This window comes from Dromaius novaehollandiae, chromosome 11, assembly GCF_036370855.1.
Source record: "Dromaius novaehollandiae isolate bDroNov1 chromosome 11, bDroNov1.hap1, whole genome shotgun sequence".
Classification (NCBI taxonomy): domain Eukaryota; kingdom Metazoa; phylum Chordata; class Aves; order Casuariiformes; family Dromaiidae; genus Dromaius; species Dromaius novaehollandiae.
In genome coordinates this window covers 25,525,360-25,647,255 of record NC_088108.1, presented here as the reverse complement: position 1 = coordinate 25,647,255, position 121,896 = coordinate 25,525,360, and the positions used below count along the sequence as shown (strand labels likewise).

Here is a 121,896-nt window from a genome sequence, read left to right as displayed (position 1 = left end):
TATGTGCTATGATCTCTGTAGGACACTAGCAGCTGGGGCAATCCTGCATCCAGTCAGCTCAAATCAAGAGCTGGTAGAGGGCTTCTTTGCTAGAGTCAGTCATCTTTAACTATCAGAGATTTCATATGCTTTGAAAGTAACTGGCTTTAAAACAAGCATCTTTTTAATCAAGCTTGTAAGTTGTGAACACTACCTGCAACTCTCCTTCCTATCCTGCACACAGGGATTTATAAAATAATCCTAGCACAGGTTCGATGTGGGGAGTGAAACGATAGCACAAAGGAAACAAATCAGTGTGGAGGGAAAAAGCAAGGTAAGAAAGCTCTGTGGTTTGAGTAAACCTGTCCTACTTGTACCAGTGAGTATTTAAAAGGAAATCCACTGACGCAGCTTGTGGGCTGAGAGCAGGGTTTTGCTCTTCCTGCCTGGGGTGTGGGTGGCCACTGGTCTGGGAACAGCTATGGGGGCAGAGGCCATGTCTTCCTTCCTAGGCCTGAAAAACAGCTGCTCAGGATTGTGGTTCATTTTGACTCCCTTAGGGCCCCAGTTGCCTACAGCTGGAAGAGGCTCTGTTTGTTGTGGTAAAGTGTGGGTGGGGGGAATCTGTCAATCAAATTTGCTCATGGAAAGCACCTGCACCTGGAAGAGGTTGCATTCATTTTTGTATGACACTGCCAGCTGCCCTAGGTCACCCCTGAGAGCCTCTAGCAGGAAAGAGGAGTTCTAGGTTATCAATTGCACCCAAATTCACACAGCAGATCCCCCAGCCCAACTTCTGCCAAGCTGAGCATGAGAAAAGAGGCAGTGAGGAAAGCAGTACAAGGCAAAATGTTTACAAAGAGCAGTTACTAAAAAAAAAAAAACCACTTGTTTATTTTTTTAATACATAAAACCATGTTAAAGTTGTTCTTCAGCATTTTGCCATTGAATTCTTGGGCTCTTAATACAGACCAAAATACAAACAAAAGCTTTCAAAAGCACCTTGCTCTTGAAAAACAGTATTTTTCCCTTTGCCTTTAGTTGGATCCTCCTGCGCACCATGTTGTTAACGATGTTTTATTAAATGCACATATAAATACAAGCTTAGTGAACTGATGACTGATACAGGTACACTCTGGAAACAAATAAAGGACAAACCATAGCTGTGCTTTTACCTCTTCCACTATCCTTAGGTACAGTCATGTGTATACTGCTGGGGCTGTTAAGGCCAACAGAAATCACTAATTTATCAATAACACAGGTCAAACTAAGCAAGTGTTCTGTAGAAAATCCATCCTCTGTCTGTATTTCTACTGCAAGACATAACCTTCACACTTACTAAAACTGCACAGGGAGAATAGAGTATAGAAATAACATACTCTGGAAGCAGTAAATGCATTTGGGAAAAAAAAAAGGCCAATATTCCCTGGATCTTTCCCTCCTGACTGAGGACTCTGTTCTTTTTTTACTTGATTTGAAATTAAGTATCTATATCCAATTCTACATTACCCAGTGCTTTCTAAAAGTTATTCTTACTTGGCACAGTACAGTACTACAAAAGCACCTGACTCACCAGCCTTCAAAGCCACAAACGCTTCTGTTTGAAATACAGGCAAGAGAAGCGACATGAAGACCAGGCTCCGGTGTACCAGTGACTACAGTTATCATTCCTACTGAGGTCTAAAAGACATTAGAGACCACAGAAAATCAGTTGCTTTTTAGTCTCTCCACAGGGCAATGACCTTTCTCTGACGCTATAACCACCTGCGTATCAACAGAATATTTACATACTATCATACAGTTTACAAAGCCCATTTAGCAAATACCCTATCAGACTCAATATGAATCACAGCTCCGAAGAAAGGAAGGGGACTAGACGGTCTCGTCACAAAGTATCATAGTCGTCATCATCTTCATGCTTCCTTTTCAAGGGATTTGATTCACTGGATGTATTCTGTGATGATACCATATTTGTAGTAATAAGAATGTTCTTGGGCCCAATTAATGAAGGATTAATTAGAACATTCTGAACTGTCGGAGTTGTTGGTGTGGCTGTAAAGAAAAAAAAAAAGTCATTAAATGGACTGAGGGAAAAACAGCAGCTAATCCTCCCACACTTCAAAACTAACAAAAAAAGAAAGTACTCCCTCCAAGCCTGTGAAACATGCAACAGCCTCCCCTCAGCAAGCACTGCTGTGCGCCAAAATTCTTTTCTTCTGTAACACTTCAAAGGCATTACCAGCCCCATGGAAACCTCATCTCGCGCTCGAGTTTTATTACTGTTGTTAGTACATCAGCTGCTAAAGCTTTTTTTGGCGTCACTTTTTACAAGAATTATCGATGTTTATAAATCTTTGCACCAGTTTCATGTCATAGATAATAACCATTTTACAATTTTAGGTACCAATATTCCTTTTACAGCTATATTAAGACAAAAGCAGCCTCAAATTGTTGCTTACATTAACACTTAAAACCTATGATGAGACAAAGTATGTTAATAACAGACTGAGAAGCAAAGCACATACATATGTGGCCTTTAACTGTGACAGGGCATTTGAGATCATTAGTGTACTTAATAGTTTTGTTGGTTGCTGAGTCTTACATTTTTAAAGAAACAGAAAATTAAATCTAAAATCAAATTTTACTGGATGATATAAGACTGACTTCTGCGTAGAGCAACTGAACTGCTGAAAATCCTGGAATGATACTGGGAGTGCAGAAGAACAGAAGACAGGAGAGAGCCAGCAGGGCAAGGGAACAGGTGGGGGAGGGAAAAGAGAGAGAGAGAGAGAGCGAGGAAGAGAGAGACAGAGACAGAGACAGAGACAGAGACAGAGAGAGAGAGAGAGAGAGAGAGAGAGAGAGAGAGAGAGAGAGATATGGAGATGATTGATAGTTAAATTGTAAGGGAAAGCTGTCTGAAACACTAGATATTTTGGTCACCACCACTGTGCTAGAAAAATGAATTAAAACTAGAAGCTACCGGAATGACCAAAGACAGGAGTGCCTGTCTTGTGTGAGGAAATGCAATTAGCCGCTAGTGCAAAGACTAGCAATATTTAAAAGCTGAGGAAGTGAAACAATTTTCACACATTATTAACTAATTTCTGTTCTGCTAAAAGAACAACAAAAAAGTGGCACTGATCTGAGAAGTCGGTGTTTCACAGCTTCCATTTTACCTGATTTGACTGTTGCCTGAGAAGACGGGATCTGTACGGTGAACCTCTGACCAGTCAGCGACACTGGGGTGCCAACTTTTGCTGAAACAGAGACTGTTTGTGCTGAAGGTGTACCTAGAATTCAGAACAACCCAGGCAAAAGATTGTAAGAAAACAAATAACTTGCACTCGTAAGTTTGCTTTCAACACAGAATCTATTATTTTCAAAGAAATAAGAAAAAACATAGGAACACATTGATACTGGATGGATACTGGTCAGATTTTCAGATGCAACTGCACATTTATTCATGACCAATGAGATCCTAGGCTAGCAACACACACTTGCACACTCGTAAATGTAAATGCTCACACCAAATTTTGTGAACCTTCCAGAAAAATGGATTTTGTTTAGTGCTATTAATGGTTCAGTATATCATTTATATTGTAGAAAAAAAAATCAAACTTATTTCTGCTTCTTGAATGGCCTCTTCGCATATAGAAGTTAAAAGAGATACAGGAATAAAAATACAGAAGGCCAGTAACATAAAAACACACCCAAGTTAAAATAAGGTTTGAAATTAACATCTCAACTAAAAAAAAAAAAAAAAGGTGTTAACAATGACATGACATTCAGATGGCTCCCAACGTTTCTTAAATGGTTGAAGAAGGTTTCAAAATACTCATCAAAATTTTTCCTTCACAAAATCAACATGGGAAAGCACAACTGAGCTGTTTCTTACCTAAAGTAGGTGTGCTAGGTCTGCTGCTTACAGCACCAACACTCAAGCGAGGGACTGTTATTCTTCCTGCAGAGGAAGAGACCTGTCAAGAGAGAGTATTTAATTCAGCATCACGTTAGAAATTAACAATTCTTAACATGAAAAAAAGAAGTGCTTCCTCCTAGAAAACCACAGACAGCCTATTTCACAGCAATAACTGGTTATGTCAATGCATTCCACCACAGAAGGTCTCAAAGTCTTTGTGGTGTAAACAACTCTACAAGGCGCTTTGTGGAAGCAAAAACCCCATGAGGAAGCAAAACCCCATGAGGAACACACAGACCTTCATCAAGAACAGCTAAAATAAAAACTGGACCTTCCATCTGACAATAAGGAGCACCAGCAATATATAATCAGGCACTCTTGAGCACCAAGAGGTCTGCACTCTGCAAATCAAGCCAAACTTCTTCATTTTTTAAAGATGACGCTGACCCCTCTAAACATCTCAAAAACTGGAGCACAGCAGGTATGAACTGCTTTGCCTACGCAGCTTTCACAGAGCAGTTTGGCAGATCACAGACTTGACGTTAAGCCAAAGATCAGCAGATACTGATCTGCCAGACAGCATTCAGGACAATCATTAATTTTTACAGGAAAGAATAATTACAACTTTTTACATCAGTATTTATTCTTCTACTCTATATCTAGCACTAAGACATATCCCATACCAATATCTGGAATAGAACCTTAGGCTCATCTGTTGAAATTCTTCTTTAAAATGGGGGAAATAAAGACAAAATACCACAGACGGAGAGATTCAGTATTTTTCAGCAAGCAAAGTGAATCTTTTCCCTTTAAAACACACAAAAACATCTAAGGTATAAGAAGTAGAAAATACTCCTTAAAAATCTAAATCTTAGTTTTGCCTTTTACAAGCTGTTATAAAACTTGAAGAATTTTGCTGTAAGGCTAAAAAGAATCATAGATCCATTTTCTTATACACTTCACATCTGAAATTATTATCAGTAAGACTATTTGGAAATTCTGAGAGACAAAGACGACTGACATAGTTTCAAATCATGTTTTGGTCGGCACAGGTCAGCGTTTGCACACATGAATCCTTCAGAGATGTGAAAAACTTGCCTGAACGTTCCTGACAAACAGCGTGAAGATTTGGTGCCTTGTCAAATCCAAACACAACGCTACCCAGAACCCTTACCTTCTTCTGTAAGGACTTAAGTCTGTAGTTTGGAGCTGTTAAACAGTATCTGTCAGGTGGAAGTCTGGGTCCGGAATAAGGCTTTATCAATGGCAAAGGCGTTTGATTTTTCTGTCTTGCGATATCTAACAAGAACTGAAGAGATACGGTTACACTCCCATCTGCAGTTTTGTTATCATGCTCTGAAATTATAACCACAGTTTTACTTACGTCTCTTGGAGGTGGAGATGTAAAGGACTGGTCCGTCCGACACTGGATCGCTAACCTCACGTCATCTGCGTCAACACTAGATTTCTTAGCGTGGCTTGAATAAATCTTTGCATCTTCTAGTATAGTGGTCACATACCCTGCGGAAAACAGAATGTGTCATTAAGAACAGTCTGAAAGTAAAAATAAAAGACCTTTTTTTTCCCTCGATACCGCCTATTTATGACTGAAAAAGCAAAAACTTGCACGACACTGCTTTCTTCAAAATTATGTTTAAAGACGGAGAGGGAAAGCACCACCCGGGAGGCGCTTTTAAGGGCAGCGGCCCCTTCCCCACAGTGTCTGGCCGGGCCCGGCTGTGCCAGGCTCCAGCGGGCCCCTCCTGTGACACCGCCAGGGCCCCCGGACCCCCGAACCCCCGAACCCCTCCCCAGCCCCGCCGGCCCCCCCGGTCCTGTCACCCCCCCGCCGCCGCCGCCGCTCACTGTAGGCGAACTCCAGCATCTGGTTGATGACGCGCGGCTCGTACTCCGTGATGCCCATGTCCTTCAGGATCTGCGCCATGACCTGCGGGGCGGCAGACAGCGCTCGGCACCGCCCGGCCCGGCCCGGCCCCCTCCCCGCGCCCCCCCCGACCCCGGTACCTGCGCGTCTTTGGGCGCGCTCTTGGGAGACGCCATCTTCGCCGGCTCCATCGCTTCCGCTCTGCCGCCGCGGCGCCTTCCGGTCCCGTGACCGGGGGGGCGGGGCGGGCGGCGCGGGGGGCGGTGCCATGGCGACGGGGCCCGGCCGCGGGCGAGGCCTGGGCGGGGCGGGGAGCCCGCTTCCCCCCGAGCCCGGTCCTTGGTCAGAAACCAAGTGTTTGTCTTTTTTCTTTTTTTTTTTTTTAATACATTTCTGCGATGCAGAAAATCATTTCTTTTAAATAAAATTACTTTTTTAAACACAGTTTTCTGCGTGAGCTTTGTGACCATCACCGGCCCCGTGCTGTCTGGCGTCTACCCGGAGGCTGCCCGGCGCTGCAGGACGGTGGCAGGCTGGGCCTGCGGCCGAGCGGCCTCACACCACCCTTTTGCTGATCGTAGCTTTTTGGATTGTGGGTTTTCCCGATGTCACTGAAAAGCGAGAGCCCTTTAACCCTGTTTTCATGGCGCTGACAGATAAAGCTGCCACGTTGTTTTGTCCCTGCTGCCTCCATCTCGCCCACCCGCGCCGTGTCTGCCGCCATCTTCGGCAGCTGCTGCAGGTGGGAGGAAGGCCGGGCAGGCACCGCGGGACAGCCGCGGGCAGGATCCCCATCGGACCGGCTGACGTAGCGGGGGAAGGAAGCCAACCTCCCCGTCGGGTCGGGACGGGGGGATAAACAGCGCTCGGCCTGGCTGACGGACGCCCACGAGGCGCAGCAGAAGCGGGATCCGCTCCCTCCGTCCCTCCTCGTCCCCCGAGGGTGGTGCGGAGCCCCTGGGAAGCTGCCCAGCCGCCTTGGCTGGCTCGGCTGCAGCGCTGGAGGCCAAGTCATTTGACTTTCATGAGTCATAGCATGTTACACAAAAACATCCTGCTAGGAGGGAACGGAGGATGAATTCCAGACGCCGGCCTTAAACAACAAACAAAACCCACTTTTCTTCCTCCTCTGAGGAAGAGGGGGAGGGGAGTTCACCGCGGACTGGATACAGGCAGCGGGTTAGGCTGAGACTAAGCATAACCCGGTCATCCGCTGCCGCTGCTATTTATTCCCAATCTGCTAGAAAATAAAGGGACGGTGCTGCACGTTGGCGGGCTCCAGGTCTACCAGAGAGAGCAGCCAGCGGCCCTTGGGGCCCAAAGGGTCTCCCTTCGTTGCCGTGACGGCATCCCTGGGCCAACCCTGCTACAAAAAGTGACTTTTCAGGCCCAGCTACACAATCGAGAGCTATAGCTACCTGCAACGTTTCGGCTGGAATTGCACAGCAGGAAACCGGGTCGCTTCCTTGCCGGGCTGGATGCTTGGCTCCGGGGTCTGCCGCCACCTCGGAGGCAGCCGTGTCCCCGCCGGCAGGGATCTGCTCGAGTCACGGAGGCCGCCACGGTGGTTTCGCCGTGCAGAGTCAGCCTTTGGGGATTTTGCTCTTGGGAAAGCTTTTACAGGGGTGTTTGAGGTGCAGCAAAGCACAGCCTTTGCAAACAGAACGCTTTTCTTTTTTTTTGAGGTATTTAGTTGCCTAAATCTGTGAGCGGCTTTGGGGAAGCACAGGCGGTGCCCGCATCTCTTGGAAACGGCAGCAGAAATCTCCCTAGCGTTAAAACCAAAGCTGCATCGGCATAATGCAGTGCCTGTATTCAGCACTGACCTTTCGAGCCCAAATCCCACACTGCTTGGTTATACAGTGCTGGCTTCTGAACAGCTTTTAAGAAAAGGAAGACTGCAAACGGTACAGCTCTGAGGAGAACAGAATATAAGAAGTTTATTTTTGTACTGGGTACCCTGCTCACTCCCTGCCAATGACCGAGATCTCAGGGAATATAGGAATTTCCTCAGACCGCGGCAGGACACATCTTGCTGCCAAATCGAGCGCAGTACCTAGCATGTCTGGTACAGAGCGTCGTTGCTCCCTCCCGGCGATGTGCACTTAATCTCCAGTTTCCCCGAGCCTTCCCTCGCGTTTTCACTCGCTTTGGCCCGCTTTTCCCCTTGCCTCCCCCACACTGGCACTTACCAGCTCATAATCTCTGCTCTTTTCTGAAGTGGAAAGTAAATCAAGACTAAGTGTCAGACTGTCTCATTTTTAAGACTGATGTTGAAATAAAAACTTTCCCATCCTATCTTAATAATCTCATTAAAACACTGTCAGTAGACATTTCTCACTCCGTGGCATATGCTGAGGAGGAGCTCCAGCGGGAAAGGCCTTAGGTAAACACAACACAATGGAATATTACATAACTGGCCCAAATGGGCTAATTAAATTTCCCGTATCAAAGAACTGTTTCAGTCTACCTGGTAACTGATGGCAGTTTTTGCAGGGTAAGGAGAAAAGCAGAGTGAAGCATGCATGTTTAACACAGCCTCATTAGCGATGTGTAGATGGCGGGGAGGAAGATGGATTACTGCATAATGGGCAGGCACAGGAAACGACGACAAAAAATCAAAGTGCCCCAGCCCGTTTCCTCAGAAATTGTGCGGGGAACTCCAGCTGCCCCGGGAACCTCCTGGCACAAAGAGCACCTTAGTCACCGAAGGCAGAAAAGTCATTCTGCATGTTGCAGTGGAAGTGTCCTGCGTCCGCCCAGTGCCAGGACCTACCTGCAAACATCCCTGCTCATTCACAGAGCCGCACGGAAACGCTCATCTCAGCCTGAACATTTCTACTCCCTGTCGTTTGCAAGCGCTGAAAGAATCTGGAAAACTGCTGAAGAGATCCGGAGGGTTTTTCCTGTCTTGCTCGTGTCAGGGTGGACGGCCTCTCCTTGCTGTTACTCTGCAACAGATCTCTAGCGATGGCACCAGATCCATCTTGAAAGCCACGCACTTAGCGGGATTCACAGGACTTGAGAGGAAATGTAAAAAGTGGTACTTTTCCAATCACTGTGAAGCTAATGGTAAAAACGGGAGTGGTAAATATTGCTTTATAATGGTAAATAATGTTTTTAAAAGGTTATGTCTAGAAAATGCTAGATGTATGAATCTAGTATTCTTCCACATTCTCATAAAATGGACTAATCATCATTTACATATTTAGCTTCATTTGCAAAATGTTTATGAACACCACTTTTTTTTTTAAACTGATCACTTAAGAACCGTTGTGTAGCAGCTTCACTGGCACTTGGGCACTCAGGACAAAACAGGCCTCTTTCTTGTCATGAATCCGGTTTCCATCGAAAGGAGACACGAAGCCAGCCCTTCCCTCTGTTTTGAAGCCAGAAATGGGCTCCATCTCCAATTACAGCCATTCCAGAATGGACACAGGCTACTATGAAGATCAGTCTTTTTCTTTGTTTGACATTCATATTTTGGTGCCTGTGACTATAATTTCCATCCTCTTGTTTTTCTTTGGGGTTTCTGGGAATTTGATAACAATATTAATTTTGAAACGCTCGCAGGAAATGAGAACGACCGTTAACATGTACCTGTCCAGCATGGCGCTGTCGGACACCCTGATTTTCCTTGGCCTGCCATCGGACCTCTACCGGATCTGGAAGTACAGGCCGTACATTTTTGGGGATTTTCTCTGCAAGTTCTTAATCTACCTGAGCGAAACATGCACGTACTGCACCATCCTGCACATCACCACGGTGAGCGTGGAGCGGTACTTCGCCATCTGCTTCCCCCTGAGAGCCAAGGTGACGATCACGAAGTGCCGGGTGAAATGGGTCATCCTGGCACTGTGGGGCTGCTCCCTGCTGAGCGCCGGCCCCGTCCTCTTCCTCTTCGGGGTGGAAGAGCGCAACGGCAGCCAGCCCCAGGCGAGCCAGGAGTGCAAGCACATGGAGCGCGCCGCCCGCACGGGGCTGCTGGAGACCATGGTCTGGGTCTCCACCATTTATTTCTTCCTGCCGATGCTCTGCTTGACCCTGCTCTACGGGCTCATCTGCAGAAAGCTGTGGCGAAGCCGGCAGCGGCTGTGGGGGCGCCAGGCTGCGAGCAGAAAAAGGTACCACGCGCAGACGGTCAAAATGCTGGGTAAGAGCGTCTTAGAAACCCAGTTGGAAAAGCCGCCTTCCCTAATCGCTCCCGCGGGGCAAGCCATCGTGATGCGGGGGGAGAGGAGATTCTCAACAGCTTTATGACTTAGGACTTAGGTTCCTAGCTTTTCCTGGTGAGAAGGGGAGTCCCCGTCCGAACAGTGTTCAGGCTCAGCATCCTGTTGCACTGAAGGGAAGCAAATCAGCGTGGCTTCTGCTTGTTTCGAGACCACACTCCTCTTTTCTACCCCCATCTCTGACCCTGTGGGATTAAAGTAAAGAAATGGGAAAATGTTGTGACTTAAAACCAGACCAAGCACTTCCCCTCCTGTAGCACGGAAAGGTTTTAAAGCCACTTTCCCTGCAAAATATATAGAGTTTAGTGACTCAGGTTTGGTCAGGATGGTAACTACGCGTGTGTTTGGGTTTAGTTGAATGTGATCTTTCTTCTGCCCCAGCTGATACCTGTGGCTTGGGGCAGATTCACTGAACCCGGAGGGTTTTGGCTCTCCTCCCCTCTGTTACGGCACATCCGAGAGTCACCCCCAGCAGCTGTTGTGGAACAAGGTGGTTTACGTTGGGTGTCCCACCGCGAGCATCCTGGCCTGGGTGTGCACTCACCGCGAGGAGAGAGGTGCCTCTGTCCAGCCTTTCACCCTTCCAAAGCGGTGCCGGTGTCACAGCAAGGGCCAAAGGACCCGTCTGTCAGGCCTCAAGCAGTCCGCAGACTCTTTTGGTACCCTTCTGCAATGGAAATGTTCCAAAGATTAGCCCAGGGCCAGGACACGAAATAGGTCCCTTTTCAGTTCCCTATGCAAACTCTCCCCCATGCAGCCAGCCTCCCCCTCCCAAGCCCCCCCACACCAGAAACGGGTTTTTGGCAGGGACCCAGCAGCACCCACACCTATAGATACCTGCAGGAAAACAGACCACAGCAGAACAGTGCAGTTTCACTACTCATTGGCTGCTTCCCTCCAGTTTCTTTTTTTGCTTATGAGGTGCTCTGTTTTCCCTCCTCTTCCTCAGTGTCTCGTGGCACCTCCCAGACCCCAGCTTCCTCAACTGCTTTGCTTTGCGGTTTGCTCCCCTTCTCCATCTCCCCCCTCTCCTGTTCCTCCCCCTAACCCCTAGACCCACAGCAGGATTTCAGTGATGACCCATGTTTTTAGGAAAAGAGAGGGCAGTAGCCTCTAATTTTTCACAGGCCTGGGGCTGCTTTGCCCCAGCCCGATTTGATTCCTTATCTCCACTGGGCAACATGGGTGCAGAGAGCTCTATTCTAATTGCAATCACTCCTGTGTGCAACCTTAAACCCACGTTGCTCGAGGTCACCAGTAACCGCAGCACAACGGGAGCTGCTCAGAGCAGGAGGTCTCATCTTTGCTGGGCTAAATGTTACAGGCTGATGTCTCGGTCATTAAATAGTTTGAAGAAGCAGAAGAAACTACGCTCAAAATGACTAAGCTGTGTTCTCTTCCCCCTTTAGCTGTCGTAGTCTTGGCCTTTGTACTGTGTTGGCTCCCGTTCCACATCGGCAGAATCCTCTTCGCCCAGACTGAAATCATCCTGTATGACCTCACGCAGTATTTCAACCTCATCTCCATGCTTCTCTTCTACCTTGGGGCTTCTATAAACCCAATACTTTACAATATCATGTCACAGAAATACAGACGAGCAATGAGCAAAATCCTGCATCACAAGCAAACTTGGCTCTGCAGGCGCCTGACCAGGAGTGAGAAGGTTTCTTCTGAAAGTACAGAACTTTGTTCTTTCACGTAAACTGTCCAGCATTGACTTCATTCTAGCAGCCTAAGCATTTTGCCAGCCAATATGCTGTGACATGGATTAAAATCCTGGTAGTTTGTGAACATGCTGCCTAGAACATGCTTTAAGGCTGTCCTTTGAATGTGAGGACTTACTTTTCACTAGATGTTTCCTGAGATACATTTATGACATTTTAGGAGGTTTAGAGTCGATTAAAATTATTTCTACAAATAGGGGCAGACACTGGCAGAGACTGGGCTTTCTCTTAAGTGAACTTACCAGCCACGTTTGCAGGCTTAACTGTCCAAAAAGCTCCTGTTTAAGGGATTTGTCGCTCAGTTTTTTGGACCAGAGACTTTGTTAAACACAGACTTCATGAAACATAATTCATTATTTTCTTCTCACAGAAGCTAAGAAAGATGAAGTTAACGCCAGTCCAGCTGCTTGCTTTCAGCAAATAAATACAAGGAATATAATCTGTAAGATACTTGAAAGGAAAGCAAAAGGAAACTATTTACCTGTTGAGACTGTGAAAGCATTGCCTCCTTTGCAAAGACTGATTTATTACTCACCCTTCACGTCTCTTGAGCTACTTCCCTCATTTTCAGCCTTTTATCCTGTTCTTTATTCAAACTATACCAAGCTTTCAGGAAAGTTGTGTCCCATCTCTGCTAAGCACTATGCAAATGTCTAGCAAGAAACAGCCCTTGCCTTGAGAGCTCATCCAAACAGACAAGGGACAAACTACAGATACTGGAGATTGCTGGGGAGGGAAGCAAGAGCAGAAAGTATTTGCCTGTCTTATCTGTTAGGCAGACAGGCAAACACTGAGCCCAGATCACCAATGCATGGTCTGCCCCAGCCCTACTGACCTCAAAGGAAAGGGATCAAGGAATCGTGCTGTTTGGTCCCCCAGACCAACACATCTGCCAGGAACCAGGAGGACAATACTGTGTTAAAGCAAGTCTACCTCTGCAGAGCCTGATGAGAAATTACTTTTGCAAGAAATTACAAGAAATTCTGTGGAGGTCTGACTCTGTGACTAGAGTGCACGTCCCACACACCACCAGTGGTGCTCATCATGAGTGATCATGCAGAGAAGCAGGCTGAGAAATGACAGCGTGGATGGTAAGCCCACTCCCCGCCACTCCTCAGATCAACTGTTCCTATGCCATTTTTGATTATGCTTGTCTAACCTGTTTTTTAAAACTTGCAGTGATGGAGACTATAGTACTTTCCTGGTATCTCTTCCAGTGGTTTCCTATCCTTACTTGTACAAAGTTTTAACATCCATCCCTGCTGAAAGTGAAAGCCTGTTTCCTTTCAGGCAGAATGAAAGGGAATTATTCCCCCTTTCTTTCTTGGAGACAGCCTTTTGCCTGTTGGAAGGCATTCCTCCCTTAGGAAGACACACACATGGACTTTCTTCTGCAAGTCGCACGGGTTCTCTCAGGACTGCTGTCCATGCAGTCCCCCGGGATCTCTCCCGTTAGTCTGCCCCTTCCTGAAAATGCAGTACCCCAAACTGGAGCACCACACTGCAGTGACAAACACCTGACAGACCCACAGCCAAGCAGAATAACTACCCTCTGGGTCACACAAGGCATATTGTTTATGCACCCCAGTACATAACATATGTAATTTCCTATCCCTCCTCCTCCTTTCCTTCTGAAGAAAAATAAAAACCTAGTAGCGCAGACTCAGGTGGAAAGCGTTGACTCTTATCTGGGAAAAGCATTTACAGAAGTTATCGAAAGCTAAACAGAACTTTAGAAGAAGTGCTGAATTTCAGTATGCGCCTTTGCAACCACCTGCCATTCAACAGGGGTTTCAGTCACGGCGTCCCCATACCAGGTTCCTTGGAAGGATGACCTGCAAAGGTCTGAACTCATCACTTTGACAGAACATACTGCCACAGGCTCGCAGAAGTAAAGCGGCACCATTGACTTCACTGATGTGGCTGAGAGCCACACAAAGCTGTTTCTGCACCCCCTTGCTGTGTTCTGAGGGCAGGATAAAAACCATTCTTTAAGAAACAAAAGTCCATACACCCTTCATGGCATGGGACAAAATGAAACCAAAGCAGGGGTAAACCACTGCTTTAGATTTCATTTTCAGGACAAAAATGGTTGGAAGGAAAGAGCCAGTTTGCATTTTCCTCCTCTGCCTTGCAAGTACATCCGCCGGAGTTAACCGACAGACACACAGCATCCTCTCCACTTCCAGTATAAATCAAGTTTCCTCAAGAAGAGTCCGGGGCATTAACAGTGTACCCCTGGCAGTGACTCCAGGTGTCCTGCTCTTTCCGTTGTACTGAGTCTGAAAAACAACAGCAGAAGTGTCCCCAGAGGTGCAGCAGGCGGAGGGCACGGTCAGTAAGGATATGCCTCCTTTGATAATACTGAAGTTGCCAAAACTGTACGGGACATCCATCTGAAACACCTTATTCATCCAGAGATAAAAATGTATGGACCCTAACAGATTTTGTCCTGGAATTCTCCCAAAGAATTTTTCCTGCAGAAGGATTTAAGGCAGCCCTTAATGCTCTTTAGTAACCATTCTATATGCATTTCTTCAACTTCAGTTATACAACTACACGAATGATAAAACTGCTCCTGAATAAAAATCCACAAAAATACACAGCAACCCTATAATCAAATTTGAATACATTTGTATTATTTATTGGCTGTATTAAATATATTATCTATTTGATAGTTACAATTTAGTAATACAATGCATGGCAGCTTTAACATAAGTTTGAGATACCTCAAAATTACAATACAAGAAAAATGGAAAGATACCTAATACATTAATGCCACTAGGGTATATCATTCTGGAATGGATAATAGTTGATGTAAAAAAAAAAAAAAAATCTATATTATGGTAGGCTTTCCAGTATATTTTCTGGAAACATGAACATTTTGTGGCAATTACAGGAGAACTTTATTTTACATTTTAGGAGTCCTGATTTGTTAGTATTTACTCTGCAATCCTAATTTATCTTTTAAAATTATCAGAAATATTATTGCCAAATAAATCTCTACAAACTTCATTCTAAGAGTTAAAGAAATAACCCTTTGGCAATAGAGATTTGCTGAAGGCAGTCTTATTTGCTAAAAGCAGACTATGAAGAGAAATAAAGACAGATTGTAAACTCTTCTGCAAACTAAAGACACTAATATCTGTATAAAACTCTTTCCGACACTGGAGGGAGAGATTTCTATGATATAATAAATGATTAACTTAAAGTTCTGCTACAAGTAGAACAATACATTCAAACATACATTTTCCAGGACTTTTAATCAAAATAAATAGAGTACAAAATGAAGAGTACACTTTGAAAAGATTAATTTCAGATTGCACCATAAATCTACTTTTAAGAGTATTAAGCGATACTATGTCATAATTTAGGTTTTCCACATCTGAAATACAACACAATGCCTCAAACTATACCGTAACATTATTCATCAACTGCCATAGGAGAAAGACCCTTAAAGTGATTAATTATTTGAAATACTTAGCCTGTAGCACTATCACATCCAACATTCCACGTACAAGTGCATTGTTCTGATGTATATAAAGTGTAGCTGTAGTCTTTGCAAAATACGCTAAATCTAACTTTCTATGGCATATGCCAATGCTATTAGGAAGACCCATTCTGAAACATGTTCTAAATTTGCGAGTTCCAGCTTTCAAAATATTTGATATAAAGAAGACAGCTGTCAGACTCATCTTTAGATATTTGCAAATAGATTTAACAAGAACAGTCATATGTAGTGCACAGTGTCCACAAAAATAACCCCTAGACAAATATGACAAGTTTCAGAAAAAGTTCATAGCAGACTGAACATTCTCATCTAGAAAACAATGGAATGTGAAACTGCTACCACTGGGATAGCAATTTGTTTAAAACATTGTATAAATGTTATCTAAAAAGAGTTCTTTCATGTACAATTTGATAATTCAGATTAAGTTAGAAGGGCATCCAAAAGCAGTTTCAACTTTTTATTTTTAGGTTAATAATAGTACAAAAACATTTGCTCAGTTTGAGCCAAATAGTGTAACATTTATCATAAATGCACTCTTTCTCCTTAAAGACAATACCTGTGCTTTTCTGAAAACACTGCAAAGATTTAATCAGAAGCACAGGAAATTACTTTTCTCTCAGGCACTGAGAGTGAAATGTGGATTGGGCCAACAGCTGCTCACCAACAGCAGAAAGCATTTCATTCAGAAATGTACAATACAAAAGGGGCCTTTTTTGCAATGTTACATACGAATGCAATTGCTGTATGTACATTACGTCCTGCTAACATTTTGTCTAGCATTTTAATTAAAATCCTAAAAATGCTGGCACCCTCTACTTTAACACTTGAAATGATTATTACTGAATCCCAAATATTAAAATAACTGTAAAGTAGTAATATCACTAAGTCAAAGTCAATATTCTGCTTTCCTTCTACAGTATATTAAATGTGGTATGCTCTAGTAATGTTCTGCAATACAGTACTGCTCTAAGCTTAAGCATTTGTGCTGCTGTATTTCATGTATACCAAACTACAACAATACCTGATTAAACATTGCTGATTGACTACCACTGCTCTAGTTGTACTTTAAAAGGACTTGCTCTAATAATGCCTTCTCTCTTGAACTGGCCAAAGGGCCCCCACTTTGCATTCAGAGAGAGGAAGAGTGTGCACACACACCAGTGTGCATGATAAGGCAGTTTTTTGCTGTTTTATTAACAGCTAACCCTGATTACAGAGGACCCAGGATTACCCTTTCTACAAGAAATCTGTGTTCAGTATTTGGAAAGGATCTGCCAACCCAGCCTCACTGTTAGCCAGCAGCAAAAGTGGAAATGCACATATCTACACATTTCCAGCTAAGATTTTAATTCGAACTAACCATAAATACCCGAAATAGCTCCTGTACAAAAAGCTGAGTACGGAATAGGCTCTAGTCTACTTGATCACAAAGTACTGAATAACAACAGCAAATAAAATAGCAACCACTGCAAATCCGCAAAGAAGAACAATAGCAATGAAGCGTTCTTCACGCAATGTCTTCTTAGTCTCTGCCAATTCTGTTGTCAGATCAGCACATTGTGGAACCAGCTCTTGTTTCTGAGATGAGAATACTGTACTGGGACTGTAAGGTCCATACAGTTCCTGCGATCCAGTAGAGTCTTGGGACTGACGGCCAGCGCAGACTCTGATCCGATATTCACAGTTTGTCTGCAAGCTTGTGAGACGGAACGTCGTCTCTGGCCCCTTGTATACCTAATAAGAACGAGAGGAAGGAGAACCACTTTAAATGTGATTCATCTTACAAACAGCAAGTGATACTTTCCGTGTAGCATTCTGCTGTATGACACAGGCAATGCTGGACACAGCCAGAAGTCATTCTCTTCCAGCCAACCTGACGGATCTTGAATTAAAATCTCAGCTTTTATTTCTGAAGAGTGAATAATCAAAAGCATCCCATTATGCTCTACTGAACAGTGACAGATCCTAGACCTGGATTTTGGAGCTCAGAAAAAATAAAGTTCTACAGTGCTGACAAATGTGGGGCAAGTGCTGCCTGTGACTAACGAAGACAATGATGCCACAGACTGAGACACTCAAGAATCAACGAGTCAAGGGAAATGCTGGGAGAACAGGCTAAAACAGTGTCAACCCACTTCTGCATAAGCAGCTCTCCCAGTGACTCTCAAGCCTGCCTTTGCAGCCATTTGCTTTTACAGTGCAAGCAAAAGCTCACTATAGAACTGAAACATTACAGACCTTCACTTTACAGATCAGTTCCTATTAAGTGGTTTTGCTTGAGAGGAAGAGTACAAGGAAGTAGAAATTCAGACTGTCTGCTTCATCAGCAGGCCAAGAAAACAACCGGGAGGATAATGTTAGGATAAAAGAAAAAAAAAAAAGAGGAAAGGAGAAAAAAAGCAGGACAAATTCAGGAAGAACATAACTATGGGGTCAGATCAAAGGTTCATCTAGTCTAGTGACTGGCAGCAGCCACTGGCAGGCGGAGACATTCCACAGGGAAGTCAGGCTTCTTCCTCAAGCTTTGTGTAGCATGTTGATACCAGTTTAAAGGAACTGAACCCATCTGCTAAGGTGGTCAGAACTCTAGGCAAGCAAGACATGCAGGTATACTTGACACTCAACGCATCAGATTCAAGGGTTGATGACCTTCTGGAATTAAAAAATGAGCTTTCAGTACTTGTTAATGCCAAACATGGTGAAGGGATTACTGTCCACCATTATTTGTGAATTATTGTCCTGAATGGGTGAGTAGCAGTAGCTCTGTGCTGTAAAACGATTAATCATTCCTTTTGGGATTTCCAACGAAGTTCCACCGAGGACCGTATCAAACTGCACAGCCTTTCAGCATAGATGAAGGGATGATGCCAATCTTCTAAAATCAAACTCGAGAACCTGCTACAGAACCATGCACCAATCTGTTTGCTAAAAGCTGGATGTTTCTTTTCAGGTCAGCACTATGGACTACAAACTAAACTGTGAACTGGTAACTCAAAACTGTTTAGGTCAAGAGCACGCATGTTCACATGAACTTGGAAGAGCTATACTCCTCATTCCAGAGCAGGTGATGTTTGGAAGTCAAAACTCATTTTCTATATGACTGGCAAACCTCAAAGGCTGAAGGAGGTCGTGCTACTATGCTGGTGGCAGAAGCAACAGATGCTGTGCTGAGTAGCCACATTACAGAGAATCTCTGGGGAAAAGACCCTCCATAAGGCGAGAGCATGCCAATGAAGTGAAAGTGTTCTTCCAAAATAAAATGCAATAAATTGAGCAGGATTAAACCTCAAAACAAGGATAGCTAAGATGAGAGACAAAGACAGCCTCCCATCTGGTACTACAATGAGGACCTAGAATCTCAAGAGATTGACAGAAAATGAGAAAACACACACCCATTTGGACACAGCGTGTATATGCTCATGCACATACTGCTAAGAAAAAGTCTTTGAACATCAGCAGAGCTTATGCACACCCACACCATACAATCAAGCACCTCAAAGATAAATGACAGTCTTGTGGGGGGGGGGGGGGGGGAAATCCTTAGATGACAAAATTCCACATTAAAAAAGTACTTGCAGTTGGGTAAAGCAAACTAATCTCAAGACAAACACTCAGGAAAGACTGCCTACTGATTATCTGCCCAACCCCAGATGCCCAAACATACAATCTGTAGTTTCATTACTTTCCTGGGATGTGATTAAAAATGCATGATTCGCATGAAGAGATTTAAAAGTGCTGCTTTGAACACATTTGAAGTAAGCTGAACAAAGACAGGAATTGTAATGTGCTTTGGAAAAAACTTACTATTGAAAATATAATCAGATTTGGTAAAAATCAAGAAGATAATTATTGCGATACTTTTTCAAAGTAAAAATTATATTTCAAGTAAAAATTACGTTGATAAGAAGTACCTGATCAAACTCTCTCCCAGCAGCAAGCTGAAGGATGTAAACAATGGAATCTCCTTTCATCGGCTGTAAAGGTTCCCATGTGATTTCGTAAGTGTTCTCTTCCAGCTGATTTGCTTTGGGTGCTGGAAGAAAGTTATTTGTTGGTATTTTAGGAAAGAGAACAATGGTCTTAACAAATGTTCTTGCCTTTTCCAATTAGATGGAAAGAAAACGAGCCAAAATTGTTAATTATTACAGTGACTCATACTCACAGTTACTGTATTAAGTGGGCAATGAACCTCTTACACAAAGAGTTCGTCTGGCACCTCATAAATAGAAATTAGACAATATTGTTTCTAACTAAAAATAAATTCTCTTAATATAGAGGGCAGGCAACACCAACAAGACATTTTTTTTAAGTTACAGAATATTTGAGGTCGGAAGGGACGTCTGGAGATCATCTGGTTCAACCACCCCTTCTCAAGCACAGTCAGCTATAGCAGGTTGCCCAGGACCATGACCAGTCGGGTTTTGAGTATCTCCAAAGAGGTATTCAAACTCTTCATCTTTTCACTGGTTTCACTGACAATAAGGAATTTTTTTCCCCCGCTCTTGCTTAAAATACACTTTAAACAGAAAATGTATAAAATCAAAGTGTATCAGTTCTAGTGGAAGTGACTGGACAATTTAAAACCTTAGGAAGGGTTTTCCAACACATTTGGTAACAATGTAGAAGTAACAGTTATTCTTAAAGGTAACAACAGACTTTCAGATCATCCTAAGTAATTAAGCTTTTCCGTTTGTACTACTTTCTTTTTTATGCTATATTTCATGAGATAAATGATTATTCCAGTAAGTGCAGGTTACATTTATCTTCCTTTTTAGCTGACAAGATGAGCTTCTAAAGCCTAATGCTTGTCCAGATGAGTAAACACTTCCAAATCACTAGGGAGAACGTCATTTATGTCCCCATATCTCCAGAGCTGAAATTAAATGCTATAAACAAGGTTCACTAAACTGATTTTCTTGCAAATACTTAGCATTCTGATTTTCATAATGATCTTCTCTAGAAGGGATCTTTAACGTTCATGTTATGAAGCGAAGATCAGAGGATATATTTGTATTGTGTTCTCATTTGCCTACATGCTAACTTGTATCAAATGATAGCTACCCTGAGAAACCAGTTGAAAATAGGTAGAGAATATTCCCACTGTCACAGGTAGAAGGGATACAGTGTGGGAGCAGGCTACACTGGTCTTCAGCCAGTGAAACCCTTCTTATACCAAGATAATGCTCAAACACAGCTAGTTTCTGTTCTGTGTCCCACACAGGCCATGGAAAGAGGCTGGATCAGGAAATGAGTCAGGTGTGAACATTTAACATACTACATAAATGGCTTACAGAGCTTTCTAGTGCTGTATAAGCTCACCTTTCAGAGATGCTGGTGGAGACTTAGTTGTAGTGAAAGCGTAAACTTCAGAAAACTCCCCCTCTCCAGCATCATTATACGCCTGGATTTTAAAATAGTATGTAGTGGATTCACTGAGTCGCTGTACCTTGTATGTATGACAAGGACCACTATAAACAGTAACAAACCTGGAAGGAAAGAAATACATATTTATATGCACAACTTAGAATTATTCAATAATCACAAATTTCTATGTTAATATTGCAAGTGAGCTTGGTGAACATTTTCACATCGAAATTTACTACAAAAAATATCACAATACATTTCCCCTTACCCCAGCTTACTACATACATGCATAAAGAAATGTTAAGCAGTTCAAACTCTGCTATTGTCATCAGTGGTTCATGATGCGCATTAAAACAGCAACACACAACATTCATACTGGTGGAAGTCTTAATTTAAATTCATGAAGCCTTCATTCAACCCATGTAGGCACTAAACTACAGCCATGCATAGGCTACCTCTGAAACTACATGACCAAATTCTTGATTTCAACCAAGAGAATGACCTTTGCATATACGAGATACATTTGTAATGATAAGTTAAAGAACAGTTGTCAACTCCTTATTTATTATGTGCACACTGGACTGCATTTTAGAATTTTTTAAAAATACAGAAATTGACAATACAGAAAGATAGTAACATACTACTATTTAACTAGTAAATCTACTGCTTACTAATAAGTACTAGTACAACAGCTATTAAAAACATTTCTGGATGAAAGCTGTGATGCAAAAATGGAACTTAAGGAGCAAACTTATGATGTCCAAATGAGTTTTTCCATTACTTGCTGGTGAAAACAGAGGTAAGAAAACTTAAAATGTGTTAAAAACTGAACATCAAGTTTTTAAGTAATAACGACATCCTCAATGTTCTAATTACCTTACCTGCCAAACCTGTCCTCCATCTGCAAATTGAATTGTGTAGGGTTGGTGATTAAAGCTCTGCTAGGACCTTCACCCCATTTAAGTTTAAGGCTCTGGTAGCTGAAGACCACACATTCAAGATGAGGAGGGTCAGGAGGTAGTGGTTTTGTTTTGGCTTTAATGGAATGGCTGAAAGGACCGACTCCAAAGCTGTTTATGGCCTGTATTCTAACTCTAGAAATGTGAGAAGAGCAGCTACGTGAGTAATTTACTGAAGTCCTGAAAAAATACTAGGTAATGAGGTAAAAGTCAAAATTTGTAGCAAATATGGCTACAAACAACAAAACAATTAAAAAGCAGGTAGAAATTAACTTTAACTATAAAAAATAATCTATTTCAAAATGAGTCAAAATAATTACATTGTTTTCCAACATAACAAAACTTCAGTGTTTCTCAGTATTGTTCAGGTTTATTCTACACAACAGACAAATGCCCAGGTCCCCCAACATCACCTAACCTGAACGGCTTGCCTCCCATCCATAACGATGTTCCATAATCTGAACTGAACTTTAACCAAACCTAAGGGCCCAATACAAGAACAGCTACCCTATCCATACATTCATCCTCTTTTGGTGATCATTCCCACTATATATATTGCTTCTGAATAAAAAATTCTAAACTCACAAAACCTGGAATTTTGTCTTGGATTTGAGATAGAATGACGACCTTAATATAGCATTCCCTCTTGCCCCTAAACATCACGGTTTAATACTGAATATGACAATTTAGTCTTATTTTTTAGAGTTGCTGAGTAAATCAGGTAGATATTTAACAAAAGCAAAAGACTGCATAATGCAACATACGTAAAGTCTGCATTTATTCCTCTTCCTCCACCCTTAAAAAAATCATATGTTTATATATTGCATACTGTCTAACTGCAATGCAACCTATATAGGAATGACACTTATTTGATGTTTTCCCAGCATTAAGTGTTATAAGATAACAAAAATATTATGGTGCTAAAAAAGACCATTTCATGAGTCACACCTGTGAAAGACCAATTCTAATATTCAAGTGCTATTTGGTTTTTTTTTTTAAAGCATATTACTTGAACATTATAGACGATGAAGAAAAGGTTACAGATTATAGGGGATCTAAAGCTCTTACATGCAGAATGGTAGAGTACATATAACTGTACAGCAAAGTATGAATGACATTTTATATTTTAATGCAAGTTTGTCTTTAGTAAGTATTTTTCAATAATTTTTTTCATTTGGAAAAATAATTTACAAAAAAGTAAAATAAACACAGCTGTTTGGAACTTGCTGGCTTATTGCTAGCATCCTAAAGGTAAAGGCTACCACCTGAACTAGTTTGTTCATGAGCTAGGTAACAGATTTCTCATGAATGCTGCCCGATAATCGTATCAGCAGCTAGAGGAAACCTCTGCTCTACATGTTTTAGTGAACAAAAAAAAAAAAGTAACTGAAAGATATATAGAAAGTGAGACAAATCCAGTTACTGACCATTTTATGAAGAAATCTCTCAACTTTCTTTGTCTCTCCCATAATACCCTGTACCAAAGGATGCCAGAAACAGGATACAGAACTAGCCAAGTATCATCATTTCCTACTAAAATAATCGCATCACTTATTTCAGGGACTTGATTACCCAAGTTATGAGCAAAGCTCCAAAATAATTACCTCTCTATTGACTAAGGCCTTCAATCACTATGTACCTCCTCTCTGCTAACTATACAGACCCTAAGGAGAGAATTCCCTAACTCATTCTCCTATGTATAGTGTATGCCAATTTGTTTATAAGTACTTCACTCAGTGACCCTTATCTGACATGTTTGGAATGAGTGCAGAATCTCTCAATATTAAGGGAAGACAGAGAGGCAAGTCCCATCAAAGCAGAATCAACTTAACAAATGAGCTCTCATCAAGCATTTGTGTTTTGTCTACAATATATCAGTGACGAACACTTGCTCTGTCCAGAAGCACAAAGTATGGCATTATTTAGAAGCCAACAGAACTTCTGTTTACTTTCCATTTACATCACCTCTCAGATCACACTCACAGCGACTGGTTTGCTTAAGACTACCCATTAGAAATGACCTACGGCAAAATATACTGTAGTCTGAATGAAGCTGCTATAAAACTTCAAACTACTGCCCTTAAAGCTATGGATTGAAATTCCTACAAAGGCAGTTTCAGAATAGAACAATAAATTATCACCTGTACAGAGTGTCAGGCAGCAGATTCTCAAGAACATGGCTCGTATTTCTATCAATAGTTACAAGCTGTTTTTCCCCATATTCTATATTATATCCAGTGATCTCTGACCCATGACAACATGGTTCTTCCCATTGAATTGCAAGGCACGTTGATAAAGGAAGAGAAATTTCCATTTGATCTTCTTCAAGTAAATGCAGTACTGATACTGCTGCAGGCACTGATGCAGGGGTTGTCACCACACCAATATCACCAAACAACCCAACGCCAGCGATATTCACAGCCTGAAAGAGAGACCACATATTGTTTATTGAGCACACATTTTTCTAATCAGATAGTAAAATGGAAGCATGATAGATGTGACACGTCAGTACAAGTAATCTGAAAGAACATGGAAAATTTCCCAAATAAAACGTACACATGTCAATCCAGAACTGAATACCAGATTTTACTTTTATGAGCGAGATTATAACCAAGCAGCACTGCTTGCATGATAGCTGAAAAAAGCAGTATTTTGCAGCACTGCTGCCTAGGAAGAATAGTAAGTGATAGCTGTTAAACATAAGCACTGTTTATGGAGTAATATGAATGCACAGTGGGCACACACTGAAGGTACCTGATCACACCCATTTTGTGACATGAGTGTAATCAGGCAAAATGTATGGTATTTAATGCAACACTAAACCTCATTTCTAGATAAATATCATTAGGAGGAGCTGGGGGAGAAGCAAAAGTATTCCTTCTACTAATTACCTTCTACACTGCATTGGTAGGTAACAGTACATAATTTTATCCATCTCTAGCTTAAATATTTCTCCAAACTGTTTGTATTTTTTTTTTTGTAACACATACTAAAAGGCTTTTCATACCTGTACTCTGCAATAATATGTGGTTGCAGGTGTGAGACCTTTTACTTCATAGCTCAGGAGAGGGCCAGTGTAAATGATGTGCATTGATCCTTCCACCTGTCCCCAGTCCAGTCTGTATTCACTGATTTCTGCACCATTGCATGCAGGACTCTGTAGGTTTAAGTGGTAAGTTTTCATTCAGCTATTACATATATGTACATGCGCACCACACAAGTGAGATCTCTTGTTACACTGAACAAAGACATTAGAATAGAAGCACTGAGGTTCAAAACTTGACGTCTCTTGAGAGAACTATCTTATTTCTCAACATCCGATACTCAGCCTCTTTACTAGCATGAAACACTGCTGGTATAATGTATCCATGCATTTGAAGCTAGTATTATCAGAGCATACTGCATGAAGATTTCTTAAAACCATGCTGTAAATTTAAACTCAGACCTTCAACAACAGCCAAGGGCATGATTTTAAGTTCAGCTTGTTAAAAGTTTTCCATCTAAATACATGGCCATAGTAACAACACTGTTCAGACTAGAATTTTTAATGACTCAAGATCTCTTACCACTTGGATGAATTAAATACATCAGCAATATAATGCTAGTTACCATGAGGAGGATTTAAATGTCACTGTGCTTATTCAGTTTAAGATGGAGATTCACAGCTAACAAAGTTTACAAAAACAATGTATGCCACTGCAAAGAGATGTGTTTGAAATATTTCACCCACACATTTGTAATTTCTTCCATTTCCATGCATGTATGTTACTAAAAGGCCAAATATTAATTTGTGTATTACTGAGAATTATTAAAACCTACCTCCCATGAAACTACAACACAAGTTGCACTCTTACAAGTTATCAGGGGTTTGCAACATTGATCAGGGGGGCCTGGAGCAGTAGAGATCTCTGCTTTGTCAGAGTTAGGACCGAACTGTAAGAAAATACAATCACATGAATATAGCAACAACTGTAGAGCAAAAATGAATGTGCAAGTGTATGAGCTGAAAAAACAAAATGTTTTTAACTTGAAAGGCAATTAAATTGAAGAACTCAGTGCTAGCTAGTTTCACAGCACCATCTAAAATTCCTTTCAGACAGTTCTCTACAAATTGGCCCTGGGCATACACAATATCTGTAATCCTTCCACTAATGCATACCCCTATGGTTTCATAACTCCTGCTTTCCCTGTAGTCAAGATCTGGCTTCCAGAAGCAACTGGGTTCTGTTTCAGAAAGGCTTTTATGCAACCAGTGTTTACCCCAACCTTGTTCAAACCTGGCATTATTTGAGCACACCCTCTCTGTACAATAGTATTCCCCACACCAATCTGCAAAACCCACACTAATCATAAAACACAAGCCATTTTCCTAATGCACAAACACCGAGTGGTTATCTCTCAGTGAGAAAGATGGGGTTTACACTGCAGTCAAACAAATGCCTAGTAGTAGTGGAGAATTACTAGAGCTAACTCTAACTAGTTAGCTTAGGTACCAGCAATAATCCACTATACAACAGCAAAAATGCAACACAGCAACAAACATTCCCTTAGACAGTGAATTCAGTCCTTTCTTCAGCCATATTTTGCTGAATCTTCTTTACATCATCTTTTTTTATTGTAAGAATTTTTGCTCCTTCAACGAAACTACCATGGAACATAGCTGTAAAATATCAGGCTCCTAACATAATAGCACCATTACTGTCCTTTGCATAACAAAATCTGATCAGCAGAGTGGTTACCCCAACTTTATTTGCTGCTCGTATCCAGAAGCAGTATGTTCTCCCAGGAAGTAGGTTGTTTACTGCACATTCCGATGCTGGACCCTGATAAACTTGTCTGCGTTCATCTTGTTCAGAGTCTGCCATCTCTATAACATATTCCGTTACTTCTGAACCTCCATCTATGGAAGGAGGGCCTATGAAATAAAAAATGAATTTTTTTTTTTGCTATTAACTTCAGAAATCACTTTTTCTTTAAACTAGTTTCTAATTGGCCATCTCAAGCTACAAATCAGATGAATTCTAAAAGCAGGAGTGCAAGTGTTTATCACCTATTTGAACAGGAACACTTCATGAACTTCTATTTTTCAGGTACTGGTGGATTAGTTTAACATAGCCTTCCTCAGATTCTTCCAGATATTTTTGATACATTTCCTTAAAAAATTTGTACCTTCACTACTTTTTGCTTGTCTCCTTTCCTGAGCTAAAAACCAAAAATGAAGACTCATTTTTAAACTGCCAATAATAAAAGTCTGTAATGAGGCAGCCAGCAAGCCTTCTCGCAGGAAGACAGTTATGTATGTTTAACTCTCTCCATATTATCGCACATGTAGGCCTCACCAAATCATAGCTGGTTAGTGAGTTTTATGCTTTCTTAAAAAACTAATGACCTGGGCTACATTTTTTTAAAGGCTTCAACAGACTTTTCATTTTTGTTCTGACATTTAAAATCAGAAAAATATGTTGTTTAGAAACTCTGGAGCTTACCCCACTGTAAAGTGATTTCCTTGGGCTTAGCTTTGCCTGCCAGGCATGGAGCATGACATGGTCCAGGAGGAACGGCTGATGTCGTAACAGTCAGAACATCAGAAACCTAGCAATAATATAGGAATGGAAACACAAAACAATATTTCACTAAAACATAGATTAAAAAAACACCTTTCAGGACCAAATTTATCTATCTTTTCTCACCTGGCTTTCACCACCTTTACTGATGCAGTAAACTCTCATTCTGTATGAAGTACCAGGCTTGAGATGGTCACATACATGTTCTCTCTGGGGACCATTGTATATGTTTTCCCATTTACTTCCTAAGGAAAGAAAGACACTATTCCATATTGGGAAATTTGGGGGGGGGAAAGGGCCATTGAAAATTCTCTCACAGAATTATTAATTATGAAAATAATCAAGGCACAGAATCAAAACTAAAGGATCAAATATGTAAAGAAATACCATGTATAACAGACATATAGGCATGCAAAACAGTACAATAATTGCTACAGCAATGAATAATGCAGATATTTAGATACCAGCCATAAGCTGAATTAGTACTTGAAGATGATTGCTTACCAACTAAAGTTTCTGAAATTTCTAAGAAGTACTTAGAAATGTCTGATCCTCCATTATCTTTGGGTGGTTCTGAAAGAAAGCAATATCTTAAGATAAGTTACAGAAGATAATGCACTGTTTTGTAATCTACATTTTCAGAGAACATTCATGTAGAAAATTCAATTGAAACAGAAACTGCAATATAAAATTTAATCTACCTTCAAGTTTTAATTTTATGACCATACTTCTCTATTCAAAAGGTGTTTTCCAGATCAATATTTTTTTTTCTATTACTAATTGTGATGATGCCAGGAGGAAGAGTATGAAATAGACCTGCTGACTTCAGGTATAAACTTTTATATTTTAAAAACACATGAAAATTATTTAAGTGTCACAGTAAATTCAAGGCTATTAAAACAGCCAATACCACTGAATGCTTTTTTAAGTGAATAAAGAACACCACTGCTTTTGAGATATACATACACACACACAATAACAAGACTAGCTCTAAAACAGAGTTGCAACTTTTTTGTAATGCTAAGTATTTCTCCTAGAATAAAGATCTCCGAAGAGAGAAATAATTAGCCTAAAAATTTTACCTCTGTTTACTGAGTGTACATATGCAAAACTATGAGAAATACTCAAAGACAACACTAACAAAAGTTAACCTACCCCATGTAACTTTCACACTGTGGGAATGGATCTTTCCCTTCACAGTGGGTTTAGTTGGAGGTCCTGGTTTGTCAGGATTGGTGCTGTGTTCTACAACCTCACTAGGATTACTTTTTCCTTCACTGTTGTAGGCAAAGAGCTGTTTCATGAATGAACAGAACACAAAACAAATGCTTGATTGAATGACAAACAGTATCTTGGCGATTTACAAAATTCTTCCACGCAAAAAAACAGGAAAGGCAACAATTTAAAAGGAAAACAAAATTAGCTCATGCAGAAAAAACCCTCTACTTTATAATACAATTCACCAAAACGTATAACTCCAAAATTACTGTGGATAAATTAAGTCTCTACAGAAAAAGGTTTTCATTTCATGAAAACGCTAAAATTCCAGAAATATACAGTCATAATTAAATTAGAAACAAAATACAGTACAAACCCTAAACTTATAGGAAGTACTCCTCCTAAGATTTCTTAAAGTGCACGAGAGTTCATCTCCATTGTACTGTGGTTGGAAACCATAACCCTGTAAAGCAGAACAAATAAGAACAAATGGAGTCATTAATTTTCCTTGATAAAACCAAAATGTATGAAAGATCATGGTTTTTTAGCTCATTTATAGAAGAACTTCATCTTCATTTTATTTTATGAATATATGCAGTGCTTGCCAACTGTTGAGATTCTAGTGCAGTATTTTTTCTTATTTCATTTGGAAGTAAAAATACAGGATTACACTTTTATTTAAGCCTGACTGCATATCAGGCTTTGACATATATAAAATAAACCCAGTACTTACAGAACCTTCTTCTTCCATGTCTAAACTGTAAGTCAGAGAGTCATCTGAAGACACCCCATTAGGTGGGCTCCATTTTAATGACAGCCAGGTCACTCCTGCTTCAACAAGCAGAGGGGGCGATGGGGGTGGCGGGACAATTCCTGCTGTATAATATGCCACTGTCTCACTAAACCCACTGGAAAAGTATATTTATAAAAATGTTAACAGCAATAGATGTAGTTGATGAGAAAATAAATCACATGATATATTGTGTTCATTACCTCATTCCAATATCATTTTTAGCAGCTAATCTGAGTGAATATTTTGTAGAAGGAGACAGTTTTGTAAGTTTATACTGCTTCAGATGCCCATAGTAGCATTCTCTGAAGGGTCCGTTCTTTCCCTTTAAAGAAATGAAAAAAAACCTGAGTACTGTAAAGAGGGACTGTATGATCTCTGTTAAGACCAGCTCCTTCATCTCTAACTTTTCCTAAATTTCACTTCACCAATTTAATGATAATACGGAGAAAAAAAAGTAAGTCTAAGAAAAAAAGAAGTGAAAGTCACCACAGTCAACCTGAGTATTGCTGATAGTAAAAATCACATTTTGAATGAGAAACAAAGTATCTGATGTTTCTGTGCTGGACATTTGACAAAAAAATGTAATAACTGCAATTGAGGTTCTGCCACCAAGCGTTCTGTACATCATCACCTGCCAAATGAATGAGCTACCAAGGCGAAGAGATGGATGACTCCTGACCTAGGATTCCCGGTTAGAGGACTGGGAATATAGAGGACCTCCTGAAAATCTCACAGAATGGCTTGCTATGAAACTACAGGATTTTCTAAATTAGCAATAAGCAAACAAGCTCCATTTGCTGCTTGTCCAAATTATGGCACAAGCTCCTTCACCCAAAATAATAATAAAAAAAGCCTTCTGAAGTTTATTATCACTTCAGAATATATTTCAGTAAGAACTTCAAGATTTCAGTGATATTTGTGACAGCTACTGCAGACACAAGCCAAATACTCATCCATTTAAACAGTATGGGAATTAATGACATTATGAATGACAAGAATAAGATTAGAGAGTTTTAACTATCCTCTCAGAGGTTCTGAAGGGATTCTCTACCTGAATCACTGCTGTACTAGCAATCTGATTCAAGATTTTGATTTGGCTAGTCCCTTTAAAACTATCTGGACAGTTGCAATAAAAATAAGGATGATGTACCCAAGCAAAAAGTATTTCTAAATATAACTGGCCTGCAGATGTTATTACGATTTTTTTTTTTTGCACTAGAAAAGGGCTTACCTCATCCCATTCTAAAAGAAAATTAGTTATTTTGGAACCATTGTCATTTGAGGACTGAAAATAAAGAAACAATAAAAACAGTTAAAATCAAATCATTGCATTTCACATACATTTTTACATATATTAACAAAACATTTTAATAATTGAATGTAACATATTCCAACTGCCTTTTAAAGCCATATATTTAAAGTTAGCGTACAGCTGAAAAGGCATCTGTGCTATGCATACAGAACAGCCCTCTTCCACGCACTTGTGATAATTTGAGACTACTGCGGGCACAGATGTGCTCAGTAAAGTGAGCTAGAGAGGGTAAAAACTAGCAACTAATTTAATTCCTCCTTCCTGATGGTTCTCTGGGCTACTATACTGATTCTATTAATTCTGATAGCTTAGAATATAAACTTACGTATAGTTTCATTTTATGAAATTTTATTCCTACAGTTTTTCCTCGTGTCCTTGTGTTTGGTATTTACCAGTTCTCTGTTTGAGCAGTGCAAGCATTCAAGTAAGCAATATTTCTACTTGCTACAACATATGAATTGGAAACTTACCATACTGTTAGGCACAGATTATATAAATAATTTACTACTTAATGTCATATTTGTCTACAAATCATTTTCCAGATATATGCATAGTTATAAGAAAAATATGAAAAGACAAGACTATACAGTTACCACAAAGTCTTCACAGACTGTACTGTAAATATGCAAAAAATAGATTAAAAAGTTAATCTTCAAGCTAGCCAAAAGGAATTCATAAAGAGTTACTTAGAATAATTATGAGAACTCTGAATGATAATTTTAAGCCATATATATTTACCATGCAGGAGCCCTAAGCAAAAATACTAATGCTGTATCCTTTCATATGCTACCATTTTAGCAAAAAAACCTTTCCTCCTGGATAGTTTATAGTTAGGGAGACCTGCTGCCAGCTCTTATACTAAATTCATACGAGAGAAACTGAATAAGCAGCAAGAAAAGAAAGAAGCAGCAATCGTGATTTCCGTTATCAATCTTCACTGAGCAACTTAAAAGCCAACATCTAAAAGAAATACTAAATTATTGACAAAGTAAAGGTAAACATATCACACATGAATATATCAGATTACTTACCTTCCACTGCAAACTCAGGCTGTTCTTGGTTCTGTTAATTAGCTTGGGTGCAGCTGGAGAGTCTGGCTCACAACTTTCTGTAGTGAAACTCACCAGTTCTGAAACAGATTCTTTTATGGAACTGCTGGTTGCTGAAACTCTGAACAAAGGACAATTAATTAGAGTACACTGTTAATGCATTAGCAACTGAAAATTTAAGGAAAGAGCTGTCAGTTCTAGAAAAGTGTTTAACTGCAGGCAGTGGTTAAAGAAAAGAGACCAGACTGCTCCAGTTACTGGAAGGAAGTGCCCAATCATTCTTTCAAATCATTGGTTCCAAAAGCCGACAGTATCATGCCTTTTTTTCAGGAGCAGATAATAAACAATGAGTTTACGATCTCACTCCAACTTCCAGTATGTTTACGCCATAAGAAACACTATTATCCATTTCAAGTTCAAGAAGATAGGGGCATGCTGACAGAATAGCGTGATGGAGTTCACATGGTTAAATCTATTAATCTTGAAGACTGTCCATTTGGCATCTTTCATTAACTTTACAATTACTTTTTTCCTTTTCAAAATGTACTAACAACCAAAGAATCCTTTTTGTTGTTCGTACTGCTTTGACAGCTGACAAAAACACAAGTCCCCTTCGCACAGGTTTGCAAGGCCTCTGGCCTTTTAGAAACAATAGCAAGGTTATTCACACAAGTGCTCTTTCCTAGTCATCACAGTAAGAAGGCCGACTGCATTTCATTTCATCACAATAATGAAATTTTAGTGATGAAATAAAGAGGGCATGATAAAAACTAGAACAAATGTTACCAAACAAATGAGAGAGAGTACCTGACTTGAAATTAACGTTTTGCTAAAAGACCTTCTGATTCAAATATAGATGGCACTCCTACGAGTGTACAGAAGCTAAAACAAACTAAGTGAGCTGTTCAGGCAATAAAGTCACAGCATGTATTAATATATAACTGTTCAAATGTGACAATCTCTAAAACAGTCACGCTCATTTGCATTTGTTTTTGATAAGCAATGACTTCACTAATTTTTCAAAAAGGTGAGAAATACTGTCTGTCTTCTCAAATGAGTTGCAGGTAAAAGAATGTTGGCCTACGTGGAAGGTAACACCATGAACCAAACACACGCTGTACTGCACAAGTGGAGCTGTGCTGAGTATTTGGCACACACTAAGACCTGTTTTGCAGTTTGTAAGAATAGGGTTTTGCTTCAATAAATCTTAAAACTCGCCTCCTCCTGTGCCCAAACATTGAGGCTCTCTCTTCTACTGCTGGATCACAATGTTCCCCTGGTTTCTTTAACCAGCTTCTTGCCCTCTTTCTGACCAGCTAAGCATTACTGGAGGAGGTATTTATTTACTCTGGTGAGCTCAAGAACTCTGCACGGCTATTCTTGAATCTCGCATGTCTTGTTCCTTTGTCTCCACCCCCATTTCAACCAGCTTCCACTTCCCTCCTTGCATTGCTACAGAGGCTTGCAGTTTAGAGAAGCATCCTTACAATCGAGCTCAGAAGTCAAACTCCCAGATCCTTGTGAAAGTCTAAATTATTTTATCTGCTGCTGTCTTTGGCCTATAAGAATCCCTTTCACTGAGTCCAAACTTGTCTTTCTAAGAGTACCAACAGAGGATATTGTGAAGTTTGCATTTTGGAGAAACAAGGAAAGATGGCAGCAAAGAAAGCTGAAGAACATGAGATGGGCATTTTTATGTAACTAGCATGTAAGTAGGAATTTAGATGGCAACCGTAATGTACATAGCTATGATATTGTACACAGAATATTCCCCAAACCATCTGTGATTACATCTTTTTCAGGAAGCTGAAATGATTCAATTATTAACATGAACAACGACATTAAGTTTTCCATTTCCAGAAACATACCTGGCATGGTAATCAGTTGCTGGTCTGAGATCAGGAAGTGTAATTGTTAATTCTTCCCCACTGTGAAAAGGAAAAAAAAAAAAAATGAGTTACAGCTCTTCCTTATACTTTAAAGCTTTTTGAAAAGCAAAGCCGTGTAGCGTACATTTAATTTGCAATGTTTTCCATTGTCCATGTAACTCTTACTGATATTACTTAAAATTTATTTCATGTGAAGTAGGTAGGTCTGCAAGTCAAAAAACAGCTCCTGATAAAGAGATTGCTGATTGGTTAATTTTTTTAAACATCAGTATTGTGCTTAAATGAAGAAACTAAACTTACACATAGACAGATTTAAATTTTCCATTTTTACCACTGTTGGATATTGCTACTTCAAATGTAAATGCTGCTGGACTATGACTATGGCTCTCTCCATTCTGTGAACTAACTGGGAGATTCCAGGACAGAACGGCTGATCTTGCTTGTATATCAGAAACCTATTAAAAGCATAAATAATGCAAGTAAGTTTGCTTTCTGTAATAAAAGGTATATTAGTCAATAACATGGTGTTGCTAGTTTGCCCATGAAGTTCCTCACTGGAGGAATTCTTTATCTTCACAGTGGAAATATTGAGTCATTATTTGAATATAAATTATTGTTCTGTTCTCATTTCTGAAATATCATATTAACAGATTTGCCTTCAAGCATTAGACAAATAATCTGACTAACGATGCATGACATTGTCTCAGTATATGAGGAGAAATTTCCATTTCACCTGCACTGTTTGTAGGACTCAGAGCAAATTTTCACATTTGCAGTCTTCAACACTGGCACAAGATCTACACTTGGGCACAATCAGATGGTCTTTCTAGTTCTATTACAACTCCCTCACTTAATCTTAAAATTTAACCACTGACTTAGAAGATACTAAGCGGCTCAAATTTTTAAGTACTAAGATTTCTGACCTAAGCTTTTTCACCATTTAATTCCCATACTGCAAATTTTCTAAGACATAAAGCCAACACAGCCTTCTGTTGGCAATAAGTACAGATGGCAGAGGCAGCAATGGAAAAACACTACCATAACAAAGAATGGCTGGAAGGCTGGAGCAAAAGAATGCAACCCACGCTTACTGTACAGGTGATGCAAGGAGGAGTTTCATTAAGCATGTTCAAGATCAAAAATCAGAGCAATTTTAGGCTTTAGATATTTAAATGAATGTCACCACAAGACTCCAGCTTCCTAAATATTCCGCTAATACTCAAATATTTACTCCAATTTCTAAACATAACATGAAAATGATGAACTATTTTTGTAAATTCTGTATCAACATTCTGAAATTCTCTAGGCTGAATGAAGGATGGTTCAAAGACTCAGAGCAGACAGATTCCCATTAGCTTACCAGGCCCTTTGTTTGCAAGGTACTAAAGCCACACTAGACAACTTCAATCATGGAAACGCTCTTGCCTTAAAGACTAGGAAACTGAGTCAGGTGGACCATTTCAGAGAGCTGAGAAAAAGTGAGCTTCTACATCATACTGCCCTTTCCCAGCTATAACCTCTAACAACTAAAATACATTTTCTCCATTACAAAATGAACCACAAAAAAAAGAATCAATGAGAAAGATGCATGTTATTTCACAGAGAGTATATACATAGACAATAACAGTATTTAAAAGATAATACTTACTACTGGCTTGCCAATGCTCAATTGGATATCATATTTCTTGGATTCTGTGTCAGATTCTGAAAATTCAAATACAAAACAGATTACAGAAAATCCCCCAAAAGTAAATCAGTCTGTTACGAAAGTGCCACCACAAGATGGAGTTCGCTTCATTAGGAGTTTAACAATAGTACTTATTGTGCAAAGTTCATTTCCCCTATTTGTTTTGGCTGCATGATGGGTAGAAACATGAACTATCCAAAACTAACAGTGTTACAAAAACTCTTTTAGTACATCCTGCACAAAGGGTATATTTTCCTATTCGGAGCATAAGTGGATTTTCTTTGATAACATGAAAATATTCCTCAGAAAATTAAATGTGTTAAAAACTGACAGTAAGATTTTATACCTCTATCGTATGTGCTTTTTTTTTTTTTTTCCGCTGAATTTCCATTGCAAGCCATTTTCCTTGGTCAAATTCAGAAAAAAGTCTGATCAAAACTACACTAAAAATATCTACTGCCTATATGTTCAACAATTCTAGATATTAAAGAAAAACTGAAATAGTTTTTTTAAAAAACAAGCCTATATTAAGACAAATCTTTAATCGAGTATATTTCTAGTCCTTGAAACAAGTTAGATAAGAACTTCCACCTCTATTTACTTCCCAAAATACAAAATCAGATTTCTGCTTTCCTGCTCTGAGGTATTAAATACAGTAATGAAACAGATGAGGAGCAGACCTTGCAGCCTAACAAGACCACCTACTTTTTGAGACGCACATACACACACAACTAAGAGATACATAACTCTTTTAAGGAATCGTAAGAAACTGTTTGCATTTCAGAAATATTGTTTCAAAAACAATATGAAAGACAGATATTGTACACAAGGTATTTTAGTACATGCAAGTAAAAAGGAGCAAGCTATTAAAAAGCTCAAAGATTAATTTGAGCAAAATAATGTGCTGAGCTGAAATTACAACTGCTCAAACAGCATCTTGGAAAAAAACTGTTTAATGCTCAAACCTTCTCATTACTTGAAATTTTAAATAACTCCTATATATCTGAAAAGTTAATGCAAAGAATGAAATCAAAAGTCATTTTGGTAAATATTCACAGCTCGCCACCCTCACTTGGACTATCAGTCAGAATTCCAGGTTAGAAAAGGCATAGCAGTAAATAAAAGGTTTAAAGAGGGGTAAAAAAGAGGAACAGAAAGACAGAAACATTGGAAAAAATGTAGGTCTATTGATTTTAGATAAAAAAAGGCCAAGACAAAGACACACAGATTAAATATAATCAATCATCATCTCTCACAGTAACAGCAATCAAGAAGTTTGAAAGTATGTATGTATGAATAGTAACAGAATGTGTTCCTGAAAAATTCCCTATCTTACATCTGTGAAGAGTATGAAGAGTACTTTCGCAGCACAGATAAAACATTCTTCCCTTCCCAGGTTGTTTCTAAATTAGTAGAAAGTGATGGCTGAAAAGAAAGTGATAAACTATCAATAAAGCATAGTCTGTTTGTAATTTACAGGAATCTGAAAGATTAAAAAGGAAAGAGTATTTTCTAGGTTTGTATTAAGCTTCCTTGGATGGGGTGATTGAAAAACTATTGATTTTTTTCTTTTTAATTGAACACTGAGTAACAGAGGGAGAGGGAGTGGAATTCTTGATGATGTGATTATGAACTGCTTTTAGTACCTCGTAATTCAAGAGCTAATTGACACTTTAGAGAACTAACTTTTAGCAAGATATCCTACCACTTTACATTTTATGAGCTTATACTTAAACATGCTCGTACATCTTTCCAAAGACCTTGCTTGATAAAATTCAAGACGACCAAGCTTGACATTGCTATTATCTCTCAAGGAAAGAAAAAAAAAAAAACCAAACACAATGAAAAGTATTTCAGGCTTTTGCTAATCCTGAATAGCCTAAGAAACTTATAAATGCAATTTTTTTCAGAAACTATTTTGCAATGAACTTACAGGATCCTCTGTTGCAAAAGAATCTAGTGTTTTTTACTCCTTTCAGTGCAACCTACCTCCTATCTCTGCATCTGGACTGCCCTTTGTTTTTCCTATTTGTTTCTGCTTCAGCGGACCTCCTGCCACTTGCTGTCCCTTCCCGTTTCCATTCTGAATAGTTGTATTGGAAGAATTATTAATTTTATGTGGCGAAGAAGGAGGACTGTTAAGTTTATTGTTAGTATGACCGCTCGCTTGTCTGTCTTTTAGTCTTTTCTTTAGATGTTCTTGCATTTTAAGACTCCTTTCATCTCGCTGAATAAAGTTTGTCCTTCCATGAGAACGAGGTTCTATAAAGCAAAGGAGAACTTATTTCATTATTCGGTACACTTTATCCGACAACTGAGAAATGTTCTGAAGTTAGAAGAATGACTACAATAAAACCAGAACTTGAGAAAACATGCAATTTCACAGCGTTTTGTCAGTCAGATGAACAGAGCTGCAGTGGCTCACAGCTGCACCGAGCTGAAACTATGTGAAGTCCTCATAAGTTTCATTGGTGATATTCAGATGTCTCTGGGCAGCAGGGAACAGACAAGAAACAGGCACATTTCATACTGCTGACTGTCAGAGCGTCACAAGACTGAAAGGACCTCACCTGATACAGAGTTTCTGAACTGGGCTGATTAATGCATGAACATAAAGATCAGGTAGCAGGAAAAGAAAGGCAGTTCAAAGTCTGTTTATTCCTTGTTTAGAGATGTGATCAATCTTAAATACTATATTAAAATACATAAAAATATCTGCAAGAAAAATTTTCATTAATTTAACTCTTTTCTCCTTCTATTTAAACCGTATTCAAATTAATGAATCTATTTTTATATATTATTTTTGATCACTTCATGAGCTTAGATTTTCTGTTTTTTCTAATTTAATATTTCAGACCTTTCCTTTTTTGTTAGCTGGTCAAGATTGTATCTTATGGTTGCCTTCCTTCCCCACTACAACCACTAGTCACATTTTCAAGAGAGTGTGAGCAAGTGTAGGATCCACACTATCCTTTTAAAATGTAACTTAGGTGTGAGTGAGTATTTTACCCTAGACGTTGGCCAAAATAGCTTAGTTACCAATTTTAGCTTGATAGAGAGACAAAGAATGCTTTTCCATAGTCTAAGTTCTTTTTGTGTTAAATGCTTGTGTATATAACCAGGCTTATAGCCTGCTTTAAGTAAGCAATGATCCCAGTCCTCCAGTGAAGTAATGCTTCATTCAGTTTTTAAATATGGAGTGGACTTGCATTTCATTCTCTAACATGGATGACTAGGTAAGTTCTTGTTGTATGTATGTTATTCCTTTCTATTTTCTTTCCAGTGGTATTTGGATTCTGTCCAGCAAAAAATACATTCACACATCAAAAGTAAGTGCCTTTTCAAAAACTTCACCTCAAGGCTGTGACAAAGCAGAGCAGTTTCAGAGTGTGCAATTTTACAGAAAGGTATGTGCAATTATTATGGCATTTACAGAACCAAAAATAAGGATCCATTAAAAATATACACAGTATCAGAAAATTTCTAAGCTACCATGCTTGCATTGCATCCTTAGAACAGCAACAGATTCAAAATTTATACAGCGATATTTTGCACATAGAGAGGGCCTTCAGACCAGACTCCATGATGCGTTATACACAATGCTGTATTTTAAGCATATACCATAAACCCTATGGTGAGTAAGGTTTGGAGAGGTTAATAACTAGCCCAACATCACAGAAAATGCGTGAAAGAGCTAACAATAGAGCTTTGGTCTCTTGCTCTCAATCTAGATGCATTGAGCAAAAGGCCGCCTCATTAATTAAAACAACACCGGCAGTCTCACCTTGTTCTTGAAAAACATGTGGCGGTGGATGCTGGTGAAGGAACTGTGGTGGCAGCTCTCCTGTCCCAGGAACGGGGGGGTACACTGGGTGAGGTGGGTGGGGAAGCAGAGCGTGGTGATGATGCATGTAATGTGGCACATGGGGAGGAGGAGGAGGAGGAGGATGCATGGAAGGGTGGAATTCAGCCGAGTGCGGCAATACCACCACTTTACGAACCCCATTTTCTTCTACCACCTGTCACGGAACAGAAGAAATGCAGTCAGTACAGAACAATCTTGTAAATATTGTACATGTAATAAAGATTCTTTATGCCCCAGTTTACACGTACAGTCTGATAATCAGGGATACGCACATGGAAGTGAATCCCAACCAGCAGAAACCTGGCATACGTTATTGGAAGAAATCAGAGTTTTAGGCAGTCAATTGTAAAAAACTGAGCCTCACACACTGAAGGGTTAAGCAATCTAGAATTTACGTATTATATGTATATTCATACACACACACACACATTCTTTTAAGCAAGTAATGTGAATTGATCATGGTGTAATTCCTAGTCTGCTTGTAATTAGAGTTAGGAAACCTGTTTTAGAACACATCCAGATTGACAGTGCTATCGTATATACAAGTTACTGCATGTCATCTGATTTCTGGTACATATCTGCATACGCATTCTTAGCCGATGGCAAGTACAAAGTATTACAAGTTAGCTCTGCTGTCATGCACTATGATCTTAACCCAACTCAAATGTCAAAATACTTCATGTTTGCCACGGGCTAAGAGAATTCAGACAAGGAACCTGTTTGTGTGTCTGAACTCCAGGATAAAAAGATGCTAATGTTCTACCATGCAGAGAAGACTGTGCATGCATATGTATGCACATGCACGCTTCTTGCCCTAAACTGGCAATACATAGGCTCCTTCTAGATTCTAATTCCATCAGCTTGAAGTATATTCATGTCTCAATATATCACCTTTTCTACAGTAGACTTAACACACATTATGGTGTTGCAGAATAATGCACATCTAAATCTTAAACTGAGAAAGGACTTAGGACAGAACACAGGTTTCAACAAGACAGTGGGATTCACAAAGACATACGAAACAATGACGACACTGAAGCAAAACAATGCCCATTTAGCCTCATCTTTAACACATTTCAAAGAGACAAGCAGAGGCTGAAGTCTCCAGGGTGTTTTCTACAGGTAGGGTATATAGCTTTACAGATACAAAACATCTATACCAATTCTTTGCCACCTGGAAGTACCTAAGTTCAGTCTGTGGTTACAGCCTGTTTTGCCTATCTGAGGGATTAAGTTTTCAACACCTAAAGTTCTGACTCTAGGTCCAAAGGCCTCCGAGTTGACCATCAGAAAAACCACCTTGGTCGTACCCAGGTCTGTTTCTTTTACTGCAATACAGAAGCCCAAAAGATTACAAAGATTTCAGACTGTATCTAGTGAGAAGTCTGACTCAGAAACAAACAAGATTTTATTAAATTCCATTTGAGGCTGACAACGAATCAACTGTTTTCTGTTCTCCCTCATACAAAAAATTACATCAGGTAGGACCAACTTAATAGGAAAACAAACAGCAATGACAGAAAAATGTTCACTATTAAAAGGAAATACACTTCAAAAGCAATCAAGTCCCATTAAGACAAGCCTTTTTCCTAGACTGGTTTAAAATTAGTCCTCAGCTTTATGCTTCCTTCCTTCTATATCTGCCACCTTCTCTGAATTGCATTTAAATCACAAACGCAACAAGGCAAGGCTTTCCAGTGTTTTAGTATCAACATATAGACGGATAATGTAGTCAGCACAAAATATTATCTATGGATGCAAGTGTGTGTGGGGGCCATTCTCAATGGACACTGGTAAACAAAACTGAGATGCAAAACTGATTTTTTCTTATGCAATCAGTAAAAAAAAAAAAAAAAGAGACAAAATAAAAACTGTTTTTAAACAATTTAAAGTTATCTACATAGCCCTCTTACTAAAAATATGAAGAACTTGTATTTTCAGGCATTTAAAGAAAGCACTTACACAAAAGCTGACCATATGTTTTATCCTGCTAGTTCCTTCGAGATCCTCTCTTAGGGTATGTTTAGTTTGGCTATAAGAAATCACTGTAGCATTTCCTAGTTGGCCAAGAAGGAATTACGGATGTTGAAATATGACTTATGCCAAAAGCACATTTTGAAAAGCTCCTCAGCAAAAGATAAAGCAAATCAACCAGAAAATATTTGTCTGAAGGGAAATAGAATGTGCCCACTCACAAAATGCTATGACAAAGTTCAGCTGTGATACGACTGCAGAGTCAGCTGTATTATTAGTAATTTTTAAGAGACTTTGAATAGAAGAAAAAAACTACAAAAAAGTCACCTAATTTTCTGTTACACTGAATACAATTTGTTCTAGAAGCAATTTTGGGGGCTCTTTGGTCCATCAACTGAACTAAATATACAACTACAACTATATTACATTACATGGTATTATAACATACTATTTAATACATAAATTATGTTATATAATAACCATTATTTAATATATCAATATAGCATAAATACGTAACCAAAAACTCATGGCAAATTTTGATGGCTATATTAACTCAACCTTGTTTATATATTAAACAAGCAAGAACATAGGGCATAACTTTTGGTAAAGGGGTTACATTAATACAAAAAGACTTTGATATGATTTTACATTCTGAAGCTGCTACGTCCCCATTATCCACAGCTCAAATACTTTGTTCCACTCAAGCTCTGCTTTAAAGCTGGTTTCAAGCTCGTCTGTCCCTGTCATATTGGCCAAGGGGGGTGTGTGTGTGTGGGAGGGAACGACACTAGTCTTCACGTGACAGCAAACACAGAGCAGAAGTATTTTTCATTTTGTACACGTCAGCATTTGTCAGTGCTTTGCACATCGTTTGCACTGAAGACTCAATTTCATATAGATGCATAAATTATCTGAGGGATCTTTCTTCAGCTCTATATGAAAGTATCTAGTTATAATAGCAGATGCAAAAACTGCAGAGACAGCTGTATGCAAAAAGACAACGGCCTGAGGAACTCAAGAACATATGGTTACATAGCTTTCAAGCAGATTCAGAAAACTCTCTTTTGAACATCACCGGGGAGGGGGGAAGCCTAGCCTATCCCATTTAATTTTTTTTTAAATTATTTTCTTTTAAAAATGTGTTAATTTAAAAGTAAATCAAACTGGTAACTTCAAATATCTCTGACAACACTTCAAATACCACATACAGGTCTGAGCGCACATGACTTAAGAAGTATGTAGAAGAGTGGAAAATGAGTGAGAATGGAAAAGTAAAGCTAGGAAAGGAGCCCAGAGTCTTGCTGTTTTCATAGGCATAAATCACTAGCATTGACACTTTTACTATAATAGCTGAGTCTTTTGCTGAATTTTAGAGAGACCAGAGTTACAAAGAAATGGGCATTGAAAACCTTTGATAAGTAGCGTTATACAAGAATTAAAAAATTATGAATTATGAGAAGATACTAAGAGAAATATCTTATGCTGTCCCGGGCAGGGGTGGGGAGAAGATCTGATGCATGAAAGACAATGATACTGGCAAAAGGCCCATATAACCTCAAAATAGGGAACATGAGTCTCATATGCATAGCGTGCACACTATCCATTAGCTATGTTTGCATCAGACTGTTTCTAGCAGAGCTAAGCACAACCCGCACTCCCCAGTCCTCTGATACTTCACAGCCTACGGTCAACTATGATGTTCATACAACCTAAGCACCTACTTTCACTTCGGAAACAGGACTGCAGAAAAAGCAAGTGCTAACGGAGCTCAACAGAGAGCCAACTCAGAGACATCTGTTGTCTTACTAAAAGCAACCTTTCATGGCTTAGTAGTATTGAATTAAAATATATATATATATCCTGACTGAATTTTACTAAGTGACAAAGCCTACATCAAGATACGTTCAATATTTGGTAAGTTCAACGGAAAAAATTACGACTTTCTTTTAACAGCTGTTACAGATAAAATAATCAATATCTTTACTGTTAAAAAAGCCACAACCACAAGTACACTTAAATGTAAGAATAAATTAACATTTACCTGAGATACATAACCGGGAGGCACAAATATGGGAGGCATAGAACCATTTGGTGACATCATAGGAACATGTGCTGGACCTGAAAAGTCAGAAAGTGCCACTTTTCCATCACACAAGGCTTTTATACATTTTAGAGGCAACTTCTTTCAAATATATTAGTTCACTTCGGTTTATGAAAGTGGGTATATAGATGAAAAAAAAAAATCAGCATCTACATCCAAATCCATATTTATGGATCTACTTTTAGACAAGTAGATTTAGAAGCAAGGCTCAAACTACCCAGCAAAAAGTCAGTTAGGAAAGAAACTCGGTGACTCTACCAAGTTTTCATCAAGAAAAATGATATAATTTATGTCACCAAGGCTAACCCATCTTCCCATTCATAATATCCATTACATATAATTTAATAACTTTCAGGAAGCACCCAGAGTTTTAGATAAGTGTAGCTGTACATGTTTATTTTACAAAAAGAACAGATTAGATTTATCCCAACCTCCACACTTACACAGACAACATTTCTTTAATTGTACAAAAACTAGCACAGATAAGTTTTAGTTCATACATAGTGACACAGTTAAAAGTCTGTAGTGACAACATTCACAATATAGTAATGCCAACAACTGAGCTATCATTTTGTTTTAATGAGAATGTATTATCTTTCACATCAAGCTGAAATAAGTATTCCTCTCAGAGATCTGATGAAAGTAGAATGGACACATTTTATATAGTATCACTTCAAACAGTGAAAAATATTCCAAAAATGGAAGTAATGATAAATTCAACCTGACTTGCAGGGGATATTTTAAACCACGTCTTAAATTTGCAGTTCTGTCACTCTGTAGCCACACAGAGAGGGTATTAATGCTTCCCTCAATATGAGCAGACTGCTAATGCCACTACCTTACATTAAGGTAGGGTCACCCAGTGTCTATTAAAATTGTTTATGGTAGCGTGGATTAAATCACACAAATTCATGCATTACAACTCAGAGATGACAGTTATACACAAATTATTATTTATGAAAATGGCTGAAATGCCAGCCTTTTATAAATTGGCAGCAAAGTCTGCAGAAAGGCAAGGAAGCTGGGCAATTTCCCAGTGCTGTTTCATTTGTGTTTAAAGTACAAACCAAAAGATCTAATTTATTGCATTGCAGAAAATCTAAAAACACATTTGACATTATAGAAACAACTGCTCGTAGTAATTCTGTGATATCTGCAGAATAAGTCAAATATTTAGATTCAGTACTTCAGTCTTTCTTTTACCTTGAATACACTGAACGTGCCCATCTTCAGTTGTAATCGTAAAGGTTTCACCTGGGTTTACCTGCACAAGAATAACCTGTAAAAACCAAAAGTGTTTTTTTTTTAATTTTAGAGATTACTTGAGAAAAACCTTTCCTTTATACTTACTCATTAGATTCAAACAATACAGATCTTGACATTCTTAGACAGTACAAAAAGGGCGAGTTTAGAAACACTGACAAGTAGAATAAACTCCCCTCAGGCTTTGATATAAGTTTTTTAATTTTGCATTTTTAGCATTTTTTTCTGAATACTACCAACTGTTCTTCCCTTGATATACCTGAAATAGCTGTTTTATTTTCAATATTTTTCATTCTGACATTTCTTCTTTTACTAGAACACTAAATTATCTAAGATTCATCTTGCTTTCCAAGCTTTCGCTATGAGATTATTTCAGTTTCGAGGCTAAATTGACAAAGTCAGGACTCTGACCAAACAAACAAATGTGTATATATATACATACATATATATACACATATTTATATGCATGTATATATACATACACACACATAAATTAATATTCATGTGTATATACATACACACACACACACAAACATAAAAAGATGCTTTGCCCAAAACTCAAACATGTTTTTTCACTGAAAGCATGTTGGAAAAGTACATTCTCTGATGCTATCAACTAACTTAACAAAAGTATGCAGTCCTTTGGAGGCTGAAAGAGGCAGTAAAGCACATATCCAGCACCTCTTCTCTACAGCTCTCGAAAGGTCAGATGCATTTTCTCATGCGTTTGTGTGACCCTGTAGTTACAGCCATACAACAAACAGTAAGGTTCATCAGATCGGTTGAACATGATCATATTCACTTCCACAGAAATCAATGCAAATGTCTGCCAAAATTTTTCCTCAGGCAATCTAAATCATCATTTTGCTTGTGCTGGACAACAGAAATTAGAAACTATCGCCTCATTCAGCCCCATTTATAACATGTGCTTCAGTTTTATTGTAACATATCAGCAACTCCACTACAAGAACTTTACAGCCAGATTCTACTATATCAGATGTAGGTCTGCTTGTTTAGTAAAATGGGGATTTGGGCCATGTAAGTACTGCGAAGTTACGCAGTTCAAATTCCACCATAGCGACAGCACGGCAAGGAGAAAGGCCACTATAAAAATTGAAATAATACATATTTGTAAAACTAGTCATGAATAAACTTGAACGAAATAAACTTGTGCCACTATGGAAAGGAGTATTTTCTGCATGCAAAGTACTGAATTACTGTGAAAACTACTGATCTGCTTGAAGTAGAAATCATTAAACTATACATTGTACATAAATACCCTTGCTTGCATTGAACAATATGCCTGAAAAGTGTTCTTTGCAGAGAACTGGAGACTTGCATAGATCTGTTACATTTAAAATGTTTTGTGTGAAACAAGGCTCAAAGGAGCAGATTGTGGAATGCTCACTAGTTAACACCAATTCTGCAGCTTCTGCACACTGCTATAATATTTATCTTTTTTTAATTTATAACAGTGGATATAGAAGCATAAAATGAAGATAGACAGACCCTATTCTGCCCCAATGACTTGACAGTATACGAAACTATTTTAAGTTAAGTTACAGGAATTGGTTCTGGACATAAATAAAACACCGAATATCCCAGGAAAGAGTCTTCTAGTCAGTCAGTAATATTTATTATGGTCCCATGAGGAGGATGGAAGACGGACAGCACTTTTAAGATGGCATGCTTGAAACACTGAAACCTCAGTAGGTCTGTCCTTTTGGCATATAAGCAAATTTATAATTTTACCTCTACCCAATTTCAAGGAGTAAAGAGAGAAAAGCAATGTTACTTGTTTTAAGAAACACAGAAGAGAAAATCATGGGCTGGGAAGAACATGGAAAGATGATGCCTGCCGAGAAGAGCAGTTGCTGGGGACAGACACATCACAAGGAGACAGGACTCCACAGGCAGACATTAAACCTCATGATGAGTCTGAATCTCCAAGGGCTAGAAAAATTCATAGGCAGGAAAGGAATCCTTTTTGAAATTCAGTCTTTGAGCAACTACATGCTAGATCTTAGAAACAGGATCCAATTGACTAAAGTTCTCGCAAACAGTTCAGGAAACTATTAACCGAACCCAGCTAAAAGGATCGCAAGTAAGTGGTGTAACCACACTACTGTAGAGCAGTTCAGAGACTGGAATTTCAGGAATGCGATGGGGGCAACATCTTGGAGGAATGACTCACGGTAATTAATGAAGCAGATGCAGTTCCATCTACCTTCCATCATGGAAAATTTCCGGGAAGCTTGAGTGTTTCTAATGAGTCAGTGTAAGCCAAGTCAGAAGACAGAGCAGGGCTAGGATTCACAGTAATGTCAACACCTTCAGGTGTCTTGCACAATATTTCAGAATCAGTGGGATCAGCAGAGTTTGGAAGCTACTTCAAAGCACTGGTCGTTGTTTTGCTTTTACCCATTATTTGCACTATTTCCACTGCTTGAGTTCTTTCAGAACAAGAAACTTCCAGGAAACTTCCAACCTACTTAAACTTGATGTGAAATCAAACTAATCAACTGGATGCTGCATGTGACTGAAGTGACCTGCCAAACAGTGCAAGTTTTATTTCTGAAAACAGAAACACTATATAATACTTCATAATTAGCCTGTCCTTTATATCACTGGCAGGAAAATAATTAAAAAATATGCATAAATAAAGCTTCTAAATTAATACTCTATTTAAAAGCAAACTTCCAAATGAGAGACTCTGTGGCTAATAAAAGCCTCTCTGCTCTAGAGAATGTGCAGCAAACAAAAGTGGCAAGTATATTTGTTAGGTGACCAAAGGATGGCAACATGACATGATTCTTTATATATGGAGGAGCTAGAATGAGAAATGGTGGTACATTAACATGAGCCCCCCCCCCCCCCCCCCCGGGGGAAGATAGATGCACCAATTTTCACTAGACAGATGTATCCATTATTTTCAAAACAACCCAGTTATAAGTTTTGGAGACTATCAGTCTTCAGGTCTACTCTTCAAATGCGATTTTCTCTCTGTGCATCTCCAACTCATCCTCTTTACACCACCCTGATTGCAAACAGTTCTCCATCAGGTTCTGAAAATTTCAATGACTGTCACCTTCTTTGTGTCATTCAACACACACTAGTAATATACATACCGATCTACACAAACACATAGCTATGGAGCTGGCCTCCAACTGGACCTACTCAATCTACTTTCCTTGTGTAACCTGAAACACTAGCTACTGTATAACCTCACGGCTGGTCAGCGTCTAAAATTTCATGTTGCTAATGCCAGAACTTCAGAACTAGTGTAGACACTCTTTAGTTTTGCCTATTACAAAACACAGTCATTGTACGTGTATCTTTAAAGTTTGAGGGGAAAAAAAAGTAGAATACACTCATTCCTCACTTTTTTTTAAAAAAATAAAGCCTACCATTTTCACAAAGAAGTATACTACAATCAAAACAACATAAACCTCTTCTCTTTCCCCTACTGTAACAGTAACAAAGGAAAGGAAATCTCGTTTAAAACTTTCCCACATTTATGGTTTACCAGACCTTCAACAATTCAGGATTACTTTATGGTACCCTGTTTGTCCATTGTATGTTCAAGTATGCCAAGGTCTTCGTTGTTACCCTTTACAATTATTCCACATGACAGTTCTTACGTTCTGGAAACTTTTATGTAACTTTCCCTTTTAGATTAACCCATTAACTCCTAATGAAATTATCGTCAAATACTTACTTTCTTAAAGTCACATCCTCATCAGATTAAAGTAATAGGCAGTTTTATTACTTGCTTCAGCAAAATGAATATTTAACCCTGGGCACGTAAAGCCTTCAAATTTATGCTTTCTTTTGTTATTCTTGCCAACAAATGGCTATTTCGCTCTTTTTAAAAGCGACTTGTCTTTCCCACCTGACCAGGGACGTTTGCAACGTCAGTTGGGGCAGGGGGAAGATGCTTCTTAATTAAGATCCAATGTTAAAATATCAAGAAGTTTGTAATATATCTGAATGCACATTAGAAGTCTATTTCCCAGCTATGGGAAGATACCTCAGTATTTGTGGTACAAGGCAGTCATCTTTTACTGCCAAAGAGTAAATTTACTTCTAGTTTCCCAACACCTGTGTACCATCTTCTACTTCACTCAAAATGCTTTAACTTCACTTTTGCCTGCATTTCTAATCGTAGGAGGTATTTTTGAATGGCTGTGTCCAATAAAATTCTGAAGCGTCAACTAAATATACTCAAGTTTCATCAGTGCATTGTAATTATTAATGAAGATATCTAATATCAGGAAACCAGAGGTCTTTCCTGTCTTCTGTGTCTCCCTTCTATATACTTCTTAGTTCAGAGTACTGCAGCCACTTTCTAGACTTTACTGATTAGGTTATATGAGCTTTAAACAGAGACTTCGAACCTTAGTGCTTTATTAAATATTAAATCCATATATTACAATTTTTCTTGTATTCTTCAATTTTGTAGTTTAATTTTAAAGCACTTAAATGTGTATCGCAAACCTTCCTTTCAATTTACATGTATCTGTTAACATTTCCACTACATTAATGTTTAACGATTTTCCTCCTCTTTACATTGAGACTGCTATTTTACCGATGATATTAGTGCTGAGAATGCTCTTCCAGCTTCTAAATCAGTACCACAGTTGCTTTCTTTCAAACCTCCTCCTCTTTCAATTATCAAAAAAGTTGTAAGACAGTTCTTTTTTTTTTTTTTTTAATCTCCCTACTACCACTGCAGCCGTGGAATGACATGGCTTGTATGAAAGTTGAACAGATTTACTTGCCTGTTGTATGCTGTCCCCATTAACCATATGAGGTAGAAGTGGCACTTCATTCAATAGAGGTGTAGCTTCTAATGGAGGCGGCTGGTCGGCCATCATGTCTGGAAATCATTCATCGACAATTGCTCACATTAACTGCTTGCTAAAACAAAAAGAGAGGGCCAATATTAGACTTAAGTCTTCCCCTAAAAATAACTGTCTTTTTTTTTTGCCAAAGTTGGTACTGACATATCAGAAGATAAATACACCAGTTCCTTAAGGACATTGGGTTTTCTTTCTTCCCCACAAAAGAAAGTCAAACACTGTGACATTAGTGGAATCGTTTAATGACAACAATTCAGGAATATTTGAAAACTCGAGGTGCAAAGTATCATCAGATTTCAATACTTCATAACTCTCCCCAAAAGTTTTCAAAAAAAATGACTTCAACTGGAGGCAAAAGTTACTGCAAAACATCCAGTTATAGCTTCACTGCACATTTTAAAACATGTGCAAACTGACAGTTTTAGAAGCAGGGGGGGAATCACTGATCCTATATCCAAGTTCCTTATAATGGAATATACCCACAGAGTCTAAGATATTCTCCTACTTTCCATTTTAAGTACTGCATTTAAGCAATACACATTCTTCTTCCAAAAATATGTTCTCAAAACACATATCATGCACATTCAGCTCAACACTCCATAAGTGATATACTGACAAAAGTCAAAAATTCTCCTTAGAGGTGATGCAATTACATAGTAGCATAATTTACACTTACGCAGCACCTCATTTTTTAAATTTACAGTTACAGTTTCTAAATTGTTTATACTCCAGAACCTAAGTTTTAGGACAAATAATTTACATAATCACCTCGTGGACTGAAATGTCCATGTATAAAAAAAGTACTGCAATTTCCCCAATGATGCAACTTGTTTATTAATACAGAAGTCTGACACACTGAAAACAACGCTTAGGGCAATATAAGAGAAAGAGTAGAGACCTTTGAAAAACACGTTTAACTGAGTATCATGGAGACTGGTAAATGGAAAAGCACTGTATCATTCCCAAGCTTTTACTGTACAGTCTATAATTACAGTAAGTCAAAATACAGTCCAACTGTTAAAGAATTTTCAGTGTATCGTTAATTCAGCGTCCATAAAAAGCACAAGATAACAGGATGCAGGAAATGCTGACATTTCCTTCTCCCTTCCTGTTACCTCCTATAACCCAGATGAAGACCAAAGTGCATTTAGGATATTCCAATTCATTACATTTATAAAAAATAACAAACAAACGAAACCCTAAACTGTGCATAAACTGAGTTAATCTATACACGACTGCTAAGATCTCATTCAGCTCCATATAACCAATACGGAAACAACAGTGGTGGGGTGGAGAAGGAAAAATTCCTGATTAATTCTGCACTTGTGGGACTGCATCTTCACCAGATTAGCAACAGTGGGAGAAATATCATAGCCTGACTGTGACCATTTTTTCTGCTGATAACTCATTCCATTCAGAAAGCATCTCCGATAAACTTTAGAAGGATTTCTTCTGGTATTAACAAGGTAAAGAGACTGGCCGTATCTGTCCTTAAAAACATATTCTCTCTCATTCGCAGAAGCATCTCAAAATAACTGACACAGTCACAAAGCCACAAAACTCAAGATTATGAAATACCCAACACCGCCAAAGAAACAAGCTCCTCTTGCACACCAGTTGTTTCCCAGGTCTGCTCCAGTAACAGTATTTTAAGAGACCAAATACCACTGCACAGGTGCAAGGGCTAGACATGACCTCTGAAGTTTAAATTTGAATCAGGTTTGTCTTAAACATACCTAACTAGCTTAGCATGTTATTTGTTTCTTGAATAAAATAATCTTCCATCCATTTGCCAGATTTTGAACTGCTGCTGCCAAGCAAATGTACTCATCAGACCGTATAAACTACTCCACTTAAAAATACCTGTATTGTAACATCACTAGCCACTATGCTAAAATTAAGACAGTAGTTTCTTCTACTACAACTCTCTTTTAGAGGCTTCTAGCTAAATCTTAAGAGAAACTGTTCCCCTAATAGGAATTTGGTATACACAAGCAGGCTGAGAATACTTAACTTCTACACATATGTGCGTGTCCATGCATGTGCGCACACACACATACTTGCAGTCTCCCCCCCGCCCCAATCTAAGAACCTCAAAGACAACAGAAATTCGCACCTAACATAAAGGGGAAAACCCTTCACCAGAGAGCTACTAAATATGCATTCAGCTGTTCAACTAACTAAAATAACCAGCTGCAGAAAAACATGTTCTGAAACAAGTCCCAATACCACCTGCAACTTTAAATAAACGTTTAAAGTTTCTATCCTGGTCTCCTACGCTACCACACCAATCCTCTGAGGCTTTGCCTGCATCAGCAAGCAGCGTAGTGCAGTCAGCACGGATCTGCAGAGCAGAGCAGCTGGTGCCGAAACCTGCATCCACACTGCCCTGCTGCAGGGTGGGAGAGAGGAGTGACTCTGCTCTGGTCCTGCAGACCGGAGTCCCACGCAGGAACGCGGTGGGGACTGCGCTACGTGTCCTCCTGCAACGCTTCCTCCAGATCAGTCTCATTTGCAAGGAATCCAGCTTGGAGGCACTGAGAGTGCTCTGCGAGGCAAAGATGTATTAGGTGGAAACAACTGGAAGACTTGCTTCCAACACACACTCCCCTGATCTGAACTAAACCACAATACGCCCTGAGAATACACCTACCTTAAATCTTCAGATAATAAAACTCCTGCTGCATTTTACGCTGAACAGTGCTTGCTTCCATTGTTGTAATTTGTAAACGTCCTATTACTGTCATATAAAAATAAGTAATCAAGCACAAGAGATCAAACTCTACATGCTTGTTTAAGATCCTGAATCTATTTCCTAATTACACAGATAGTATTTATATTTATAGCTATATATACACACAGCTGTACTTTATTTAGTGCTGCAACCTTGAATTTTTCAGATGAAGAACTTACACATTGAATATTATTAAAAAAATACGATTAATGACAATTTCAAAAAACAGTGAATAACTTCATGTTTTTGTAGGACCCTCCATAAGGTCAGAGAAAATGGAAGTACTAGCATAAATGAAACCATTTTAATAAGTCTTGGGCAGTTTCGTCTGACTCCAAAAACGTAACACTTTGCTGTACAGCTGAGCTCAGATGGCTGAAAGTGAACAAAATACTGGAAGATGCCACTATATACTGATAGATTTTGCTAAAAAAATTGACTGCTACAGGGCACAGCTTCACTTGTTGAAAATACTGATAAAGGGGCAGCAAAACACATTGCTGCACTCAAAGGTATCATCTCTGCTGGAAAGCAAATATGGGACTCAACCCCTCACCAGGTTAATAGGTAAAACTTTTCCAGGGAAATAGCACACCAGAACATGATACCCACAGGTCCCCACTCCCAACCCTCCATTTCATTCCAAGTAGGGGGTATTTGGATAAATACAAGTGAATCCTTGAAGAGCTGTTGCATACTCAGCAGAATTCCCTGGAAAGAAACAAAAATTATTAATCTTTCTTGAAAAGCCATTTCTGCCCTGAGAGTTCTTTTGGAGATCAATTCATATTTGGGTGCAAGATGTTGCTGGGGATAGAATTTTATTTCAATACATTTTTTTTTTTTTGGTTTGGAAACATTTTCAAGCTTCTTAGCCAGAAGAGAAGATTCAAAACCCAAAAGAAGTGATGACTTAACAACCTCTTGAAAGAGTCAAGACTTCCTAGAAGAGCAAGGTCACATGTCATAGTGGCCAATTTCATTCTCGAAATGCTACAAGATTTACTTCAAAGTATTTATTGTGTCATTTTCATTAGGATGAGTTTTGAGGGAAGGCAGGAAATCTGCTCAAACTCCTGTCTTCTCCCCCAGAAATTAAAAGGTGTTATTTAGCTTCCTTCATTAACTTTCTCATTCTTGTATCCACTAGTATTGTTCTGCATAAGCTGTGTTGCTGTACTAGCTGTAGTGCTAGTATACATTCTTCAAAAATACTAGGAAATAATCAATGGTGAAGTGTTACTGACAAAATTTTGTCTGGCAGTTACACTAATTAAACATAACATGAAATCGCAGGGAATGAATTAGAACCACAAACCACTAGGAACATTTTCTTCTTTAACTGGGTCTTGATTTGAACCATTGTTCAAGCTCAAGTTTGAGCCTGAAGTTCTAGGTCAATGATTTCTGAAACAGGAGAAAAAAATCCAACTATTGGTTCATAATAACAAATTCAACTAAAAACCTCACACAGTGCATCAAAAGTTTTTATTTTCACTACCCACATCCTCTTCTACTGCCAGTCTAGGTGCAGCAAGGAATCCAGCCCTCCTGTCCTCCACCTCAGCCCCCAACTCTTACCACTTCAAGCAGCTGCAGGATCAGTGATGCAGCTTTGTGGCTGCAGAGGGAGGAAGCAGCCACTGCGCAGTAAGAAAGGCGGAAGCGAGGATCCTGGACAAATCTCCATCCACAGTGCCCACAGTCAAAGTCCTACCAAGTCTCACAGCTTCCCCAGGCAAATCCAGCTGGCAAGTTGTTTGTGGCCCAAGAAGAACTTTCAGTGAGAACTGAATCAAAAAGCTTCTTGATTCAACCCCCTGAAGGTTAGTCAATTCTACTACACGCTTGGTAGTAGATGCTCAGATTGCTTTTTTCTAGGCTCTATTCTTGGTAGCTAGAAGTTTAAAGTTTATCATCACTATCTACTGTCCAGATTGGGCATGGGAAAAAGAAAAGCATTTGCACTGAAAATTCACAGGCTATGTCTGACATTAAAGATGACCTAATACACAAACTCTGAGATTCCAGATAAATAAATCTGAAACAAGAAATAAATTCCCTCTGCAAGCATCAGGGACAAAAGCAAATTCCACAGTTTTCAATGCTGCAAAAGAATATACTGAGAATTAGTGAATCATTATCTATGCATCAATTACATAATCTGTAGATGCATCTTGTGGGGCTTTGTCACCATGCATTGGAGGCTTCTGAGTTAATATGGAATTAAATAGATTAACTTTTAGAAAGGTTAGATTTTGCAAGGGTACTTCTTGCCTGATTCATTTCTTTACAATGATTTCTAGTACACATCAGCAAAAGGTCATTTCCAATCTCTGGCTGAACGGAAGGGTGAATTAAATAGCCATTAATAAAAAACAGTGATTTGACCATCTCAGAAACAAACCTTCAGAAGTACTGCTTTAGCAAAGCCAAAAACAAGTAACAGTGGATCTCACATTCAGAAGTTAACAAAAATGTACACTGGAGATAGCTTGAGCTACTGCTTTTAAAGATTATTTTTTCAGACTAAATGCACCTAAAATCCTGAAATGTTTTGTCATATTCCACAAAACAAACCATTTTTAATTAAAGTCTAACCCATAGCAGAGTACATATTCATTTAGTATATCTGAAAAAAATTCATTCTAATGTCTCAACATGGAACACAAATAAGTGAAAATGATTATGTATGTCTTAACAATTGAATTTGTTTCAGTACTCCACAGTGCACTTTGAAATGCACTCAATAAATGTAATGCATACTGCTCGTTACACTGAGCACTCACAACTGTTTCTGAATTACACTATTTTGCTCTAATACAATATCTATGAATAAAATTTTTTAAACTTCCAGGAGGATTAGTTTGTATAAAAGCTTACCAATAGTTTTGAAAGCTGAATTCCAGATTATTTGATCAATATTAAAGGAGTTTAAAACAATTCTGTTTTGTTATTTATAGTTATGACAAAATAAAATACTAAGGACCTTTAAATCAAATAAAACCAGTTCACATTTTAAAAATGTATCCTGAGAAGTACTCTTCAGTAATTCAACGTTGTGCTAATGTAATATGTTTAATCATGTTAACCATATTAGAAAAGGCAATATTTTCCACTGACAGTCTCGCACTACAAAAGCTTCTAAGAAAAACAGAAAAAATTAATGACTAACCTTCCAGAAAACAACTGCAGTATACAGTGGTTGCGACTGACCTCACTTCCTGACATAGTAAAAATGCAGAGCCTCTAGAAGACTGAAACATTGGCCTTCCCTTTTCTCCAACCCAAATTCTTCTAAACCAGTGCTGCAGTCATCCTGGATCCAATCCAACTCCCAAGGATTCTCATTGAACTCAGTGTTCATTGATTCACGCCTACTCCCATCTGAAGTCAGCGTCTCAACTGGTAAAGCAGAGTTCTTACAAACAGACAAAATAGCTATTATACTCGCTATACAGAAGTAACAAAACAAAGGTGGGCTTACTGGGTCTATATGATACCAGATATTCATACTTTAGGTTTGGAAAACTTCATGTTTTTTCATGAGATACTTTGAAATTAAAAGCTCATTACATATTAGATTCATAAAACATCACTTAACCATTTGCCAATTTCCAGCCTGGAATAAGGTGCCACATTCAATTCATATAATCACATCTACTTGAATGACACAATAGAAACAACTTCAGAGTTTTAAACGGTATCTCTAATAAAGAGTTATGTGTTTATAAATGCACTGCTTCCTTTTTATCAAGAACCTTGGAACAGTTACTAGTAAACACCACAATAGATCAATAATTTTACAGATATGAGTTCCTAGTGAAATGTATCATGTATTTACAAGTTTTTAGAGATCCTGTTATTTCATATCAAAATGTCTTCCCAGTATCTTAAGTATCTCTCCAGAAAGGCATCACCTGTAAACTAATGGGGTAAAGTTGTAGGCAGAAATGGAGCCTTCTCAGAGGGTCACGACAAAAGCCTGAGGCTGGACTAGATGACATCCACAGATCACTTCCAGTCTAAATTATTCTATGATTCTATAGCTATTTGTGAATAACATTGAAACATGATGCAGAGGAACTCTTCAGACTTAAAAATGTTGACAGTAAGTAATAACCATTAGTATACAGTGCGAGCAGCATGTGTAGTTTATGTTTCATTAAGAATTCTTGGAAAGAAGGTTGAAATACTGGACTGCTGCACTGAGACCTCATAAGAAGAAAAATACCATTTCACCACCAATCTTCCATATTAGCTTGACCTCCATATTTTTTTTCCCCAAATCTTACATTATTAGTCAACACTGATAAAAATAGATGTCTGAAACAGCAAAGTCTTCCTGGCAAAGCACAAGTCTCAGAAAAGCAAACATGACTAACCCAATCACATTGATCTCATTATCCAGACTTCATCAACAGTAAAAAGTTATAAACCTACACAGAAGCTACCACAAAGACTGTATTTCCAGTCTAAGTACTGGATTTAATATGAGAAAGTTCCTATTCCAGGAAGTTTATTACTTGAATGGATCAAGACTTTTTTTTTTTTTTTAAATGCAGTGTGCTTAAGTTAAAAAGAACAATGTGTCCAGGACCAAAGAGGAAGTCTAATGGAGAGCTAGAAATTTAAGTCAGACTTCCTGATTTCTAGGTTCAGTGCCTTACCCAACTTTCCAGCCTGATAATAAATTTATATTTATCAGCGGAAGTAAACCATTACAATATTGTTATTTATTAAGAATAGTATTGTATTAAAAACTAAAGCTTCAATTAGACTTTTACCTTGTAAATCAAATTGGGAAAGGGGTTCCCGCAACTTCAAAATATTTTAAATCTGAATTGCAGCATTAAGATTCTGTTTCAAAAAGAAAGCAATTATAGACAAAGCTGGATTTTCCTAAGCTTTTACCATCTCAATCCTTAAATCAAGACTGGATGTTATTACTATAGTACTTAGCTGTTTTGAGTAGTCTGTACGGAGAGAAGAAGAGAAGGCACCTGTGTCACCTGCTTCAGTCACAAGAAAGTTTCTCTCTAGCTGTATTTTTAATGTGCCACCTCACCAATACTGGAAAGTTAAGCGTGCTCTCCAGGTTCACATACAGACAGGAACTAGCACAACATTACACCTGGGCGGCAAAAAAGTGAGTAAAACAGGAACGATGACCTCAGTTCTTAACAGAGCTTATTTGCAGCTGTTAGGAGCTTCTCTTAGGGTAGCTGAAGATTTAGCTTCGTAACTAAAAACCAAATAATTAGTAATCATAAAAACATAGAATTACAGGTGGTGTCAATACCTTAAATGAGTATTTCACAACTTTTACGATCTCTCAGTTTTTGGAGTAAAATTAATGTCTCTTTCTGAGGAGGAAAGAATTTTTTTTTTAAGAAGGGAGATTTTGTTTGTTCAGGATAAGGTCAGTGTATATTTTTCTCTAAACGGTAAAAAAAAAACAAACCGGTCTCATTATAGGTAACATACTTTGTTAGTGACTTTCACCTTTGTAGAAAAGGCATGTACAGAATTGGATCTGTGCCCAATGCACATATGAACCTCACGTACTTTGCTTCAAAGAAAACACTGAGATACTTCATGCCTTAAACTCCAGAAGATTTCTTGCAAATTGAGATTTCTGAATATTTTAAAACCACTATCATCTGTCAGTTACGTTTTGAATCAGTAATGTCCAAAGGTTGTTAAAAAGAACAGACCAAACAAAAAAAGTATCAACCCCAGGATAAGGAATAATCTAGTCAAAAACACCAATCCTTATTTATGAATACTAAAAAGTCTCATCCCTCCAGACTTGAACTTTATGCTGTATCCAACTCTGAGGTAGGAAACATTTAGGAAAAAAGATACAAGATACCCTCTCTCACCCTAGTTTTTCAAATAAACAGTATTAACAAGGTGTGTAAGATATCATCCCAATCCTAAAATAGTTCTCCTCCACCACAGGACCACACATGAGACATTCTAGGCGGATTGGTTTACTTTCAGCAAGATTAAGGGAGTGAGAGACTTAACAGAATCAGACTTAACAGAAGCTCAGTTACAATTTTAGCTCTGAAGAGACCACCATCACTCCATAACAGTCATCTGTTCAAAACTAAATATATGTTTTGATTAAAATGTTGCAAATAATTTATAATGATACCCAAGTGAATTTGTCTGCACCATCTTATATGAAGTTTGGCTTCTAGCCAGAAAGGCACCACAACTTTGATACTGAAAATGTTCTTCATGACTTACCCAACAAGTATGCACAGTCCAAAATTTATAATACTTACAGCTGTGAAAAACTCAATGTAGTTGTGACCTAGGTAAGGTCTGGGGCCTAAATAAAACAAAAAAAGCAACCAAATGCCCCCCTATCCCTACAGTCATAAGATTTCAGTGCTCTGCATTAAACATTTTCTTCCGGAAATTCTTCTTTTAAAATATTTTTCTCCTTTAAGATCCAAAAAAGTGAGAATTTTCCAATGCTATGGTATAGAATTACATGTTTTACACATTAAATATCAGAGGCTGTAGGAATTAGAATCACATAATCTTAGCACTTCACTACTGCTGCCATCCCACAAGAGATGATGCTTCTTAGGACCATGCCCCAAACAACAACTGTAACAATTACTTTCTTGGGAACTTACAAAGGTACAGCAGAGAATACCTTAAGAGGCCAAAGAGATGGTAACTCTGAAGAGGCCCATATAAATATTTCCCTGTATTTTCCAGAGAGTTTAACTTACTTAAATGCTTTTTCCAAAGTAGTGCAATTAGTTTCCATGGTAAAATACAGAAGGCAACTACAAACCTTTTATCACAGTCTGGTTAGTCCTTCTACCCTCACAAAGATCATCTGGGAAGCAAATACATTAGGTCAATCACCAGAAGGACCTCAAGTAGCTTCTTAAAAACTGCAGAGTTCTGCTTGGCTCTTGGGGCCACTGATGAGAATGACCCATGGACGGAAAAGTCCCAAAGCGTAAGTGTTCTGTAGGAGGGAGATCCGGAAAAACACCCCAATCAGCAAATTAGGGGAGGGAAGGGCACTTTTCTTCTACGGAGTATTAATGCCTGTCCCTCAGGGTACTGTGAGACCTAATCGCCTGTAAGATGCTCCCTGAAGGAGATGTAAGCCTGAGATGGAAAGCCCTGATACGGCAATGGAAAAAATCCTAAAAAGCCACAAAGTAACAGCAAATACAACATCCTAAGGCATATGGGAACTCTGTGATAGTATCAACTTTCATTCTGCCTTGCCAGCTGGGATCAGGTTTCTGATGCGACCATGTCAGGAAAGTAATAAAAAAAATCCTCCTCCTTTCCCCCATAAAAACTATCCAAGCAATTGGCCATAGTAGTTCAGACAATTATTCTGTAATCTGATACTACATCCCTTAAGCTTTTGGAGGGATCTAAACCATGGGGGCGAGGAGGCGGAGGCAAATGCACAATTTGAAAGGCAATGTCCATCCCATAGGGGAATACACGTTGCCCTAGTGAAAGCAGGGCTTCTTACTGCTCTTCACAAGAGCACCTTCACTATTAAGAACTGGAAGCTTGAAGACAGACTACCTGTCAACACTGGAAGTATATTAAATTTGACTTATTTTGAATTGTTATTTGACAATATGCTCATTAGTCATATTAGGGTCATGTCTATACCTCTGCTTTTTAATTATTCACTTAAGAGGCCTGTAAAGTTTCTATTTACAGTTCTATAATGCAAACATTACATTACTTTTAGACAAATATTTTCTTTCATTGTTTTAGGTATTTTATGTTTTTACTCTTATCACCAGCAAAGTAGATGATATCCTAGGCACTTCTGTAGCGAGCATTTGCTTTCTAAGTGCATAGGCCCATAACGAAACCAAGTAGTTCCTGAAAGGTGCTATTCCCTTTTCTGAAAGAACTGAAAAGAATTGAACACCTCAAAGGACTAGGACCTTGAAGTGTTTCATTCTTTCAAATAACAAAAATAATGGGATTAAGATATTTTCCAGTTGTATGGGTGTTGTTAAAAAAAGAATTAAATGCAAAACTGACTACTTCTTTCCACTGGCTAGAAAGATGAGATGTTCTGGAATAAGTTAACTTGTTCAGTTTAACATCCTAAAGCTACACAAAGCACAAAATTTTCAAACTTAGATGAAAAAGCCTTCAATGTAACAACATACTAATTTCTAATATGATTTTTTAAATGTGAAGCTGCACTCCCCAAATTTCAAAGCAGTGTTCTTGTTGTTCAGGCCTTGAGGGAAACCGTTTTATTTACACATTAACAACATACTACTGAAATGCTGTATCAAATGTCTACCTAAATGACTTGAAGTTATGGAAGTAACATACAACATGTTCCATCAAAAATAGGTGCATAATCTAAGAAGAACTCAGACCTGTATCACAAGAAGTACATTGTTCTCTTTGTAGGATCTTCCTTTCTCACTTTTACCAAGTTTTCATTTCAACAAGAACAGTGACAGCATCCTCACAGGACTCTCACAGTGCAGTGCAAGTCATTACATTAACAGTGGATAAGAACAGCTGGAAAGCTAGCAGGATTTTTTTTTTTTTTTTTTGCAAATAAAACGTATGCAACTCTAGAAGGACAACACTGCTCTTAAGAGCACAGGCCCTATTATCCTTTAGTACCTAAAAATAGGACAATCTGTTCCACATCTTGCTGATAATGCATCAATGACCCACCGAGAAACCCTAACCAGTCACTAAAAAGGTAGCTAGAGTTTACACCTTTAAGTAACTACACATCTGAACAGATGAAACAAAGTGTTTAAATCAGCGCCAAGATTTACAAGATGGGAACTGCAAGTTTCCACAGATAGCTGCATGTGCTCCAAACTTCTGGAATTCGGGTTACATATTTTGATAGCTAAACAGAATTCTTCCCTATGGGACAAATTTGGTCTTGAGGTGGAATGTAAGCTGAATCCCTTTTACAATAATTCCCCCTGCCTCCGCCAAAAGAATCAAGTTTATTTACAAGCCTTCTTGAACACCCGGCAAAAAAGCTCTTTGCTTCAAAGTTCCAAAAGTTGTTTTCTAAATGTTTAAATTTCAAATTTTAAACAACAAGTTTTTAAGAATCCTGGTTCTAAGAGAAAGCAACCATTCAGATTATCAAAAGCAACACCAACTGCACTATTTCCAGGAAAGGCTCTCTACTAAGACCTCGGTCAAAGTAGTCAGCTGTAGTCTAATCCAACAAAACAAGGTAAAAACAGGACTTCACAACACTAATACAATCAAGAGTTTGTTTTCAGGTTTATACAGACACTAAGGAAAGCAAAGGTTGGTTTCCTACTAATTCTGATTCAATCTGTTTCTGGGAATTAGAAATGTGTGTGATGTATACCGTCAATTCATTGATACAAACAACCTTTTTTAATTAAGCACTGCCTTACAAAATATGACTTTAAAAACAAGCACAAAAATACAGCAAAAACAAACCATTTTTACAAACCCAAGAAATTATACAAACTTTAAACAAGGAAAAAATTATGTTGATACACAAACTGAAGACTTTTTCTTGCTCAACATGAAAAGAGATCCAAGTTAAAGCTTTAGCTGCACAGCAGATCAAACTAGTCTAGTTAAAAGAGGTTATACTTAGACCAAGGGCTAAAACACACCTATAAACTACTTAAATTACCACATCTGAGCAGTCTCATGATAATGGACCATGTGCATGTTTTAGTTTATGGAAAATGCAAGGTAAAATGCAAGTATGAGATCATACACCTGAGGTTTAAGCAAACACACTTCACTCAGCATTCGTGACAGGCCATGAATATGCATATAACCATTTATCGTAGTTCAGCTGACGCATGGTAACACACTAAAGTAATTTGCTTCTATATTTGAGCTTTAAATATTTATTAGTAAATCAGCTTAAATTGCTATAGGCTTGGGTATATAATCACACCTTCATATAAGAGCATCAGTGGAAACTAGCACAGTTTTGAAGAATCTAGTGACATTTTTTCTTGTTTTTATGAAGTTTATATTTTAAGAAAGTTAGGCATTATGTAGTAAAATTACAGCTAAAAAAATATTAAAAAATTTTCATATATAACACCTTCCAAAGCTGAAGAATACACACATAATATTAATATTCACTGTTTTGCAGGTACTTAAGGGTATTAAAGGCAGCCTTTACTCCTTCAAGTAACTGTAGTGTGATGAGCTAATTAAAGTTACGTATTAATGGTACAGATCAATCAACTAGACTGGAATATTTTAATACTCTGCAGAGCACACCAAAAGCAATGGATCCCAATTAAAGAGATATCAATGTTGAAGCTATTTACTAAAGGGCATTAAACAGCACATAAAAATACTTCCTTTATAGCCACGATTTTAACATCCATGAAACATTTTTCTTGCGAGATACCTACTCAACTCCAGGAGACTATGATGCGGTTGTCACAATTTTTCTATGTTTCATAAGAAATCCATCTGCTGATTGATCTATTCCTCACAATGTACACCAACTTTTCTCCCCAAAGACTTGTTTTGTATTTAATCACCTACTTGCCTATCTCATTCTATTCTATATTGATTAGCTACCCTTCAAGTCTTTCCCTGATTACTTTAGACAATTGTGAACCAAACAAGAAAGAATTTGGGGAAACTCGAATTGGTCAACTGCCCTTTACAAAGTTCAGAATAAGCGTACCATAAGTATTGCATTTGAATTTTGGCACAGTCATACTGTGAAAACTAATTCTTTGTTAGAGGGGATCTAACCTCAGAAAATCTAAAACCTGCCTGGCTGCCTTTCAACCCACTAGACAGCACTCCAAGATGTTAACAGAAAAATGCAATTTCATCCTCTGCAACACAGGAGATGCACGATTTTTTGCCTCAAGCAGCAGTCATGGTAATCCAAAAAGAATACAATTTTGTAAACAATACACAGCCAGCATTCTAAGCACACAAAATGATCAAAAATTTGTCACGTGACAGGTTTAATTAATTACAGTGTATTGGTTACATAGCATAGGTGGATATTCTTTCTGAGCAATATTAACAAGTGTTCTCTCCTAAACCACAAATAGATAGTGATACATGAACTCGAATATATGAATTTGAATATTTAGGCCTCCATCAATTCAACAGGTGGTTTGAAATATATTTCAAGAAAAAGTTCTTTTTAGAAAGAGCTTAACAATGGTCTCCAGGACATACTCACTTTGTGCTTTTACATCAAAAAGGTGCTTTCTGATTCACAAACATTTCACACTACATCTGCTTATTCTCCTTCCATTTAAAACACACTGTTCTAGCCAATAGCTTCTAAAACTTATCTTTTTTTCCATGAAAGCAATTGCTGTGGTTTCATAAAGGTCTTACAGTATTATATGTCACAAGACAATTCACAGAAATCTTCATCAAAAAACAGACAGTCAGTTAGAGAATTCTTCCTCTCACTAGAAAAAAAACGGATATCATACTGATGACAAATTTCTTCCAGGATTTTTTTTTTTTTTTTAAAACAGATAGACACTTTCAATTCTATGAGCTCCAATTAAAAACAACACATCTAAGCAACATCATGTAATGGGTCACTTACCTGCATGTTACCACTAATTTGAACTGTATTCTGCATAAGAAATGCATTTTACTAAAAACAGGACTTACTTTCCCTATCCAAAGGCCAGTTATGTAAGTCTCACTAAGACAAGACTTCCAGCTAAGAAAGAAAAGTGTGAGATTAATGCCAAAATAAAGATAAGGCTGCTACCAGTGAAGCTTTTGATAAGAATTTTCTCTAAAGGTGAATGTTGAGTGAAAGTCTAATCAACATATTCTGTACATTCATGATTTTATAATTAATGATGTTTATGTGGAAATACTGAATGCCCTCTTACCTCAAAAATGCTATTAGTTCTTTCTCTCCTCACCCATTTTGCCATCTGATAATAAGTCATCCAAAAATTTCGTCCAAAAAAAGGAGTCCTAAGCTTAAAAGGCTGTCAAATATCCTTCTATATATGTCAAATATCCTTTCTATATCCTTTCACATTATTATATTCTTAAAACATTACTTGGAAACCTTAGGAAAAAAAAAGAAGCATCTTTGTAAAATCTGGGAGAACAGTAAATTATGTCTAATTACCGTTGACACTCTCCTGATGTGAATTTGCTCCTGTTGATTAATGGTATATGGTCAGTGCCTGTGGTAGTGTGGGCAATGTGTTGTACTGTATCCCTCAGTCTTCCTTCTGGAAAAGGAAAAGGAAAAGAAAAAAGGTTTTAGTGAGTGGGAGGCAGAAAGTCTTAAGAAAAAAAAAATGTGCAGAAACAACTTATACTCAATAAAACAGCAGAAACCATCAGTGAACAGCCAGTGATTAACTCCACTAGAATCGGCAAGTAAAACTCAAGGAAGATTCCACTACAAAAAATCGGAAGACCTCACACAGCCTTCTACACATTCAGTATGTACAGAATGCAAAACTGGACAACTGTGTAAACATATCCTATATACATTTAACGTCATATTAGCAAAAGACACTCCACTGCTTAACCTATGATCTAATCACTGAAAAGTAACTTGAATACAATGAAGAGGGTTCCAGTAAAAAAAAAGAAGAAAAGAAAAAAAAAGCATTGTGACAATTAAGTATATTTATCTATTCAAAGTTTTATTCCTTTATATGACAGTAATAATGAAAAAATCCACTTCCAAAAAAATATGTATATGCATCTCAAGCTATTGGATCGAGTACCAAATTGCAGTTCCTAAACTGTCTGCACATTAAGAATCATGAATTGCCAGCCATATAGTTTGGAGAGCCAAAACACTGAAGGCTTTGCAAATATTAATCAATTCATAATTGATCTTCTAAAGGTAAGCACTGACATTATGTTTTGCATCTTTACTGGAATATTATCAGAAGTCACTGTCCCATAGTTCACTGAGGTAGCTTAGACGAAGCTGACTGACTTTGCACTGAGCCAGACAGGAGAAGCTCTCACGCTGTCCCGCAAACACAGCAGACCCATTGTTATTTTCACCAGAAAGGTGATACTGTCTTGAAGTCACAGATGTTTCTGAAGTCACAGCCTAATCATGTCCTCCCAAACTACTTTTAGTGAGACATGGGCAAAAAAAATATATAAAGTCCCAGGCCTCAATACTGTAAAAATGAATCTCGAGCATTTTCCACATCAATCAAGATATTCGGAACAATAGCAGATTTACATTAAGATTGAAATAGACTAAGGGCTCTGAGCCAGTGGTCTGTCCATGCTGGTCAATACACAGAAAGGATTGTGTTAGCACCACTGAAAGAATAAATTATCGCTGCTTTTACAATAAGCTCTTCAAGAATGCAATAAAGAGTTCAGTGTGTGCTCCTCACTCAGGAATCCAAAACTTTTCAGTTAAGGTCTGGCTTGCAGCAAAGATAACAGCTGAAAACTAACCATCTTGACCTTGGTAACTATCACGACAACTTGCTAAAAAACAGGTGAAAAAAATGAAAAGGTTCCTTCTCTGATATCTTGTAATCGGAGCAAGGTGCCATCGCAATTTTAAATATCAATAGTTCAGCTAAAAGACTCAATCATTTTGAGATCTAGCAAAGTTCGAAGTGACATATACTAATTTTTTCCTTCTAAGTCTCTTGACTATTGCAGTATTACTAATATTGAGGTTTTCCCATCTGGTTTCAGAGATAAATTTAAAATTCTTCTTTGATTAAAGGAAACGATGACAGGAAATTAAGAAAACACATAACTAGGGAAAACATTCTTACAATATTTTATACCAGCTTTTGACTTTGATACAGAATATTGTAAGAATGTCTTCCCAGCTATATATTTTCTTGAAAGTCACAAGTGTGTGTACTTCTGCAGCTTGACGAGAAGCCTTCCAAGTTGGGGAATTAGCAGGACATCCAACAGCAGCGCTGTTTTCCTTTTTCTGAACTTAAAATAAACATGTATTTTAATTTACTTATAATTCACCCAAAGGGATTCCAAAACATTTTTCAGTAAGGGGCATACAAATGGGTCTACAAATACACACGGTGCCGCTCAAAAGCACATTCCTGGTGGGTGTTTGCCAAGGCCAAGCACTATCTCTTATGAAAAGAACACTGGAATTTTTACTGTCTGCATAGTACAGACGAAATCTTGTTTTTTAAGGACTCACCAAAACTTTTCTAAAAATAAATATAAAAGATGAAAGATTGCTGGTATGGGCGTGACAAACCCACACAGTCACCATGATGCAAATGCTAGCCTCCAAAAAAACCCAAACAAAAGACCGTTAAAAATCTTATATAGAACACTTCTATTCAACTTTGTTGCAAATTTGGTTTAAGTGCAACATCAAAGAAGGATGCAGTTTGTGATCAAGGGTTGTGGCAGGAAAAAAAAATGTGTAGAGACAAAGTTATCTTTATTCTCTACAAAGGTGAATATATGGGGAATTATTCTTTTGAATTATTTAACGTTCAATCCTTCAAAACTATTGGCAAGTAAAACACTGTAGTAAAACTAACTACCACTTCTATGAACAAACATAAGCTGTCCTAGTATTTTAGGAATAAATCTGCCTGCAATATGCATTTGTGCAGATACAAATAACAAGAACCTGTAATTATTCTATTCCATTGTCAAAGTGCTCCTTAATTGCAGTTAACACCAAGCTTCCAAAAACTTGCTGCAGCACTACTGAACCTACAACTGAGCGATCAACGTGTAAGAGCTTGTTTCAAGAGACTTTTAGGATGATCAATACAAGTCACTTATTCAGAGTGTTATATTTAAAAATTACAAACTAAGATACAGGATATAAAATCCAGTGTACCAGTGAACGGTAGGCTGCTTTCAACTCAGCATTATAAAATATTAGCTTCATTTGATCCTAACTAACAACAAAATACTCCCAGACAGCAAGAGCATTGCAAAGCTTGCAAAGATTTGGGACACAGTAAGGTAAAAAGACCTGGAAGGGAAGACAGCAAAATAGATGGCTTTTTTGGCAGACGCATGATTATCCACATAGTCTTGAGAAAGTCAACACTTTTTGTATTTTTAATCCCTTCCACATAGAAATTACAGAAATCAAGAAAAAGGAGCGCAGTTGTGGGGAGCAACTTAGGGTTTGCCTTATACTCACAAAGATACTGAACAAAACACAAAGTACTTTCTTTTATCCTGAGTATTAACTCCAAGGACAATTTATTGGCTTCAGATACAGAGAGGATGCTTCACTGGTTAAAATGCTAATCTGAGTCTCAGGAAATCTAGACTCAATTCCCTGCCTCACCACATACTTCCTGTGTGACCTTGGGCCATAAATATTTCTGTGCCTCAGTCTTTCCATCTGTGACTGAGATACTATTTCCCTACTGAAGCAAGTGTTGTAAGGATAAATACATTAAAAGAACATTAGGAAGTACATATTATAAGTATGCCCATACCAGGCTAGCTAAGAACTTATCTGAAGGAGCGCTGCATGTCAACATTAACAACCGGGCATCTGGTAAAACAAAGAATGACTTCCAACGTTAAAACCTCAACTATTACAGAGCAGGAAAGATAAAAAAATATTACTCAAAGAAAACACAGACGTTAGAACATGATATCACCCCAGTTATGAAAATACATTAGCTTTACAGAGCATATGCATCATTCCAACAAAACGTCCGAGCAGCAAGTCCGAAACAAGAGAAACGAAACTCAGAAATCAGCTGAGAGATGGCTACTAGCAGGAAGCCGGTACACCTGCCAGCACCGCGGCGTTACCCTCCTCTCTGAGGTTTCGTGCAGCGCCTCACGCGAGCGGCGGCAGAGGGGCCGGGGGCCGCGAGCCCCTGCGGCCTCCCCAGTGCTTGGCGCTCACGCTGCCGAAGTCAACCGCCTTTCGGAGGGAGCGGTAAATAGGACCGCGCTGGAAAGCGGTCGCAGGAGGGTCCCCACCTTCGCCGCTGCCCCAAGGCAGAGGGGGGCAAAGCCGGCGGGGGGAGGGCGAGCGAGGGTCGCCACCCAAACGCGGGCTGACAGCACTGACCTCCCCCTGCCCCGACCCAGGAGGAGCGGGGGGAGGCGTCTGGTGCTCGGCCGCCGAGCAGTCAAGGGGAACAGCTACAAGGCTACGTGGCATTTGCAGGCAGCGGCTCCGGCTGCCGAGGAGGGAGAGCGGCGGGGGGGCGGAGAGGCTGGGGCGGGGGTGCGGGGGGGACACGACTCCAGACCTCGGCCCCCCACCGCAAGCAGGGGCGGTGCGGAGGAGGGAAGCGCAGCCCCGGGCACCCGCCGCCGTTAACGCGCCGCGCGGAGGCTGCCGCGGCCCCGCCACCGACCCCGGCCCGGGCGCCGCCGACGCGGGTCGGTCCCGCTGGGCCCGGCCCCCCCGGCATGGGGCTGCCCCCAGCGCCCTCCGCCCGCCCGGTCCCGCCACCCCGCATCCACCTCACGGCCCAGGCACCCCGCTCCCCCCACAGATGTGCCCCACAGCCCGGGCACCCCGCTCCCCCCGCATCCACCTCACCGCCCGGGCACCCCGCTACCCCCCAAACCTGCCCCACGGCCCGGGCACCCCGCTACCCCCCCAAATCTGCCCCACGGCCCGGGCACCCCGCTATCCCCCCAAATCTGCCCCACGGCCCGGGCACCCCGCTACCCCCCCAAACCTGCCCCACGGCCCGGGCACCCCGCTACCCCCCCAAACCTGCCCCACGGCCCAGGCACCCTGCTATCCCTCCACCCCTGTCCCATAGCCGGGGCACCCTGCTTCCCCCCCAGACACACATACACCCCTGTCCCATAGCCGGGGCACCCTGCTTCCCCCCATACACACACCCCTGCCCCATAGCCGGGGCACCCTGCTTCTCCCCTCCATACACACATACACCCCTGCCCCATAGCCGGGGCACCCTGCTTCTCCCCTCCATACACACATACACCCCTGCCCCATAGCCCGGGCACCCTGCTTCCCCCCATACACACACCCCTGCCCCATAGCCCGGGCACCCTGCTTCCCCCCTCCATACACACACCCCTGCCCCATAGCCCGGGCACCCTGCTTCCCCCCTCCATACACACCCCTGCCCCATAGCCCGGGCACCCTGCTTCCCCCCTCCATACACACCCCTGCCCCATAGCCAGGGCTCCCTGCTTCTCTCCCACACACACCCCTGCCCCATAGCCAGGGCTCCCTGCTTCTCTCCCACACACACATCTGCCCCATAGCCCGGGCACCTTGCTTTCCCCCCCCCACCGCCCCATAGCCCGGGCACCCTGCTTCCCCCCCCATACACACACCCCTGCCCCATAGCCCGGGCACCCTGCTTCCCCCCCAGACACACATACACCCCTGCCCCATAGCCGGGGCACCCTGCTTCCCCCCATACACACACCCCTGCCCCATAGCCGGGGCACCCTGCTTCCCCCCATACACACACCCCTGCCCCATAGCCAGGGCACCCTGCTTCCCCCCATACACACACCCCTGCCCCATAGCCGGGGCACCCTGCTTCCCCCCATACACACACCCCTGCCCCATAGCCGGGGCACCCTGCTTCCCCCCATACACACACCCCTGCCCCATAGCCGGGGCACCCTGCTTCCCCCCTCCATACACACACCCCTGCCCCATAGCCGAGGCTCCCTGCTTCTCTCCCACACACACATCTGCCCCATAGCCCGGGCACCTTGCTTTCCCCCCCCCACCGCCCCATAGCCCGGGCACCCTGCTTCCCCCCCCATACACACACCGCTGCCCCATAGCCCGAGCACCCCGCTCCTCCCCAAACCTGCTTCAAATCCTTGGCGCTCTGCTTCTCCCTCCTAAACCTGCCCCATAGCCCGGGCACCCTGCTCCACGCCACCTGCCCCATAGCCCGGGCACTCCGTTCCCCCACAAACGTGCCCCACAGCCGGGCGCCCCGTCCCCCCCAAATCTGCCCCATACCCGGCCACCCCTCACCCCCCAGCCACCTACCCCCGCTCCCGCCCGCCGCTAATCCTCCCCCACGCACCGGCCGCCCGCTTCTCCCCGCCGGGCGCCCCCTCAGTCGCCCCCCCGGCCCCCCCGGGGCCCCGCCGCCGGCTCCGGCCGCCCGCCCGCTCCTGGCACTGCCCACCGCGCCTTGGGTGGGGAGCGCCGCTCTCCCCCGGCCCGGCCCCGCCGCCGCCGCCCGCCGGCGACAGAAGCGGCGGCAAGCCGGGCCCCGCGGTGGCGGCGGGGCCGGAGCGGCGCGGCAGCAGCGGCCCCCGCGGGCGGCACTCACCGTGCGAGGCGCCGCAGCCGCCGCCTCAGCCCCGGCGCCACCGACCGCGGCCCGACCGATCCGCCATGATGGAATGCGGGCACTGCGCCTGCGCCGCCGCCGGCCGGGGGAGGGCGGGCGGGCGCCCCAACCAAAGGCCCCGCCGCCGCCTCCGTCTATCAGACACCCGCTCCCGCGAAAAGAGGCGCGGGGGGGCGGCGGCGGGAAGGCGGGGGGAAGCCTGCAGGTGGCCTGTGGGCCCCTGGCGCGGTTAATGCAGGGCAGGGCGGGCACTTAATAAAAGAGAGGCGGGATGGTGGTGGCAATGGAGGAGGGCAGAAGGAGTTCTTCATGGCAGAGGTGGCACCGAGCAGACGGAGATGCCAGGCCTCGGCGGGAGGCGGCCGGCCACATGCAGTGCCCTGCGCATGGTGGCAGCCACACAGATGAGGCCGAATGGTGTGGCCTCCTCCCTCATGCCGCCCTCCTCTCCACCGAGAGCAGGGTGCCCACACCGGGGGGACCCCGGCCCGCCCCGAGCCACTGCCGCCACCACGAGGCTCTGCGGAAGATTCCGGAAGCTTCTGGAAGCTTCCGGCTGCGCGGTGCCTGCCCCAGTGAGGGGGCTGCAGCCCCCCAAAATGCACCTTCAACACCCACAGGGGAAAGCAGAAATTAGGAAAATGAGAGCTGATCTACGCGCATCTCATCCCCTCGAAACCGGGGTGGGAAGGGCGTTTTATACATTTATCGCCTCTCCCTGCCTGCTTAGGTGGTACCTGGGTCACAGCACACGCGAAGGCAAAACGCTCAGAAACTGCCGTACTGTGTAAAAAAGTGCTAATGCTGATTACCGAGGAACAGTGAGGAGCATTACACCAGCTTTTTAAGTGGGCAAAGCAATGCGGAGAGAAAGGAAGATTTCTTTATCTCCCTGTTACGACTAGCAGCCAGGTACTCTGGCCCGCGGCTCCTTCCTCCGCGCGCGCTCCTGTCCCTCGCCGGCGCAGCGCTAACCTGCGAGTCCCCCGTCCCGGGGGAGCCACGAGCAGTGGGTTAAGGCCCCAAAGAGTCAAGGCTGGGGGCAGAAAAGAGCAGGACGAAGAGCCCAGAGCCCCTGTGAACAGACCCAGCCTCCCCGGCAAGCGCTGCAGCCATAAATCGTGCACTCATCAGTTTATTTCCCTTGGACAGTGTGCACCGATAATTGCTCTAGCATGTTTTAAGCAGATTTAAGGCACATTTTTAGAGCTGTGATTTGAGGAGTGCTTGCATGCACCATGGAAGTCAGTTTCTATCTGCATGCAAAATAAATTTGACAGCTATGCTTCCATACAAGCTTCAAGTAACTTTTACATCACGAGAATTTGCAAGAAAAAGCTTAACTTCAACATTTAAACACAGACTATATAGTATATATAAAGAAACTAACCTCTTAAAATATATAGCCATCTGCTTACCTCAGATTGATCTTAGGTATATTTTTAATGAATAAAGGACATTTTATAATGAATAAAGAAATTGTTCCTTTGTGTCAGGAGATTTCTCTCTGAAGACTGGTGGAAGTGGTTGATTTGACTTACTAAACAACCCATACTAAACAGTTCTAAAATAAACTTCTGTCGATCTTTTAAATAAGCAAGCAGTGTTAAGGAAGGCCAGAGGTGTTATCGTCTGCTGAATTTCTAGGTAATAACAACTTACCTTGTTGAATAAAAGTCACAGAAACAGGCAGTGTAATTTTACAATTAATTGTACTCACCTCAGCCCATAAAATGTTGAATATGTACTCCGCATATTGATCCCAAACAGCGAAAGAACAGATCAAATCATCTTCAGTTTGTATTCGTGTGCATTTGGTGTGTTGCTGAAGTGGTTTCCCTTTCTTTTTTGCTGTGTTTGATCAGCTATTAGAAGACTCCACTAATGCTTTTGGATGAATTGTGTTTTACTTTTGTTTTTGGGAGAAAACAAGCCAATGCATTTTTATTACGTTTTAGCACCACTGAAACGTACATTTGATGCAGAACAACACTGCTGGCATATTAAAAAAAAAAGATTCTTGCAAGGAGCTCATTACCTTTTCACTCTGTGATCTTTGTTGTCATCCCTGTTTGTTTTGTATTACGATATAAAATCCTTGTTTAAAACTTTTAGGGTAAACTCTAGACAGGCATATAAAGCAGGACCTAGAATTTACATGCAAAATCCAAAAGTCAATCCAGAATCTCCTCTACCCTCCCACTGATTTACTTTAGTAGCTTCACTATGTCATAGACAATTAAAAAAGAAATCATTTAGCATCAAATTCTGGCCGTGAAAGTCCCCTAAGTGCTTAAATTTTAGCTTTGGGACATGTATAAGAGCTGCTTTGTTTGAGCAGCTGATTGCAATGTTCTTTGTGATCCAAAAGGCAAAATTTGGTAGCTGGATTGGTGGCCAATTCCAGGTGGAGAAGGCAGGAAACTTTTCCTGTTTATGAGGTAATTGGCAAAACCTCTTTCATGGTCTCCACACTGACTTTTCCTCTTCTTTCTACCTATTCCGCAAGTTTTACTACATGCATGTGACAACAGGCCTGATTCTGGTACAGATAAGCAGCAGCTCCTATTTTTGCCCTGTTGAGTAGTGAGGATCAGCACATCACGTGTTTTACTATGGTTTGAAAAATTAGTAATTAATTATTGAATAGATTTAAATCTTCAGAAAAGGATTCAAAGCAGATAAGCTGCTACTCATTTAAGTCGTGTCTTACTTTTATCACTAATATTTTGATCTGTATTTCACTAATAATTGCAAAATGAAAGTGTAACTCCATCTCAGATTTCAGGCTTATAAATACTTCAGAAAAAGTAGAAGACAAGTCCAGTACTGGACTCAGCGAATGCAGACCCGCTTTCTACGTTATTGTCGTCTAGGAACAAAAGGTTGGTTAATCATTTCACCTCTGAGAGAATTCCTGGAATCTTCAGCTCTCCGTCTCAGGAATCTCATAACTCCACAGGCTCTAACTAATCTGCAGTGAAGCATATCTAGTGCCCTGGGGATTGCATTTCTTAAGCGAAATATTTTTACCTAATTTTTTGGGAGATCCTCTGAAAGAGACCCATCAGGATGCGATTTGCAAATGTGAAATATCTTGCTTAAAATGAATGTTACTGCTGAAAGCAGTAATTCAAGGACTATTTTGAATTCACAGGCTCAATATTTATTCATTGCCAGCTAAAACCTTCGAAGTTATGACTAGTGGTGTTGTGTGATATACAGAGGTCTGATTCCTCATCATGAACATACTGTGTCTGATATCCGGAATAAAGAAGGTCTTTGGAGGTGAATGCTGAGCATTCTTTGCTCTGAAGGCTGTTGGGCCTTCCTGCTTCAATTATTAAAAGAATTCCTTTGTAGGTAATAATTAGTATTTTTGCACTCAGAAAAATCCTGTTTCCTTTCCCTCCCTGCTTTCATTAAATCATTTTTATCCTAATTTTCCATTCTAAATATATTGCGTGTAATTGCAAGGTATTCACTGGTAATTCTAGCAAATATGATGTCTCATGGAAAAGCTTACAAAATCGTAGCCAGTTGCTGGTGAGACTTAGGATGAAAGATGTAAAAGCTGCCCACATTCCACAAGCTCCGGGGCTCCTTTAGCACTGAAATTGCTTCAAGTACAAGAACTATTCCCACACCGCAGAAAATAAATGTCCAAATTTTTGCTGCCTACATCCTACATTCAAATTGTTATGGGATGACAGTAAAGGAAAATTCTCTTCAGCTGGAACTGGAAACTATATGGCCAGTCAATGAGGCTCAAAGCATATAGGTGGGTTGTTCCAGATGGCAAAGCTGTACAGAAGAAATATTTGGCATGAGTAGTTTTGACCAAATTGCCTGGAAAGAAGGCCCTAGTTAGACGGGTCGGAAGCTGCAAAACAGAATGGAACAAGTCTGTGGCGCTTTAGCTGTATTTTGGAATTAATGTAGAGCCGTAAGAACTGTGCAAGGACAGTGGCGATGGCAGGTTTTACGCGCAAGGATGCCCATTTCCCTCGCCACTTTGCAGTGGTCGGGGATGGGGTTGGAGGTGTCCGTGTCACTCCGCCTTCCCAGGTGTCCTGGGATTGTTCCTGACACGCGAGGCGCTCTCGGAGCGAGAAAGCCACGGCAGGCACACACAGTAATGGTATTGGGTCAGGGGGCAGATCTGCGCCTGGGAAGAAGGGATTAAAGACTGCAGAATATAAGATCAGAGATAATTTGGTGGAAGCAAAAGGAAAGAAAAAAAACTGCTACCAAAATGGGAAATGGAAATGAGTCAGGAGGGAGGGAAGAGAGCATAAATAGGAAGAAATCTGGGCTTATGAAGGAAGGGCTGTGTCTCTGGAGTGGAAAAGGAGAGCTAAGGAGAGTCAGTCTTAGTAAAACAAAGGCAAGCAGCTGTGCCAAAAATATGCCCAGCCTTCCATTAGAAAAATTTGAATTGTAATTTCTATTTTTTCTTTACTAATTCTACTGTTCTAGGAGAATTAATAAAAAAGGAGAGGAAGAAAGGAATAGACTATTAAATGGAAAGGAAAAGCCTTCAACAAGAAAGTGGAGAAATGAGAGATAGGAGGAATATCACCAAACCCGTTCCGTTCTGAACATGAGGAGGGAGGGGGGTGTTGGGAGGCTGCTGGGAAGCTTGGAAAAATAAAAGAAACCGCTGCTTATGGTCGGACATAGCAAGTAGCTGGATGCACAACCCCCCCTCCGAACCAACAACCCACATCAGGGTGATTAGCAGCTGCTGTGGATTTCTAGTTCCAGCCCATAATAAAAACATTTTTTTCTGTACTTGCATAGGAATAATGATGATGATTATGGTTATTTTAACTACTGCCTAGCAAAGTCGCCCTTCTTTGGGATTCGTTAGGACCTGTGAAAGAGGTCTTGGAAGGCATTCACTTCATTTTCCCTTATTATACGGTACAAAATACTGTTGTATACGCTTTAAGGAGGGAGCGAGGCAAGGCAACCTGGCAAACAAACTTTTATCAAACAACACTTTGTTGGAAGCGCATGTGCTTAGATCCTCAAAAGTAAACAGTGTCTATACTGGAGCAGGTTTTCGGCCAGTATGTACTGGCACGGCTCCATCCACCTCGACAGGATTAGGAGTGTTTACTCCAGCTGAGGATCTGGTCTGCCGAGCGCCAAGCAGTGCTGCGTGCTGTGGATGTTGAAAGCGGCTCAATGGGAAAAACCCACCGGGCAAAGGGAGCAGGAGTTTCCTTCACAGGTAGATGAAACAGGGCTGCTGTTCTGCATGCATGGTGCAACCCTATCTATTCCAGGGAATTTGCTGTTTGCTTACTAATGAACGCCCGGAGCAAGTCATCGCTAGCAGAAATGACTTCACATCTGTCAATGCTATCTGAACTAATAGGTGGTGCCATCAGAGGCATTAAATCATTCCAGCACTCCATGCCATAGTTTTGCCCCAATAACCCAATAATGCCATTTTTTTAATGGAGATGTATTTCTGATTAGGCATGGAGATGTATTTCTGAGTCTAGTAATATTTACAATGCTTCCTGCCCTCTCAATGGGCGCAGTGATTTGTATTCCTGGTAGAACTGGAACTAGTGGCTATTATTAAAGAAAAAAAGACATTTTAAAAGGAAACAAGACAGCTACTGTCATCAAGACAGACAGGCAAGAATGAATTGGTAGGTAAGTCTGGCAGGTGATGAAGATGGACACTGCTTTTTGCTACTTCTTTCTCCAAGTAGGAGGCAGAAACCCTCCCTGCGGTGCCTTCCCCAGTGAATCCCTCTCTCCAGACCAGAAACTTTTTGCAGAGAAAGTCAAGAAAAATCTCACATGAACTCATCGAATATCAGTATTGCATCAGCAATACAGAGTACAGAATATCAGCAGTACAAAATAATGAGGAAGGTGCAAAACAGAACAAGAAACCCTTCGCAGACCACAGCAAACATACCATCCGTTTATGGCTGTTATATGTGGAAAGGAATGAAGTTCAGCGCCTGGGTAATTTGCACTTTGCACAGAACATCTGTTTTACGATGCTTTCTCTCACTTATTATATGGCGTAGACCTTGTATAAACACTTTGTGTCCTGGCTTGGAGCTACGCCCGCATCTTCCTCTGCCCCAGTCCTCGGGTTTGACCGAGTTGCTCGGAAATGCAAGGGGGTCCGTGCGGAAAAGCCTCCCGGGGAATTTAACCCTGGCTGTGCAGGAGCCCCATCGCCGCGCTGTCTGCGCGCGGGGAGGCAGAGCCGAGCTGTTGTGAGCCGGGGAGCGGGGCCCGCCGGAGCTCCCGCCGCGCTCGCCCGAGACGGCTGGAAAACCGCGGGCAGCGGCGGCGAGTGCTGAAGGGCAGCGCGGCTGCGCCGAAGCCGGATGCTGGCTGCCAGCCAGGGCGGGCTAATTACAGCCCAGCAACTTTTGGAGGGAGGAGAGAGGCGGCTGCAAGGCCCTCTTCAAAGCCGAGAGCTCCCCGGGGGCCCAAGGTGCAGCGGCCGGTTTGTTTGGGCAGGTCGGGAGCGCCCGGCTCGCCGGCCTCGCTCCCCCGAGCTGCAGGTGCGGGTGCAGAGCGGCAGAGCTGCCTCCTCGCCCGGCTTGGTCCCCATAATTAGCACGTTAACTTCTGCTGCTTTTCAGAGAAGAGCCACGAGAATCCAGGGAGAAGGGCTGCCCCCACCCCATCGCTCTCCTGCGCCTCTGCCACCTTCTGCAGGGCCTTTTTGCTTGGTTCTTCCTCAAATTAGTCACTGAGGACCCAGATAGGAATCAAACATCCAGATTCGGTCTCATTCCAAACACTTGTGTTGTTTACACATCATTTTATAACTCTTCCCCCAAGCCAAGAACCAAACCAAAAAAAAAAACCACCCCAACCCAAACAGGCTGAAAAAAAAATCCATGCTGCAACAAAACACTTGGAAACCGAGAGGCCCAAGCGAACGCTGCGAAAAGCACACCCAGGGTGGCAGGTCACCGTGTGCTGCGGAGCAAGAGCATCCGAACGAGCCGAAGCGGCGTTTCTTCGCAGCCAGCTGCTCCGCGGGAGCAGAGCGGGAGCCCGGCTCCAGCCTCGCTGCCTGGTGCCACCGAGCACCTTCCCTGCAGCAACCTGGGGATGCACCAGCTATCGGAGGGGTGGCAAGAGGGAATGAATTTTCCCCTAAGTTCTTATGAACAAGACTGAAAAATGCTTTAAAAAGCCCCCATGAACCTCCCTGACTGCAGCTTTGCATAGAGGTAACATTTGCAAGCCGCTGGCAGGCCAGAGGTGCGGCGTTTTCATCCGGAAGAGCGGGGATTTTGCAAGAGCAGGTTTGCTCCTGCGACCGGCAGGGCAGAGGCTCATTTCCTGCCCCACGAAATTCAGCTGCAAAAGGTCTTCGGAGAGTCAGAGGGAAGCGTTGGAGCCAATTTCTGAGGAACAGAGAGGAGGGGAAGGACGGGAAGGAAAGATAACAAGCGGGATAAACCTGACTGCAACGAAACCGTATCCTGTATTGAGATCTCAACATTTGGAATTGATTTTCCCGTCAGACAAGGGGCCGAGAGCTGTGTCGTGAATGCTGGTCTCTTTTCTAACTTGCTCTGGATGTCATATCGGGACAGGCCGCGGGTGAAGCGCCAGCAGCCAGGGATCGATGCAATGTGGAAATCATCGGGTGCCGAGCGACACGTGATGCTGCTCCCTCTGCGCACCCCGTTTTTGCCCTTCCCGTTTTCAGTCATTTCCTACCATCCTTCAGGTGCATCAGGATGCTTCAGATGCTCCCGCTTCCAGCCTCGACACTCGCAACCCGCTTTGGGCCCGACGCGCCGTGTCCCGGCCCTTCGGGTCGCTCCTCGTGCCGCTGCCGGAGGGGCTGGCGACGCTGCCGGACGAGCGCTTTCCACCTGCTCCGCGGGAGCATACGTAACCTATCGAAGCGCCGAGCAGCACTGAATCAGGGCTTTGATGCAAATAAGAAGCAGCCGCATGGCACGAAGCACTTGGGAGCACTTCAGGCTAAAAAAAAATAAAGAAAGAAAAAGATGCAGCTGTGAAGAATACAAATATTGGCTCCTCGAGGAAACCTCCACGTTGTATCCATTATTACAATCTACTTATTTGTTCAGGGCTAATGCTCTCCATTTTGAGATTGTCATGGATCTGGTTTCCCATCCTCTGAAAACAGCTGAGACGGTCTAAGTGGCAATACCCTGCCTGCGGTGCCTGCATAAGGCTCCTTTCTCCGCCGTCTGGCTGACAGGGTTGATTGCTATGTGAGAGGACCTGCTATTAAGATGAATAAGGACCCTTTTGTGCCTGAGAAAGCAGAAAAAAAAATTGGCCTCTTCCCACCTTCCCCATCTTCTCCCGCTATGAAGAAGCCCAGTGGCAGCTATTGTGAACGCCGCGGGAAGGAGGCTGCCGCGGTCGTAGGTTTGGGGTTTTTTTTCTTAATGCACCTTCAATGAAAGCTGCTCTGCAAAGCCACGGAGCACGTCCTGTGCTCGGCTTCCTGCAGAGTTGGTGCTCCTGGAAAAGGGCTGACCGAGCGGCTCCGGAGGCTGCGGATGTGGGCTGACGGTGTTTCATCGATGTGGGGTTTGTCACCGAGCTTCCAGCGAAAAATCATCCCATGATCTATGAGAAAAGAAGGATGAACGTGAAGCACAAGCGAGGGGATGCAATAACGGCACTGCCGTGAGCGTGCCTTCAGCTGGAGGCATCCCCGGCCCCCTGATTCCCGCGGGATGGGGTCCCTCTGCAGCTCCCCCCCCCCACACCCTGCGGGCAGCAGTCGCTCCCTGCTCAGTGGGGAGGTTGAGGTCCTGAGTTGGTGAGGGGTTGCGCTTTTGCTGTGATAGCGGGGCGAGCTGCAGCTGTGCCAGGGAGCCTGGAGACCAGCCGGGAGCCGATCTGGGGTCCTTCACCCAAAAGCTCCTCTGCGACCAGGGGCCAAGTTGGCCAACCCAATGCGGACGCATCTCGTGCACGAACCTCGGCCGAGGCCCGCAGGAGACCACCTCAAACCTGGAAACGCGAAGAGGGAAAGCTTGACTTTGTATCCCGTTTGCAGCTTAGTCCTCGTGTCGTGTGTGGCGGTGATGGACAGGGCAACATCGCGCACCATGAGACGAGCAGGGATGAGCCGCGAGAGCAGGTTCCCCGCGAGAGCAGGTTCGGTGCTGCTGCGGCTGAGCTGCCCTGGCACTTGCGGTAAAAGCACGAAGTGACCGTCTTTGCTCCCGTTCATCCTACATGCTTCGAACGGAGGTTGAGAAAAGCCTCCGAAAATAAATATTTGCACTGTGGATAATCCAGGAGGACTCGTGGGCCCGGTAAGGCCACCCGTAAGCAGAAGCCCCAGCCCTGCCCCGAGCACCGCGCACGTCCCCGGCCTTCGTTCCAGCCACGCAGCTGAAAGCAAAACGCAGAACGCGTATTTGAGAGAAATAGAGGAAAAATTCATTTCAGAAAAATGAAGCAACATGCTTCACTTCCCCTCTTGGCCGTTACTTCAGCCTTCCTACCCGAACCGCGGTGGGTCTGTGGCGCGGCAGAGGCAGTGGGCCCCGGCTTCCCCAGCAGCCCACGGGTCGAGGTTACGTGGTGGGTGTTTTAGAGGCCTCCCGATAGACAAAATGCTCTTGGTGCCTCCTTGGGGGCTGGCTGCGAAAAGGAGAGCCAAAGAAGAGCCCCCAAAGTTTAATAATAAAATAAAAAGAGACACCCCCCCCCCAATCTAGCTATATTGTCAAACAGCCCCAAATTCCCTCTCTGCCCCGGGGAGCCCAGCGGGGATGGGTCGTATCGATAGCAGCTTCGTATTTGGGATTAAAGACCTGGCAATCTGTAAAGGTTTCGATTTTACAGGGAAACCGGTGGTTGAAGCATTTACATCTCTTTTGCATGATTGAATCAAGGTCGGGATTGACCGTTCAGCTTTTGGGCTTCTGTGGTCTGAAAACCCGATCGAGCCTCAGCTTTAGCCTTCCAGCATCGCTGTTGTTGTTGAGGGTTTTTGGTGAGGGGGGTTGAGCAGTTCTCTTCTCTTCGTGATCCAAGGAACACTTCAGCTGGGCAAAGCGAGAGGAATATGTGGATGGAGATCAGGAGACTCCTTGTCCATGGTGTGGCCAAAGCCATGATGTTTTGCTGCTTTCTGTTTGAACAGGGGAAAGCCAGAAAAGCGGAATATATAACCAGACTAGGGGCTCAGCTCCCGCGGCGGAGGGCACACGACCAGGCAGGCGCTCCTCGCCGAAGCTGCTGCGCTCGATGCCTTTATATTTATGCAAACCTGGTGCAATACCGAATGGTTGCAACGAGCTGGGGTTGTGTCATCGGAAGAGCTTCCCACCGCAGGGGAGAGTGACCACATTTAGCAATTTAGCTTGGACGTGGGCCATCCCCGGACCCGTGGGCGCCAGTGCCGACAGAGACACGCCGAAAGGGCCAGGGCCGCTGGCGCGGATTTGGGGCCATCCTGCGCCGTAGCATCGTGTTTTGGGTCTCGTTGCAGTGCAGTCGGGCTACGGCTGCACCGACGGGAAAGAAACGGGACCATTTCAGCCGCGAGTCACGTCTGCAAATACTCGGAATATTTGCTTGTACATGTGGACACTCACCGAGCTGAAATTAATGGTTTCGGAGAGCTGAAGTTCAATCCCCAAACGCGCAGCTCCGCGCGCCAGAAGAGGGATGCACAGCGCCGGCACCGCCAGCCGGAGCGGCTCGTCTCGCCGGGCTGCTTCCAGGCTGTGCCATCGTTTTTGAAGGCGCACGGAAGAAACCGCCACGATCACTTAATTCCCCCTGCATTCTTGGTAGCATTTTATTACTGATACTGACGGGATTTTGAAATCTCATGTATTTTCCTTCATTTTTACCACTATTTTTTTTTCTTGCAATCAGATCGCAGCCTCTGCTGCCGCAGGTGGAGGATAAAGAGTCCAGTGTTCCCCTCCCACCGCGGGGACGAGGTCCCTCTTCTGATGTCAGACCGCAGTGGAAAGGGGAAAAATGCTAAATCGGGCTGCAGCAGGGGAATTCGGTGGTGGCAGGGGCCAAAAACACAAATTTTTCTCTCGTATCGAGCAGGGTTGCTGTGCTTTGCTCCCGGGCGGGTGGCGGAGTGGAGACGCCGGCGCGAGTCGGGGGTTATTCCTGTGGGTCCGAGCATCACAGGGCCCCCGGCTGCTCCCGTGCCGCTCCGCAGCGCAGCAAGCTCCTCGTCCTCCCTCGGGGAAGGCCGGGGTGCCCCGTTTATTGCAATGCACTTACCACGCTGCCTGAGCCCTGGGCTTAATTTAAAAGCAATGTAACACCCGCACGCTGGCCCGAGGCAGACTTTCCTGGTGGCTTGACCTGTGCTGGCTAAAACCAGCGCTCTAGAGCCACAGTTTCCACCAGCAGCCGCGTCCCCTCACCTGCCGAACCGCCTCCCGTTAACGCCTGGGTCGTCGCCCCTCGCCACGTCGGGGACCAGGTCGGTCAGGGAGATGCTCAAAGACGACTGTGGAGATGCTGCTCCCCGTTTCGGGACATTTCTGCCTGGTGTGCTGCCTTTTGGCCCTGGCTGTAAAATGGGTCACATCAGAAAAAAAATATATATATATATGCTTTTATTTTTATATATACATATATTTTTATATCTTCATATAATATATATAAAAATAATGTATATATAAAAATGTATATATATAAATAAAAGCATATATCTATGAGAAATAACCTTCCTGGGCCCGCAGCAACGCTGCCGGAGCCCCTTCTTCGCCCCTTCCCCGTATCCCTGAGGGAGGCACTTCTCTTTGCAGCGGCGACGTGGCAAAGGCAGCGCCGGCTCCTGCACGGTGCCCGGCGCGGGGCTGCAACCGGCGGCCTTGGCTGCGGCTATCGGGATGGCGATGCTGGCTGGCGATTTCGGCATAGCTGCCGCTCGCAGCACGGCTGCTGCCCGCCCTGGAAATCAGTCCGGGAAAAGAGGAAAAAGCCCCAGGTCGGTGGATGCAGCGGGGCAGGGGCTGCAGCGGGAGCAGACGCGCTCCGGGTGAGGAGCCCGCGCTGGCGGCCGCTTCCAGCGTCCCCGGGGAAGCGGAAACGTCGGGGCCGCGGCGACGTGCTGCGAGTGAGCCAGCGCTAGGTGACACTATTGCACCAGAAACCGCAGCATGTGCGCCAAAAAAAAATGCACAGTTGCAAGCATGGGCCTGCACACGCTCGGCCCCTTCCGCGGCCTTCCCGGCCGGCGTGCCGTTACGCCAGCACGGCCTTTCCCTCGCTTCCCGGCGTTTTGCATCCACGCATCCAAGCGCCACCGCTTGCAGCTCAAGCCCCGGCGTGTGACAGCCCTGCCGGCGGCTGGCATCGCACACACGCCTCTCCCGTCCCTCCTCGCCATCCAAACGCCATCGGCACCGCCGGCAGCACCCACGCCTTGCTATATCTCTATAAAAGACTGTCGGGGACAAGTACATGCTAGCACTGCGCGTAGGTAAGAACGTGCTGTAGCTAAGAGGAACCTGTTGGCGCAGAAAAGAAGACACAGAAAACGGAGCAGCTCTTCAGCTTGGACTTGCAACACGTCCATTTAATTTTCTGCAGTCTCGTTTCATAAATAGTTTTCCCCGTTGCAAAAAAACCTGCCGTTTCTCTTGCCATTCCCGTTGTCTCCTTGAAAAAGACATTTGGTACAATAGAACGGTTCGTGACATATTTTTTTTATATATATATATATATAGCTTTACTGTACAATACACAAACAATAAAAATTTGGGAAGGTGTGTATTATTTCTATATATTCTGAAACTCAGTTTTTCAAGATGATTTATATTTAAAGTTACACAATGCTCTTATGCTTTGAGACACATTTATAATAGTAGTAACCCTTAGGAAGAAGTTTGAGCCAGTTCTCATGCTACATGCACTTCCTCGGACCGGTCCGTCCCCACCGAGCTGCGCTGCGCCGTGCCCTTGGGGGATTAGGGGGGCTGTACCGATGCATGTGACTCCATATGCACAGTTTTCAGGCTTTTCCCAATTTACAGACCCCCTAAAATTTTCTAAAGAGGTTTCAGCACTTCTTAAAAATTCACATCCATGAATTATTTTGCAGCTGAATTTGCTTTCTAAATCGCCTTTTGATGACCCAGGAAACATGTACCCTCTTGTGTCAGCATAAAGGTCATTTCTCCCGCGCTGAACCGCCCAGCCAAAGACCCGAACCCTTCTGCTCGCTCCTGTTTTACAGGGTTGCAACAATTTGCTTTATGTAAGATAACATCAAGTATCTTCATAAAGACCCCAACATCAAAACATGTTTGCTTCTCACTATTAACTCCTATTTTCTAGCTAACATCCTAATCCTGCACAAATCTCTGTTTCTCTCCTGACGGCTCACGTATCCCGCGGCGCAGACTTTGCTGCACCCCCCGAAAGAAGGGAGCCCTGCTGCCTTTTTGGTGGTTCACCTGAAAAGCCCAGGAATGTTTTCTTATGTCTAAGGTTTGGAAGTTTCTATTTACAAAGGAAACACGGCCCAAACCCTCTTTTCATCATGCTGTACGCAAAGAAAGTTTCAGCCTTGTGTCGCCCGGGCTCCCGACAGACATTTGGCACTCGGGCTCCTCGCGCTCGGTCTTTCCCAGATCCTCCCATGGCCCCGGGCTGCATCTCCTCTGCAAGATGTCCCAAAGAGACACTGTCTTGCATGGGGCCACACATCAACTGTATTTGGTTATTAAAAAAAAAAAATCACTTCTACAGACTTTTTAACCTAGTTAATCAATACTTCAGGAAGGCAGGCCGGATCCTGCACCGGACTCTCAGCTCCCAGAGCTCCAGCTGTAGGTAAAACCTGGGAAGAAGTGGACGGACGAGCCCAGGGCTGCAGCCCTTAGAGGACCCGACCCACGGGAGCAAACTTTGACTGTGCGTTAGGTGAGCGCAGTTTCGAAAAACTGCTCCCACAAACAAAATCTTCCTAGAAATTCGGCAAATGCAACGCACCAGAAGCAACGGACACCAGCAAAACGCGACGGCTCGGCTGCTTCCACGAAACCCGCCCGTTCCTCGGGCGAGAACATCGTCCTGCTGCAACCAGCAGCAAGATTTTCACCCATTATAATGCAGCCAGTATTTCACCCCCTTGCATTTTTTTGTGGTGGTGATGGGGAAACAGCAGCCACCAGCTTATCCTGAGGCAGACAAAATCCTTCCTAACATCTCTAACTAGAAAATGCTCCTTGCGGACAGACGCCCGGGGAGGGAGCAGAAGCGGGAGCTCTGCACCGGCCGCTGCACCAGTACCGTTCCCGAGGAGGATAAACCGGGGACTGTCCGCTCTAACGATTATGTCTCTAATTGCGACAGTGACTTGCGGGCTCTGTTCATGGTTACCAAAAGTTCTGCGATCTCCGTTGCCCACTTGAGATCCTGCGGGAAAAGCCAGCCCCCTTACAAAGGGACCCCGGCGTCGTTCCCGTTCTCCTTGTGGCTCTCTCCAAGGGGTTCCTCGTCCTTCTCTTTTATGGAGAACTTCTTCCTGAAGGCTTGCGTCATGCTGGAGGAAGAGGCCTTCCTGAACGTGGTGAGCCTCTGCCGAAAGTTGCCCCCGGAGAAGAAGTAGAGGAGCGGGTCAAAGCAACAGTTGGCAGCTGCCAGGGGCAGCGTGACCACCACGGCCTTCTGCAAGTAGATGGCATCCTCGCAGCTGGCGTTCTTCAGCCTCAGCACGTGGAGGTGGACCGTGCGCAGGATGTGGTAGGGGGTGAAGCTGACCAGGAAGGTAGCTGTCACGATGGCGATCATCCAGACGGCTTTCTTGCGGTTAGCCTGGTTCTTCTTCAAGGAGTTTTTCAGTAAGGTCCGTATGATCATGGTGTAGCAGATGGTGATGATGACGAAGGGAAGAATGAAGCCCACAAACAGGGCAATCAAATCCAGGATCACCACTAGATTTGTCTTCTGGGAGTTTTCGGGAGGCTCGAAGCACTTGGTCTTGTTGCCGTGTTCGTAGCTTCCGTTGCGCAGAAAGGGAGCGCTCGTCAGGGTGACGAAAATCCAGATGCCGGCGCAGACCATTTTAGCCTTTTTCTCCGTGACCAAGTTGATATTCTGGACTGGAAACACGATGGCTATGCAACGAAAGAAGCTCATTGCAGTCATGAAGAAAATGCTGCAATACAGGTTGACGTACAGCGCGTACGAACTGATCCTGCACAAGAAATCGCTGAAGAACCAGTTTCCTTTGTGGACATAGTACACAACCCGCAGAGGCAGCGTGCAGACACACAGAAAGTCAGAAACGGCGAGGTTCAGCATGTATATCTGGAAGGCGGTCTTCTGCCGGTAGGTTTTTATGAGCACGTACAGGACGACGCCGTTTCCCACAAAGCCCATGATCGAGATCATGGAGTACAACGTGGAGTACACTCTGTTGCGGAAGTCATCGATGGCGTGATGGCACGACAAGTTATTGGACAGGATGGTCATGTTTCCTGGGCGATGACCGATTTTCCTTGGCAATGAATTTCAGGCCTAAGGACGAGAAAGTGAGGCGAGTTATATAAAGCAGCACATTAGAATAAAACACAATTATTAAATAGGGAAAAACCCTATAATCCCTCTTTTATGTGGGGGGGGGGGGACAGCTAGGAAGGGATGTGGATCTGTACAGACCTAATGTACTAGATATGTGTTATTATAAGTATTCACAGGAAAACTATAGCTACTGTTGTTAAGCTCTGAGACGAAAAGTCACATTTTTAGAAGTCCTCAGCAGCAGCTGCATCCTTCCTCCTCTGAAGCCTCACCAAGGTTTCCTCCAGAGGCGACACGTGGTAGAGCTCAGACCGCTGCTGGGAGCTTCTGCAAAGTCCCTGCCCTAAAGCTCTGAAGCCCTCTTAGATTTCCATACGTCATGAAGCAGCAATAAATTCATCCCCGCTGCCGCTATCGCCAGCCCATGACCTGCAATAGCACGGAGGGGAGATGCCAGGCAAGGTCGGATGCCCCGGGAGCCAAAGCAGCCATTCATTAAAATGGGAGCGAGGAACGAGGAAGATGACAATAGCAATATGCAATTTAAAATTGAAAGACCAAATCTAGTCATTAATAACTGTTCGGTTCTCCCTTTCCACGTTGTCCGGCAAATGCCGGCTCCCATCTCCGAGCCTGCCTGGGTAAGGACAGATCCCTGCAGGAGAAAGTCCAAGGATAGGTCTTGAAATGGTAAAAAAAAGTAGTCAAAGAAGCCTTTTTCCAGAAAAACAAACAACAAAATGGTTAGAGAGCCCAGATCCTTTGCACAGGGCTTGGAAGACCCCTCCAAGGGGTCCAAGGCAGAGGCTGCTCAGTGCATGAACAGATGAGCATCAGCTGCCCCAATTTTCCTGCATTGCTCTCCTCCATTCGCAGGCAGCACTATTTTTTAACTTGCTGTGTTAATAAAAACATTTAGTTATTAGCCTTGGAAAAGATATCAGGTATCTGGAGAATGCAAAGGATCGCGACAGCGCGCAGGAAACGCCGGGGCTCCGGTCTCACTCCCGCCTTGGGGAGCGGTGCCGGTCCCCGGACACGCGGGGAGGCCGCGGCGGGGCTCTTGCCTCCCCGCAGACAGCACAAGCCCCTGGGTTTGGAGACACCGCAACGCCCGGGCAGCTCCGAGCGAAGGGTTTGCGCCCGCGTGCTGCTCTGAGTGACGCTCACGAGCAGGCGGTTTCCGAAGCAGCCAGCCCCCAGGGCCAGAATTCGGGTTTCAGGACTGCTCGGCCATTCATCCTTGAAGATTTACCATTTAATTTAGGCATCTGTTTGCATGCAGGGAGACAGCAGGCTCCTAAATTGGATTTTCCTAAATTAAAGCAAGAGCAGAACATTCCCTTACATGCTTTTCTCATTCATTGTCAGTATCTCATGGTTCAGATAAATGATCTCAGATTGCAAATGAGGTTCTGCAAAACCCTGCTCGTCAGAAGCACCCGATGCAAGCAGTGAAGCGACATGGCTTGAAAAACCAAGAATGAAGGTGACGGCTGGGACAAGACTGGTTACGAGAACGCACACTACGGACGTGCTCAGAACCGAGGCCGAGGGCACGTTTCCATCGATGACAGCAGCCCGGCAGCGCCGGGGCACGGCCGTCCGCCGGGTCACTCTGGGAGCCGGGAACCACAGCGGGATGCTCGAGGCTGCCAGGCTCCAGGCAGGTCTCAGCTATCGGAGAACCTGCAGCCTTAAAATAACCCTTGGACTATCTGCAGTGTACAAAACGCATTAAAGCTCAGCAGATGTCAATAAGGGAGCACAGATGGGACGAGAAGCAAAATCTGCCACGGCAGAGGACGTTTCTTTCCCTTTGACTCTTTGCGGGCAGGTGGGTGCGTGCGAGCGAGAGCCGGCGCGACGGCACGACCGTCTCCGGGCGAAGGAGGCAACGAAGATACAACGCGGCTTTGCCGAGTCTCAGATCGGCACATCACACATCGTCATTTACAGCTCACCTCGGCTTGCTGAACCCTGGCATAGAAGAAGCTCAGCCCTAGGGATGCTCGCTGCAAACAACCCAGTTGCCAGCAATACTTGGCCGCAGGGAGATGCAACGGGTTTGCTGCTGTATCCTCGTCCCCTGCCGCCGCAAGCACGGCCTCGGGGCAGCCCGTCCCTGCGCCTGCAGCCCGGCCAGCCCACCCAGCGCCTTGGCCAGGCTCACGCCCATGGGACCAAACTGGAGTCCCGCGGCCCCGGCACCACAAATCCCCCGGCAGAAGCCTCCCCCCCCAGCACTTCTGCTTTGCGACGCCTGTCCGGCGACGCGGCGCTGGGAGGAGGTGCCCTCTCGGGGCCCCGAGTCGCCCGAGGTCTTCGCTTCGGGCACGCAGGTCATCAACAGAGCATCACTGCAATAACGCTTTAAAATTGCAGAGATACGGCTAAGAACGCGTTTGCCGTGATGTTTATCTGGTTTTAACAAATTGCTTGGGGGAGAGAGAAAGAGCATAACGCCCTCCAAGCAAAGCTGCACGATCCCCTCGCCCGGTTTTTATCCGCCAAGAAAATCCGACGCAGGCAATCGCGCCCTCGCTGCCGCCACCCTCGTCGCCGCGTTGAAGCCCCGCCGGCAGCCCGAGCTGCAGGGCCGCCTGACGCGGGGCGAGACGTTGCTGCCCCAGTTAGCTCACAAGAACCCAGACAGATAAAATCTGCACGCCTACCGAGATACCCGATATCAGCTCTTTCTCAGACTCAAAAAATAATTCAAGATGCCTGAGATGACGAGGCTGCTGCGAGCTCCGTTGCGCTTCGCGTTTCCCCCCCATCTTTAGACAGATACCATCATTACAAAGGATGAACGGAAAAGGGGACAAATGCTGCAGCTCAGCATTTGCTCATTAGCTAAACTGTCTTATTTCATCTCTAAGCCACATTTCTGCATACTTTCTAAGCCGTAATGACCTGGATTATAGACTTTTTTTCCTCCTTTGAGGACTAAATTCCAGTCTTTCAGCTGCTCTTAAAAAATCAGCAAACAGAGAACAACCCTACAGAGCAGTATTTTAAAACCCATCTTAGAGCTGATACCTATCATGTTTCTAAACATAATTTAAAATGTCTTTTGTAACCCAAGTGAAAACGGATGCAACTGATGCAAGCAGCTAAAGCACTGGGGAGCTCCAAATGTACCAATATATCTGTTAAAAAAAAGAAAAAAAGTTTCCTAGATGGGGCTTCTGGCATCATACTCTTTGCATCATATCAAACGAAGACAAACAGCAGTCTACCGCTTTTTATTTGTCTAGTCGCAGTTCACTGAACCGTTTATTTATGTGCTGCTGAATTCCCTGCACCGGGAATGTACACAGCTGCGAGGACGGGCTGCAGCTGAGGGAGAAACAGCCACGTCCAGGCTGAACCCTCAGCGACTACAGCATGATTCAGTTTTGTCACCCTCCAAGTTTCACCCGGTGCAACCGGACGGGAAGGAGTCCCGAAAATGTCATTACGCGGTCAAAAAACCCGCAGCAGCAAGGACGATGCTCGTTTTAAATTGGGCTGAAAAGCGGCGTTTCGCGACCGGACAGGAGCCGCCCGGAGACCCCGCTCCGCGCCCGCGGACGGACGGGCGGGAGGCGCAGCGCAGCCCCGCAGCCGGCGGCATCGCGCGGAGCGGAGCGGAGCGGAGCGGAACGGCCGCCCCGTCGGGCGGCACCGGGCTGCGGCCGGCGGTTCGCCCCGGCCCGGGGGGCTCCGGTCCCCCCCGCCCCGGCGAGCGCAGCCCCACTTACCGGCGAGGCGAGGCGAGGCGAGGCGAGACGGGCGGACGCGGAGCTCTGCCCGCGCAGCCCCTCCGCCGCCCTTAAGCCGCGGCGCGCCCGGGGAGGGCCCCGGGCCCGGCTCCTCCCGGCCCCCCGCCCCGGGGCCGCCCCGTCCTCCCGGGGCCGCCCCCGTCTTCCCCGGCCCCTTGGGGCCGCCCCCGGCCTTCCCGGCCCCCCGGGGCCGCCCCCGCTCTCCACCTCTCGCGGCGGGGCCAGGCTGCCTGCGACGGCAGCACCGGAGCTCGCCGCGCTGCAGACACCCGCCGGCAAATGCCCCCCCGGGGTCACCGGCGAGCCCTGTCCGGCTCCTTCTGGGGGTCAGGCGGCTCGAGCAGCTCCTGCCCTGCAGCCGCAGCTTTCACGCACGGTTGGGTGACTGCTCGGCCAAACTTTGAGCTGTTTTTCCTGAATTGGCCCCGTTTCGATGGCTGCTTGCTGACCTCTTGCTGCAGCGGTGCAAGCACCCGGCTAGCAAAAAGCGCTATTGAACAGCGCTGCGAGGGGCGAACGCGGATGGACCAGCCCCAGCTGCAGAGCAGGGCAGGAGCGTGGCCCGGGCAGCGAGGTGCTCGTGCCGAGAGCGACCTGGGCAGCTTGCAAAGCGATGAGGGGACCCGGTGGAGCACAAGCGAAACAGCCGCCGCTGCGGGCCCGGGCACGGCAGGGCCGTACGTGCCGGCAGGGCTCTGCTGCTCCCTGCTCGCGGCGGGGGGCTCGTGCAGACGGGGCCGCGGGGCCCCTGTCGTGGCCGAGGAATGATGCTGAAGTGATTTTCTTCCTTGCAATTCCAAGGGACGCCTGGTGCTAACTTTACTGTGCTCTAATATTAACCTTTAGCCTCTCTTGGGGAAAGTAGATTTTTTCTTAGTAAGTATTAGTGCACTTCCCCAGAATGAAGGGATCGCTCCCAAAGCTGCAGGCACGGAGGAGCGGAGCGGCTGAGAGCTCGCGTACGTGCTGCTCCCCACTGCGGGACACGGGGCTCGGAGACGGCCCTGCTCCTGGGGCACCGCGGAGCTGGCACCATCCCTCCGCCCATCCATGCCTCCGCGGCGGGTCCCCTGGGCTTCGAGGCAGTGGCCCGTTTCCCAGGCAAGGCACTTGCCCAAGCTGCTATTTAGCAGCACCGAAGGTATGGGCAAAGCATTTCGGTTATGTTTTTCTTTCCCAAATCCACTGGGATTGGCACGCAAGCGCACGACGCGATGGAAAGGGGAGGGATGGGAAGGCAAGGAAGCAAGTGGAGGTGGGAGAGGGAGGGGAGGCTGCTTGCAGCCCGTCTCCCGCACGAGGATGCCCCGAGCGCGCTGTCCCCACGTCCCAAAGGGAGTCTCCTGGCCCGAGGCTCCTACAGCTGCCGCTTGGCCCCGGCCCCGCGTGTGACTTCCCTGCAGCTCTCCGCTTTCTCGTAAACTGTTTCCATGCTTTTGCTTCTGCCGCGGCAGCGTGCAGTGGCCCTCGGTGACTCCTCGCCCTCCGCCGCGCGGCGGCACCTGGAAGCGAGAGCGTCCCGGGCTTCCCGGTGGCAGCGAGGGGATCCCAGCTGCCCGCCCGGCGTCAGCGGGGCTCGCGGGCACAACCGGCACCACGCACCGCGGAGGCATGCACGCGCGAGGGCTGCAGCCCGGCAGCGCCGAGACGGCCGCGTGCACCTGAATTACCCTCTCTTGCTGCGAGATGCATCAACACCGCCTCCAAAAGGGCACTAATTACAGATCTTGCTGCTTTGAGCCTTTCAGATAAATGGTTTAGTATGAAACAAATGTCACCGCATCAATAAACTCATTACTGCTCTTCAGGAACGAGTCACGAGTGAGGTCAACCATGAGCTAGTACCTGCTGCCCTGGAGGTGCCCGGAGGACGGTCTGTTTGGAGACCGCGTTACGGCAGGTCCGGAACGGGACGCGTGGTTTGGGGGTCGTATTTGTGCGTTTTGTTGACGTGCCGCTGCAAGCTGCAGTTTGCCGTTTTCTTGCCCTCCCTCCCTCCCTGCTCTGCAGGGCGCAGGGAAAGCCGAGGTTTGGAGACCGCGACGGGGCAGCACTCGTCCTCCTGGAGACTCCGCAGGACTCGGCACCGGTCCCTGCGTCCTTGGGGTCCCCGACGCCGCTGCAGCTGGCAGGTGCCGCTGACTTTTGCGACGTGCACCGGGAGCAGAAGTCCTCTCGTTGCAGGCAAACGCCGGTGCTGTGCAGGTGACAGTTCCCCTTTTGCAGCGCTCTTCAGGAACGGCGAAGGTGCGTGACGGGGAAGCACGCGTCCTCCACGCACCTCTCAGGCGGGAGCCGTCCCGTGCTCTCCGGGCCTGCCCTGCGCACGGAGAAACCCCCCCGGCCTGCAAGAACCGCGCGGCAGCACATCAGGAACAGCCGGATGAGAGGATCACGGGAGCATCCTCGTTGGAAGGGACCTCAGGAGGCCTCTGGTCCAACCTCCTGCTCACGCCAAGTCAGACGAAGTTGTTCAGGGCTTTCCACCGCCCGGTCTCGAAGACCTCGAAGGACAGAGGCTCCCCCTCTCCGGGCAGGCTGATCCGCCGCTTGAGCCCTCCCACACCGCGAAGCCTTCCAGGAGCTCGCTCAGCTGGGCCCCGCGTTTTGGTATTACTCCGTTCTGCCCTGCCTTCTGCTTTTTGCGCTGCTTCATCTTGCCTTGCCTTCTGCTTTTTGCTGCTCAGTTTTGTTATTCCTTCTCCTTTTCTGCTGCTCCTTCTCCTTTTCTTCTTCTTTTATTTCTCCTTGTTCTCAAAAACAGGAAGATTCCTAGTTGCGAGGACGGAGCGGAGGTGGCCTGGGGACCAGGGGAGGCTGCCGTCCGCTCCGGCTCGGCTGGAGGTCTCCGTGCTGGAAGGATTTCCTTCCGAGGAGGAGGCCGAACGGCAGCTCTCGGAGCGAGAGGCCGGGAAGACCGAGGGTGTTTCGGGAGGTGAGCCGGGATGAGGAATCCCCAGGCTGCAGCCAGCGGCTCTAGGGGTGACGGTGGGAGAAGTTACTCAGAGAAGACGATAGGCCCCAGGATATTTTTTCTAGCGTCGTAGCTGAGAGCACACTTGCGCTCTGAGGGGGAAATCCTACTCAGAAATGGGAGTTCAAAGAAGCAAGGGGGAAGACGACGTAAGAAACTGTGAATTCAGAAGAACAGAGAGCGGAGGAGGATGAGGTGAGAACGGTAGGCAGAACATCAGGAAACTAAAGGAGGTGAGAAACCTCCGTGTCAAAACACAAGAGAGTGGTAGAGTTTGAAAGAGGAGGGACAACCAAAAACCTTGCATGGGGGGGAAAGAATAGCATGATGGCTGGACACCAAGGGAAGAGAGAGCAAGGACAGAACTGTAGGGCGCTTTGGGAGAGGGATGGAGTTCAAGCAGGGAACCAGAGCTGTGCTTAGGGGCTGGGGACAGAAGGGTGGCAGTTATTACCTGGCATTTCACTTCTAACATGACATACAGCAATTTCTCAGCTCTCAAAGCTGCTAGAAGTCTGGACTAACCAAGCAACAACTTGACTTCTGGGTAGGCAGGAGGGTGCTGAAGGGCTCAGCAGCTCCTGCTCACAGTACCAGTGCTCACCACCATCCTGCTTGCCAGCACTTACTGCCTAGCACTTATAACAGCACTGTCATTTCTTTTCTAGCAGCTTAAATGGAAACCACCTGAAATGCATAGCTTGCACATCTTCTGCAATCAGCAGGCAAAGCTGCTGACTACCACGTCTAATCACCTCCTCAGTGCCAGGTGGTCCCCATCAATGTTTCGTCCTGAGGGAAACTTTCGGTCCTTACAAGAAGCTTCTGTTTCCTTCCTCTCCTGGGACTTTCTAAAATAAGGCATTTCTCTATGACTCTTGTGTGGAAGGGACAGTGATTTCAGCTTCAGGTCAGACTTGCTCAGTTATTTACAACAAACGGACTACGTGACTCGGGGAGCGAGTGACCAGTGGCACTCACATCCCTTCGAAGCACTTTCTGCAAAAAAGCATGACTTACCGCTCGGTCACGCTGAGGGACTGGGGATGGAGTCGAGTGCTGCCGTGCCGACTCTGACCTAGCTGGAGCCGAGCCAGCCCCGGTCGGGAGCCGTGCAGCGACGCGCTCCTGGTGCTCTGCCTGCGCAGGGCTCCGCAGCCCGGGCTCACCTTCCCCTGCCAAGGACGAACGAAAGCACCGGAGGAGCAAAGGCAGGGGAGGGCAGTCGGGGGGAAAACGGGCAGGAAGGGGCAAAGAAACCTTTTGGCATGGGCTAAAGCCTGAAGAGCAGTGGTGTGGTGGGGGTGGATATAGCAGATACGAGGGATGCTCCCCATTACGAAGGCAGGGATGGAAATATGCAGGGAAGTGGAAGGTCTGGAGAGGTCCCTCAAGTGTGGAAGGTGATGAGGAGTCTTTCACATGCAAATTTCCACTGCCAGCAGCCCCGAAACCCCTCAGTCATTCTGAAACGAGAGTTTCGTGCCAGCGTGTCTGCGTGGGGCTGCTCGGCCGGGGCGGGCCGGGCTGCTCGTGCGTCTGGGCGGCACGACGTGGCCTCCCGGCTGCCTGCGTCAGCGCGTCGGCGTGGCAGAAAGCCACGGGGAGAGATGCTGGAGAAGGTATCAGCAGCTGCAGTCGCATGGGTCTACCCACCTCCTTCTTCAGCAAGTCTGCAAACGTGATACCTCATTCGGGAAAGTAATTTCTGGTCCTTGCCAAGAACATCCCAACCCTTTCTCCTCTCTCTTTCTCCAGCAGTTTCTGCTGCGGTCCCCACCAGCGGGACTCGTTTCTACAGGTTCCTGGACCCTGCGGACAAACTTCATGTCACCGTTCCAGCATGGGCCCTGTCTTCCACTGGGTTTCGTGACTGGTGTTGGTATATGTGACCCTCGCAGGTAGCTGCGAAACACTTGTTAGCCTCAGTATTTGGGGAATTATGTTGTTATTTCGCACACACAGATCTCTCTTTGAGGAGCTGATGGGGATGACTGACTGCTGTAAGCAACGGCAGAAGACATCAGGCAAGGAAAAGCTTTGGTTTTGTTTCATCAAAAAGACAGGCATCACTACGGCTTCACCCAAAAGGTGCGAGTTTGTGCCGCGCTTTCTAAGGAGCATGACGGGACCACGTGCAACCAGCTGGTCACCCCCTGCAAGAACACCAAGTATGGCTTTGCAAGGAAAAGGCTTGCCATTTTACCCTGCTGCTGGCCTTACGGGATTGCCTTTCCCACGGGTCCCAAACGCCTCGAAGCCTTGCTGTCTCCAGTCGCAGGCCGAGACTCCCAGCAGCTCGTGCGGAGCCGCGGGCTGCTCGTTGGAGAAGCTCGCTTCCCTCGCGCCGCGTCCGGCCCCGGCTTGCCAGCGTGCAGTAAACACCAGGGCCACATTTTGGGGAGATTCTCTCCTGATACGGCCAATCGTAACTTCCTCTTCCTGTTTTGCAAGTGCGACGAGGCAGCGTTGGGGCAGAGGTGGGAGCGGGCGATGCTGCGCGGTGTCACCATCGTCCCCGAGCCGCGCTGCAGACCTGTCAGCCAGGAGACGAGGGGCCTTTGCGACAGTCGTCGCTTTGTGACCGACGTTTTCCCGCAGAAGCAGCAGACTCTTTCCTTGTTCCTGGAGGCTTCGTCTTCCAGGAGCTGGGAAATTACATTAATTTTCCTGTTTTTGTTAGAGCTATTGTGAAACCTGTTTTATACGCGAATATGTCCCAAAATACTCCATGATTCTAATCTAATTTTCCAGAATGAGACTAACCTAAGGTTAGTTTTAGTTTAGTTTGTTGCCTTTAGGTTGGAGCGGGGTCTCAGGGACTCTGCGCATCAGCGCTGACTTTCGGCTTTGCAATCTGTGTCAAAGCAACTCTGTCTGGGAAAACTTAACTGGTATTTACTTCCAAACTGACCCAAAAGCTCTGCTTTTAGTTCCTATTTCTGTTTCAGATAGTGACACTAGAGGAAGGAGGAGTGACATGTAGCAAACTAGAATAACTGATTTTTAAAAGACCGTTTTGTAAAAAATTAATAATTATGATGTACAACTTACAAAAATTTAAATCATCTGGCAAGTGTTTTTTGTTATAACTTTTCCCATCCGCAGTATTAAAGTAGCATTTCAATCCTCTGATGTTCATTTTTTAATAGGATAATTTTCTGACTGCGTGAACTACCGGAGTTGTTTTCCTCGGGGAGATGAGAAAACAAACTGACCTTTGGCAAATTCAACTCTACACGAGAAAATATTTCTCACGGGGAAATTTTGCTTTAATCTCGTTTTAGAAAGTAACAAAAGCCAGAAATAGCACATGAAAGTTGGCTTTTTCTTTTTGGAAAGCGAATGGTATAAACATCATGAAATAAGCTAATTTTTGGCATCGGAATTATTCTGGATCTTGTGGCACTTGGAAAATTTTTTAAATCTAAACTAAAAGGAAAATTTATGTGCCCTAACATTTTAAACACAGAGACAGTTTATACTTAACTAAAACTATATTTATCTAGTGCACCTCTTGGTGCGTGTTGTTACCAGATACTCGGGGATGGCCAGATAATTATCTGCGCACAGTATGTGTAAAGCAAATTGCCTCCAAATATTGGAGATCATGTTAGTCTACTCGTGTTTGAATAAGACCACGAACCCCTCACAAGTGACTTTGATTTCGTTTGGCTTCAGTAGGCTTTTCCTAGGAAATATCCTGGGTTTGGTTCGGGTGACTTGGACGTGGCACCGAGCACCCCGCGGGGCGGCGGGGACGGGGCGAGCGGAGGAGACCGCGGCGGAGACTGCTGCGTCCGCCCTTCGGCTCCGAGGCCGTGCACGCTTCGTGATTTGCACCTCCGGACAAGCTGAGCATTTAAAACGGCTCGCCTTACCCAAGCCATTTACTTCTGATAAAATAAACAGTGAAAGCTGTTTATTCTAAAGCACGGAGAAGTGCCAGCTCAGGCAGAGCCTTCACACTCGATCTTTGCTAATTGAACAGACGCTGTCCTGCCAACGGACGAGGTCTTCTGCTGGGCTTCACTCTGTAATTACTCCATCCATCAGCATCTTTGCAGTTCGTGGACGCTCGTCCGCTCTCTCTCCCAGTTCTGCCCTAGAAAGACGCTGGGAACACGGGGCGGCGGCTGGCTGAGCTGGTCCCCGGGAGACCAGTCCTTCCTCAGCCCCGGCCCATGAGTCACAGGACGAGCCGTGGCGAGCGGCGCCGGGTGCCTGCGAAGTCCTGCCCCGCCGCTCTCCTGCCCTCCCGCAGCTGCTGGGAGAGGGGCCAGCCATCTCCCCCAGATTTGGGGGCCGCCGGGTGCCCGGGAGCGTTGGCCCTGGGCCGGGAGGTGCCCGGCCGTTCCTCCGCGCCGGTGAGGACCCGTGCGTGCGCCAGCCCCAACCTTGCACCCGCCGTGAGCCGCGCGTAATGCTGAAGGGAAGCGTTAAAACATTTCAGAAGGTCGCTAAACATCTGGTTTTTTAATTCTCCCAAGCTTTGCCCTTGCGTCGTACCCGAGCCTAAGGGATGCCAGGGAGCAGCGAGCGCGGCACGTTAGGGATAAGCGCGGGAACCGGCCGTGGAGCGACGGCATCCGCTGCAGCCTCCTCTTGCTTTACGGCGTGATGGACCTACAGGACGGCTCCTGCGACCCCGTGCCCCGGCCACGCGCGCAGCGTGAGGGGTCTCTCGTTCCGTTCTCCAGTTCCCTTTCCCAATGCGCATTTGCCGCAGCGCTTTATGTGGCCGTTTCTAACGAAGGTAGCGTCTAACGAACGGCATCCGCCGCTCCTGTAATCTGAGCTCAGCTCGTGGGAAGCCTTGGAGAGAGAGATCTTCACGGAGAGCTTTGTGCAAACAGCATCTGCCTCATTATTTCTCCTTAGGATAACACGCCTTGCCTTCCAAACTGTATTTAAGCCAAACGAACAGTCTGCGTCAGGAGGAGGAGGCTGTTAGCGACGGATTTGTACAAGCAAAGACCCCTTGCCGACATCTCAGCCGCGGTCCCTGGCGGGTGGCCCCGGCTCCCGGGGGCCCTGGGCTCCTGACGTCTGCAGAGCAACGCGTGTGATGTCCAGGCTGGCACCGACGGCAAACGGGCCCTGTACGAAGAGGGAGCGAAACAAGATCTGAAAAGCAGCAAAAAACGACACAGCAAAAAGCCTAATTAAGCTCTCGGAGAACGGAGAAGGCACCAGCTGAAAGCTGGTGGTCTCCTGCCTGCTTCAGGCTCTGCAGGCGATCAAACACACGCCTTCAGGCCTGCTGAGAGAAACGCGTTCGGAGTTTTTGGTCAGAAAATGAAAATATCAGGGAAGCTAATGCCAATGCAAACAGCAAATTAGCAAAAGATCCAGCTTTAAATTGAGGTGAACGGTCCCATTTCACCGAACGCTTGGCAACCGACAAGCATTTTGCCTCTCCTGACATGCAATGCAGGGTATGCGATTGCATTTTGGAAATTTAAGTTAACAAAAATGCGACATTCAACATGCGAACGATCAGCACAGATAAACAGATATGCAAAGTAATTTGGTTAAAATCACTTGGGGAAACAGTATTAGAAATTTCCTGTTGTTGGTGCAGTCAAGCTCTCAACTTGTTCTTTTTGCTTGTTGATTTAAGAGGAAAAATGGAAAAAGAAAAACCGCATGACGAATGATGACATATTTAAGTAGGTCGTTTGTTTAAATCTGAGATTCAGCTATGCTAACTCTATATATCTTAAATCTAGTTCCTACAGCTACCGGTGTCCACCTACAGCAGTTTTGCATTTCTGCTTCTGGAACAGATCTGTGATTACTTACAGTGGAAGATATCCCAGGGTCATTTTATGACATAGCAGAAATTTGGGCCTTAATAGTTATATATTCTTATTTCCTGACTGTCACTACTGGAACCGACTGAAAATAATTCTGGTGCTGAAGCACCGCGTGTGAAATACAGTCAGAGGGACGAGGTGTGCGCGATGCACCACCGCACTCAGCTGCTGTCCTTCTCGTTCAGTCGTTACCCATCGCTTCAAAGCTTCCCGCACCCCCAGCCTGTGCTTTCCCCTTGGATTTAATTAAACGCAGCCTCAGTGCCCCAGTTAAGTGCCTGGTTCAGGCGTCCCGTTGACTGCCAGAAGCTTTCGATCAGAGCAAAGGGCGACTTCCCCGGGCGCTGAATCGAGCCTTTCAATTATATAACCTATTGCTTTCTGCGGTGGCTCTTATCTGCCCATCTCGAAGCAAGTGCCAAGTTTTTTTAACCTCGCCCGAGAAGGATATGGCTTTTTTTTTCTGTCATGATTCAACTTCTCTGTGCGTTGCCACTTTTTGCAAGATTAGAAGTTGCTTTTGTCTTTTACTGGGTGAACTAAATGTCAGCTGGGCCATATTTTTGTAGATTTAAGAATTTCAGAAAAGAACAGGAAAAAAATTACCTGATGAGGATCAGACTTTGCTTTCCCTTATGGATCCTCCCTGATCTGCTCCGTGTGTAGCTGTAAGTCACAGGCAAAAAAAGACTGCTTCTCCACTGGTCTCGTTGCAACTTTAAAGCAGGAAATCTTGCCTCTGTCAGAGGAAAGCTGAAGGAGTTTTCACGAACAGGGTTTGCTCTAGATTAGCTCAGAAGCAATGTGCCTTTGGACATTATCCCGTCAGGCAATAACGATGGTCTGCTCCAGCTCCCCATCCCTGGCGGCATCGGCTGCTAAACCGCCAGGTGCAGGTCTGCACTGAAATGGCAGGTTTCTGGATGCAATTACAGACCACACCGAGCAGTTTAAAAGCCAGTCTGGTTGGACAATTTACAGGGAAATGGATCTCCTCAGTTTCTAATTAAACAAAGCACCAAACAGCCAGGGGAAGGGAGAGGCAAAGATGACTCAAAGGAAAAGACGTGGGTAGAGAGATCTCCACCGCTTGGCTGGGAGCCGAAACTCTGTCAATAGTGACAGGCTGTTAACGCTCGATGGACGCACAGCATGAGCAGGTAATCCCAGCGCAACACCAGCAAGCCTTCCCCGGAACAAGTTGCCCAGAGAGGCTGTGGAGTCTCCATCCTCGGAGATATTCAGAAGCCATCTGGACACGGTCCTGGGCAACGTGCTCTAGGTGACCCTGCTTGAGCAGGGGGGTTGGACTAGATGATCTCCAGAGGTCCCTGCCAACCTCAACTGTTCTGTGATTTTGTGAACAGGAATCACAACAAAGAAACCCAGAAGGAACTGTAAAATGATGTCTTTCACCTCTAGGGATCATTTAAAGTGCAAGGTGGAGGGGACCAGGTAACTCCTGGCTGAGGCGCATCTGGTCCTGGGACAGGCAACAACGGCCTTCAGAGCTGCCCATCAGGAACCGGACACAAGCACCCAACTCACCCTCGCAGAGTCCCATTCGCTGGCCGACACCACGAGACAACTCTCCATCGACTGTAACACGTGACATCGTGCCATCTCCGCTGACACAGCAAGAGGTGTCCTCCTTTTAACCGACCACAAGGTCCGCTCGGTACAAAAACTCAAATCACGCTACAGACCACGCACGTAAAATGTCACGAACGCCCATTACCTACCAGGACGCCTCCTCAGCTCGGTCAGGGGATTGCCAGGACTTTCGGAGTGGAGGATCTGAGCTCCATCCCTGTTTGATACAAAGCACCAAGTCTCTTCGCCTACAAAATGAAACACCACGCACAACTTTGGCAGCTTAGCCTGAGTATTATTTTTCATTGCTATTTTCATATTATTATTTTGGTACCTGCATACTTTCACGAATCACTGCATTCATGCTAATCTAGTCCAGTCATTAAAAAGGCTAATCACAGGCTTCTGTAGTTTCACAACTCGTCATTTCTTGTCAAACCCATGCCGTAATGTCTTTCCAAGAACTTTGCTTTTGTTTCTCTGCATTACTTGTGTTATGCGATACTCAGTACTTCGAAACGCACTTTGAGCTTTCGCACTGGGATATTCTCTTCCCACGATCACTCAGAATTAATAATGCATTTACCAATTACAAGTTTTTTCATGATGGGATGATTCAACAGTTGTAATCAGGCACAGAATAGATGGAGGAGAATGGACTGAGAAGAAAATTCCTTGTGACTAGAAAGAAAGAAATGCACTGGGAGCTGCCTAAATAACAGCCTAAATAATAATATGGAAAATTAACGGGCAAGTAAAGATGATTTTTAATGGAAGATTAAACAAAGCTACTCTGAAGAGAGAGACCAGTGTATTTCAGATGGCCCTTGGAGTGTTTCGCTGTATTTCATGCAGTGAAGCCTGCACAGGAAACTGGACATCTTTATTAGCATGCCTGTCGAAGCCAAATTTTACAAGAATTTTGCACTTTGTGCTTTTGCACTTCGATAGACTTTTCCTATGATTGTACAGAATTAATAATGCACAGAACTACTAATCATACAGAACTAATCGTACAGAATGAATAAATCCTAATTCCTGCAGACCTCAGCGCAGGACTGGAGAGGACGTCACGGCGCTAGCAGAACATCTCGGTACCTGCTGGAAACGGGAGAAGGCTCCTCGTGCTTTCCCGTCAGCCAGCGCACGCTGAAGTCGAGGGGAAGATGCAGTCCCGACTGGGCTTTTTCATTTCCTGGAAATTCACCAAATCTTAAGTGCTACAGGATTTAGTTTTCCTTCAGTTTACAAAGCAAAATTATTTGGCAAGTGCAGAGAGTGAATATGACAAAGTGATAAAAATGTCTCTCATGAAAGTTGCTCTGCTTCTGGAGAAAAAAGTTAACCTTTCAAATCATGGTCAAATGGTGGTACTGGCATTTCTCCTGAGATTACTGCTATTTCCCAGAGAGCAGAAATTAGTAGGAAGCCTCAGAAGAAAGATATTTCCCTTAAAATTGGAACACGCAAACTTTACCCATCATATTCAGCTCAGCACTGGCACACATTTACTGACACACACGCATTTGTTGATGCAGTTCTTGGAAATCAACGTCTACCTGGGCTCTTTGTCTCAAGAAATTACTCTGATGTTTAGTCTCAAGACACCTTCTTCTTAAATTAGTACTACGATTTCCAGTTCTAATCTGCAGTATCACTTCCAACAATTATTCTCTCTTCCTGGTGCTAATGATCTCTGGTAGGTGCCCGTTCCCACTTACCTTCCCTTGCACGGTCACTTGGAAGCCGTGGTGCAAATGTCCTTCTGCTGGATTTAGTGAAGTGTTTCATTGTAAGTGCCTCTGGTTTGATTTCAAATGTCTTTCTTTGCTTATTTAATAGTTTTCAAGAATTTATTCCATTATTTCTCCTTTTAGACACATTGCCTCCGGATCTTTCTATTTTTATGCTCTTCTCTTGGGATCCTTCCAGTCTGCCCATCTCCTGACAATGCTGCGCCCACAATGTACCGACGTGCGGTTGGCCAACAAGCTTACTGCAGCGGGCTGGTACCTTCCTGTTTACCCGCCGGCTGCTCTTCGTAGGCCGTGTCACGCTCCTGTCAGTCGGATTTGCGGCCCATTGCCATCCTTTAAACGGATTTCTTTACTCAATATTCTTACATACCAACGCAACGGTAGCATCTAATCAGCTCCTGATCCTAAGCATATTTATCTGTGAGATCTCCCCGTGTGGAGACAAAAACCATTATCTTCATTTATAAGTGATGAACCAGCTCAGGAAAAGTAGCCCAAAACTGGTTCCACTACCTTGCTGAAAGTCTATGGATAAAGCAGATGAATTAATCTGTGTCCTAAAGGTCTCAGCAAGGGATCGAAGCCAAGTGCATTCTTCTGCACAGCCTCTGATCTGCTCAAATCCTTCGCTCAACGGCATGAGCTGTCTTCACAAGTGCGAGGCAGCTGTGCATTCATGTCACGGGAGAGAATCCATCCCTAGGACGAGCACACGTTTCAGCTTATTTCTTCCCAATGTGCCAGTTAGCACCCTCACAAAGGGGATCCTGTTCAGCTATTTTTACCCTCACGTTCTTTGCCTCTCTTTTAAGGTCCTATTTAGGATTTTTTTTTTTTAATTTTATTGCCTTCACTCGTGGTTGCATCCATTCTCAGACCCCATTTTGAGGACATTAATGAAGATATGAAGATCGATGTACCACATAATTCCTACTTCCCTCAGCCTTTTGCAGCCAGAAGAGCTCAACCAACATAAAAATCAAATCAGATCAACTTCAAATTAAACAAAATGACAAGAGCAAGAATGTAAGAAGGTCCTGGCTGTATGATGAAGCATGTTATAGCAACTGCATCAAATGACTGTCCTTTTTCAGAATAAAAGTTCCTAATCCTCTTTAGTACTGAGGTTTCTGTATTCCACCTTAGCAACAGAGGGGTGTTTCTTGCCAGAGTTACTCATTTTAATGTTAATGAAAAAGTATCTTATAACGAATGAGAACGGAATTTCTAACACTTAATAAACTAATTAGTGCAGCTCTACTGAGGAACCATGAAGCATCCTTCCTTCTGAGCTGGGAAATAGGGCAGAAAACAGGCAGGAGAAATGAAGGAGACCATGGAGATGGAAGGACGTCTGAGACACTGTGATGGTATTTGGGAACACTCGATAGTTGTCCTGCTCGGACGTCAGCCGCTCCTCAGCGAAGGACGGATCCATGAGAGGCGGTGGCTTATGTGCAGGACGATGGCTCATTCGCTCTGGGGAAGGAAAGGGGACCAGCTAATTTAGCTGGTATGAAACCTTTCCTAAAAATAATTGCACACAAAGTCATTCCCTTTCTGAGCACCGATAATTAAAATGCAGTGCAGAGGCTGGAGCTGGCAACCTAGTCTGCCGTCTTTGGTCCGTCACTTCCAGGGAAAGCCACATTTTTGGGCTCAGACTGAGGGCACCATCTGGAATGAACATGAAACAAAACGATTCATTAGTGTGGATCTCAAACTCAATAGAGCAGCTATTAAGATTATAACTTTATAATCAAATTGGCTCCGAGTTTTGGCAGCAGCCTACAAAATCCAAAGACAACATGTCTGCGCTTTCATACATCCAAAGTTTGTTCAAATATGGAAAAACAGTGCTGGAAGAAGAAAACATCCTCTCATCGAGGACGACAAACTGCATACCCTGTTTTGGGCTGAAATGATTTCTGTCCAGCAGCTATCAGTGGAGGTTTTGCTTTTGCCTTTACAGAAGTAAGATATCCTCATGTTACAGTTAATGCCTCTTCTGCTTTTTCCAGTAAATTTTTAAGTGCCAGGAAGCAGAGAGCCAAAGGAAGGCTGTAGTTATTGGTCCAGAATCGCTATGAGTGATCTTTTTTGGGAAAAAAAAAATCAGAAACTTGATATTCATTTCTGAGAGCACTTGCTTCCTCCTGTAGCTTTTATAATGACACCGGAAAGCCTCTTTACAGGCACAGAGCCAGCATCTTGGTTTTTCATACGTATTATATATACGTGTGTATCCTATGTTTTCGTATGTATGTGGCTTTTCTGTCTCCTTTGGGAGGCTTATTATAACACAAGATTTTCTGGGATTTCCATTTCCCTCCTCTTTGATAGCAGATAGATCAGTCAGGCCAATGCAAGTCGAATGCCTTCGAGATGTAATACAAGGAGTTTTTACGCGCTGCCGCTCCTGCATCCTGGGGATGCTGCTGTCCCTGCCTGCGCGAGCCGCACGGATGCCGGTCACCGGGCCTCGGTGCCCAGAGGTGCCGTCCGTGGAGACAGGTCATTCCTCGACTTTCTGGCAAAGCCTTTTTTGGGAAGCTGCAGCCTGCGCCCACGCTCCTACCTTGCCTCCAGCTTCCCACATCTCCTGGCTGGAAGGGCATTTTCGTTTCCCTTGTTTTGAATTCGCAATACTCGGAGCACGTGTAGACAGATACCGCTGTGCTGGTGCGGTGTATGTTTACCTCTGTGGGTGGTTGTGCTTCAAAAACAAAAACCACGGGCAAACCCCTTCTTGGGGGAATTCAGCCCTCCGTGCAAACTGTGTCCATTCCTGAGAGACTTAGGACTGACGGTTTCTCTCCGGAGAGCATCCTGTGCCATGAAAATGGGCCTCTTCTGGGCAACCTCAGCACAGTGAGATAAACAGCTATGCTTCCCTTCAACTCATGCCCTGACTGACGAGAAATTCGTGTTAAAGGCTCCGACACTTGTGCATAATCCACATTACGCAGGAATCAAATGGATCCTTTCTGTCTGGCAGCTTTCTTAGCTGTTCTTTCAGGGCCTTTCCTGCTCTACACCACCGTATTTCAGTTGAGTGTAATTCATGCAGACTTGCTGTGTGCTTCATACCTGCTGGTCCTTCAGGGAGGGCAGCAGACCAGGCACAGCCGCCTAGCTCGAGGTGCCAACTTCTGCAGAAAGCGGAGCTTTGGTGTCCACCCAATGCTCTGCTAAAGCTAATAATTCACTATTAATCTCATTAATCTGCTCACACCCAAGTTCCCCATTGCCTTCAAAATCAGATTTAAACTTCTCATCCTTGCCTGTAAAGATGACAAATGCTCTGTGCGACAAAATTCCTCCACCCTCTCTGCTTGTCCTCTACTCACTTCCACTGCTCTGCTCATGAGGGACAACACATTCACCCCCCTCACTCCTCTTTGCAATCTCTCTTTTACAAGAATAGCGACTATTTTTCAATCCGTTGGAACCGAATTGCCGTGCCTCTCTCCAGCCTCCTGCTTGTGAACCTGGCTCACTTTTCTTTTTCTGAGCCAGGCTGATGGTGTGTAAGAACTAGGAAAGCCAGTGTTCAGCACAGGGCTTGATATCTGCTCCCTGCTCCTCCTTTGCATGCCTGCTCCTGAAGTTACCTCTCGGGGAGAGGCTGCTAGTGAAGCTCTCCCCAAATGCTGCCTTCATAACACATCGAAAGCTTTTTGCCTTTCAGGCAGTGAAAACGGACATCATTAATTTAAAATACTTGGAAGGACTTTGTTTTTAGTAACACCTCCCTTCTGGAGCTCACCTTGGCTGTAGCTTACGAGCACCGCTTGCTTGCACCGCTTCTTCCTTTAGCAGCTGGCTCGAGCCGTGGTCAAGAGGTTCCTGTTCTCGTTTCCTTTCTACGGAGAAAGGCCCCAGGTTTGCTCTCACGAGGCCACGTGCGTGCCGGCGGGGCGCCTGGCGTCCTCTCTGCGAGCCCGCGTCTGCCTTGGCGATGGTCTCCCGCGGCAGGAGGGAGGAAGGGCTGGAGACCAGCCCCGCGCCGCACCGCTGCCTCCGTAAGCAGCATTTAATAGAGCGGGCGGCTGTGTGCAGCGTGCCGGTAAGGCGCCCGTCACCGCGCCGCGGTGCTGGGAGGAGGCTGGTTTCGTGGTGACACAACACCCTACGGTTCCCTGGGCTTTTGAACCCCCTTCTGGCAAGTCTAAGTACCATGAAATCCCACCCTTCGCACGCAGGTTTCCGCCAACCTTCGCGGCCGTGAGACTTTCCCACCTTGCATGTGCCAAGCTGTGGCTGCCCTTGTTCAGCTCTGCCCATTTTTGAGAGGGTATATTTTGCATCACACTATGCAAAAGAGGTAAAAAGATAAAAATACTTACACAGCTATTGTTTTCCAGACTTTCAGACTTCCATCGCAGGAACCGTGAGCACTTGGTTCAGCTGAAATCTTGGCCTGCTCCATTATTTATTTGGTTGTACTTTTATGCATTACTATTTTTATGTTTTATATTTTTTCTGTCTAAGTTTTCCCACCGAGTTTCTTTCTAAGGAACTACAGGACTCCATAGAACGGGATTCTCGTTATTTATCTTTTATTTTTGTTTTACAAACATCAGGACTTTAGCACGTATATCGGTCCCAGCAATTCCATAGGGATGTGTCACTGCAGAAATTACGGCTGCTCAGCTCCTCGCCAAGGACCAGTAACTGCATTGACTACTCTCAAGTCTAATGACAGATGGTCCTGAGCACCCTGGGGATGCCGGTCTGACCCTGCAGGTCTCTGTCCCTCTGCCAGGGAGCTTCCAGCTCCGCCGTGCCGCTGCCGCTGGTCTGCTGGGACGCCTGAGGGTTCAGGAGAGCACGGGCAGCTGATGACATCCACACACCCACCCCGTGGGCTTGTCTTCTGCAGGAAGTGTGTCCACGTGGTCGTGGAGAGCACGTTTAGCTCCGCGAGGAGCTACTGTCTGATTTTTCCCAGAGTTTCTTGGTCCAAGCCGCTAGTGAGATGGCTGCAGAGACCAGGCGCAGAACCTGCCTGCCTGGTGCATTTTTGCCGATATGAAGCACTTTGCACGCTCCAGTGCTCCTTCGGGGAAGGGAAAAAGCGAATCTCCGTTAGGTAAACAAGAGCCAGGAATCCCTTAAGCTTCTGCACGCAGGCTGTGGAGATACCTGCATGAGCGCAGTCCCACGTGAGCACACGCGGCTCCTGGTCTAGGGCAGCAGGGCAACGCACCCCTTCACCTGCAGTTTCGGTTGACAGCGAAAGTCATTTTCTTCTGAAAACCACTTGTGTGGCCTTGAGAAAAAAGCAAACCTCCGGCAATTCTGCAATCTAGCAGAGATGTTACTCTCTCCCACCCCAGGCTCTCGTTAGATCTTTTATCTTATCAGCTTCAGCAGACACGTGATGTTCCAAGTGACAAGCCCTGGATGTCTCGATACCACCTTTATCTGACCTTAAGACCGGTATTTCTCCCTGAGCGGCAAACAACTTTTTCCTCTTTTTTGCCCGGACACCAGTGCCGGAGCCGCCCCCGCTCGCAGGAAGCTCTTCCTCGCCCAAGGCACGATGCTCTCCTGGCCTCCTCGGCCACCCACCCGCAGCGGCTGCAGAAAGAGGCGGCTTTCAGGAGGCTCTCCTCCCCCCCGGCACTTTGTGGGTTTAGTTTCTAAACCCGGATGCCTTCACGCGTCTGCAGACAGCCTCGCGGGTCAGGCCGGTGCCAGCATCTCAGGCTCCAGCCCCGTGCTGAGCGCAGCGGTCCTCCGGTGGGGCCATGCCCCGCGTCCCCAGCCGCTGGCCCGAAGCCCTGCCCTTGCCGCGGGAGGAACCTATGGATGATTTGCAGTGAATTGACAAGTTCCCTAAAACCCAAAGAATTAAGCATTCGCTTCCGGGGCGAAGGCAGCGAAAGGGCAGCGCGCTGGGAGGGTTGTCCCAGCGCTCGGCGGTCCCCGTCCCCGTCCCCGTCCCCCGGGCGTGGAGCATCCAGGGCAGCAGCCGCTAGATGGACCTGCTCGGTTGCGGCTCCCGCCGCCCTCCGGGGAGGATGTGGCAGGAGAAGAACCTCTTGCAAACCCAGAATTAACATCTTCTGCTTATCTCGCCGGTAGCCGCCTGACGTAAGAGCGCGAGAGGGCAAAGCGCCAGGGGCAGGACCGCGAAGCCGCGTGCAGCACGGCTCGGGCCGGCGCTCCCCGAGGGGGGATTTGCTCGGTGCCGCAGGCATCCCTCCTTCAGCTGCAGTTTTATCCATGCCTCCTATGAACGCCTGGAAAACAAACCAGCCCCCCAAGGCTTTACAACACTGTGGCTGCAACACGATCGTAAAAGCTGCAGTGGGAGAAAGGAAGTGCAGCGAGTCGCTAATAATACAAACATGACAAGGCGAAGGCTGGAGGAAATAGAAACGGGATCCCGAAACTCCTCTCCTAACTCACTCCTTCGGTGCTGCCTGCGTTCGCATGGGAACGGCGTGATTTCCATCGCAGTGCATTTGCTGCAAACTCGTCTCACAGATTTATGTGCGTCTAATTTGCATAATTAAAATGCAGGTTTGCACAAGGGCTTAGCCGAGTTTCTCGCCGGCTCCGGGTGAGTGCCGCGGTCTAGTCTGCACAAACAGCAATGCTGTTTGCACGCAGAGTGAGACACAGGCGACTGCAAATACAATTGCACATTCTTGCCTTTAAAGACTTGGCTTTTCTGGCATCCACGATAAAATACAGTTTTGGCACTTCCAGATTCCTTGGATAATCTGGCAAGATGCAACAGTCTGTAAGCCACATTAATTCATTTATTTTTTCAATTATAAGGTAGAACGTTGAGTTGCAGAAGCCAAGATTACTGGAAAGTTTAAATACGAGGCAGCTTTTCTTCAGCTGAACAAATATTTTCCAGTAACGTGCGAGATGCCGCGGCCCCCCGAGCGGTGCAGCAGCGTGCGAGAGGGCGAGGGGCAGACAGCCAAAACGCGGAGCGAGGGGCCAGGCTCTGCTGGTGCCTCGCGTGTCGCCTTAAAAGTGCCTCCAGAAATGAGAATTTCTGAGCAAGCTTTTGCCCCACGTGCTCCGCAGCCCGTGCTTGCCTGCAAACCAAGGCTGCCGGCTGTTTGCGGAGCGAGCCTGGCAGCGGCGGGGACGTGGGAAGGAAGGCGCGAGGAGATGACTTGCGGGCGGCGGGTGCCCGTGGCTGCCGGCAGGAATTTCCCGGGTTGTGCAGCTCGGTCTCGCTGGCATCCTCACTTGAGCAACTTCAAGTGTTTCTTAACTGTCCCAAATTTCCAAGCCTTTTCAGTGCGTTTGCATAGCGAGGACAGAGTTGTCGGCGTCTCGACTTACCCTGCTGCTCCCAAGTGATGCGTCTCCTCCAGTGCAGCCTCGGCCCCATCCTCGCTGCCCGTCACCCTGCACATCTGCAGGCACCTGCTCCCTCGCCCACGGCGGGGGGGATTCCTGCGGGAGCCCCGGCACCCGGCAGGGTTTCGGATGAGACGGGGATGGTACGAGGATTCCCCCTCTCCCACCCCCCAAACGAGCTGCCCAAGCCCAGTTGCTCCAGTCTGACCTTCTCAAGCTCGGCTGTGGCATCTCCGGGATCCCCTCCAGCGTCCTCCTCCGCTGCGTTCAACTGCTAACACGAAAAAGAGAGCCCTAAGTCCCGCTTTGCGCGGAAGCCGCGGGCAGGACTTCACACGGGACGTCCCCGCCAGCCCCTCCAGCCCCAGCGCGCCGGGGCGGTCGCGGGGCTGCAGGCAGCAATAGGGATTTTTGTTTCCCGCGACGCTCAGCGACTGCTTACCCAAAGGCGTGCGCTGCCTGTTTATACCTGCCTACGTTTAATTAAATTATCCACTCACAAAAATGCAAAATGTGAACACAAGGAAGTCTTGACGGTGAGGGAGAGTGACAAGTTTTCCAAGCTTTAAACAACCCCCGTATTAAGCAGGCCCAAATGACTCCTTTAGGACACATACGCTTGCAAAGTATATTTCTAGGCTTGCCAATGAGGCTGCTGAGGGTACCTGGAGCTTTGCAAGGGTGCAGTTAGATTGTTCTCTTAATTAACTGGTTTTCTTATGTAAGCTATTTTTGTCCATCTGTGTGGTTTCACTGAGAAACAGTTTACTGATGCCCGTCACCCGTCTAAACAGAGCACAGCTAGGGAGGGAATCGCATGAGACGGCGCAGAATCTGTTTCCTCCTTTTATTTTTTTTGGCAACAGCAGTGCTCTGAGCAGTTCCTAACATCTCCTGCTAAAGGAATAATAAACTATTCTTTCTGTCAACCAGCTTTCCCCCATGCTGGCTGAGGATAACAAATGTTAATTCTCAATTCAGAGAAAGCACTTTTTTGACAAACAATTAGCAGTAATTCACCGCTGCCCTTTCCGGCTTGGCTCTGCGGTGGGACGGCTGTTTCGCAGGGCCGCACGTTGTACGTACAACGATCCCGACGGAGACGAGCCGCGGTGCTCGCGCCGGCCCTCGACTGGCTGCCCCACTGCCCCCACATGTACACCGAGCTCTTATAATCCCAAATATCCCTTTAGCTTCTTCCGATGAGTCTGAATTTACCTCCAGGCACGGCAGCAAGCTCCTGCTCGCCCTTCCTTTTGCCCCGTCGGTGTGAAGGTTAGTGCGTCTCGGTGCCTTTCGGAAACAGGGATTTCCTTCTGCTCAACAATTTTCTCCCTGTCTCCAGCCCTCAAGAGCTGTTTTCGGTTAATCACTGAATTTTCAGTTTCGCTGGTTGCTTGCTCCTCACCCAACGATAATTTACTATCTCAGTTTACAAGCCTGAACAAAACCCAGTTTTCTGAAAGCAAAACAACCCCCAAAAATCATTACAAAAAAATCCCAGCCTCAAACCAATGTAGCCTTGGAAAACAAACAAACAACGCCGAGTTGAGAGCATATTTGCAAATGTTTTCTTCTACTGTAGCTCCAGTCACTGGAAAACAATTTCTGTGATTCGGCCTCAAGGGAAAACCGCAGTTGGCCTCGGATCCAGGGGAAGCATCGCAAGTGCTTCTGGAGGAAGCGATTTCCACAGAAAGCGAGGTGGAGCGATGTGTGTGTCGGACGTTTTTCTGGGAAATCGCTGCTGGACCCCCTCCAGCACAGTGGCAGCGGCACATCCGCGCGGGAGCTTCCCCGCTCCCGGGAGCTGCTGCTGCTGGAAGCTCACCGGGGTCAGCAGCCCTCCGTGCCCGGTGCCCCCGGCCGCTGTAGAAACGCGCTGGCTGCCTAGTAAATACTCGTACGTGTAGGATGCAGCCCAAATTGGAGGACCAGTCGCTACCAAGGCCACGGCCACCGGCTCGCTGTCCCAAGCGGGGAAGTTGAGGGCGACACAGTCTTCTGCGTTCCCACACGCTTTTGTTTGCTTGTTCTGCCCCAGCTGTGAGGATGGTTTCACACCAACTGGCCAACACCTAGTTTTCTGCAGAAAATAAACCGGCAGAGCCTGAAAAACAAACTAACAGCAGAACAGGGCAGATGAATTCTTGGGGCAGCGTCACGCTCTGGTTTGATCTCTGCCTGAAGAAAAAAAGGCATCAGAGACAATCTGGAAGGAAACCAGACCAAAGCCTCAGAAGACATTTGGTCAGATGTGAAATACGGGAAATATGTGAAAAGTAAAACTTTGTATATCTGTATCTTGACCTGAGGTTGAAAAATAGACTCTTTTCCCATGCAGGGCATACACGATAGCATCTTGCAGATTATGATTTTGGCTCTTGCTTTCCTGGAAAAGCTGGTGAAAACTTCCCGCATAGTCTTCGTGATTGTCCTGTGCATCTTCTAGCTAACGAAGTCAAAATAGTTGGCTATAATTATGAAATACCAGATTAGACTCTAGGAGCAAGGCTATAAATAAACCTTGCGTTTGTAGTAGGTACAAAGAAACATCAAGAAAGTTAAAAAAAATAGAGGGAGATCAGAGGATATGAATGAAGGATAATTTAGATAAATGGATGCAAGTAAGAAGAGGACACTTAGCAAGCAAAAGTGCCATTTGCAGTGGGAAGAGCTCCTTGCCTTGGCAGCGCATATCAAAGTAGGGCAGGAGAGGTCATTAGATGGAGACTTTGAAATGTAATCAAGACAAAGCGCTGGACAAATAATTGCAGTGAAAAAAACGCTCTGCATTCTTGGGTTGTAATAAATCCCCTTAAACTGAAATGTATTTAACTTTATGATTCAGTTAGCTAAGTAAAGAGGAAACAATATTATGCCTCGGAAATAGAATAATGCAGGAGGGCAGGATTTAGCTCAGAAATGCAGCGGTGACAACAGCCACACGTTCTCCAGCCCCAGGCTGCAAGCAGCCTGAAATGGCTGTGGGAGCTGCTGCTGGGTTGCTGCCTCCGGGAGCCCCGAACGCGAACGGCAGCCCGTGTCTAAAACCACATCATGAGCAAGAGTCGAAAGGCACAGAGGTTTGTTCGCGGCGTAGCACAGAGAGAAGCAGGCAGGGACCTTCGCAGCAACGGTGCCGGCGGCAGGGTCACGGCTGCGCGGGGAGAGCCTGGAGACTTTGCCGCAGGGAAGTTTCAGGCTTCTCCCGGGTTCTTCTTTTAGAAAACGCGAGTACAGTCGGTTCTGGTTTCCTGAGGCTCTCAGCTGAGAACCTGCAAACTCATGCAAGCTCCTTCCTCTTGGGTGGGGACATCTCTCAAAGCGCGGCTACTGCCCAGGTTTCAGGATTAGAAAGGCTAGTCGGTGAAGGAGGAAGCCAAAACCAAACAAGATTTCCATTAACTTTTTTGAATCTAGTTCGCCAGCCATTTTTATGAATCACCACAGTTTCTCTTGGCATTTTGTCTGTAGTTTTGATACATTCAGTACATTAAACGAAAGAAACCACGTGATAAACAGTTTCCCTGGTTCTCTGCAGGGAAATCTTTTCCGTTTCATACAAAAAAGGCCCATGAAATCATGCAAGCCACTTGCAAGGATGTCTTATCCCTGCACTCACTGTCCACAGGGCACAAACTTTAGCACTGCTTTTCCCTAGTATTTGCCCTCATTAAAAGTGGCTTTCCTTTTCTATAGCAGAAAAAGAGAATAGAGGCAAGAAAACAAATGATCTTTGATCACGAGCTGTTTGGAAAGGTAGAAACTGAAAAGCTGCCTGAGAAGAAGTGCAGAATACGCCCACGTTACGTGTTTCCATTTTTACCCTTCCGTGTTTTACGGAGCGGCAAACACAAGCCATGCCCTCGGCAGCAAGTTTCCTGGAATAGCCTTGGCTGCGCGTCGCCGGGGACATTCATCATCTTCCTCTGCCGGCACGGGCAGAGATCCCCGCGACGTGCGTGCCGTCCGAGGAGGGCAGGCGGTGCCAGGAAAGCAGCTGCTTTGGATTTGGAGACCTCGGAGGTCCCTCGCCCACGCCGATAGCACGCTCGTCCTTCCGCTGTTCGAAGCCCCAAAGCAGCAGGGAGAAGACTGAAACTCCGTGATTCCTGCTTCTCCGAGGTTCAGGCTCTGCTGTTTTCCGCCTGATAACAGACCTCCCTATCCCAGGCAGCAGAGACAGTGGTTTGTCCAGTTTGGGATTTTCAGATGAGCTTCTCCAAGCTCCGTGAGGCTGGTGGGAGACACCGAGGAGGACGAGGCACCGCGGAGAAGCGAGATGATGTAACCAGAAAAGACGCTGGAGAAACACATATTCTCTGAGGATAATAAGATGGGAAATGGCAAAGTGAGGCATCCAGACAGGATATGCTCCATCAGTTTAATAAATGAAGAGGCAGGAAGCCTTGGCTGAAGACCAGATAGCAATCACTCTGGTTTCTTAAGCAACCTAAGGAAAAAGAGCTAGCACAAAAATGCAAGTTTTCTACTGTGACTCGTGAGACTAGGGAATAGCAGCATGAGATGGGCCTATAAATAAATCAGGAGGGCCCAAAGAATTGCAGCAGCTGGTGCTACTTTAGAATCAGATAAAGATCACCAACGAATAAAGGTTAGGACTTCTTTAGGACCCAGCTGCAGAGTTATTTAAAAAGAAAAGCATCTTCTTACTGCTGCCTAGAAGATCAGAGATATCATTTATGTGGATTTCCTTGACAGGGTTCTTCTCAGCACGGTATAGAGGAAAATAAATAGGAATGAGACACGAGCTATTGTTCTTTTTTCAAGAAAGAGGCTGTAGGAATGATGGGCAATTTTTGCAGAGGCCCTTGGCGGTGTTTTGAAATAGCATCACATTGCACTGGCTGCTTCGAAGAGACGGAGGAGGAATGTGAAGGAGACGTCTAGAGAAAGGGGCAGGTGGGAAAACAGCGCTGGAAACACTCAGGTGTCAAATGTAAGACAAAACACTGTGGACAGAAAGATTTGGTATGTTCTTACCTAGTCCTGACTGCTAACTTATCTCATTAATTACTAAGGATCAAGTATTTCAACCAGCAAAGAAAAAGAATTGTAAAGTCCTCAACGGCGAGGAACACTTCTGGTCAGCGCAGAGAGCTGGCCAAACCCCTCAAACAAAGGTGTAGCACAGAATAAACAGGAGAGGGAATAATGCTGGAAATAATCTCACGCCACTGAACAAATCAGTACAAAGCCCCTTATCGGGGACGTTATGGGCATTTCTGGTGACGTCGGAGGAGATGCCGGCGCAAAGGTGGCTTCAGAGAGGAGCCCTGGAAACGATTAATCATCTGGAGCCGTTGCTAACGAAGGGAAAGATTAACCGAGGGGGCCTGGGTAAGGCTTTCATCCCGGCGGCCGTTCCCCAAGCTTGTCCGGTCTCTCCGCAGAGGCAGAGCCGGGCACGGAGGCTGGCCGAAGCCACCGCAGCTCTCGTGCGGGGCCGAAATCTCACCCCCCTCCACCTCCCTCTTCCTTTTGTGACTATTTTTACAGAGTCAGTGCCACCAGGGCAAAACCGCTGCCAAAATGGGTGGTGCCCTGGCGGTTCCTGCTATCCTTCCCGGGGGGGGATGATGTTACGAAACGTGGGGCCGTGGCGAAAGCGTGGAGCTCGCTAATGCTTTTGCACCTCACAGCTTATCATCCCGAGCGAAATAACCAAATACTACAGAAACAGAAGTAGCAAAAACTAAAAGCTGCTGGGGAGAGACTCTGGCAAACACGAGCCCGTTATGATACGGGATGCAACGGGGCGCTGGACCGCCAGCGAGCACCGGCGGGCCGCGCGGCAAGCCGGCAGCACCCTTCCAGGGGGGCCAGGAGATTTCCAGGTGTTTGGGGAGGGGGGAACACGCAGCCGTCCGTCTGCACGCTCGCAGCATCGTCTCCGCCGCTCCGCTGGCGAAGACGCTACCTTTCAGCGCAGCGCGAGCAAGCCGGCGCGGTGCCGATGCCGTTATTTGGAGAACAATAGATTGTGCTGAGCACCGACGTCACCCCGACGGGGCCCACGTAGCCCTGGCAACCCCGACACAAACACTCGTCCGCCCGGGATAGCCCCAATGCACCTAGGTGCAGGGCTTTTGGAGGCCAGAGGACATCTTTCCTTTACTCAGGGAAAAGTTATTTTTTTTACTCACGGATGATCTGTGTGCTTGCTCGCACGACACCCCGACACGTTCGAGCTTTCTCTGTCATCTGTTTCATCTCGAAATATGTATTTGAGGAAGTGTCTGGGACTCCTATTCCACGCAGGGCATCAATTTTTCCAGACAGCTGAAAGTTAATGACTGCCATGATTCAAGCAAGCAGTTCTTGTGAAACCAGCTTGGGGATGTTGCCTAGCAAAACAAATTCTGTCAACATCATCCAGCAGTCTGACGTGGTACATAATACATGAAGCCATATATAAAAACCAGGAAGCCATCCAAGGGCAACAGCACATTTTAGCTCTGCTACAGACCATACACGGGATACAGTGATGGAGAAAGCTAGTTCTGGCTGCTTTTTCCAGCAAATGTAAGTAATTTTGCTTTTAAGCTAAGAGATATAATATCAGCTCATGATAGTCAGTGGGGATTTGGGTTTAAGCTTTGTTCTTACCTGTATTTCCTCTGAAACGATTTCAAGAGGAGTTTTGAAGGGAAGTATGTGTTTAAGAGTAGGAGACATTTTTATGCATCTCTCAGTGACAATGACAAAAATGCCAAGTGAGAAGTTATTATTAACTGGAATTTGTGAAGTGTCTTGGGAGAAGGATTTCTGCAGAAACTAAGGACAATGCAAATGAAAGGGCAAAGCTCTATTTCAGAAAACCTCCCATGAGTCTGAATTGAGGTTTTGTCTGAATAAGGATTAAATAAAAATTGGGTAAGAGCTGTCGTGTCACTGTCTATAGGCAGCAACCTGTCTATAAACCATCTGAAATTAATACTGCAAGGGGTTATTTTTGAAATTGTAAATAAACCCATGAACTGTCCCAGATTGTCTTCTTCTTCACCCGTTCCAGCCATTAGCGCAGGATGGGAGCGGCTGTCCTGGGAAGAGCTGCCACTCCCGATCCCCGGCAGCCCCGTCGCGCGGCGGGACCAGCTGCGAGCTGGCGGGCAGGGTGCCCGTCCCGTCCCGTCCCGTCCCGTCCCGTCCCGTCCGTGCCCGGGAGCTGCTCGCTGCCCCCCAGGGCCCTCGGCGGGCCGGGAGGGTTTCCCGGCCACGGGAACGCTGGTGGGTCGGCTCTGAAGGAGAATCTTGGCACCAGCAGGGAAACTCTCGGGGACGCTCCGCGGAGCTGTGCTGGCAGCCGCCTCCTCCGAAGGAGGAGTTTGTGGCTTCAGACCAAGCCTCACGGGCTCTTCGTATTTACACTGCGCTTGCACTCTTCATCTGATAACTCTTTAATCTTTAATATCTAAAGGCTGTGTCTCATTAGCGAACGTGCCCGGGACCGTTCCCTGGCACCAAGGCTGGCTGCAGCAGCCCACGAGCATCCCCTCGCCCTCTGCCTCCAGCCTGCCCGCCAGCGGGGAATGGTCCTCAGCGCGGCTAAAGCCCAACCCAGGCCCCCCCAGCGTCTGAGACCGTGCGCGGGGGCAGGTGCCAAAGCTGTGCCCGGGACCACTGCAACTAAACGGCACAAGGAGTCACGCTCCGGTGCCCAGGAACGTCTCCTGGCTCTGCTGAATTCGCTAGAGCAGGTGCATCCAAGCAGCACCGGGAGCAGGACACGGAGCCCAGCGCTCCATTTTCTTGAGCAAACACCCCAACTATGCGCGCAGAGAGCCACGAGCCTCTTCCCGATCCCTGCCTCTGTCCGCGGGGGCCGGGTGTCTCCCCGCGCTGAGCCCAGACTCCCGAGGAGGCGTCGAGATGCCCCCACCGCAGGACCGCCCGTGGCCTGGTTGCTGGGACATTGCCTCCGCGAGGCACGGGAGGACGTTGAACCTAGTTCTACATTTAGGAGGAGTTTTAACCATTAAATCAGGTCAGCAAGCAGTGGAGGGAGACACACTGGCCACGTCTCCTGCCGTGCTGCGAAAGGAAGGCTACGCTGACACATTTCCAGCAGAGAGGGCGAAGGCATCTTCCGTGAAGAAACGCTGCGTTCCCCTCCCAAGCGCCAGCAGCAGCGTTGCGTAAAATGCTGGCAGCGTTATGCAAAACACCGAAGGCCTCCAGAGGGGAGGAAGCGCTTCTGGGCACTTCTTCTTGCTGGACTGGTTGTTCTGGCTCCTTTCCTAATCCTCCCTGTTAGGAGAGCCCAAGGGCTTATCACCCACAGCTGGGCATCAAAGCGCTCGGCACAGCTGTGATGAAGCTCTGCTGCAAATCCAGCCATCAGCGTCTTGGTCCTTCCCAGCTTCTTAAGTGAAAAAAAAGAAAAAAGAAAAGAAAGAATGGAGGAAATACTCGAACGAGACGGGCTCGCTGGAGAAATCTGTTTTCATCCACATGGCAAACTTCTGTTCGATTCGTTTGCCAATGAAGTCTTGTTTCCACATTCTCCAGAGGAGATGTAAAATCATATAGCTAATGAATTGCACATTTTCCTCTCTGGTTCAGCTAGCTTAGATCTATCTGCTCACTTCATCTGGGAATAACAGATGCTGCTGAGCAGCCTTGAACTGAGCTCAGGTCCCGCAGCCAGGTATGGAGGTATTGATCTTAGGCGCGCAGCAGCCGGGGCCGGGTTACGTGTACTTGCCAGCACACAACAACTCCCGAGAGCAATTAGTAGCTGTGGAATGAACAAAGAGCTTTTACAAGCGATATCATTTGTCTCCTAAAAATATACTTTATGAAAATATGCATGAGACTAGGTTGCAGTCCAAAAACAGTACAAAACATGTTGTTAAGTACTTTTGCAAATACAGAGTAGTTTTCTTGAGAAGCGAGATAAATCAGAGTTCAAGCAAGCGTAGCAGAGCTTGGCTTTCCCCCACTGCTAACCAGCGACAGGCCTCAGCTCTCCTGCGGTGGATTTGGATGGCTTTGTTCCAAGAGTAAATCTTCTTTTCATCGATGCTTTGTATCCCCCAAAAAGGTCAAACCGATACTCAGAGATTAACCCTCCTTCTCACCTCTTCTTTCATCATTAGCAGTGAAGCAAAGCCATTTTTTGGTAAGTTAGTACACACTGAAGGGCTGGGACCTGTACTACTGGTAAACGCCTTTGATTTAATGGCAAGAGCACAGACCATTGTAATTTCAGAAAGATTTTACTTTTTACTGAAAACGCAGAATCGTTTTTCTCATTAATCACTGTGGAAAATCACGGTAATATGAACTGTATCACAATCCAGATACGGTACAGGACTAAGTTTTTCCTACTTCTTCCAAAAACTTCTTCCACTAACAAGTTGGCTCAGATACTCAAAAAAAAAAAAAAAATAGCGCATGTGGATCTTGAATGAGTAAATCTGCTACAAGTCAAGTCTCAACAAGCAATAGAAATCCCACACTTAAAAAAATTGGCTCAGTATAATAACTGTCACAGGAATCACTCAGAGTTATCAGTTTCCCATCATCTCATTAAAACAGAAAGCAGACAAGAACTAAAGCAACCACCCAGACCTGCTGGGTAAGTGTGCCGGAAAAGCTTCGTAGTACGAGCTCCAAGGTGCTCAGATTAAGAACAACAAGAATTTACATAAAGAGAGAAGTGCTCAAAAATGAAAGAAAAGTTATTATAGTTAGCTAAATCTCTGGTCATGTCACCACTGATATGATTTCAGATCAAATATTCAGAATAAAGGGAAATCAACACAGTCCGGAGAGAGTTTGGAAGCATTACAGCAAGCAGCTCAGGCACAGCTGAATGATGAATACGAGTCACAGCACAAACGGCTCTGTGGATGGTTCATACAAAATCATTAGGATAACTGTAACAGTGGTATTATTTCAATGATGAGGAATATTTTTTCCTGGACAGAGAACATATTGCTGTCTCCCAGGACGTCTGCAGAATGAAGGTCATGAAGTAATGTTGAGGTGTGACGTGGGCCACAACCTAAGCATTATGTGAATAGATCGTTCTTGACAAAATAGGCACTATCTCATTTATAGGTAGGTGTTATATCATTTGTTAATCTAAATGTTCTTCACAGACACCTAGGAAACAGGGCTGAAAGGCCCCGAAGTACAGTGACGTACTGGAGGACCATACCCATACCCACACGTCCTCCTAACAGCCACGAGCCTGCAGTGCTCTTAACGACCTCCTGTGCTGAGAGTCCGTGGTTTCCTGAGACAAACTATTCCAGTGCTTGATCATCCTTCCTGTTAAAAAGTTCTCTTTGCTTGTGATCTAAGTTGCCCTAACATATATTAAACAAGCGGACATTTCTTCTGATCTAGGCTACATGAGCCTAATTCCTCTCTTTCCATGATGTCATGCTTCCTACACTTCTGCTCACTGTCACCAGTCTCCTTGCAACATCCTCAGTCAATATCTTTCTTCAACCATCAAGACCTAACTGCCACCAAGCAAAACCAAAGACTCATCCCATGGAGTTACGGACCGTACCGCTATTTACGGCGTCCACCTTCCCCCAGCCCGGCAGCGTGGCTGGACCGAGCTCCGAGTGCCATCAGCCACCGGTGCTCGCGGGCCGCTGTTCACGTCCGCGTTGCCACCTAACGCAGCCATCCTTCTCCTTCCTTCTGCCCACATGTCCTCCTTCCTCTCACTCACGGCCACGCGGGGACCAGCCTTTGTATGGAGTCCAAAATTGTGATTGTAGCTTGTGCGATAGCTGCAGACGTAACAAGCAGGATCACTATTCCTTCATCGGAGTTAATGAAAATGAGCAAAAGGTCAGCTCTCTACAGCATCCCATCTGATAGGTCATTCCAGTGATTTCAGATAGTCTCATCTTAGTTTTCTCTCCAGCTGTGCATGACTTCATGGCAGTTTCATCCAGTCCACATTTCCTTATCTTGCTCCCTTATAAAAATGCCTCATGAAACAGTATCGAAAGTCTAAATAAAATTCAAGATATGTGATGCCTGCTGCTTCTCTCCTCACCCATGACATCTATTATCCTGCCACAGAAGGAAGGTGGGCTGCTTTAATGTGCTTTATCCATGAGAAATCCCTGTTGTTCTTTCTTATCTCCTGTGTATCACCTAGATAACAATTTGATTATTTTAGTAGTTTTCTGGCAACTGAAGCTTACAGTATTCTGGCCTCTTCCCTACCATGCCCTCTCCCCCTGCCCTACTCCTCCCTTTCAAAGACAGCCATTACTTCTGCTTTTTCAAGTTTTGGAACTTTTCCCGTTTGTCTTTTAAGACTTCTCAGCGATAACCACGACGATCTCCGAAATTGCTTCAGCCAGTTTCTAAGTGCTCCTGGGTACATTTTGTGAAGCTCGGGATTTGAAAACACACTGTCTTTAGTCTAGTCAGAAATCTCACTTGAGTTCTTCTGTTCCTAATTTTAGTTGTGTCGAGTGTCCAGTTCATAAGTGTGCCCTTTGGAGAAGAGCGCAGCAAGAAAAGAATTTATGTCCTCTGATTGTGGCATTATCACTTGACAGCGTAAACTTGGCATGGAGCAGATTTGTTCCTTGCTCTTCTTTCCTCTGACAACAGGTTTATGGGACGTTTCCTCCTTACCCTTACATCGCTTGGTAGCTGCACCTCATCTTGTGTCTTGGCCTTTCAGTCCTACATGTTTATGCTGTTCTTTTATATTAATCCTCAGTCATATGAGCCACTCTCCATTTTTTTTTTAAATTCACTCTTGATTTTGAGATAACCAGAAAACTAGTGACTTAACCAAATTAGTCTTTGCGGGTCTTTATAGTCTTATTCCACACCGGGATAGTTCATAGCTATGCACTTATGACACGCTATTACACAAATTAGGCTAATCCTTGAAAATATCTGGGCACTTTACAAACCTCTGATCTACTTAAGATTTGACTGTGTAAACAGAAGGTCAAGTCCCGAGCTGTTTGTTGATTCCCAGTGTCATGCAAAATAGTAGCTGAAAGCGACGGCACTTTGCATGTAAAGGAAATAGCAAAGCTGCAGGATTTGGCCCTGAATGCACAGGTTACTTCAGCATGTTGACACAAAATGATCATGAACAGCCACACAGCAAACTTAATCTCACTGACCTGAAATACTCTACATGAGGTGTGAAGGATCCCACGGGGCAGAATCGGGGCATCCGGGTACCACTGGCCACTGAATTAAAAGGAAAGGGCCCATTTGCAACCTTCTACGTGAGATACGATCAGATGGAGAAGGAATCTCCTCGGCAGCCTGGTGGGACCATAGACTCAGACACATCCAGCTAGTTGCGTTAGGAGATGCAGCTACTAAACAAAATGGAAACACAACGATATAGCTGTCTGGGTGGGAAAGGAGAGCTGCTCCAAATTTAGCTCTGCTAAGGCCAGGAAATAAAAGGCTAGTGGCTGCCAAGCACGTAACACACCCTCGCAGGAAAATAGCAAGTTGGGCTTAGGCTTTGTTAATGCAACTTAAGAAAAAGAAACTCAAACAATAGGTTTTAGAAATTATTCTTAAAATGGTTCTTGGCTTTTGGTTTACTCCCACAGAGACGTAGAAATAAAACCAGAACATTAGACGAACTTTGCAATGGTGGTGGCACCGAGGCAAGCTTCACCGAGCGCAGGGATGCTACCGCCGTCCACGGGTCGAGCCGGAGCTCACATCCCTGGTCAGCAAAATTTAACCCTCCGGGCTTCTGGGTCAGCAGTGGCTTGTGCACTGCCTGAGCCCACCTCTTCCCCCAGTAGCTCAGTATCTGTAATTTTTGGCATTTTACATGCTGTGCTTGGGCATCCTATTTTTTTCAGAAATTCGCCTCCAAATGAATATATATGAAGGGTTTACAGGATGACAGGAAAAAGAGAGCAAGCAGGGAGCCCAAACACAGGCC

The 121,896-nt window shown here is 44.6% G+C and overlaps 4 protein-coding genes and 1 long non-coding RNA gene across 7 annotated transcripts in view; 2 read left to right on the top strand and 3 right to left on the bottom strand.

Annotated features, from left to right (window-relative positions):
• Nucleotides 1-849: 849 nt before the first annotated feature.
• TAF9B (TATA-box binding protein associated factor 9b) lies at nt 850-6,026 on the bottom strand. The gene is made up of 7 exons (XM_026096060.2): nt 5,927-6,026; nt 5,768-5,849; nt 5,286-5,422; nt 5,076-5,210; nt 3,878-3,959; nt 3,159-3,272; nt 850-2,031 (listed from the first exon to the last, which is right to left on the bottom strand). Exons 1-7 carry the CDS (start codon nt 5,975-5,977, stop codon nt 1,865-1,867), a joined length of 768 nt encoding a protein of 255 aa, XP_025951845.1. The 5' UTR covers nt 5,978-6,026; the 3' UTR covers nt 850-1,864.
• A 3,314-nt stretch (nt 6,027-9,340) lies between these two features.
• Nucleotides 9,341-11,720, top strand: LOC112980831 (growth hormone secretagogue receptor type 1-like). The gene is made up of 2 exons (XM_026096016.2): nt 9,341-9,939; nt 11,428-11,720. The coding sequence occupies exons 1-2, from the start codon at nt 9,363-9,365 to the stop codon at nt 11,718-11,720; spliced, it is 870 nt and encodes a 289-aa protein (XP_025951801.2). The 5' UTR covers nt 9,341-9,362.
• A 2,639-nt stretch (nt 11,721-14,359) lies between these two features.
• Nucleotides 14,360-70,315, bottom strand: LOC112980823 (fibronectin type-III domain-containing protein 3A-like). Of its 2 annotated transcripts, none has more exons than XM_026096009.2 (27): nt 70,169-70,315; nt 64,039-64,144; nt 49,073-49,211; nt 44,232-44,307; nt 42,969-43,045; nt 38,873-39,107; nt 37,078-37,350; nt 35,050-35,105; nt 33,702-33,856; nt 33,381-33,440; nt 31,495-31,633; nt 30,383-30,436; nt 29,352-29,473; nt 29,092-29,266; nt 28,735-28,821; nt 28,296-28,434; nt 27,645-27,713; nt 27,267-27,385; nt 27,063-27,168; nt 26,316-26,491; nt 25,396-25,509; nt 24,584-24,733; nt 23,718-23,998; nt 21,499-21,711; nt 20,573-20,739; nt 19,165-19,286; nt 14,360-16,987 (listed from the first exon to the last, which is right to left on the bottom strand). In XM_026096009.2, exons 3-27 carry the CDS (start codon nt 49,166-49,168, stop codon nt 16,670-16,672), a joined length of 3,579 nt encoding a protein of 1,192 aa, XP_025951794.2. In that variant the 5' UTR covers nt 49,169-49,211; nt 64,039-64,144; nt 70,169-70,315; the 3' UTR covers nt 14,360-16,669. The 2 variants fall into 2 exon arrangements, with proteins under 2 accessions (XP_025951794.2, XP_064374530.1); XM_064518460.1 differs by lacking the exon at nt 70,169-70,315 and adding an exon at nt 69,917-69,939.
• Nucleotides 70,316-82,727: 12,412 nt separating this feature from the next.
• On the bottom strand, nt 82,728-92,273 carry CYSLTR1 (cysteinyl leukotriene receptor 1). 2 transcript variants are annotated; one of them, XM_026095994.2, is made up of 2 exons: nt 91,318-92,273; nt 82,728-85,702 (listed from the first exon to the last, which is right to left on the bottom strand). In XM_026095994.2, exon 2 carries the CDS (start codon nt 85,655-85,657, stop codon nt 84,620-84,622), a length of 1,038 nt encoding a protein of 345 aa, XP_025951779.1. In that variant the 5' UTR covers nt 85,658-85,702; nt 91,318-92,273; the 3' UTR covers nt 82,728-84,619. The 2 variants fall into 2 exon arrangements, with proteins under 2 accessions (XP_025951779.1, XP_064374529.1); XM_064518459.1 differs by lacking the exon at nt 91,318-92,273 and adding an exon at nt 89,452-89,567.
• A 22,678-nt stretch (nt 92,274-114,951) lies between these two features.
• Nucleotides 114,952-121,896, top strand: part of LOC112980830 (uncharacterized) — a 9,734-nt gene continuing 2,789 nt past the window's right edge. Inside the window, exon 1 of the long non-coding RNA XR_010391124.1 lies at nt 114,952-115,502. This is a non-coding gene — a long non-coding RNA (uncharacterized LOC112980830). The remainder of the gene's footprint in view (nt 115,503-121,896) is intronic.

Coding starts and splice junctions, on each gene's coding strand:
- LOC112980823 (XM_026096009.2), bottom strand. CDS start 49,168: ATGATGGCCGACCAGCCGCCTCCATTAGAAGCTACACCTCTATTGAAT. Junction 44,308..49,072: donor ATGGGGACAGCATACAACAG/GCAAGTAAATCT, acceptor TGGTTTTTACAG/GTTATTCTTGTGCAGGTAAA. Junction 20,740..21,498: donor ATGGAGGACAGGTTTGGCAG/GTAAGGTAATTA, acceptor CTTTCCTTCCAG/GTTTGTTACTGTTTATAGTG.
- LOC112980831 (XM_026096016.2), top strand. CDS start 9,363: ATGAGAACGACCGTTAACATGTACCTGTCCAGCATGGCGCTGTCGGAC. Junction 9,940..11,427: donor GCAGACGGTCAAAATGCTGG/GTAAGAGCGTCT, acceptor TTCCCCCTTTAG/CTGTCGTAGTCTTGGCCTTT.
- CYSLTR1 (XM_026095994.2), bottom strand. CDS start 85,657: ATGACCATCCTGTCCAATAACTTGTCGTGCCATCACGCCATCGATGAC.
- TAF9B (XM_026096060.2), bottom strand. CDS start 5,977: ATGGAGCCGGCGAAGATGGCGTCTCCCAAGAGCGCGCCCAAAGACGCG. Junction 5,850..5,926: donor GCGCGCCCAAAGACGCGCAG/GTACCGGGGTCG, acceptor GCCGCCCCGCAG/GTCATGGCGCAGATCCTGAA. Junction 5,423..5,767: donor GATGCTGGAGTTCGCCTACA/GTGAGCGGCGGC, acceptor TGTTTTCCGCAG/GGTATGTGACCACTATACTA.